General features: G+C 42.0%; 5 protein-coding genes across 7 annotated transcripts; 2 read left to right on the plus strand and 3 right to left on the minus strand.

Annotated features, from left to right (window-relative positions):
* Positions 1-11,337: 11,337 nt before the first annotated feature.
* Positions 11,338-93,975, plus strand: LOC119649474. Of its 3 annotated transcripts, none has more exons than XM_038051634.1 (5): positions 11,338-11,422; positions 22,767-22,866; positions 91,620-91,776; positions 91,930-92,051; positions 92,117-93,975. In XM_038051634.1, exons 2-5 carry the CDS (start codon positions 22,810-22,812, stop codon positions 93,065-93,067), a joined length of 1,287 nt encoding a protein of 428 aa, XP_037907562.1. In that variant the 5' UTR covers positions 11,338-11,422; positions 22,767-22,809; the 3' UTR covers positions 93,068-93,975. The 3 variants fall into 3 exon arrangements, with proteins under 3 accessions (XP_037907562.1, XP_037907563.1, XP_037907561.1); XM_038051635.1 differs by lacking the exon at positions 11,338-11,422 and adding an exon at positions 22,173-22,191; XM_038051633.1 differs by lacking the exon at positions 11,338-11,422 and adding an exon at positions 22,199-22,287.
* An 8,607-nt stretch (positions 93,976-102,582) lies between these two features.
* On the minus strand, positions 102,583-103,889 carry LOC119648608 (proline-rich protein 36-like). Its single transcript, XM_038050378.1, has 2 exons — positions 103,858-103,889; positions 102,583-103,794 (listed from the first exon to the last, which is right to left on the minus strand). The coding sequence occupies exons 1-2, from the start codon at positions 103,858-103,860 to the stop codon at positions 102,583-102,585; spliced, it is 1,215 nt and encodes a 404-aa protein (XP_037906306.1). The 5' UTR covers positions 103,861-103,889.
* Positions 103,890-108,521: 4,632 nt separating this feature from the next.
* Positions 108,522-115,294, minus strand: LOC119649010 (cytochrome P450 302a1, mitochondrial). The gene is made up of 6 exons (XM_038050960.1): positions 114,979-115,294; positions 114,647-114,890; positions 114,418-114,593; positions 114,252-114,360; positions 109,769-110,489; positions 108,522-108,691 (listed from the first exon to the last, which is right to left on the minus strand). Exons 1-6 carry the CDS (start codon positions 115,163-115,165, stop codon positions 108,566-108,568), a joined length of 1,563 nt encoding a protein of 520 aa, XP_037906888.1. The 5' UTR covers positions 115,166-115,294; the 3' UTR covers positions 108,522-108,565.
* A 9,516-nt stretch (positions 115,295-124,810) lies between these two features.
* On the plus strand, positions 124,811-126,577 carry LOC119649904 (LETM1 domain-containing protein 1). Its single transcript, XM_038052297.1, has 4 exons — positions 124,811-125,140; positions 125,206-125,571; positions 125,628-125,916; positions 125,971-126,577. The coding sequence occupies exons 1-4, from the start codon at positions 125,052-125,054 to the stop codon at positions 126,310-126,312; spliced, it is 1,086 nt and encodes a 361-aa protein (XP_037908225.1). The 5' UTR covers positions 124,811-125,051; the 3' UTR covers positions 126,313-126,577.
* A 7,267-nt stretch (positions 126,578-133,844) lies between these two features.
* On the minus strand, positions 133,845-135,167 carry LOC119650000 (60S ribosomal protein L14). The gene is made up of 4 exons (XM_038052462.1): positions 135,137-135,167; positions 134,681-134,782; positions 134,151-134,345; positions 133,845-134,090 (listed from the first exon to the last, which is right to left on the minus strand). Exons 1-4 carry the CDS (start codon positions 135,137-135,139, stop codon positions 133,899-133,901), a joined length of 492 nt encoding a protein of 163 aa, XP_037908390.1. The 5' UTR covers positions 135,140-135,167; the 3' UTR covers positions 133,845-133,898.
* Positions 135,168-139,674: the final 4,507 nt, after the last annotated feature.

The following is a 139,674-nucleotide window of genomic DNA, read 5'->3' on the forward strand; positions in this document are numbered from 1 at the left end:
GAGGGTAATATTCAGGATGGCCGGTAGTATGAGTGAGGCGAGGAGCTGCCTAAAACGAAGGAAGATTGATACTATTTCTAGACGGTATCCTGAATTACTGATACCAAGGGATAACATGACAACGAGGTTTCAGTTTGATAAGAAGTTTGAAACAAGTTGGAGTAACAAGGCAAACTGGAACGACATACGGCCTAAACCAGCAACTGATTACTTGGTACGCTGACGGATCCCTCACAGCAGAGGGAGCGGATGCCGGTGTCATTGGTCCAAAGAAAACGAACTTTGAGCCAATGGGCAGGTACACTAGCATATTCCAGGCGGAAATAAACGCCATAGACAAATGTGCCTCCTTTAATCTGAAAAGTAACTACAGGGGGCAAAACAGCTATTCTCACCGATAGCCAAGCAGCGATCAAGGTATTTAGGTCCAACCAGGTGAATTCTAAACTGGTGTGGGAATGCCTTGAGAGACTGAATACACTCGGCTCGTCCAACAAGGTCTGAATACTTTGGGTTCCAGGCCATGCTGGTTTGGAAGACAACGAGGCAGCGGACAAACTAGCCAAGAAGGGAGCAGGGACGCCTTTACACGGGCCAGAACCCTTCAGTGGAATCGGAAACGGTTTCATGGCTATGACATTAAGAAATAAAGAGAAACGGTTGAGGGAACTGTATTGGGCGGGCCTACCAGGACTGGAGCAGTCCAGGGTGCTTATTGGGGGATACGAATCCATACGCACAAAAGATTGCGTAAACCTCACCAAGAAGAACCTCCGAATCTTACTGGGAATTATCACTGGTCACTGTCGGCTAAACTATCACCTAAGGAAGCTAGGCATATCTACGGACACTGCCTGTGGGTTTTGTGAGGAGTGTAACGAAACCACTATACACGTCCTGGGACAGTCTCCGGCACTTGCGCAAAGTACGTCGAGGCATCTGGGAAACACCTAGTACCAGATGCAAAGCTGAAAGATCTGGAAGTAGGGAACATACTAAAGTTTCTGACGGTTGTAGGCCTGCTTGAGATGCTATGATCAATAGGTACACTATAACCAGTAAGAGGGGCACAATAGTTCTTTAAGGACGCGATGCGACTTTCCCTTGGCAGAATAGTAATAATAATAGAGTTGTTCTGGAAGTCTTCGAATTTCATTTTGACGTGATTCCATCATTTACAGTATCGTTTGGCTGTTCGTTTGCTTTAAAATCCCAGTCATCGTAAATAAAACCTAATGGCACCAATCTCTTAACTATCTAGTCCATTTTATTCCCTGGCAAAGACATCCTAGACGCATGACTGTATGCATTTGTAAATTGTTGCTGTACCTTCCTCTCTTGCACTAATAGCGGTCTGTAAGTACAAGGCTACAAAATCTTGAACCGTAGTCAGCTAAGATGAAATTTCACACACATGTTCAATCCATATAATAGCATGCTTTTCCTGCAGACCTTTCAAAAAACATTCTTCAATATGAAGACTTTTTCAAAACCCACCATTTCAACCTTTGATAAATTTTCCATCATTAATTCTCTCAAATCAATTTACTTCCTAGATTTATGTTTCTAATTTACAATACATCTTTAAAATGTTTGTTTATAGACAGTATGAAATGGAGTCATTTGAACTGATAGTGCGCACATGAGTACATAACTACACTATCATTAATGTATTTTTTATAACTCAAGATTGATAAAACAAACATTTCCAAGATTTCAATGATTTTCTTCATTTGGTCTGCTTGGATGCATAACTTTGAGGATGGATAATGCGTACCGGAACCACAACCTTGGAAGAACTCCAATATTTATAGTTGCCATTTTTTGTTTCATCACCCAACGGCTTGGCAAATATTTTTAATCTGTTGAAAAAAAATATCTGATAATAATTATACGTTAAGTACTATGTTTGTGTACATGTACTCATATATATATGAGTACTGTATATATGATGCGCATCATGGATGGATGTACCGTTCCACTGTAAAATAGAGATTTAAATGATTAGATCAAGTAATTGAAGATTATTAAGGTCAGCTATCCAATATTCGCTTCCGACTAGTAACCTAACCACAATGGGCAATTTAAAACCGATATTTCGTTATGATGTAACGGAAAAAGAAAAGAAAATCAAATCGCGAATGTAATTTTCGCTTTAATTATTATCTTAAAAATAAATCGCTGTCCCTGCACAATTCAATTAAAGCAATTGGCATGCGTTCTAGGCAATACTCGTTCATTTGATTCGCTCTGCTATTAGAAAACCAGAAACTTGATCTTCACACCTCAATTGAAAATTTAATTTTACTGCGTGCTATTGATAGTGTAATTTATCTGTTTATTAATTTAAATGTATATTTAGTAGCATGGAGCCAGTTTTGTGAAGTGATACGGGATAGTTTCACTGCGGTTGCAGACAATAATCATCAAGAAACCACTAAAATATGAATTTTGATTAGTGTTAGGAGTGCAATTCAACCGATATGTTCCCTTTTCGTCCCCGTGGATCAAAAAGAAATCACTGGGAAATATCGATTTGGATTTATCTTCAACGAAAATGCTACATCGGTGGCTCCTAATCTGAAGTGTGAGAACTCCAGCCTAAGGAAAATTTACGGAAGGTGAGTGGTTAACGGAAATTGCTCTTAATGAAGAGGCTTTTCATCACCAAAACGGCATTTTGGATATTATGTAGTCACATACCATGAATACCATAGACTTAACTGGCTGATTTCCCGAGCACAGTTGACAGAATGCGACGAATACTTCAAATTAGGACAAATTTTTGTATTTATTAGTGGATTGGATAGAGCATCTGAGCTCATCCGGAGCTGATTCAAAGTTCAAAAAGCATTGTCGCAACTTCAAAAATCGATCAAACCCTACAATTCGCAAGTGCAAAGCTAATGAATTGAGCCTGAATAGCAGCCACCAGATAATTTATAAACTAGAAAGGCATCGTAAAAAGATACACCTACTGCATCAGCATCCTTATCAATTGGAACTTATTCACTATAAACTGCTTGAGCCGAGACCAGCAGCCTTCCAGACGGCGGTGGCCTCCGACCCTGACCCGTCCACCACAACCTACCCAGCCGGAATTTGTCCACAACCAGGCGGCCATAGTATCGCTAATATATTTTGTCGTTATATAGCCTGCGGAATCGTCAATCCTCTTGAAAGGGGTCAAAAATTCCTCGGAGTATTCTTCTCTCAACAGCCGATAAGTGTTCGTAATTTTTCTTGCTAAGGACCCTATGGTAAGAGGTTCCTAGCGAGCTAGTTTTTCTAAGCTGAAATAAGTTCCGTTGGCTGTCAACAACCCTGTGTGGAATTCACCGTCAGGGCCTTCTTTGGTCGTGATTTTCGACCTTAGATAGAAGAAATAATCAACGGTTTTAAAGTTATATTCTCCTATCTTTATCTTCCTCAATTGATAAGCGCTGTTTTTTGTCGTTTCGACGCTGACGCTGGCACCATATATTTCGTCTTCGCCGCATGCTGGAACTGGATGAAGGTAGATTGTACATATCGGGTTATTCTTTTCCTGATGCAGACATCATCAGTATAAGCCAGTAGCTAGATGAACTTGAAGAAAATGTTACCTCTAACAATTATATCAGGACCAGGTTCTGTCATAACAGATTCAAGCAATTCAGCCGATTCGTCCGCAAACATCATCTACATTTAACACATTATCAGAAAAACTGAATGAAACCAAAAGACTGTTTTTTGATTAGGGTCAACTTTATTGTATTTACACGCAGATATCGATATCTCGGGAGCCAGTTGCTCCATTCCTCAGCACTTGCAGTCTTCATCAAATGACGTCAAAGGGTTTGAAGTCAATAGTCAGCTGTTTAGATCTTCCATCAGCTAGAAAGTCCGCGCCAAACTCTCTGCTACGTTCCTCTGGGTTTCCATTGCAATTGTGTACTACGCGTAATCGTTAGTTTGCCTGATGAACCATATATTTTCGGAAATTTCTCGTGAAATTTCACGGTATAGGACTATTGCTGGACGTTATGGCCAGGTGCGCTGTCTTGACCTGAGAGTCGGTTTCTCACAGGATTCTAACTGCAAGATTCCGATCAAGATCAAGGAGCAGGATCGGGAATATGGGGGGAGGACCCTTTGAGCACTTCCATGCCTCACGTGTCATTGTACTAAAATTCACGTGTCCTTTCCGGGACATGGGTCCGCACCGGATCCTGAAAAACAAACTCAAAGGGGATTCACTGGCCCCTATTGAATGACCAACATGCGGGCTAAACCTGAAATTGATAAAAAAATAAATAAATGAATAAAATACGCCTCGACCGCATGGATGGAGCCTAGCCCGATTGCGCGATCGAAAGGGCTGATCCCCGATGAATCGCATCCGCGATCGATATTCCTCCTACCTCAAATGTATGATGAGGACCGGCCTTCGAAGTTCCCAAACTGCATGCTCTAGAATCTGTTCTTAATTCACTTGTTGTTTGTTTTCGTCTTGAAAATCGGAAATCTAGGCGTTAAATAATCATAAGATTCATAAAAAAGATAATCAAATTGGCTTCTATCCAGTAAATTGGCTATTTATATATTGGAAGGATTCATTAGGTGGCCACTTTACCAAATGTAACAGAACAGTATGCTCTCGAGAAGGATTTACTAATTGAAGTCGTCCAAAGCCCGAACCGAAACCAGTTGCAGCTCTCACAAAACCAAAATCTCTATTGTCCATTGTCTCTTATTAGATTTGTATCCATCGCCACATACACACAAAAGTTCCTAATCTTTAGCGGGCAAAAACGCTCACTTTTTCATGAAAATTCCGTCGAACTATTAATACTATCGTCAATTTAATGTTTTTTTTTCTCAATTCCCGATCTTTTGGACGTTTTTGATTCTATTCTATTAGAATGCAGACAATCTCCCAAAACTTTACCCCGACTAAAACCAAAATGACCCCTTTCCGCACTTAAGCAAAGACAAAAAATCAAGAAGACTTTACATCGAAAAATCCCATTTCATGCAAGATTTATTCACTCCCAAAATAGAGGTATATCACACCCAAAAAGGTATTTGGCCACACAAAGAGTTTTTCTTGGCAGTCCATATGATGCTGGCGTCCATCCAACAATTTATCAAAACCGCTTCTCCGAATTTCCTATCTTTCTGCTGACCAAAAACGAACTCCCGTGTTCAGATGTTCTGCTGTCTCTCAATCAGTCGTTCTCGGTCCCGCTCATCCCTTAAACTTAGAAGTTCATGCCGGCTCAGCGAAAACAACAACGCCCATGCCTCGCTCAGAAACAAGTGAACGGTGTGATAATGAAATTAATAGAATTACTCATTTTAAAAGTTGATGAAGTTGAAAGTTAAAATTGGAATTCAGGGATGAGAATTGATTAATTGAAAGGAGTAAATTGGGAAAACTAAGGAGTGTTAGGACGGGAGAAGACAGAGGAATATTACATATTATTGAATGCATTCTCCTGTCAGATTGTCTCTGGACAAGGGAAGAAAATATTGTGAATGTCCCAAAGCCGCGGCCACTACAAGTACTATGCAACAACGAAGACTTCCGATATAGTGGAGAAGGATGCTTTCTGCCAGCAATTACATGCAGGTCAGGAGACGCTTAGATGGTCAAGCTGTCGCTCGACTGTGGGAGATCAAACGGTAGATTGTCCCAAAGAGGCGACATAAAATCTGGCTGACTGAGTAATCATAGAAATAGATCGATGAACGAAAGGGACTGAAGGCTCTATTGACAGCTGCGGGCGCTAACGAGCGTGACTCGCGAGAAGTTCAACGCAGTGTGTGCCTCAGGAAAGGGAATTTATTATTACATTGACCAAGGAAGTGGGAGATACTACAAATAGCAACGATAGTCGAAAGTCTTTCGATGTTCCTGTGGGGGACATTAACGGTTGACTACTTACCCAGGACAACGAGCAGCTGAAGTAGTGGGAAGAATAATTCTCCACGGTTCTTAACCGTATGACATTCGGTGAAATGTCGCTTCTTGAAGATGAAATCGCTAGTCACTGACGCTGATGGTTTTCCCGCAGAGTTATTTATCGCTACACCAGCAGTTACTGCAGATCTGCTACGTCCACTCGTACAGAAATTTTGGAAATTGAGAACCTTTCCCAAATTCACAAATTCCGCTGAAGCTGTTTTCCCGATCGCGTTGTTATTTATCGTCAGCATATTTTCGTATCTCTGTTAGTTCCTGAATGGAGAGTTTTCAGACCTCCATTCTCATTCTGGTGCTGTGTGAAGGAGCGCCAGTCCGTTTTCCTGTGATTCCTAATTATTCTTTCCACTTTCACGTAGCCCTCAATGTTGAGTCTCTTTATTCTGTGTTCCGAAACCCTCTTATTCTTCACCAGCTCGTTCATAAGAGTGTTTCTTAGAATTATGGGTAGTATCTCTTGCTTGGTACTTGCCACAAATTCATTAAATATTTCTGACTTATCAATACCAATAATTGTTGGCGCAACAATCCACATTGGATCAGGGACTTGAAATATGCTAGAGTACTGCATTCAAGATCGTAACGGTATAACTACAATACATTGTAGGAGGCAAATGCGGTCATCATTGCGTTCGCCCAAGATTACTACCCTGATTTGACTCAGGTACCCATTCACAACTGAGTATCCCGCGGGAACGACTGTCTCTCGAACTTTCCCCCGGCAGCCAGCAAGACTTGGGCAGCGCAAGGTCTCCACTCAGGAAATCTGAACATGCTTACTCCCCCTCTTGCAAACCGCCAATCTGCTTCCGGTACACGCAGTTTTCTTGAGCGGGTACTAATCCAACGTTATCCTTCTAAATTGCCCTTGCAATTACTGCAAATGCAGCTTTTGTAAGATGGAGGTTCACGTGGGCTATGATAGTGATAGCCGTTAGCGACATTAGTGCTTGGCGCTCCAGTGCCGGACTAGCATCCTCCTCCTCCAACGTGGAACACTTCCTTGCGTTTCGCTCTCCAACTTGAGTCATAGAAGGTCTTGGCTGTTCAGTTTCTCCTCTTCTGTGAGCTGTAGGTACACCTCCCTGCTCAGTCCTGCGCTTTCAACCTCAATGTCCTCACCGATTCCTTAGGGGATTTGTCCGAATTATCTCCCTTTAGTTACTCATGTGTACATACACAAGTATGTTGCAAACTTCCATTTGATAAGGCAATTATGGCGTTTAATTGCCTCCAGGGATCGGTCATTTACCAGGATCGTGATGAGTTTGCTTTGCCATTCACTTGCTTCTAAAAAGTCTCCCTAATCGCGTGTCTAAATCTATATTTTGAGTGATTAGGAGACGCAAACGCTTCTCCACTACAACCGCTTTCGCAATTTAGAGGCTACAGTCCTTAGCCACCTAGACCTAGTCGAAAACGTATGCCGATAAACACGGGCACCTTATTCCATCCCTCATACAACTCCATGACGGTGAGATCATCGATGCTTTCTACTTCGCTAATATTGTCGGTATTATAGCCAGTTCTTGTGGGCTAATCTTTGTTTGTCCTCAGCCTTCTTAAGGGCATCTCCCTGTTTCAGGTCTTGTTTCAGAACATGATGCTGAGATAAATGCGAGGGGTACGATCCACTTTAAATCCGCTTAACTACTGGCCTAAACTGACGATATCGACATCATGGGAAGAATGACCCGAGACGTACAAACTGCCTTCATCCAGATCGAGGAGGCGGCGCAAGATCTTGGGCTGCACATCAATGAAGGCAAGACAAAGTATATGGTGGCAACGTCAGTACCAAAAACCAACTAACCAACAACATTAAGCCGCACTGGTCAAACGGGAAGAATAAAGATAGGAGACTACAACTTTGAGACAGTTGATAATTTCTCCTATCTAGGGTCGAAAATCACAACCGATAACAGCTACGATGATGAAATCCACGCACGGTTGTTGTCAGCCAACAGAGCCTATTTCAGCTTACAAAAACAGTTACACTCGAAACGTCTCACGATAGGGCCAAAGCTCTTACTGTACAAGACTATGATCTTGCCAGTCCTCATGTATTCCTCGGAGACTTGAGTTGTTAGCAAGAAAAATTGCGAACTCTTGGCCGCGTTCGAGAGAAGAATCCTCCGAAGAATTTTTGGCCCCCTACATGAAGATGGACGATTCCGTAGACTACACAATGACGAAATCTATGAGCGATACCATGACCGTCCGGTTGTGGATAAAATCCGGCTCAATAGGTTACGGTGGGCGGGTCACTTAATCCGTATGGATGAGGATGATCCCACCCGGAAAGTCTATAAGGGAAATATCTATGGTAAGAAAAGAAGATGAGGCAGACCCTGCCTGAGATTGAGCGATTGCGTAGGTCAGGACGCCAGACAGCTTTTAGGGACATCGAATTGGTGGACCTCGGCGCAAAACCGGGATGCCTAGAGTTCCTTATTAAGGCAGGCTTAGACCGGATACCGGTTGTTGTGCCGTTGATGATGATGCGCTAAGTGCGTTCCCATGAATGTGACACTCAGAACTTTCAGCAAGAATGAAGTCAAGCTGATCTGTCTGAAGTTCTTTAGATTTGAATAGTCATTTTTCCCAGGGTTATGTAAGAAGAAGACTACCTTAACATCCTCCCAAGAGGAGGGCACGTATCCCAGAACAAGACATCCTCGAAAAATATTCCTTAGCAGTTCCTCTAAGTTTTCTATACCCTCCTTTCGCGATGTCCCAATGTGCGGAAACAGTCAATTCTTTTCGTCCAACTTCTGAGACCTGTTCTCCCGGGTGGTGTACGTCCAAGAGAGAGTATAGGCTCAATTCTGGAGTTCGTGAAAGCATCATTCAGTATTCTAAGAGAGTCCAACTTGGCCGGCTCATTCTCATTAAAGACTCTGCACAGTCTGGAAGTCTCCCTTTCACTTTCCAGTTCCTTACAGATGTTCTAAAGGAGTCTCGTTTTGAACGTTTTAGGAGCCTCTTATATGAGCTGCGGGAGTTTAACCAGTCTTCATTCTTATTACTTTTGCAATCACGATTTAGAAGTCGTCTGGTTGCTGCCTTGGTCACGCCTTTACAGTTCCACCATGGGACCATTTTATCGCGTTTTTCTCGGGAAATAGGACAACCATCTTCAAAGCATTCTAAAAATATACGATTCAGAGTTTCCAATTGATCTTCTATCGCCAAAGGAGTCTATATTGTCAAGAACTCCATTGAACTTTGTCTAATCCGCTTTCCTAGAATTCCTTCCTTGTATTACAGACTGTTCGCCTGCAATGGTCAGACTAAATTCTAAATTCAACGGTGTACTGAGAATGAGAATTCCTCTATCACTCTCTAATCAACTCTAACCACTTTAAAGTGGAGATTGCTAGGTCAATTACTTTGCTTCTTCTTAGCCTCGCAGACTAGTTAAAGTGATAAAATCAAACAGCTTCTCACCTCTTCTCACCTCTAGGATTGCATATGCTGCTGTCTTAACAAATATGCAAAACTTTCGCATCACAATCTATTAAGAGTTCAAGGCCAATTGATTCTGCATACACTACCAGATACCTTAGTTCTTGCGTTGGCAGAGGACACAAAGGGTCATAGGGTAAGTAAGCAAAGGCAATTGTGACGTCACCATCAACCTGATATTGTAAGTTGACCACGACTAGGTCCTCGGAACAGAATTGTCTCAGCATGGTTGCTTCTAATAACTTTGACAGCAGGACGCAGGCCCTCTATCTCGAGGATCTCTCATCGAAGAAGTTCCTAATTCCCTTAATCCCCTTGACTGGTCGAATACTGTTAAAACGAACCCATGGCTCTTGGACCAGTAATATATATGGACATCTGAGTGAAATTATGCGGTGTTTCCAACGATTAAGGGCAAACTTGTTAGCACTGATGAAGGGAACAAGTGGTTCCCGAAATATCGGTATTTGCAAGAATAGATATATTCACACCAACGAAAAAGAAACAACAAGTTTTTATTATTTCAATATATAGAGAGTCCTGCGATTTTGCCAGTCTTGCTGCAGTAGACATAAGTGTAGTCTAATACGCAAACCGCTGAATGTACAGCGTGGATCTCATTGCAGTTACCAGCTTGTCCTCACTTTCCACCGAAAATTCCGCTTTCTTGCATCCCATTTCTCTGGGTATCGACGCACTTAGAAGTGTAACAACATTCATGTCCTCATTCCCAAGAAACTTTGCGCTCTTTCGCAGTACCTTCCATTGTCGTCGGCTGGGAACCCTCCCAGGTTTAAGATGTCACATCCTAAAATTAGACCAGTTGCGTCAACATCACTCTTCCCTTTGATCTGCTTTTCCTCGTAGAGGCGGAGGAAATGGTTCTGACGGAGAAGCCTGTAGCCCCCTCTCCTTTTCGGCTGTAGTTTCCTTCTGCCGACCCTTGCTTTCGCGGTTTTTGGAAGAGTTGGGCCGTAGTCAGGATTGTAGTTCCTCTCATTAAGGGAATTGCTGTACTATCCTGTACTGATGTGGAAAGCTTGTCTTCCACAGATTTCTCCGTGGCGGAACATGCGTTTGGTGAGGTCTCCAAAATCGTTGCCTCGCTCATGACCTAATTTCTCAAAGGCGCTGGTGGATTCGAAGAATGTGACTTCTTACAACTTGAAGAGTTACAATTCTTTGTTTCCATCTTCATGTGTTTTTGGACACCCTTAGTATAGTACTGAACTACCACAAGCTCCTCCACCACAATAAGGTGGTGTTCGAAGGGGATATCAAAGAGCGTACTCGTGACGGAAATGACGCTTCTAATTTGCTTTCCTCATTGGCTGTCGACTTTGCATAAACAGTACCTTACCTTAAAAGGTAATAAATGCAGTAATATGCATTTGAGAAAAAGTCTTCATCTACCCAGCATCGTATTGCTAACCAGGAAGTCAAATATGTACCAAAAATTCAAAAACTTTTATTGATTTAGCCGGAATCAATTCCGCAACGCTTAAGACAACGAAATGTCTCAGCACTTTCCCAATATTTATGAAATTGAGGTTGAGCACGCAAATATTTCATTTCATTGTTTTAAAATGTCATTTAACCTTACAAACAATATGCATTAACTGCGTCCATATTCACTGGCCATTATTGGAATGGTCTTTTGAAATTTTCTAGATATTCTCGCTAATTCTATGATTTTGTTCCCAAAAGAAATTTGTTGGATTGTAAAATTTCGGGTGTACATTTTTCCACTTAGCAAATTGTAAAATATCAATTGCAGGTGTAATAAAATGCCCAATTGTAATGTCTCTTTTCTCAATGAAAGCTTCGGTTTTCGCAATAGAATAAAATCAGTTGAAAACTCTTATCTTATTTCAGTACCAACGCAGTTTCCCAGTGAAATCTTTTCATCAAGAAAACCGTAGTTCATTCACATCCGATTTAGAAGTGTAACCGTGGAATTTTCTCTGAAAACATCATCTCAAAAAGGTAAGTTCTAGTGAAATCATATAAGTCACGGTTGCCATTGACACTGAATACTAGAATTAATCGTGAAATAATTCAATCTGATTTGAATCGCAAATGATCAGCGTGATCAGAAATTCCCAAAAAGGATATCCCAATTTAGGAAAGTGTTTTCCAAAACCGTCTCATTGCCAGGCGTGTGTGCTGAAGAACAGTCGCGTATTTGCGCCTTGAAATCTTCAACATAAACATGTGCTCGAAGCAACATAATCTTGTTAATGACCTGATTTTCATTAGTGAATCCAAGGAGACAAAAAATTTCACCATTTCGCTATCTTATTTTGGCTAACGCTGGAATATTTCATAAATCTATCTTCATTTTATTGTATCTATTTTGCTAAAAAACCCGCGAATTGAGTAAGTCTAGTTTCGCAAACGACGGAAATTTCATCTGGTGTTGTATACCTGCATATTCTATCTTGTTGGGCATAATTTATGTTAATCTTTGATCGCATGCATTCCAAAGGGAATGATGCGAGTTGCTGGGAATGCGGAACATACATATGCGAGCCAATTATTTTGATTTAATCACTCTAATTAAATTATTTGAATCACGTCAACCTGTGGCGATTTTCGTTGCCAACAAAACAATGGCAAAAAGTGATTCACACTACAATTGATCATATTCGCCTCAACTGCGCTGTGGTGTCCCTGCTTCGAATCGCAACCGAGTTAACACCCACTTATTATATTCATATGTAGGCATATGTAAATATACAGGTAGATTCCTCCCAATTACGCGTTTATTTGTTTACTCTGCGCTGTTTGGACGACTTAATATCCGGAAAGTAAATGTGGGTTCTCCAGCTGTACTTTCTGACGCTTCGTGATTGAAAGTTTTTCATTTACGTTAGCGTTACTACTCTTGAACTCAAAACTGCTCAGCTGGATTTTAAATATGCAAGACACAGAAAAAATGCTTTTGTTGAATAGTTAACGTCAGTTACATGCTCCTGCATACGCGCATAAAAACTAATTGTAATGGTCAGTGGTTGGACTGCACCGAAGAACTTCCACGTTGCGCACGCTATGGTCAGTTGAACCCAGAAGAAGCATTTTTCCCAGGAGTACTTGTTTTTTCGAATTTCAATTATCATTGAATCGCAATTTGAATAAATGATTTGCTGCACTAGTTTTCATCCAAATATGAAATTCTCGATTCACATGCCACCTTTGTACATATATATATATACTCCATGTGAGGAACAGTGGTGGATCATCATCGCCAATCGGAGAAAAAAATGTACAATAGGAAACATAAATTCACACATCCTGTCTGCAACCGAAAACAAAAGATACTAATACTGTAATGGAGGAGGTAAAGATCATCCTCAAAGAGCCAGTGACCGGGGTGACATTGTCTTCCAATGTAACTTTCCGCCTGAGTTGGATGTGTTTACCTTTTGCCTTTTTGGTATTAACACTACTTTCAGTAACCGATAGTTAAATTTTGTGCACATCTCATTAAACCATTATGCGAGGGGGGGGAGAAGGCTCTTGTTTCCAGCCTAAAGCCCATGTGCTCTCTAGAAATCCGGGATATTGACTGCCCCACAGAAAAGGTCGAAGTAGAGGAGGCGCTAAAGCGTGAATGTCCAGAGTTAACTAATGCCCGGGTAGGTACCATCTCTGTAAATGGTCGAGGCCAAAAGCTCGCCGTGGTTGACGTCCCCGAGCAATATGCGAGGAAAGTCCTTAGCAGCGGGAGAATCAAAATCGGATAGGTTTTATGCAGGGTGCGAATGCGAATAGTCCCCACCAAATGCTACAGGTGTCTGGACTATGGACACACGTCAGCAGCTTGTAAGGGTCCGGACAGGAGGACAGCATGCCGGAGATGCGACAAAGTGGGTCATCAAGCGAAGACCTGAAATGGAAGCGAGAATTGCGTTCTCTGCAGGGATCGTGACGCGAGGCCGGGGGAACGTGTTTGTCTGGATCCGGTGTTTAGGGATAACGTTTTTTAGTGTTTACCTGACACCAAACGAATAGATTCCGGACTTTCGACGCCGGCTTGATGATTGGAGGACGCCGTTTCGAGCACGGAAGAACGAATCCTGGTAGGCGGTGATTTTAATGTCAAGGCTCTTGAATGGGGCATGCCTCGGTCAGACTCCAGAGGGGAACGGATTCTGGAAATGGCGGCGAGAACCGGGCTCGTAGTTTTAAAAACCGGATCCACGCCAACGTTTTGGCACCGAGCCTGTGAAGGAAGCATTCCTGACATCACTTTTGCATTGAAATCTCTGGCCGCATCGGTGGACGGGTGGCGAGTCCTAGAACACTTCTTGGCAAGTGATCACCAATAGATCGCGTTCGAAGTGGTTGACGTTACTTACCGGCCAGCACCAACGCGACACTCCCGCTGCCTGTGGAATGTCGCGAGGGTGAACAGCGGAAAGTTCGTCGAAGCTCTTGGAGCAGGCAGGGCCGCCCTGTAAGGCACTTCGGGGGTGGTAGTATCGCAGCTGACACCGTCGTAAATTCAGTGATGAACCTGATAACGACGACGTGTGAGGCATCCATGCCCCGGAGGTGCCCGAGGAACGACAAACCTTCTATGAACTGATGGACGGCAGAAATTGCCGACCTACGGCGGGAGTGTCATAAGCTCCGCCGTTTGGCACAACATTGGCACGCCAACGAGGAGGCATGTGCCATAAAAGCGCAGTATAGACCAGCAAAAAGGAGCAAAAGCAAAGCTCGTGGCTGGCAGAACCTTGTTAACGAGGTGAATGAGGACCCGTGGGGACTTGGCTATACGCTTGTCACCCGGAAAATCAGGACTCTGCGGAAGCCCTGCATACTAAGTACCGTATAGATGGACCGCATTGCGCGGGCATTGTTCCCCAGACACCCTGTACGGGTTGATGGAAATAGCGCGGTAAGCGTCGAGGATTGCCTCCTTTTCACAGTGAGGGGGCTCGAGGAAGCGGTTCTCACTACGAAAAACAGGAAGAAGCGAGCGCCTGATGGCATCCCGGCAGAAATTTACAGAAATTTACGGCCAGAGTTGCTGCTTGAAGTATTCAACGCCTGCTTGAAGGAGGGCATTTTTCCTTGTCGCTGGAAAGTGACCAGACTCGCGTTGATCAGTAAGGGTAAAGGAGACCCGGAGTTCCCGTCTGCATACCGACCGCTGTGTATGCTTGACACGGCCGGAAAAGTGCTCGAGAAGCTTTTCAGGAGTAGACTCGCTGAAGCGATCCGTGCTGCCGGGGACTTATTCCCAAGGCATTTCGGGTTCAGAACATGGAAATCTACAGTGGATGCTGTTGTGGAGGTCGTAGATGCGATTCACCGAGCCGAGGCACACAGCTGCCGATCTCGACGGATAGTGCTCCTCATAACGCTTGATGTCAGAAATGCCTTCAATTCCGTAAGATGGACAGATATGCTAGGCACACTAGAGAACTCATTTCACGTGCCAAGCTATCTCTTGCGGATATTGAGGGATTATTTGAAAGACCGCTCCCTGCTCTATGAGACGCTAGAGGGCTAAAGAAAAATGGAAATCATGTCGGGAGTCGCACAGGGATCCATCCTAGGGCCGAACCTCTGGAACGCTTCCTACGATAGTCTGCTGAGACTCGAAACGTCCGAAGAGTCGCACTTGGTCGGTTATGCAGACGACGTTGCGGCACTTATTGCCGGACGCACTGTTGAACAGGCGCAAAGTAGACTTAGCATATTGATGCGACGGGTAAGCGGATGGATGACTGCTCACGGTTTCAGCCTTGGGCTGGGAAAACCCGAAGTAGTCATCTTGACCAGAAAGAGAATCCCGACCCTGCGTTCCATATCGATTGGCAAGTTGACTATAGAGTCAAAACCATTGGCTAAATACCTTGGTTGAATGCTCGACTCGAACATGAGCTTCTTCGAGCAAATCAAAGCAGCAGCGGACAGGGCAGCAGCTGGAGTCGCTGCCAGGAGTCAGCTAATGGCGAATGTTGGGGGCCCTATATCAACTAGGAGACGCCTCCTTATGGGAGCAACGCAGTCGGTTCTGCTCTATGGTGGGGAGGTATGGGCTGATGCCCTTGACAAGGAGGTGAATCGTAAACGCCTTTCTCAAACGTAGAAACGGGGGCTTTGCGAGTGGGGTCTGCTTATCGCACAGTCTTCGAACCGGCTGTGACGGTGATGGCGGGAGTGATCCCCGTTGCCTTCCTTGACAAGGAGCGCAAAGTTATCTACCGCCATAAGGGCGAAAACTTAAGAGAGGTGGTTGCCCGTGAAGAACATCAACGCACCCTAACGGCGTGGCAACTTTCTTGGCAAAATGAGCCAAGGGGCAGATAGACTGCGTGGCTCATCGACAAATTGACCCGTGGTTGAACAGAACGCACGGTGAGATTGATTATTTCCTTACCCAACTTCTAAGTGGTTAGAGCACAAAGCTGTCGTACGGAAGATCGCGGTTCAAATCTCGCTGGTGGCAGTAATGATTTGTATCGTGATTTGACGTCGGATATCAGTCGACTCAGCTGTCAATGAGTACCTGCGTCAAATCAGGGTAATAATCTCGGGCGAGCGTAATGCTGACCACATTGCCTCCTACAGTATTCTGTAGTGTACCGTTACGGTCTTGAATGAAGTGCTCTAATACACTTGAAAGCGCTGATCCAATATGGGTTGTTGTACCATTTACTCATTGCTTCAGTAGTACTTAGGCAACAAAGTCTCTGAATTTGCGTTAGCAGCTTCTTGCTGTTAGCAAAGTTCAGTGTTGGCCACCAGACGATGTATGCATACATCAAAATGGGTTTTATTGTGGACGTATACATCCAGTATATCCGTTTTGGTGAAAGTCCCCAGGTCTTGCCTATCGCATTCCTACAGCACCAGAGCAATCTCCAGGATTTCCGAGATTGTTCCAGGAAATGGTGCTCCCACGTTAACTTGGAGTCGAAATGTACTCCTAAATACTTGACTGTTTATGCCAGCCAGATTTCCGCCCCTGCTAAGGTGGGTAGCGTATAGCTGCCCCACCTGACGTTCATATTGAACAGAACTAGTCCAGTCTTCCTAGCGTTCACCTTGAGTCCATTGCGGAGGCACCAACTGTGGTTTCATGCAGAGTTGCATTCAAGCGTTCACATACTATGCCCGCAAACTTGCCGGTTATTATTACGGCTAGATCGTCCGCAAATACTTGCGCGAAGACTTTTTTGTCTTCCAGGAGCCACAGCATGGTATCCATTACCAAGAGCCATAACAGTGGAGGGAGAACCCCTCGCTGTGGGCAGTCCCTAAGACATCCTGCTTCAATAGACTTCTGGCGACCAATATGTGGATTTTTCACCACTCTAGCATGTGAAGGATCCAACTGATTATTAGCAGTTCGATTCCATGCTGTCTTGCCGCATCACAAATTGCGGCGAATAAGGCATAATTGAAGGCACCTTCGCTGTCCATGAATGCGCCTAAGGCGTATTCTTTTTCGAACATCATCTTTCAATTTTTGCTATAAGTTCATGGAGTGCTGTCTCCGTAGATTTGTCTTTCTGGTAGGCGTGTTGCTTATGGTGAAGTGCCACTGAGGAATATGTGTATCCCTTATGAATCGATATACTAGTCTTTCTAGTACTTTTAGTAGAAAGGACGTTAAACTGATCGGTCGGAAGCTTTTTACGTCTGTGTAGGTGGGTTTCCCTGGTTTGGGAATGAATAACACTTTCACATCACGCCATTTAATTGGAATATAATCGTGTGATAGGTATGCGCGATATATATTCCGAATATGTAGACCCAGGGCATCCATTCCCTCTATTGCTAGCGTAGGAATGATCCCATCCGGACCTGCAGACTTGTATCTATGGAACGAGTTAAATGCTATTGACACTACTTTGCACGCCAGATTGCACTCTCGGTTGAGGGCTGCATGCAACTGTTGGCCCAGAGATAAGATTTTAGATGCTGCAAATGGTTTGCCGTTTCTTCATCGCTTTCTGTGTACCTCCCGTTCTGTAAACGTAAATAACCCAGTTTCTGGGTACGTTCTTTAACCATAATCCGTTTCAGGTTTGAGGTTGCCTCAAGAGAGTTAGTCTTTTCGCAAAAGTGTCCCCATGATGATCGTTTAGTCGATCCTATGCTCTTCTTTAGAGCCTTCTGTGCCTCTTTATAGCGATTCCAGCGGCTGAATCACCCTTCAGAGCGTGACTGAGGAGTATTTTTGTCGTTGTCCTCTGTTTTGTCAAATCCGAGTTCCACCATGGTGTTATACCCTTCTTTGGCATCTTTAGTGGACAGCTTTCTTCGAAAGCTTCTCTCATGCTAGTTGTGATCATCTGTGTGTGATATCGTTTGATACTCTCCACTCTCCGATCAGAGCCGCGATGTCAGGAGATGCCACCGTGATGTCGATTACCTCTCGCCTGACGACGTTGAAGAAAGTGGGTTCATTACCCAAATTAAGGATATGCAAATCGGTTTCTACTAGATATTCCAGTAGTTTTGATCCTTTTACATTGATGTTGGAACTTCCCCAGCATATGTGGTGCGCGTTGACATCACATCCTGCTATTACCCCCATACCTCGACTTTTGGCATATTGGATAGCTCTGATGAATTTTCCACTGGGAACGTCTTCTGCGTCATAGGGGAAATATCCATCTCTTTATCTCTTTGTTGACCGCTGGATTTATACCGTTGCGAAAGAAATGTAAGAAGATTTGCAATTTCCTCTCTGTACCTTCAGCAGTTCGAGCTAGGAGAGATACTTTAGAACCTCGTGTTCCAGCAACCTGTACAGATATTAGTGGAGGAATAATGCAAGTAGTTTAATCACCAGTAAAATCTCTTTAATTATAAATAAACTTATTTTGCCTCCTCCCACTTCCTAAAAATTTCCTCCAGAGTTAGGTGGAAATCTTAAAAAGACGCTGCTGTGCCAGTTTGTAACAGTGGGTGGCATTCTTGCCCACTAAAACCACCCCCAGTTCTCCGCTCATATCCAGCGGGACCACCGAGAAGTATTACTTCGCAAGTAGCCCTCTGGTTTACACCAAGACAACAAGGGCACGCATCCGTCGCGCTTTACGGAGTCGTTTCAGTTCCTGCAGCTTTTCCTGTACTGCAGTTACAGTTGCATTTACCGCACTCCAATTTGCTGCGGACCTCAGCACCTCCTCCATGAAATTATGGGGTCCGATAACTGAGTTAAGGGCGTCGTTTAACATCCTCTTTTCATTCGCGAATCTCGAACAGTGGAACACAACATGCTCCGGGTGCTCGAGTGTAGCGACACATTCGGGACAGAACGGGGACTCATCCAATCCCAAGCAATGCAAGTCCTTTCCTTCAGTGTATGGGTCCAGCGACCTTTTTGGAATTATCCCACCGTTGCTGCCATCTCTTGTACAGCTCCTTACTAGTATTCACAAAAGGAGAAAACTGGGTGGACTTTGTCTCCCTGACATGAGGGGAACTACCCTTCAACTCTCCGAACAAGTAAAATATCTGGGAGTCACTCTAGATCTGCATGTTCGTTTATGCAACCCTAGTGTGGTGGGTTAAGGTGAGACAAAAAGGTTTTCGCCATAAACTGGCCGCATTGCAAGGAACTGTGTGTCTGGGTATCACTGCTGCCATGAGGACGACATCCGGCGTAGGTCAAAATGCATTACTTGGATTTGTTGATCAGAGCACTGTAATAACAGCACCTCAACAACGTATGTGGGGGGCACAGAGCTTTGGAAGAGTTACTGGGAGTACTGAATCCAGTTCTTACAATGCCTTCCGATTCTCGTGTCCCCATACGCCTGTTTGGTAGAAGATATGAAGTTACTCTGAAGCGTAGAGAGAACTGGGAAGTCCAAGAAGAATGCGTGGCTAAGTCTGTCTTCAAAAACTGAGAAGAAGCTTTCACAATGATAGGTGGCAGAGCCTAAATGCTGCTCGATACGCCAAACTTGTCCTGCCGGAACCGAACTGCGTACCGCAAAGTTTATCCTGTCGAAAAACAGGAGGACTTGCAGGTGTATTGTGGGCATTCTGAAAGGCCATAATTCACTAGCTGGGCATATGTTCAGAATAGGAATTACTGAAGATGATGCGTGTCCCTCCTGTAATGAGGAAGTGGAATCCACGGAGCATTTCTTATGTGAATGCCCCGCCTATGGACGCATCAAGCATCAGATCTTTGGTGCCGATGTTCTCCAATTGCGATGGGTAGCATCAGATCCACTAACGGAAATCCTGGGATACGTTAACGAATCCGCAATATTCCGTTAGACGGGGGTGGCAAGTACAATGGGCCAATACGGCCTGAGTGCTCAGAAGCTGTAGCTTCTCCGCCACCACACACACAATCCTTATTTTTCTTCCCACTTCGTGGTAGATAGGGTGGTTTATAATCCCAATATAGTGAACGCTTTAATCCTAGCTTTTGCAAGAATTGTCTTAAATTTCCTACACTATACGATTGACCATTAGTTTCAACGCTGAAACCTGGGGAAATGGTGTGATTCTGACGGTCATAAATAACAAAATGCAATAAAACAAATGAAATCGGGGAAATCAACAGGACCTGACGACATCGCATCTGAGCTCTGGAAAGCGAAGAGCTGGGACCCAACACTGTGGCTCAGTGAATTCTTTAACCGGGTTATTCAGGAAGGAAGAAGACCATCTGACTGGCAAGAAAGTGCCACTGTTCCAATATGGAAAAAGAAAGGTAGTCCAGCGGTATGTTCAAATTACCGTCCGATCCGGTTACTTTTCCATACCATGAAGATTTTTGAACGCATTCTTGACAACCGTATTCGCGAAATCGTTGAAATAACCGTGAATCAAGCCGGATTTGTCAAGAACTGCGGAACTACTGACGCAATACACGCTGCGCGGTTACTCATGGAGGAACACTGTGAGAAGCATCGCCCTCTTTACAGTGCCTTTCTGGATCTAGAGAAAGCGTTTGACCGTGTACCACACGAACTCATCTGGTATCCTTTACGACAACACTTCGTGCCAGAAGAACTCGTGCGCCGGGTTCAATTGCTCTACCACGATCCGAAAAGTAAAGTTCGAAGTATGGCGGGTGTATCAAAACCGCTTCGTGTCTCTGTTGGTGTTCATCAAGGAAGCGCCCTCTCACCACTCCTCTTTGCTCTTGTTATGGACACCGTCACACGGGATATCCAACGTCCAGCGCCCTACACACTGCTTTATGCAGATGATGTTTTCCTAGCATCTGATAGCAAAAATGATCTCGAGCAACTTGTTCAAAAATGCAATGATCGCCTCATGCAACACGGTCTCAGATTGAATTTAAACAAAACTGAATTTTTGACGACCGATCCCCATGAAACAGGCACAATCACTGTCAGCGGCAGTGATCTGCCCAGAACTGAGCGATTTAAATACCTCGGGTCAACGCTATCAGCCAATGGAGAACTGCGTTATGAAATTGCTTCACGCATTAACGCAACCTGGATGAAGTGGCGTTCCACAACTGGTGTTCTTTGTGATCGACGTATCAAAGAACGTATCAAATCTAAAATTTATCGCAATATCGTCCATCCAGTCACTCTCTATGGTTCTGAGTGTTGGCCGACCATAAAAGACAATGAACGGCGTCTTGCAGTAATGGAGACAAAGATGCTACGTTGGACTAATGGCGTGACACGTTTAGATCACATCCGAAATGAGTATATCTGCGATCGTTATGGGGTTGCACCGATCGTGGAAAAGTTGCGAGAGAAGCGTCTTCGATGGTATGGTCACCCAATTCGTGCAAACGAGAATTCACTTGCCAAGATTGGTCTGAACATCGAAGTCGATGGTAAACGACCAAAAGGCAGACCTAAGCAACGGTGGCTTGATACGCTGGATGGGGATTTGAAAGCTCGAGATTGCACCCAGATTAGGCATTCGATAGAGCCAAATGGCGAAGGCGATCACGACGAGCCGACCCCGCTTGTGAACGGGACAAAGGCTGAAGAAAAAGAAAAGACGAAAGATAACGATTTGACCGAAGTTAAACCTCCTTCAAATGAAATTTCACCCAAACATATAAGGACTCTCTAATATTGCGCGGATCACTCAGCTAATCGTTCCTTGGAACTAATAAGATTGGATAGGATTGTCTCAACGTAAATACTTATCATGTAGTAAAAGCAGTTGTAATCGAGATTACTCAAAATCTACTCAGTTCATCAACCTGATGCTTTTATAAATTGCGAAATTATTATCTTTTCCTCGGTTAAATTTTCAGATTTCCATTTTCAATTGGAACTAAATGTGTTTATCAATATTCAAATCAACGATTGACTAATGCATTTTATACATCATGTTTCTAATCGTAGTTGTGTTATGGTCCTCCTCATTCGCAACCATTCTTCAGTTCCAGTTAAGCCAATCGCTTCCGATTGCAAGACAATCAAGTGTTGAATTCAAAAGCCTCCCACGTAAGGCATAGATATTCAATTTTTCTTTTAATATTCGCGTTCGCTTCATTAAACTTTAGCCGATGGCTGGCGCCAACTCACCTCTTTAGCACTAGCGTCCTTGTGTGTTGGAACAAGCATAACATTGCAGCACTAGCGCGGTAACAATCTTAGCTCTCAGGAGAGCTCGATCTGCTGCGATCTTGTATCTGAGACCCTATTGCAATTTTCTTCAACAATTCGCTCTGCGACAGTTTCTTACATGCAATATTGGCCGGGGTCTACCGCCGCGAGGCAGAGTCTATGGGGCACCTAGGCAGCAGCGGAGGCTCCATCCAGGTGGGAAAATCAGTCTGCATATTGAGCTTGGCCGAGCTCCCGCCAACCGGCAGTAAATACTATTATTTCTTTAGTGGCTCAAACGCCAGCTTACAGGTTAGACGTTGTCGACCGTTAAAGGAGAGTCGCTAAGTTTGGTTTCTATCCTAGTAACTTTGCAATTTTCTCGTAGCCAAGCGCAACCGGAATCGCATTTCGCGCCTCACTGCCTCAACGTGATATATCTTTTTCCTAATTAATAATAATTTACTCTAATTTGTCTTGTATGAGTCGATTCCGTGCGATAAAGGTTTCGTGATTGTGTTAATTTCGTTCGAATTTTCCGATAAAACGTCCATTGCGCACCGGCGTTGAATATTAAACGCGGAATTATAACGAATAATGCCTGATATATTGTACCAATAACGAGCAACGAATAACTAACGAAAAGTATCTGAACGGAAATTGAAATGTGAACTGAGTGTTTGTATTGTGATTTCACCGGTGTTGAAGTGAACTTGCACTGAACTCATTCCAGTCAACGAATTATTGTTGTAAACATTGCATTCTAGCGGAGAAATTATTTTGTCTTTCAGGATTTGTTAAGGCACATCTCATTAACGTAAAAGTGCTTTGAAAATGAGATCAAACACCGCCAACATGAAACACCTCATGCGAGTATGTGGACTAATTTTGGTAAGTACGATAATTTTCAATTGTTATTCATCAATAATATGCCAATCAATACCCATAAGAAAGCAATTAAACACTGACTGTTCGTATTGATTTTTTTAAAAATACTTCGGAAAATCTTTGATTTGATAGTTAAAAAGTCTCAGTATAATGTTCTACATATCTTCAATTCTCCTAAGGTAGATTCGATGATATAAAAGTAATTGTATGATGTATAAATAAAGCCTTTAAATTTGGGATATTTGTACGCATATATTAGTCTGAGTCCAACATCGCGTATCTAATAAAGTCTTCTATACAACCACAGTTAAGAGACAACCTTAAGTCGACTTTGTGCGAGAGTAAAACAAAACCTTATTAAAGTCGGTTGATTATCTCTCTGTCCGTTTGTCTGTCTTTTTTTTTTGAGGAGGTTCTTCCTTTCCTTCACAAACCTTGAACAGTGGAAGAATACATGCTCTCGGTCCTCTCGGACTCCATTGCAGTTTAGACCATTGGGTGAGGTTTCTAGTCTAAACCTGAATAGGTACTGACGATATCCTCCATGCCCCGTGAGAAATCGGGTAAGATTATAATTAATCTCACCGTGCCGTCTCTCCAACCACTCCTTAATGGCAAGGATGAGCCTGTATGTCCACCGCCCCTTTCCCGAGCTCTTGCCATCTATTTAGAGATATCTTCCTTTCAGCGTTCTTCGTCTGCTATAAAGGAAAGATAGACTTCGCATTGTATATATTCGCCTTCTCATCTGCCAAGATGTCAACGGGCATCATTCCCGAGAGGACAAATGCTGCATCCTCTGAGACAGTTCTGAATGCCGAGCACACCCTTAGGTCTGTTCGTCCGTAGACTGAACTGAAAATTTCTTATACGGGCTTGGTGATGAGGACCACTTCCTTTTTTTCCTCGGCAAGTGTCAGACCAGAACTCTCTAGCCAACCTTTAACAGCACTGATCACTTCGCATGAGTATAACTCAGCATCTTCAAGATACTTTGCGGCCATAACCAGCGCTATATCGTCGGCGTAATCCACCCCCGGGGCTTCCTCCGGAAGCAGAGGATTAAGTACATCGTCGTACAGCAATGGGCCCAATACGAAGCCCTGTGGGACATCCGCGGAGGCAATGTACTCCTGGGGTCAGTCATCAGTGTCATACCAAAGCCTCCGTTCTTGTAAATAGCTGTTGAAAATAGCTGCATGATAAGCGAGAATACCAATCTTTGCCAGAGATTCCCGTATTAGGTTCCAATTGGCCGAATTGATTGCATTTCTCACATTCAGGGTCACCACCATGCAATATTTGCTAGTACTGCCCTTTCCGTGGATTGCATCTTTGGCCAAGCCAGTAACCACTTTGATGCCATCAATGGTTGGTCTGGCGTTACAGAATCCATACTATCGATCTGAGAGTCCTTCCTGACTCTCAACAACCGGGAGTAATCTATTATAGATTACTCGATCTAGCATTTTGCCCACAGTGTCCAAAAGACAAATAGGTCTGTAGGAGGTTGGCTCACCTGGAAGCTTGCTAACCTTATTCAGTGACACTAATTTCTGTCGCTTCCATGATGCAGGAAATATCCCCTTCGGACATGCACGCTCCGAACGATTCAGCGAACATGTCCGGTCTGAATTTTACGGCAAGCTTAAGGACCCTATCGATAGCTGGAAGCTGTCTGTGCCCTCCTCTTGCTGGGGGAATAACCCCTCGATAATTTTTAAGAAGAGTGAAGGGCACGTGATCTGCTGTGATGATCGTCCTATAAATCGCGATTATATAGGCGCTTCCCGACGGGTTTACGTCCGCTTCTGCTGTTTAAAGCATTCCCTCTTGCTCCGTATGATGATGAACTTGAGGGTTTTGCGGGCTACCTTATAGACGCGCTCTTTTTGCCCTTGGTCGACTCTGCCTACCGCCCTGTGAGCCATTCTTCTAGCTCGGTGACAGGCTGATCGAAGGCTGGCCAGTTCGGTATTCCACCAGTAGTTTGGTCTTCTACTGGGGAATTAACACCTCCTAGGCCACATGGACAGATCTTTTCGTAGAGGGGCCTGCTTTATTTGGTTGGTCCAACCACGCCTCTATGAAGGTCTGCTCATCCAGAGCTTTAGCAGACCAGCCTCACATCTTTCTCGGTTTTGGGCATGATGGTAATTTGCCCGGTGACTCCACAGATAGCCCAGAGAAGATTGTCTGGTGAACGCTGCGGGTGTAGCTTTTACTGACGCACCAGGGCATACCACGTGCCAGTGCAGGGCTGACAAAAGTTAGGTCTACGATTGAGGCAGACCCCCCTTTCTGAAAGGGTTTTACATAACCTTCGTTGGCCAAAATTATATCCAACTGTGCAAAAGCTTCTATTAGACTGCGGCCCCTTGCATTTGTCTCTCTGTTACCCCACTCACAGGCCCAAGCATTGAAATCACCAGCAATTACCTTTGTACTATGACCCCTAGCGTCGAGAACAAAATTTTCAACCATTTCCTCGAATTCGAAGAGTGTCAGACTTTGTGGGGCGTAACAGCAGTACACGTATACCCCGTTTATTTTCGCCCACACCAAGCCGCAGTATGTCTGACTCCCAGTACATTGTATGGCTTGTCGACCGCATGTCCATATCGCCGCTCCACCAGTCGAATCTGTAACCCATACGCCACCGTGACGGTTTCTATAGGGTTTGCTACTCTACCTTGGTGATCAAAAAAACGGTTCTGAGATTGGAGGGATAAGAGGAACTGGGGAAATAGATGAGTCCGAAGACCTAGATCTACATCGCCGTAGAAACAAGAGGATTGGGATGGGATTGACACTTGGCCAAGAAGTTAAGGGCATAACGGGTAAGGAAGGCATCGATACGTGGGGTTTAGCAGGACTCGTAGAGGAACAGGTTGGAAATGTGTTTGAAAATGTCGGTGCAGTGGCGAAAGATTCTGTGCTCTTTAAGGCGGAGTCGTTCCATTTGGGATGGGGGGCAATCGAACCAGAAAATGAAACCGAAAATAAAGAGTGCTCGGATAAGCTGCTTAGAACAAAACAGCTTAATCCTTTTGGAAATAGAATTAGTATTGTATTTTAGGATAGAAGAGAAGGATCTGAAAGCACCAATTGCACGCCCTTCGTTTTGTGAGGAACGTGGGAAAGACGGGAATTCATTGTCACTCTGAGGTATGTGACTTCTTTTACAGTAGGGCTGGGATCTTCGTGGATTTTGAGTGACAAACATCTGATGTCACTACACATTTTCGGCGTCATTTTCATGTTTCTATGAAAGACAATGGTCTTGCATTAGTCGTGATTTAACGAAAGTTTCCAACGGGTGAAATAATGGTAAAGCTCGTCTAAATAAGAATTCAGACAAGTTTTACCGTAGGAGATATCTTTGCTGGCAGTGTAAAGGATTAAGTCATCCGCGTATTGAAGGATTCGGATAGGACACGGGTGTGGAGTTGGTTTGGGAATGTCGGCGGTAAATAGGGAGAAAAGGGTTGCTGAAAGGACTGAACCCGGAAAAATACCGGCGGGGCAAGTAGAGGACGAGAAAAGGTGCTGTTGGATGTTAACTAAAGATTTGCAACCATCTTGAAAACTAAGAATTACCTTACAGAGGTGCGGATGGGAATTGAGGATTTCGGAAAGCTTATACGCGAGTCCGTATCACCATACGTTTCCTTAGGTCAAGGAGCCAGGCTATGGTGAGTATCCTCCAATTGATACTTAGAAGGATATCAGTCTTGAGGACAAGAAGTGCGTGTTCAACTGAGTGTTTAGTTCGGTTGGCGAATTGGAACTCGGAAAGAGTGTTGTTGGAAACACAGTGCTCGTCTATGAGGGATTTAATGGTCCGCTCGAAAATGTTGGTGGAAGAAGATAGGATAGAGATAGACCTGTAAGGTTCTTTTCTAGGATAGGTACAATGCGTGTGTGATTAATGATAGAGGAAAGTGTGGTGGAAATGTTGGGAGCGCATTTTTTCAAAACTATGGAAGAAATTTTGCCCAGGCACACTGGTTTTTTGTTCTTGGAGGCTGCAATTACAGCTTCCACTGAACTTAGGCTGACAAAGTGGATGGAAGGAACATCATCATGTTCATCGAAATAAATAAGAAGTTGAGAGAAAAGGTTTAGGCTAACATTAGAGCGGTAAAAAGTTGGTAAAGATTGGAGTTGGTATATGGAAGTGCTGATCACGAATGTGGAGGGAGCAATGGTGCGCTTGAAGGAAGTGGTTGGCTAGGATGTTCAGCTTTTCGGGGGTGGAAGTATTTTACGGAAGGACAGTGGTTTGTTGGTCGATTTGTCTAGACGAGGGCAAGCTTTCCTGTGTTCCCTGGTATCAGGGATCAGTCCTATGTTGCAGAGGCGTTTGTGGAAGTAATTGGCATAGAGAGTAAAAATTATATCGCGGATTGATCTGTCAAGGGAAATGATTTCGTCACGGAGGAGAGGATTGCGGAGAGTATCAATTTTAAATAGCCTCCGCCTTAGGGTACGTTTGTATTTGATATCCTAGAGGATATCACTTGGGAGCGAAATTAGGTTGCGGTAGTTTAGGGAACGAGATGGTATCAGCTCGTCACATACTTGCTGAATTACTTCAGTGTAGTGACGAACTGTCCAATCTATAGTATCGTTGGAAACTGTTTCGTTGAAAGCGAGAAGGAGAGGTTCAAGTTTGGATTTGAGTGTTCGGTTGATGAGTTTCAGTTCGGCTTCTGAAAATAGGGACTAAGGTTGGATAGTAATAGGACGGAATAATGGCTTAAATTGGACATGAATTAAAACAAGAACAGTGTTAGCGCAGCATAGATGTAAACATAACAAGAAACCATATGCCGATGCTTGCCAAAGTGATATATATGTATCTGTGCATATTTCGACACCCAAGAAGCTGGACTCGAAAAAGGGTCGACTCATATTCTGACTTTGCCGGAAATAAAGAACATGATAGTGAAATTCAATACGGATTGGGAGCATTATCTTGGAAGAAACATCATTTTTGAACACGACCCCGTCTAATTATAATTCGGTCACTGACAAGTTTCGTAGAATTCGACCAATGAATCAATTCGTATCGCAACATTTAATGGCAAGTCAGCCTCAATTAAGATCCAAGCAATACTATGTGTTCAAGAACCAGACTCAATATGTACATGTGGACATAGCTCTACTTATACTATACCTATGAGTAGCTTATTAACTTAGCTAAACGTATGTAATTCACACTAGAAAATGAGATGCGTAGGAAGCCTAGACGCGTAAACTTGGAGCTAGTATGGCCTTCGCACTTTAAATAAAGATAGTCCTCAAAACTCTGAAAAGAACTTATTCAGAGGCACATATTTCCCTTTTTTAAGATAAAAGCCCTTCCCTTTTCACAACTCCAATATAAATTAGATCAGTGACGAAGATAAGCTAAACTACGATTATTATCCTTAAATGGGGCATAACTTACCAGACTTACCTAGGTGCCTTCGACTGCCACTTCCGCCTTCTGATCAATATATCCGAGTAAAATATCATAAATAAATTGCTTTTAAGGGTCCGTTGTAGGATGCTCTTTAAGTTTTCTTTCTAACACACAAAACCAACTAAAATATTATATTATGTGCGCATATATGTATCTTTCCTGGAGTAGTAGCTCAGAAATGTAGACCAATGGCGTGCTCCTTCACTATTTATATAAAAGATATATTCTGGTCACACACCTGCACTTCTCGTTGCTAGCCTGCTCCTCTCGGTCTTTCTATTAAATTCGCCGATTTTACTCCAGAATTAATCACCGAGATCATTTTTTCTTTCAATTTATTCTTCTAATCTTTCGTCCCACTCCTCTTCCGATATAGATGATCTTTGCAAAGCCATCACATCTTCCATTCCTCTTCTAAACCCTTCCATAATCGAACTAATTGTTGACGGTTCTAATACCAACGGCAGCTGTTGTCCTGACGACCTAATAAATCTCTCTTCCTCTTTTTACCACTTTTAATAAAAGTTTTTCTGAGGGTATCTTTTCGGACATATAGGAGAAGGCTCGTATCATACATTTACACATAGAAGATGAGATTACACTGGCGATGGTATACCCTTCCTTCAACTGTTCTGTCCTAGTTGCAATCTTGCGTCGTTGGTAGTCCACTTCAATGATTCTGTCTCGATCCCTTTCCTTCCTTTATCCGAGATCCCCCAAGGCTCCATTCCCAGTTGGTTCCTATTTTCATACTATACAAATTTTACGTTCTTTCCTTTTTGTTTAGGGATTCAGGCGTCCTAAATCCGCACCCACTTGATGTCGGACTGGAACAAATGGAGAACAACTTGCTACCACTTTTTATGGTCCACGACGTCCACTTTTTGGCTTTAACACCCAAAGTTCAAAAGTTAAAAGAGGGACGCAGACGGCTACGGTTTCATGCCAGGGCAGAGACAGTTCAACAGACGCCACCTGGCCCTCAATCTCTAAACAAAAATTGTCTAACTCCCGCCAAGCTTTAGTCTGAACCGTGGGCGAATTTAAAATAATATATATTGAATATAATGCGCGCCCTTGTTGCGTTTTGCGAATTATAAATGGGAGCGTATAGCACCTGCGAGCCACTTCGATCACCCTGCTCCCAGAGCAGAGGTGAGATAGCATCTGATGAGTTGCCTCTGCCCAGGTACGAAACTCTAGCCGTCTTCGTCCCTCTTTTAATTTGTTTCTTTATTTACTTGTCCTTGTCTGTATATGTTGACGATCTGCCTTCTGAACAATGCTGCCTTCAATAGAACCTCGACTCCCTATCTCTGTAATTCGCTCAGAATATGTTAACACTGAATGTAAGCAAATGTCATACGTTAAGTTATTCGTTGAAAAGTTCGCGTCCGACATTTATTTATAACCTTAATGGTCAACCTTTAACAGGAATTAAATCTCACAAGGATCTTGTGGTGAAGTTTGATAGCCAGCATCGTTTTGTCGACAACCTCAGTGAACTTCCAGAACGTCTGGGTTCGTTCTTTCCACCAGTTCATACTCACCGTATCCATTCATCGGGTATCATTTCTGTCTGCAATATTCTCGAATACATAATGCTTGTGCCCCTACCGTTATTGTGACTGCCATATGGTGGAATCAGTTCAAAGGACTCGTTCTCTCTTCATATCGTTTAGTTTTCTTTAATATGGAAAAAACCGAAAAACTTTGTTAGATATTGCATCCAGTTCCAGTTTTGTAATAGCGGCCGTGAATCGTCTTATAACGTTCGCACCTCCTTAGTGTTTCCGAGGTGCCTCTTGCAAAGCTTTTGTATTACTTTTACTCTCCTGTGCCTAGAATGATTTGCGAATATGTATAATCGCTTAAAGTAATATGTGAAGGGAGATCCCCCGTTTATTATACAATTTATTTAAATAAAATAAAATGAAAATGGAATGGAAAAATGGAAAATATGGAAAAAGAAAGGTAGTCAAGCAGAATGTTCAAATTACCGTCCGATACACGCTTCGCTGTTATGCATGGAGAAACACCGTCAGAAGCATCGTCCTCTTTGCATTGTATTTCTGGATCTAGAGAAAGCGTTTGACCGTGTGCCACAGAAATTCCTCTGGTATGCTCTACGGCAACACTTAGTGCCAGAAGAACTTATGCGCTGGATTCAATTGCTCTACCACGATCCGAAAAGTGAGGCTCAAAGTATGGCGGGTGTATCAAAACCGTTTCGTGTCTCTGTTGATCCTTATCAAGGAAGCGCCCTCTCACCACTTCTCTCCGTTCTTGTTAAGGACACCGAAACACGGGGCATCCAACGTCTACCGCCCTATACGCTGTTTAAGCAGATGATCTTTTCCTAGCATCTAATAGCAAAAATGATCTCGAGCAACTTTGCCAAGAATGGAATGATCGCCTCATGCAATACGGTCTCAGATTGAATCTAAACAAAATTGAATTTTTGACGACCGATCCCCATGAAACAGGCACAATCACTGTCAGCGGCAATGATCTGCGCAGAACTGAGTGATTTAAATACCTCGGGTCAACGCTATCAGCCAATGGAGAACTGAGTTATGAAATTGTTTCACGCATTAATGTAATCTGGATGAAGTGGCGTTTCACAACTGGTGTTCTTTGTGATCGACGTATCAAGGAACGTCTCAAATCTAAAATTTACCACAATGTCGTCCGTCCTGTCGCCCTCTATGGTTCTGAGTATTGGCCGACTATAAAAGACAATGAACGACGTCTTGCGGTAATGGAAACGAAGATGTTGCGTTGGACTAGTGCCGTGATCACATCCGAAATGAGGAAATGGGGTTGCACCGATTGTGGAAAAATTATGAGAGAGGCGTTTTCGATGGTATGGTCACGGAATTCACGCTAACGAAAATTCACTTGCCAAGATTGATCTGAACATCGAAGTCGATAGTAAACGACCAAAAAGCAGGCCGAAACAACGGTGGCTTGATGCGCTAGATGGGGATTTAAAAGCCTCGAGATTGTACCCAGATCAGGCATTCAATAGAGCCAAAAGGCGAAACCGATCACGACGAGCCGACCCCGCTTGTGAACGGGAAAAAGGCTAAAGAAAAAGAAGAAGAGAAACCATGGAGAGCAAAAATATTTCAAGAGATTTCATAATTTCAGTGATGTCAAGGTCGTGTAAGTTTCCTGGTATACGTTACATAAAAATTTAAGTAAAGGAAGCCTAGGTATTTTCCAGCCCTTCTAGCTATTAACTACCTAACCTGTCTGCTTATCGATCAAACCAATTTTTGTGAAAGTCGATCCTATTATTAATGTGACTAGTTAAATTGGTGCTCAAATGGCACCCGCTATCGTTTTTGTTTGAATTTTAGCAACATGTATTCGTTCAAAAATAATTTAATTTGTGCTCTACCCTTGTTAATGAGAAGATAACTACGATCCATAATGACTCAGTCACAAAATCTAAAATTAAGAAAAAAAACTCCAAGTTTTTTCTCAACACTTTTAAGTATAATAAACAAGTGTAGTTCTTGTCGTCTTTAATTGCAGTCATGTCTCCGTGGAAACCAGTAGAGTTTTCCTTCTGCACCTCAAACAAGTATCTATGCTAGACGACTAAAGTACAAAAAATAATAGTTCTCACAAAGCGACACGACCAGCCTTATGAAACTCTGAACCAATTTTGGCCTCAATTGGAAAACAATGGGAAATTAAGTATTTCACTGAGGTCACGACTCCATTCTTTACAATTGTAGAAAGAGAGTTTGGGTCGTTAACAATTTCAATATTTCTTAGATTCTTTTATAATTTTGCATTTAAGACTGAATCCGTCAAATAGTGGTTTCCTGTTGCAAATTAAATGAATAAATAATAACGATAATTTAAAAAAATTGTTGCTTTGTGATATATGAAATTTGGAATGGTATTTGATGAAATTGCGGAACTGTGGTATTCAAAAGGAATTAAAATACAATACAAAATCCCAACACCTTGGAAAAGAGTCGAAATTTATAGTTTGGTTGTTCTTTTAGCTGTTCAAATGGCTTTATTTAATGGACGTCCAAGTATCCATCACCTTATTCCAGCAGTAAATAAAAGGATAATAATGGTCATTAGAGTTCACAATAACAACTGATTCCCTCAAGGCAAAAAATTAAATAATTCACTTATCTATGTTAGCGCTTTATATTTTTAACCTCATAAGACTTGCAAAATTTAAATTGACCACTTTTTGCTGAAGGAAATTATGCTCAGTCAATTTATGCTCTTATATGCGTAGATAAATAAAGCAAATAACAAATTAGATTTACTTTTCAACTAAATGTTGCAACTAAAAACCATTTGATCAAGTTTCTCACAGCCTTCATCGAATCTACGGACAACCTTTCTAGCCTTTTTCGCCTATCTATCTACATAAACTACATATAAAAAGAAAAGCCTGGGGCTAATTCAGTGATTCAATCTCATAAACTAAACAGTTTAATGAAGTGTGTAGATTACAAAACTTAACCTGACAAAGTGTTTTTAGTTTTTACACTTTCCCTATCATCCTCTATCTGTCTCTCGACAAATATTTCAATTGCTTCAATTGAAACTAAAAACAAAACTGACAGCGCATATTGTAATTTACACGGTTTTGCTGGATCACGATTCACAGCAAGTTACTTTCTTACATACCTAAACTGTGTATATCTCAACTATTTTCTGGCCTACATTGTAATAGTTGTAGCGCTACCTGTGTGTTTGATTTAATTTAGTCTAATTATCAAACTCCAGATTTAGTCTGAATCATGGTCTGAGATTATATAACGAACAGACTGCAGAAAGTATGACTGCGTGTAGTTGTGACTCCGCATATAAACCATGCACTAAGCTACTAGTATTAAGAAGAATTACCTAATGCATAAATTATACGTCAAGTGGGTAGACGGTTTTTATATGTACCAGTTTTTCCAGAGTCCATTAAGTGGACAGAAAAGCCCCCGAGATGAAGCCCAACCTCAGACTGATTTGGGCACTGTCTATTGCATTCGACCGACATGGACAACTTATGGTTAAAGATTTGCAAATCAAAACATAAGTATCATTCCACAACTGCCGATATTGGCATGCATTTAAAAGGAATCTTAAAAACAAAATAGATAAAAACAAGGTCAGAAAGTTTTTCCCTCGGTGAATGGACTCAAAATGAATCTCATGAAAGGGACAATGTTTGGAAACTTTAAATGTTTGCAAGTGAGTTCAAGAAATACGACCTTAAACGTCTAAGACCATTTTGAGTATGAGTACGTATACCAACACAGGATCATATCTTAATAAGGTAATCATAATAACGTGGGTACCAGCAAAAAAACTTCAAACCATCAGAGGTAATGAAAACACATTAAACCAAACAAAACAAAAACTTCCCCGATTCCTAGTACAGTTGTTTGCATGTATTAGATAATGGCATTCACCTTGTGGGTTACATACGTTACTACACTGGCAGAGAAGCTTCTGCCACTTGACCCCTTTGCAAAAGAAGAAATTATAAAGACTATTCAATAATGCCAAGTAATCAAATCCTGAAGGAGCCAAGTAGCACAGGCTTACGCACAAAAACCAAAATATAAGTTATTCAGAAGGATCCACTGTAGCAGCTACTAACTACATGCATTTATCTATAGTAACCATTCGGTCACGTTTGTCTAACCAAACTTATTGTTATACTTTTAGAAAATGCTTTTAAATGTTCTAAACCTCTAAGGACCTGATAAAGGAAGGTGCTAGTAGCATTTTCTGAACTTTACGACGACATCTTCCGTCTTTTATCATCATCAGCATGGCTCTGCTTTCTCTCAAAAGAAAATAAAGAACCCCCTGTCGATCACTTTTCTAAAGTCACCAGTAATCAGATCCTTTCTTCTATTTTCATCTATATCGTAGTTAAAAGCCAAAGTAATGCTTCTTAAGCAAAGGATTCTACGTAAAAAAGTTTCACCGCACAATATGTACATAAATGTCTGAGCCTTTGCTTATAAGTAGTAGCAAAAAACTTTCTCCTATCATTGAGGTTCACCTATTTTCCGATATGTAGTATTTTCACCCTTTATCATCCAAACCCTATATCCCTGCTCCAGCCTTTCCTGCTTTATCTACTGGAAATCTACTATATCGGTACTAGTCAGTGCTTCCCCTAGGCTTTTTTTTCGTCCATTAGTGGTTGTCATAAACCCCACTGTAGCAGGCCAACCACACAGCAGAAGTAGATGTTTAGAGACATCAAGCTCGGAACCTGGGTTTTCAATTGGAAAATGCAGATCTCTCTCAGTGACGTGGCCAGTGATTCTGAATATTCCCATAAGAGTTTCAATGAAACTAACCTCTTTCGGTATACAAACAGCATTTGCTCTCGGATGTTACTTTATTTAGTCATATATATCAATATTATGACCTCTAGTGCTGGCTCTTCACTAGCTGGTAGAATTTGTCGCTTTTATTTTACCGAGCTAAGACGTTCAGAATTCGTTCAAAGTATTCTCTGCTTGTCTTCAAAGCCGACTAATAGGGAAAACCATTTGATAGCTAGCAAACTACAAATCTTATTACTCTTCGCAAACGTCCCTCCCTCGATGGCGGATTGATTTTCGGTTACGACCTTTTCTTTTTGCCACCGGTTTATTATTGATCTCTAGAATGTATAAACGCCAATGACGACAGTATCGAAGTTCTCCAACTTCAACAGCGAAATAGATTAGATAAATTCTGGCGTTGAGCAAAGGGAGCACTCCTTCCCTTCTTGTGACACTATGTATTGACAGCTACCACAGGGCGCACTCTCTGCACCTCGGATCCGGTTTCTGTTAAAATTCTGACTGCAACTTTTCGGTGCAGATTAAGGAACATCAGAATTGGACAGCGTTATGCACCAGTGGAGACTTCCGATATAGTGGAGAAGGATGCTTTCTGCATGCAATTACGGGTAGTTCATTGTGTAATATTGTGATAATGCTAGGTGATCTGAATGCCAAGGTGAACACCCCTTGCTCGGACATGTGAGAGGGAAGCAAGGTTTTGACAACCGAAACGATGATAGTGGATGGTTTATGGATTTCTGCAACTTCCACCGCCTCTTCATTGGTGGCACATTATTCCAGCATTGAGCCTGCCATAAGATCAGTTGGGTTTCAACTGACCGACACCGTACGAGCGATTAGATCGACCAATTCCCTATCATCAGTAGATTTAGGATTCGTCTTCTGGATGTGCGTAAACAAGACAGACGTTGACATTGGTTGCAAGGGATTACCATCTGATGTTCGCTTTCGTTCGCCTGCATGTTGCGTCACCCACTTAGCGAACCCCCAAGTTCAACATCGAGCACTTGAATGATCCAACTGTCACTCGACAGCGGGAGAGCTACCTTGCTGATGGGGCAGCAGATATAGTGGGTAACCCGTCTGACAATATCAGTAAACATTGGGCAGCCATAAAAAAATACTCTTATCTCGGGTGGTGCGCAGGTCGTTGGCCACGTCCCGAAGAGCGTCACATGATCTCACTGACTGCGGAATAGTGAGATTGGATCAATGAACGGAAATGGCTGAGGCTCTATTGACTGCTGCGAGTAATTGTGGGCGTGATGCACTCGTACTCCGATACGGAGCGAAATCTCGAGATGTTCACCGTAGTGTCACCGTGACAAGAGAAAATTTTCTATTGCGATGATCAGGGAAACGGAAGATGCCGCAAAACGCAATAATTTGAGAATTGTATACTACATCACGAAAAAACTTGCATATGACCGCAAATCTTTCTGTGATCCTATGAAGGACGTTAACGATCGGCTTCTCATCCAGGATGACAAGCAACTCAAGAGGTGGAAAGAACACTTCACCATGATTCTTGACTTTATCACATCTGGTGAAGTTCCTACACCGTAACATGTGGATACGGACTGTGCCTCCAAACAGAAGAGAAATCATTTCGGCCATCAACGCACTCAAATGCAATAAAACCGCTGAGCTTGACGGTCTCCCCCAGAGATATCTGTCGGTGCACCTGCATTTTCTACAGATCCGCTACGGAAATGTTGGGAATCCGAGACCTTTCTTAGAGACTGGAAGAAGAGTTCGTTCTGAATTTGACAATTGGAGTCGTCGCAATGATAACAGCTAAAATAATCCTAGAATATATCAAAGAACATCTCGAAAGATTGGTGGACAAAGAACAGGCTGGTTGCCGCTCTGGATCTTCCTGCATTGACCACATCAGCACCGTACAGATCATGGAACAGTGTGTGAAGTTTAGAACTTCGCTGCACCTGTTCTTCGTCGATTTCGAGAAAATTTTCGATGGTATCAACAGTGAGTGTATCTGGCATGCTCTACGATATATGATGACGCAAAATGTCACTACGCTGATGATATCAGTGTGCTCTCTCGCTGGGTCATGGACACCAACAAAACAAAGATTCTCAGTCTGACTGGTCATCACACTCACCCTATCTGCATTAATAGGCAGAGCCCCGAAGGTTGATCAATTTGTATATATAGGAAGCGTGGTTTCTGTTAACGTGGCAATGAACTGAATGTTGCCTGACGCATTAACAACGCTAGCTCCGTTTTCACTGCTCTGTCTAAAATCTGGAAATGCAGTTAACTCGACACCAAGATCAGGTTCAAACTATACTATGCTAGTGTCCTTTCTGTGTTGCTATATGAGAGTAGCACATGACATGTGACCACCGCTCTCATTCAAAGGCTCCAAGCTACTGTTTCAAACGAAGAACTTAGTCGACACAGACCCATACACAATGTGAAGGTCACACATTAAGGAGGGGTGACAATTACATTGCTGGTTAAACTATGCTCTCCCAAAATAACCGACGGGTGGGGCGCCCCAAGGACACTTGGCGCAGAACAGTAGAGAAGAAGCGCAGGCGGCTAAGGAAATCGTGGGGGAGCTAAAGATGTGTTTGACGCACAAAACCCACCAATAGGTAAATGGCAACCATATGTACACACCTGTTTTCTGTAAGACACAATGTTACCCTCAAAAGTAGGGAAAACTAGACCAAAAAATACGTGGCAGGATATACCTTCTACGCCGATGTCTCAAAAACAGAACCTAGCTCCCGAACACGGGTGATGTGAACCGTGTTTCTTCTTTGGAACAATAAATAATTTCAGGCTGAAGTGTGTGCGATAGTAAGAATGCATTTGAACGGTATATCTACGGCGAAACTAATCTGTGTGCCCGATCACTATCGCGTGGAGATATGATATGCCTTATGCTGCTACCAAAATCTAGGAACAGGCGTTCCATAAGGACTGAATCTAAACGCCTCTAGAAATACGAAATTTCACTTTGCTGGAATGCCAGCGTGAGCTTATTTCGGTCTTTGTCGGTGGCTTGCTCTTATCTTCCTCAATTGGCATTACTCATCTTACCATAAATCATTCGTCTGGCTATGTGGTATGGAGATGGAGATTTTGGAATAACATTCTTTTGCAAAGCTTTGCATTATCTAGGAAGTTTCCTCCGTGGAATTGCTTAATATATAAAAATGGTTTAGCCGCACCTCTTCATTTCAAGTTCGTTCATCCATTGTTTACGAAGGCCAACCTGATGTCCTTCTTAATTTCAGACATTTCCCATAATTCTAAAATTATTGACTCGTAATCACTGTGGATTGTGTGATTATTCACTGTGCCATTATATAGGCGACAACGGTCAGATCCACAACTGAGTCAGGCCCTCCTTACCAATTACCGTTGGCAATTATGGTGTCCCAATATGGGCCATGTTGTGGTCATTTGAGTACTATAGACCTTTTTGAGACTCAAAATAAATTTATCTTTCAACGAATTGCTGATTTCTCTTCTATACGTAACTTTACCCACCCAACATTGTTCATGGAAACGATATCGCTACTACTGTCGCTTTAAGTTTTACCTCTTTTTCAATTTTCGGGCTCAAATCCTGCATGATCCTGCATGTTCTTCCAAAACTGGTGGTCGATAAGTAGCTCTTTTTGAATTTAAAAACGTGTAATCAACTTAGATGTTAGGCGATGTCCAAAGGGATCAGCTGTGTTGGCTATGACCAAACACGTGGGCAAAGCTGCTGCTATCCCAGAATCTAGAGAAAAATTGTGTCGACCGTGCAGGTCGAAGTGGATCGCATATGTATATGCAGCTTCCGGTAAGTCACACTCTCCTTGTTCAACCCTGAAATAGTCAGAGCTCCCCTCATTCTCAGACAATCCATCCTCTCGAATCGAAAATTTGCCCTCTATAGTTGTGAGTGTTGACCGACTATAAAAGGCAATGAACAGGCCTCACAGTAATAGAAGCAAATATGTGCTTTGGATCAGCGGCATAACACACCGTGACCTCATCAGGAATGAGGTCATTTGCGACCGTTAGGAGGTTGCATCGATTGTAGAGAAATTGCAAGAGAAGCATTTTCCATGGTACAAATATGGACTTTGTGTCGAGATTGATCTAAACATCGAACCGAGGCCGGACGAAAAAATGTTCTCTTGAAGCGCCCTCAATTCTATCCAAATGGAGGTACATGACCGAGCAAAATGGCATTACTGATCAAGATGAACCGACCCCGCTTATGAACGGGACAAAGGCTAAAAAAAAAGAGGGAGTAGTCTTAAAACTTCTTAATTTAACCTGCAAAAACCAGAATTGATCACTTTCCCATGTAGCGGCTAAAGTCAGCTCCTCTCCTCTCCCTCTTATGACTCACTTTGTCCAAGTTCTTTCTTCAGTTTAGGTTGACCAAAATTTTACTATTTGGGCATTTTTCCTGCTTCTTTTATAAGAACACCTGTAAGCGCCAGTTTTCTATGGAACACCCAGTTTTTCACGTCAACCGTTGCGTAACCCGCCATAATAACGAAACTTTTCGCAAACATCAATTCATCTAAGTTTTCCGATTACAAATTTTGCACTGTGGAAGAATACACCCTTTTGATTTTCCGCTGCTCCATAATCCGAGTCTTTCGGTACCGAAAAATAAAGTTCATTATTGTACATTATGTTCCATAATTTTGGCCACAGTACAGTGTCCTTTGAAACACCTGGGTAGATCATTTAGAAAAAAAGTACCTGTTGGGCCTTGATGGAGTATGTGGCATTCACACAGTCAGGTTGTGGTTCAATTTCACTATCACAGCAGCGAAACAAACACAAGACGAATACAGACACCTATGACGACTGGCATTCGAACTCAGAGCAGCGAGATTAGGAGACTAACGCGCCGTCAGGTGGCGTGTTGGTCGACCATAAAAGAAAATGAATGAAGAAATACCACGGATCAACGCTATCAGCCAATGGAGAACTGCATTATGAAATTGCTTCACGCATTAACGCAACCTGGATGAAGTGGCGTTCTTTATGATCGACATATCAACGAACGTCTCAAATCTAAAACTTACCGCAATATCATCCGTCCTGTCGCCCTCTATGGTTCTGAGTGTTGGGTAACAATAAACGACAATGAACGGCGTCTTGCAGTAATGGAGACGAAGATGTTGCGTTGCACTAGTGGTGTGACACGTTTTGATCACATCCGAAATGAGGATATCCGCGATCGTTATGGGGTTGCAGCGATCGTGCAAAAATTGCGAGAGATGGTATGGCCCACGCAATTGATACTAACGAAAATTTACTTGCCAAGATTGGTCTGAACATCGAAGTCGATCGTAATCGACCAAAAAGTAGGCCGAAACAACGGTGATTTGATACGCTGGATGGGGATTTAAAAGCCTCGAGATTGCACCCAGATCAGGCATTCGATAGAGGCAAATAGCGAAACCGATCACGACGAACCGACCCTGCTTATGAACGGGACAAAGGCTGAAGAAAAAGAAGAACTGTTCAACTGGAGCAGTAGCCTCCTAGGAAGTATCCTTCTCTGACTCTGCAATCTCCTCTGTAGGGGCGTGAATATTAGTGAAGCTTATATTTCTAAATTTGCCTGGCGAGCGCAGAGTACACAGCCTTGCGGTTATGTTTTCCAAGCCGATACCAGCAGGCTTCTTTTCGGGGCTGACTAAAATGCTTACTCCGAACACATAGTACTGGATGACACTATAATAAATGGTGTAGTGGCTCTTCTCCAGGAAACTGGTCTCTGCACACCGCATCTCCTGTAATGCTATTACATCAGCCGATATTGGGACAGATGACCCCGATATTGGGACAGATGCCGGCTAGCTGGTGGGCAGCTCCTTCTATGTACAGGGAGCACACGTTCCATGAGAAAATGAATAAATTGTTCGTTTGTTTCTGTTGCCAAGTTCGCCGTTGTACTATTCATTCAGTCCGGGGCTTCTTTTTGAAGCGTGGTAACAAGTTGTTTTCCGTGTAGGGTTGTTAGCTCTATCCAGCCCCCAACTTAGAGGGCCAATTGGTGCAATTTGCCCCGTTTTCAGGCGTCTGCAGCTTTTCATTAAGAAAGAACTCCCAGCGGTCACCGTATGGAGATGAAGATAAAATTTGGTAGTAGAACTGTTGGTGTTGGTTCATTGCGCGTTCTCCAGGTTTTATGCTCCATCGTGGAAACCAATCCACAATTTAACCCGAGGACCTACACTACACTTTGACCATGGAAGCACCTATAGTTTGTCAATAATTCCTCTCCATATCGTTGACAGATTTCATGGCCTCGACCACGGATATTCCGCGTGCGATTGTCAACTAATATAAAATGAATTTATCGACTGGCTCTTGCAAACAGACATTCAGGTCCTACCTACATCCTTCAACTTTATTTGTTTGTTCGTAATTTCGGGAATCTAATATTTATTCCGATATTTTTAAGATTGGTATATTCTGCAAACATGTCTAAAAAAAACTTGGAATTCCAAACCAAATGCCAAAAGCTAACATTTCATCTTAAAAACCAGGTGAGCATTCTTATTGCCTCGCAAGAAATTTATGGCTTATTAGCTATGCTTTAGAGTGTTTAAATAACACTGCAACCGGTTGAATCTTACCAGATAGGATTGTAAAAGAATGAAGACAACTTGACTGCATTTCATATCATGACATGCAAATTTTTCAATTCCATAACTGATGTCAAAAGAAATTGCGTTTATTTTAATAAATTCATGAAAATTTCATCGATGCTGTCCCCCCAAACCATTGATAAATGGTTGAGCAAATGAATGAATTCAGCAAATAATTGAGTTAGTAAATAAGCAAAAAACAATCTGACATAATAAGAAAAATCAAAATATGTTTACGATAACAAATAAGAAATGTCGAAAAACCTGTTTCATACTTTATTTAAATAATAATACATTTGACACATGTTGGGACTCCTTTCACTACTATCTTTTTGTATTCATTCATTCTGGTAAAATTTAGCAATGGAGGGATACAGGCGCCGGTTATCTTGAATTAATGGTATGAGCATAATCTGTTATCTATTTAAAACGAAACAGTCCAGATCAATAAAAGTCGACCTTTTAACACTTGGAAATCCGCGTCTGATACCGCATATTTCTGCATTTCATTATGAGTCCATACTATTCAGTTGGTGTGTTGACATACATTTTATTGGTAAGTATCCCATAGTAAAGTTGCATCTCTACGCGTACCTGTCCGGTAGGTGATTTGAAAAAGATATCTATTTATAACATCATGTCATCACGCCGGGACAAATGAATATGTAATAACTTTAGCAATATTTCCAACCATATTTTAACTATGGAACTTATTGTAGTTTGATACTATGCGGCTGTAACTTTTTTGTAGTTTATCTAGGCAGCATGCAGATGTCAAAGCTGCTATTTTACTGCAACAATTATAATATTGTCCGTCGATAACAGCTTAAATTATTACCATCCCATTTGCCTTGAAATTAATTCTAAGATAAAATGAAAATCCTATTGAAAGATACTCCTTTACAATGTAAAATCTAACATTTGTTCCTAGCCAGTCAACAAACTCATGTTGCGGATGCTGCCGAGGAGTCGTAAGCTCAACAGATATTCATATATCGAAATATATAAGAAGGAGAAGCACTTGAAATCAAAGTTGACCATGGAATTACACAGTATTTAGTATTCGAAAACAGCAAAGCCAATATGTGTTTAAATGCACGAGGAATTGGCAAAGTTGGAAGGATGTATCTGCCCCGATAATGGGGACTAGAAAAGGCGCCGTAGTCATCAGAAACAAGCTGGAAAAAATCGTTCTCAACACTACAATGCTTTCTTGCTACTAGATTTTAGTCGAAGTACTATTCTGAATAATTGGGAGCTGAAAAACCTTCCTTGCCCCTCGGATTAATTTCATATTCAAATCCATACAACTAACTAAGATTAACTTGCAATACACTGAACCAACATCAAGACTCAGGAAGTGTAGTCCTATGTACCTACTTTGAGGGTCGAGTGGTACGTAGAAGGACATCATCTACTGGAAAGAGGGCTCTTGTCACTTTCTGATCGAAATAAATGTCTCCTGTAACCACCGTGCCCAATGATAAACTACAGTACGAGTAGGTGGTAATTTATTTCGCCTTGATTGCCCATCCACAAAGCCTAGATTTGTTATATCCGCCGGGGTGTCTCCCTTTTTCCTATGGTGTATCCCATCTCCTTCCAGACAGTTAAGGTGACGAAATGCTGCTCACAAAACTGTTGTTTTCCTTTTCTCGTCACGAGGATGATACTGATATCCTAACCATTACATATACTGCGTTTTCCGATCCCGCTTTTAACGTGCATACAATCTTTTGTAAGATGGACTGTCTATTGTTGCGGCGATTGCATTTAGTTCATCACCAAGAAATGACTTTTGAATGAAATTCATCTATTACTATCCAATATATTTTATTGAGGATTTTGATGGGAACCGGCTTTCTCCTACCTTGATTCTGAAGACTTCCTTCTTGCTGAGCCTACTGATAAGCACTGCAGACTTTGTAGTACACTAGTTCCAGGCTGGTTGTCTCCAATCTTGACAAATTCATTGACTTCGTTTTTCGGCAATCAGACATGTTTCACAATAATGACCTTCACAGTGAGCCCTGTGGTACTCCGAAGATTATGCTGTTGCACCCAATGCCTTTATTTGTGTCGTCTTTATCCGAGCTAGCTAAATCGTGAGCATTACTTTTTTACACGACGGGTGATGACAGCATGGTAACTTGTAGTCCTTCTACTTCTACATGCTGTATCGATGATATTTGTGGTGATGTCCTTCATAATGCTGATGGCATCAACGGTGTACCATATTACTGTGAACCCATGCTGATATTTTAATAAGCCACCTGCGCACTCCAAGTTTGGCCACAGTCTATTGCAAACAACTCCCTCCAGAGAATTCCTCACTATGCTCAGTAAACATATCGGTCCATATGATTCAGCCAATGGTTTGTCTCTATTAAATGTTATTACAGGCATCTGAGTTTTCCACCGCTTTGGAAATATTTCTTCTCTCAAGCAAGCAGTCTTTCCACAGCTGCTTTCACAAAAAAGAGCGGGGTTACCTCCTCCACCAAGACCAAATACTGTCCAAAGACAATATTCTCTGTGGCGACTTATTCTCTCAAAGTTTAGCCAAAACTAATCGCTAAGCTCTATCTCAGGGATTAATGTTCGCCTCATCACTTAGTTGCTTGTAGCAGCTGGGCTTGCTCTCTTTTATAGCTTGTCTCAACTGCCATCCCTAGGCTTTATATGCATTTTATTGCTGTTGATCTGCCGTACAATCGCTGTGTGGGTACCTCGTTCTTGCTTTCGCGCACTAAACTCTTAGCCCGTTAGTTCTCTCGTTCCACCAGTAGTTAAGCTCCCCATGCTTGTTACTGACCGGTCTTGTCATAAAAGCATCACATGATCTGCTACCCTTTCTACAATATCTGGATCATTTTTTCCGCATGCCATGTTAGACAACAGAATTTCCTCATTAAAAGTTTTTCTGAATTTATCTCATTGCTTTATGGTACGCCACTCATTATCCCATTGAACCTTTTTGAGATTTGCCTAGTAATCGCTGGACGTCAAGTCTTCTCCAACCAGCCATAATAATTCATGTGCATAGAATGAGGTTCACTATTAAACTCGCTCTTCCATTTGCGAGTGATATAGGAATTGCCTGTATTTCCAAGCGATGCCGGGTAGTGCTTGCCTTCAAAAATTTGTTATTTGAGTGTTCCACTCAGTGGACAACCAAGCTTTGAAATCGCCGAGATTCCGTTCTTGTACTTTACTACCAGGCCCTATAACTCTACCTCATACTTCTTTATTGTGCCTCTACTATCGCTCCGATGATTCCTACTTTTGTGGTTATTAGCGGCTATTGTAAATGGGGCTTTTCGCAGAAACAAATAGCAGCTTTACTGGTTCTTTCTAAAGGCCAGAGACAGTTATCCAAAACTTTGTAGGTCATTAAAAATTGGAACGTCTGTATCCATCTTTTACACCGATGGCATGAGCAGAAGTTGAGCAGCCTCATATTGATTAATATTTACCTCATGAGCACCAACTTTGAATTAAATTTATGTAATGGCCTCCAGCACGGTGGATATGAGTAAGTTCCTGGAAGGTACTCACTGTCCTTCTCAGCTGGTTATTTACAGAGAGCATCGACCGAGTGTCTTTAGTGTTTTTCTGCAAAAACGGCTCCTTCACTACATTTTCTGTAGAAGTTTAACCTGCAAATTTTGGCCCTTATTACAATGTGACACCACGACGCAACCTCAGAGAATGAAGAAGTGAACTCTAAAGCTTTTACAGTCCCTTGGCTCTCTGTACAAATTGCTATATTTCGTTGAAAAATCCTCATGCAATAGAAACTGATTGTAGCTATTATTCTTAATGGAAGGGGGTGATTCCTTTGGGAACTATCGAATATGAAAGATGTCGGGCTAGCACTCGGACAGCGGACTGGTACGAAACCGTAAGCCGTCTTCATCGCCTCTTGACTTTCATACTTGGCTGATAAGCCCGAAAAGAGGAGTGCCTGGACCAAAAAAAGATGCTATCCATTCGGTCCGATCTAACATCAAGTAATTGCGGATTGAGGACTCCTCAATCACTGCACTGGTAGTCGAAATGCGGGAATCTGGTGGACCTGACCACTAAATACACGTGGTGACAGTAACTTCTGCTCTCTTTGCTCTGTTGGGCTTCATCGGATTGTAGCCTTTTCTCAATACGAAAGAACAACCCATAAATAAGCATTGGATAGTCTACGGTTGTGCAGTTCGAAAGAACCATTTTTGTCTGCAGGTCGATTTTTTATTAAAAGTAGTTTTACTGGTAAAGCCTATTCTATCTAAGGGAGCGTTCCAGTATTTTCAATACAATAGAGGTGAGGCTGGGAGGTGTGAAGTACTTATCAGGCTCGAATATATGCTATGCTACATAACTGCATTGAATGCAGCTTGCAAAGCTCTTCAACTACGAACTAACTACTGTCTGGCAGTATCCAGTCAAGGCCAAAGAACTTGCATGGCAAGAAATTATTGGTGATCCATTCATTTGAAAAAGTAAAATACTTTCTTCCATGGTACATATCATTACTGAAATTACCTGTGCCATAGGACAAAATGCTCTAGTACCTGCCCGGCCTTTTCCTTCAGGTTTCGCTCGATCTCTTCAGAACCTTTCTGAATTCTTTCCATGACATCTTTGTATGAAAACTTACTGAATCTTGCTGGGTGGCAGATGCTTTCGATACATTGGCAGCAATTCAGCAATTTTATCAGAGCCACCTCAAGGCAATTCTAATGGTCTTACTATGAATTTTCAGTGGTCCTTGCCAAGCATACGTTGAAAATCTCCTCAATTTTTTTGGTATTAGAGAAGCATTTCGACCGCTATTCCTGCTTTTCATCCAATGTTTCTGAAGTATCAATATTAGAATTAGTCATTCGCAACAACTTGGTTCTAAAGACTCAGTCAGATATAACGGCATCTCGGCATACTTAGTACACCTCAAACTTCGATTGACACGCTTACACATAATTGCTACAGATAATCCCTCTCTCCGATTCCCTGTTTCAAAAATCAGAAATGTAATTGTGACAGACAGACCGATTAAATATAATCGCAAACACGTAATGAGTACGAATTATATTTAAGTGAAATCCTTCACAGTCCAGACCTAAACCAGGCCCATCACGCTGCTCCCAGAGCAGAGGTGAGGCAGCGTCTAATGAGTTGCCTCTGCCCTGGAGGAAACTGTCTGTCAACTTTTTGTCTTTTTTTGTAAACATTGGGTTTTACTCAAAAAAGAGGAGTCCGAGAACTGCAAAAGAGGGAGTAAGTTGCTCCCTAAGTGGTTCGATCTGTCACTACGTGGTGGAAACCTAGGACTCCCAGCATCCTCAACAAAAAATATTATTTATAAAAGTATATAGTTTCAGAAGAAGTTTTACGAGAGGAGGCGCATCGAGGAATCATTGGAAGGCGCAGCCAACATGGAATTACCTCGCGAGCAATAAAGCTTTATTATTATTCTGTTAAGGGAAAGTCGCACCGCGTCCTTGAAGAACTATTGTGCCCCTTTTACTGGTTATAGTGTACTTGTTGATCATAGTATCTCAAGCAGGCCTGTAACCGTTAGGAACTTTAGTATGTTCCCCACTTCCAGAAGTTTCAGCTTTGCATCTGGTATTAAGTGTTCTCCCAGATGTATCGACCTACCTCTTCCTCCTCACAGAACCTGCAGGCAGTGTCCGTAGATATACCTAGCTCCCCTAGGTGGTAGTTCAGCCGACAATGACCAGTGAGAATTCCCACTATGATTCGGAGGTTCTTTCTGGGGAGGTTTAAGCAATCCTTTGTGCGCATGGGTTCGTATCCCCCAATAAGCACCCTGGACTGCTCCATCCCTGGTAGGCCCGCCCAATATAGTTCCCTCAACCGTTTCTCTTCGTTTCTTAGATTCATAGCCATGAAACCGTTTCCGATTCCACAGAAGGGTTCTGGCCCGTGTAAAGGCATCCCTGCTCCCTTCTTGGCTAGTTCATCCGCTGCCTCATTGCCTTCCAGCAATAAACCTTAGTGAACAAACGTTTCAAGATCCATAGAGTAAAAGTCGCTGCCATTGAACCCGTCCAATACGAAGCGGTTTTCCTTCGGTTTTCTAGCCTTTCCCCAACCCACAACCTGAAAGATCATTCCGGCGATATTCCATTTTACGGTCCATACTATTGACCCTCATTCTACCTCGTATACTGCAGTCGAACTGCACTCCAGGATCACCACGTGGAAGTGTGGATGAGATTCTATGGTAGAGCTTTCTCTGTTATTTCAGTGCTAAAAGACCATCCTGGGATCCTCGTTGAACCATGAGAGAGGCGGCCACTAAAGCTTCACACAATAATGCAAGGATATCTTCACATACCATTCGATCATAAACTTATATGAGAATACCAATTAAACAAATAATGATAATTCTGCGGCTCTAGCGCTCAAAGATACAATTTTCGACTTCTCTTCATCACACCCACACAGAATCAGATTTCAATTTAGGCTGTTAATATATAGCCTATATTACCTACATTACAATATTTACCATTCAGCCATGAATCTGTTTTATTGATATAGAAATGTATCTCCACTTATGAGACCTCGCATTAGCACTTCATTAAGAGAACCAGATACGAGACCCTACCACCCACAAACCTAGATCTGATCACAACGCATTACTCAGATCCATCTCAAATGCACTCAACCACAAAATACTTGTACAATACTTGACAAATTTGCCACAACAAACCGTTTCACATTAATTTCATGCTCCCTCTAATTTAGAGTTAAGTGCTCTTGGGAAATCGGTTAAGGTCGTTCGTCATTTACCACCCACAATAGGTACTCCATACACAACAGCGATCGCAATGAGTTGTTTGGCTGATGCACAGCGTGATCAACGCAGCACACTCAACAGCTACCTATTTTAGAATTCTCCGCTTCTAATTGCGATCGAGTCTAAAGCTTGTCGATGTCAAGGTTACATGAATCACTTACTGGCGAATTCAGATACGAGCTCATCTAAGATACGGTAGTGACTGTGTCTGCCATTGGTAAACTCGTGCAACTTCTAGCAACACCCATGATGAGGTCGTTAATAGGCGGGAGCGGAACCCTGCACGGCGCCATTTGGTACACGAACGCAAAACGCAAAGTAATTAAGCCAACGAAAGGTTCGTTAATCAGAAAAGGTCAGGTCCTCGTGAAAATTCGAACTCGAACTTAATTAAATTTGGAATTTGGAAATTGAGTCTAAATTTTGATTGTTTATGGCATCAAAACAAAGTCATTGAGATCTGTAGCTGCACCGGAAATTTGTCGCATTATTGAGAGCTCCCACGGATGGAGGGCAAAAAAGCGAGACCAAACTTGCCCACGCGATTAATTTTCGTAATTCACAGACCTTAATGACCCTTGACTTTATAGCTATTTTCCCAGACTATAGAATTCATTGCATTCATAATCAAATACTAGAAAAACTAACATAATGTCTGCATTTTTGTTTTTTTACTCCTCAAGGTCAGCTTATCATTTTCTCTTGAGAAATGTTGCTATCCACACAACGGTTGTGTGGGTTTTTCTATGAAAAGAATTACATTATCTCCGACAAGTTGGGAGATCTATGGCCATTTGTTGGTTTTTAGCCAGTTGATTGTAGTCTAATTGTAAGATTGACGGAAATTATTCAATTCAGAATTGGTGTATTTGCTTTTGAAGTGAAAATTCTAGACAAACTTCCGCGTGTAAAATGTGCCTCCATATGAATGGGGCTTTGTTTTAATTTCCAGCAAAAAACACAGAAATGTTAACTGCTTTAATTAATATGTTCTACCTCGGTTTTAAAACGTAACAAAACTATCCGCATGATATACTAATTTTCTTGTAAATATACATATGTATATATGATACATTAGAAGAATTAACAAATTCTTGGAAAACTTTGCAGGGGAATTATTCCGTGTAGCATTAAAATGCAAACGAAAAAAACCAAATGTGGAATCTATTTTATCGTCGTACTCAATTTTAAATTGTGCATTTCGCTATTATCTACAAGGAGGCGCCTATTAAGCCACTGATTGGGTATTCTGTTAAGGGAAAGTGGCACCGCGTCTCCTATTGCGCTCCTTTTACTGGTTATAGTGTACCTATTAATCATAGTATCTCAAGCCAGCCTATAACCGCCAGGGACTCTAGTATATTCCATACTTCCAGATCTTTCAATTTTGCATCTGGTATTAAGTATTCTCCCAGATGCATCGACCCACTTTGCACAAATGCCGGACACTGTCCCAGAACGTATATAGAGTTTTCATCACCCTCTGTACAAAACCTGCAGGCAGTGTCCGTAGATATCCCTAGCTTCCCTAGGTACTAGTTTAGCCGACAGTGACCGGTGAGAATTCCCACTATGATTCAGAGGTTCTTTTTAATGATGTTTAAGCAATCCTTTATGCGCATGGGTTCTTATCCCCCAATGAGCACCCTGCACTGCTCCATCCCTGGTAGGCCCGACCAGTATAATTCTCTCAACCGTTCTTCTTCATTTCTTAGTGTCATAGCCATGAAACCGTTTCCAATTCCACAGAAGGGTTTTAGCCCGTGTAAAGGCGTCTCTGCTCCCTTCTTGGCTAGTTCGTTCGCTGCCTCGTTGCCTTCCAACCCAGCATGGCCTGGAACCCAAAGTATCCAGATCCTGTTGGTCGAGCCGAGTGTGTTCAGTCTCTCAAGGCATTCCCATACCAGTTTAGAGTTCACCTGGTTGGACCAAAGTGCCTTGATCACTGCTTGGCTATCGGTGAGAATAGCTATGTTCTGCCCCCTGTAGTTCCTTTGCAGATTAAATATGTCGCGGCCACCCTCTCCCAATTTGCCTTGTTACTCCAACGTCTTGCCTGCATCTGTATGTGAAGATGGAAAGGGGTTAATCCCAGAAAGACCACCAAGGATGCCGTTGGGCATGTCCTCATTGCCCGACTGATACACACGCAAACCTGCCTTTGGAACTTATGTAATTCCCTGGCTTGTGTGCTGAGTTCGATTCTTTCTGCCCAGATTACCGCTCCATAGGTGTTACTATTGCAGTATATATCCAAAGTAGTATCTTCGGGCTGCAACCCCATTTTTTTCCTGCTATGGACCTACAAGTCATCAGAGCCCTCGTGGTTTTCCGACAAGTGTTTCCGACATGTGTCTTCCCACTCCCTTCCCGCTCAGGGCATTTTGTATCTCTGTGAGCGATGTGTTGTCGAATGCTCCTTCGATATCCAAAAACGCACACAGCGTTATTTCTTTTGTATCTATGGCATCCCGTAATACATCTGATGAGATGATATATAGCAGCTTCAGTTGAACGTCCTGCCCAGTCAGCGTATTGACAGTGATGTAGAGGATTATGCTTTAGAGCGTTAGTTCTAATATAGTTGTCTATGACCGTCTCCACCGTTTTGAGTACGAACGATGTTAGGCAAATTGGTCTGAAGGATTTAGGTTGAAAAGGATCCTTTTACCCGCTTTCGGAATAAACACTACTTTTGCCCGTCTGCATGCGCTTGGTATGTATCCCAGTGCTATACTCCCCATAACCACCCTCAGCAGATGAATCCCATACCTCTCTGGATTAGTGCTGGGAAAATGCCATCTATTTCGGGTGATTTCAGTGGTTTAAAAGTTCCCACCCACCTTAGCCTGGCTTCTCAGCATACCTCTTTTGCCAGTTTCCAGTTCTCCTTTCTTCTCCTTTTATTCGTTGTTTGGGTGTCAGGCAGAATGTTGTCGCCTGTCACCGTGGGGTAGGTCCCCAGGAAATGAGTTCTGAGAAGCAGATGTACCCTGTCCTCCTCATCCTCGGTAAATGTCCTATCTTCCTTCTTCAAACAGACGGAGAATATTGTCCCGTCTTTGGCTACAGCCATTTAGAGCCTGGTTACTTCTGTGATCTATTCGATCCCTTCATAGAATTGCCTGAAGCTGTTCCGTTTTGTTTCTCTGATCGCGTTACTATATGCAGTCAGTGCATTTTTGTACCGCTGCCAGTCCCCGGTTTGTTTTCCCTGGTTGAAGAGTTTTTGCACTCATTCTGACCAGGTTCCTGCACTGATTGGTAATTAGGACCTATGTATTGATCGACAAGGAGTAGCTTCCTCCAAACTATAATTTTTAGTTTTTATAACTTTTGACATAACCATGGTAAAACTTGATTCGTCAGCACCAACCCCGGAGAGGGAGAAGGTATGCAGTGAAAGTAAAGTGTTCCTCCTTTCCAACACCATTGAAGAACTGTGGGGGTTATCCCCCCTTGAAAGGTTACAATGTGCCGAAAAGAGACTATTTCCCTCTGTCACTCCTTTGCACATCGCCAAAATAAGGTTGTTAATGATAAAAAATAGCTCATTCCCCCATCGTAACCTTTTAAGAGGTAATAACCATTACGGGTTTTCTCCGGGGGTAAAAAGGTGACACCTTTTCCTTCTCCCAATATAGCCCGTTTACTCCTTCCCTGCCAGACGCGGACCCGGCAAATCAAATTTTACCATGATTATATCAAAAAAAAAACCCTTGGGGGGCCTTGACTTTTTAAGGTGGTTTTCGACGGGGTTTTAAAGAGAGAATATTTTTTTCATAATTTTGAACAAATCGCAACTTGCTTTCGCAAAGAAACCACAGGTGATTAAGCAGTGCGGTATACAGGTACTATTCCGCAAGTCCAGTCACAGGACAACTTATATTCAGGTTTTTACATCACCTATCAGAAGAAAACTCCTTATCAGCAGTATTCCGATATTGTTATTTAAAAAATATACCAAATTCCAAAGATCTCTCCACTAAATTAAAGTTTATCGCCAATATACATAAGTATTGCATTAGAAACACTTCTTGTTTTGTAGTTTTCTAGGAGTTCTTCCTGGTCTAGTAAGCTACCTGCTGGTTCAACTCATCACTGTTGGTAAGAGGAAGGAAGGCTCAGCGGCTATTAACATTGCATTATCCAGGTGCTCAACCAAATAGAGTCCTCCAGTCAGTTAGTATGTTTCCAGCACCTAAAGTACGTTAGTCAGCCTAGTAAATTTATCTGTCAGCTATGGATCGCTTCATCTCACTGATTTGGTGATCAATCTCAAACTCCTTTAAGACATTCCCTACTACGTGCCCTTCAAATGGAAGAAAGAAACACCCGCTGTAAAATCCGATCAGTTGTAGGTCCGGCTGATACCTGAAGCCCGATTGCATCGTCTTGCTGAAGATACTACTTTGACACGTTACTTTTTGTCGGTTAAAGATAAGAACGCGTCTTACAACTTCTTCACTTTACTCATAAACCAGACCCCACACACCAAGATTGGTCAGAACATCGATGTCGATGGTAAGCAACCAAAAGCCGGCAGAAACAGCGATAGTTTGATACACTGAATGGGGATATGAAAGTGTCGTCCTCTACTATCTGCCTCCGAAAATCTCCTAAATATTCTAGATGCTCTCTTTGTGGGCTATCCATTCCATAATAGTGCTATCGACTTCCATTTCATAAATCATCTCTGCTAGCATGACCTGAGCTACTTGCCAGTCGTTAAAATTCAGCTGCGAAATTTCCATTTGTGCAACTTATTTAGTAATATCTTGTAGGATATATAGCTAGATTAATAGAAGCGACGAAAATACCTAAGACTCTATAACATCCGCAGACAAACGGACTTACCGAGCGCCGGCACAGAATATTTAAGGCTACGCTCGTATATAACCAACGCGTCTCTGGGTGGGGCTAATACCAACAGTACTGCTTGGACTCAGGGTTACTTGCGAGGAAGACGCGGATCCTTTACCGTAAGAACTTCTCTTTAACACATCCGTCAGCCTGCCCGAAAAGTTTTTCACCACGCAGGAGGTACCAACGTACCTACTGAGATTCCTGGACAGATTTGGACAACACTTTCAAACTTCATAGATGATTCCGGCGACTTACCATGCAACTGCAACACGTTTCGTCCAATCGCGCCTCAAAAAATACGCACATGTCTTTAAAGCAGTGCTCTTGATCAAACCTCTGTTAACCCCGCCTTATAGAGGTCTTGCAAGTCAAATTCCGAATTTTGCAAACCAATTTCAGAATTATTCATTTCAAATTTAGAATTTCTAATCTGAATTTTCCATTTGAAATTCAGAAGTTTTATAGCAACCACTAGGTAAGAATGAAAAAGTCTGAGAAACCCATCATTTTGTTCTAATGGACCAATGTATTCGGTCTGGGAATAAAAATTTATTTACTACTAAAAAGCTATTGTGTTAGACTGACGGGTGATTCCTCTGCTTAAGTACCCTTTTAGGCAGGATTTCACTACACTGCTCTTTTATAACAAATAATGAAAAACTCAAAATGGATGGCCTGTTCAGCCCTTTTTTTGTAAGAATCCCAATTCAATCTTTACCCAGTAGTAAAAATATGTGCTAGACGATCGTTGAAGGACCATTCTGAGTGGCCGGCGATGAGCTATCCCAAAAACCTAAATATATGGCGAAATTGATCGTGAAGCTCCGCCGGTAAATCTTGAAGCTCTATCAAATCAAATCTCTGTCAAATGTTGCGTGACCCTCATGCGCCGAGTGCTTGTTCGGGTTCGAGGATAGACACGCAGCGACTCGCTCTAGAAACAATCCCTTAATTCGTAAAGCGGCATAAGCGTCCACCGCTCTTACATCCTACGTGGAAAGATCAACTCAACCCACAGAATCTCGCCTCGTGACATTGTACCATCGTCAGTTGTCGCGGTGCGCGGAAAGGCCAGGCTCAGCAGAGCCCAATTGAACTGAAAGGAACGCAGAAGGAAGGCGACAATGGGCGTGTGTCATGTGTTAAATTAAATAAAATAAGAAAAGACCAAAAGGAAGTCCGAGGAAACCAAGCAAAATTTTCAGATGTAAAAGCAAGAAAATACCATAAATTCGACCAAGAAAACGAAGCGAAATGTATAAAAGAGAAGGTAGAAATGATAAGAATAACCAAAAAAAAGAAAAACTCAACTAAGAAAAGAAAATAATGTAAATAATCAAATAATGTAATAAATCCAAAATAATGACCAACTAATCAGACACTCCAGAAAAAAAATTATGAATTCCGAAAACCTATCCTTAAATGTTCGAGCCTCTGAACAACTTCCCGTAAAACTCACTGCCAAAAGGCTATACCAACCTCAAAACATGTATGTTTTAAATATGCGAAAAGACTTCCGCACACAGTCCAAAAGGAATCACCAGATTTCAATCTTCGTCATTTGAAATACGAGAACAATGTGGGGAGGAATCACTGAGGACAGAATGGCGCAGTATTTAGCCGGCTGCCACCATATTTCATTAAAGACTCACCTCACTTGTCACTTCAATCCAATGAAAAAGAAAGAATATTCAATTTTTCAAATAAATAAACGAAGAGTGTGCCGTTTTACACAAAGGTAGGGAGAGGTACTTGGACGGCAATACCTTTCAACATACCGCAAAGGCCCGAAGATCCAGAGACTTCTGCAAGGCAAATACCTGCGAGACACTAAGCCTCAAAAACAAACACAAGATTCGACCAGCTCTGAAGGTATACTACCGAGGACAGGATTTGAAACTCTACTCTATAAGGTGGGAAGAGGATTTAAGGCAAAGGAACCTTTACCTCTGAGGATAAAGGCGTTTAACCTAAACCTAACTTGAAAAATGAAGTCAAATGCACGTAGAGGCTGCCCGAGAACAATGTTGAAAAACTATTTTATCTCTATCCGGTGCATCAAAAAGGAAGTTTGAGCCTGAATAGGCTATCTTCCACTGGTTCAGGTTATCTGAAACTAGGAAATGTTGTGCCATGAATCTAGAAAATATTGAGTTCGACGCCATTTGTAACGACAATTTGTGATTGGCGATGGTCTAAAGGCCGGCGATGACCACTTAGGATGGTCCTTAGCCACTACATATTGTTGGTATACGACTTTAGAAAAAATATTGGAAAAATGCTGATTTTGAAATGGGACATCGAAACCGAAGTCGATCAGTCGACCAACTTCAGCCAGCCATTCTGTCCAGCGACGAAAGGTTCAATGCATCCGCTCCCTAGCCAAAGGCAGCCCCAAGAGTTACTTTCAACCTGGCTAATATGGGCAACATAGTGTCAGAACAATCGCAAGAGTCATCTTTATATCAGGAATCCTCCAGCGAAGGAGTGGTTGTCATATCACTGTCTAATGCGCCCACAATAGCGAAACCTGGAGTCACAAAGCATCGCCGAAAGCAGGTACTTGAGCTGAAAGCATCTTCGACGTCAAATTCAAACTATTTTAGTATCTTTTCTAATAAAGTTGGTTCTGAAAATCTAAGATGATCTAAATTTTAGGACATGAACCTGGAACGTTTGGTGTTAGCAAAGTAACCCTACACTAAATATATTCATTTAAAAATATAAAAGAAAAAAGGAACCATGACATTCCCCCAACTTGTTACCTTAATTATGTTTAAACTGTATGTAATTGAGTTTCACTAATTGCCAAACCTCGCTGATATGCGTTTGCTGCACAAACTGCATCTTTTTTTACCCAAAAGCTAATAAATTTCTATAAAATACACAATTGTTTTAAAAAGATTTAAGATTTATGCAGTTCAATCATGAAACAGAAAATCTAATTTGCCTTACTCTTAGGTGAAAACCGCTTCGAAAATTTAATTAAAAATAGAGAGGCTGATAAAAGATTTGAAATCCAATAATTGTTAGTTTTATCAGTAAATTTCAACTAAGCTTGTAAAATATTTATTTTTACTTTTCATGGTGTATGAATGAAAATTGTAGCAATCAAACTGTTTTTAGAATAGATATTATCTTTTTTTTATTGACTCGATCTAAAGCTATTTTTGGTGTCAGAGGGAAAATCATTTCAAGTTTTCAAAATAATTCAAAGAAGGCCAACAAGATACAGGTCAATCTACTCCAAACGGAAGAATAAAATTTGGTAATATATGTATTAAACTTGTAAGATTAGAGTCGCCAAAACGGGAATAATTCATTTAAGGTTAGAAAACTTCCTTGAACTTGGATATAGTGGCAAAATTCCAAGGCAATACCAGTGAAAGTCAAGGTGATACAATGTACATACCTGTAATTCCAGCACACCAAAGTACAATTGATTGATATCGAAATTACCGCATAATGTATGCGTGCTCCAATGCCAATAGAAATATTCAATGGACTACTTCAAAGTTGTCCAACAATTATATGATTCGGAAGTCATTATACTTGCATATTTCATCACGAACTTTAGTCGAAATAAATCAAAAAGTTATTCTTCCATCTAGAATACAAAAAACATAAACAAATTGTATCTATTCTTCGTTCAAAACAATGACCACAAACTGACCCAGTATTATAATTGAATAATGAGGCTCTTATTAACGAAAATTATGATGACATAACCACTATTTCGAGCTATCGAATCAATCATAACATTCAGCCAAATATTTCCCGGGGCAAATTAACGCCAATCCATTGCAATTTCTCAGCACTCATGAATTATTCATTGTATCTCTGCAAGTCCGATCAGCTCAGCTCAGCGGTAGACATAAATAGCAAGACCGAACCTATCCGCACGTTTGTATGAATGACTCAGACGACAGTTTCGCTTTACTACTCTTGACAATACAGAGTACATACTCCTGAACTTGTACCATCCGCAGTCTTGCAAATTCTCGCAGCCACAACATCCTCCGCCTGCTGCTTCTGCCAACATTCGCTGCAGGCAGTGAAAAAATTTATTGCAGTGGGAGAAAATGAAAATCGTCAACATTAGGTTTTATATGTAGTTATGCAATTTGAATGGAAATTTCTCACATACCGGTCTTTGCACGAGTGTCAACGTCAACAATGATCAACACGACAAAGTCCAAGGAACCGCCACCGCGACTACCGCGGCAAGTTGCTCGTCCGGTACCAAATCCCATGTTTTTTTTTTATTTTGTAATACCCGGTCTATAATCTCTATTGCACCTGATCATCGTAAGTGGATCTTATATCTGGAAAAATTGCAGGACAAGCCAGTGACGATGCGAAAGTTGAATGCCTACAAAAGGAAGTCTGTGTCTAATGGCTTTCAAGATTTGTACGTGCTTGTAACTTCAAATCGAGTTACTGGCTTAAGTCTTTCGTTTTGGTAGTGCTATCACATTCAAAGATCGGAAATCTGTTAGACGCACATTTGAAACGTAAATCAAATCAGCAATGAAAAATATTTAAATTGTTGTTTGAAAATATGCAATTGACTGTGCAATTGTGTGAATTCCAATCCATTATTTTATGAGGCTCTCCATTGTTTCTACGGTGGCGGCTATTGCCGATAGTGGAATAACTCATGCAGATTTTGCGGCGATAGCCTAAGCTGATGTGATTGAAAAAGAAGTTTAGAAATACATACTTATATTTTGAATAATTGAGAAAAATTTCTTCTGAAGAAGGATTTCAATTTTCCTCCATAGAAGTTATGCGCAAGGCATTCAAATGGATTGTTGAATTTTTTCACTTTCGTTTGAAAACTAATAATCATTCCCATGTATGACAGATATTATTATCTGCTTACTGCATTACATACTTGATTCATTTCTTCCAGAATGCACGTACGTAAACGTGACTATTTCATTGCCTTATTCGATCCTCAATGTTTAATTAAAAAATGGTTGTGTAACGATATTACATAGATTGAATTTATAATCAGACTGAATTATTGATTTACGAGTGATATGAATCAAATTATTATTCTTTTCTCGCTCTCTTATGATATAGAAATATATGTATTACGACAATTATCAACTTGCCTTAATAATCACCTCTTCATGACGTAAATAATTGATTCAAATATGCGATGAATTGTGACTCATTATTGCATGTGAACGGAAGGAGATATTTGAGCACATATTATGAGAAAGTGTGACCATTAGATTGGTTATTACTTGACGAGTTCGGTTTTTTACGTTGAGCTTGGAATTTCCCACAGTCTATTATGGTTTATCCTGCTACTAGAAGCCAAAGCTTAGACTGTATGTAGACAACTGGCTTCCTTCGCTTTGGACCTGGAGACCTTTGGAGAGGAAGAGCAGCTTTTATTCTATTCGAAACAATTGTTGTTGCAACAAAAAGGTGATATCAAGTTACAGATGGTCAAAATAACCGTCAGTCTGGATGACTGTTGCCACTCATGATGGCACGACAATTAAGAAAAAAAACAGAGAAAATATCAAAAGTTGAACGTGTAGGTCCGGCTACATCTGCATGCAGCTTCCCTAAGGTGTGCCGGCAAAACACCAGACTATGCTACCGAAAATCAGGGCATTTCAGTCTCTCTCTGTCGTTGTGTAGAAAATTTCACGTGTTTGGGATCGCACCAGAATCTGAACTATTGACGTAAGAGGGTACCAAATTTACGGAAAATACTCACGAATCTAAACGAGAAACTAAAGAAATACCAACTCCATCGGGCGAATGGAGAGGAATTCCTTCATAAAGGAGGCTTCACGAAGAGTTAAGAGGAAGAATAGCAAACTCTACTTTACAAGGTGAGGGAAGGCTTGTTTTGGGAAAAAAGACGTGTAACCCAAAACTTAAGAAATTAAATCAGATACACATAGACCATAGTCAATAATTAAATTGAGAGACTGATGATCTTCTTCTCAATATTTAGTTGATGTTCTTTACTCACAGAAAGGGGGTCGCAAAAAATATAAATCAACCCTAAATGTCTTCGCAACACCTACCGATTGCCAAAGGGCCGCCCTTAAACATAAGCTTCGTTCTTGTGGCTTGTATGATGGAAGGAGATTTCACTGCTTAAAAGAAGCGGCCGAAGTTAGCTTTGCTATTGAAGCTCAATAAGTATATGCCTTATAAAAACGTTAGGAAAGATGCCAAAGAGGGCCATCGACAACAAACTTTTTTCAAACTTACGAATAGCCTATAGGAGCGACAATTTGGTTTTATGTAAGCCTATTCTACGGATAATACCATAGATGTAATATAGCATAGATGTAATATAGGTCGGTATAGAATGTCCTCCGATACAAGTTATACAATATCAGCGTTGAATGTGAAAAAAGCTGACGATGAACTTGCTTGACTAAACCGATCAAAAATTACCTCTTCAAAATAAATGTTTAATACGATAGGTATAAGGGAACTAACGAGTACATCGTCGCGACAAGGATCCCACAGGGAATTGTGCTGGGTCCACTGCTGTGAGCTGGAGATCCTATCCTTTTCATGCTAAAAAAAGCTACTACAATCAATTTTACGAAAGATTTAGCCATAGTCATCGTCGTAAAATAACCTGAAGGTTCAAAAATTAAAAGAGAGACCAAGACGGCTACGGTTTCGTATCAGGGTAGAGGCAACTCATCGGACGTTGGCTCACATCTGCCCTGGAAGCATCGTGACCGAAGCAGCTCGAAAGTGTTCTACGCTCCCTTAATAATTCGCAAAACAAAATAAAGGTGCGAATTATATTCAACGTAAATACGCACTCAGTTCGGACCAAAGCTTGGCCAGAGCTTCAAGGTCTTGAAATGTTAGTTACTAAGATTATAAATGCCACAAAAACATTACTGGATATTATGGGACTTAGACTAGGGGAGATGATTGACGAGAAGTTTCAAGTCTACATTATGACTAAGAGAAGCTGAAAATTACTACCCCGGGAGCTATTTGGTTCATTCCATGCTCTTATACACGACATACCTCTAGAAGGAAGCACTATCTTCTAAGAGCGATCGGAGAAAGGTTTGCATACCTTGTCATTTCAAAGCTTTGAGGGTATAAAGTGCTTTCAAGAAAACCTCAGGTGAGTTGAAGTGTGTACAAGAAAGAGAGAATGAATGACCTGAAAAAAATTATAGAACACCGAAGAGCGGGAAAACAAAATTATTGAAAGCGTGACAACAACGGTGAGACAACCCACAGAGGGGAGCGCCGCGACCACAACCTGATTCTCCGGCATTGTGGTCTTTTCCATTCGGCTCTTTGGGCTAGTCCAAATTAAATGTCGTTGAAGATTTCGGTTAGATGAATTTCCCTTAGGCCCTGTACACAGGTGACTTAAAGGCTCAAAGCATACTATGTTTTATAGTTCATAGAAGAGAAATGAGAGATTTGCAACGAAGTATAAGCCTACAATAGATAGCCTACAATAGAGCTTTGACAGCATAGAAAGTGGAAAACGAAGCAATGTCTCGCACCACTTCTACGGGCAAGCAGGAAGGTTAAAGTCGAGGTGATTTTAGTAGATTTAAATCCTTCAACCAAAAGCAGTGTTATTTTTTATAAAAAAACTTACCTTAACAAAGGATAAATAATCGATTTGAATGAGAATTTGTTTTATAAAAAGTCTTAGGAGGATACCCTATTAATACTCTATGTTCCAAATGAGAGTCAATGAAAGAGAAGATATTTCCCTACCTTTACCAGAAATACTTTGACAAAAACTGTGAGTGATAACATCATCGATGACGCGACATCAGCAAAATAAATGGCCACCAAAAATGTTGGTCTGCTGACCATGTCCTCCTAAATCAACCTAAATCCTAACAGCGAACTGCTCTTGTCGTCCTCCTATCTTCTTCGCAGTTTTTCTATCGTGTGCCTCAAACTTAACCCTTCAGTATGGGCTTGGAGGCTCTTGCGACGTTCATATGCTCCAAATGGCCTTCCCACTACAACTTACATAGTTTGATTGTAATGGATACAACTTGATAGTCAACTATACCTTATCAAAAATGGGGGGTAACACCATTCGAATCTGTATCGATAGTCGGATAGCATTATCAGCACTGAACTGCTGAAACTTGGGCGATTAGACGAAGCATTCTTGATATGGGTGCCAAGGCACTCAAACATTGCTAGTAACGAGAAAGTGGCTCTGGATTCACAATGGTGGGACCAGAATTAACTTTTGTCAGCCGACGATCGACTGTCAAGTCTACTCTCCCTGTAAGAATTCTCGCAGCCAAATGGAGAAATTTGAACTTCTGCCGGCCAGCAAAAAATATTTTGTGAAAAAAACGGTGGGCCGGCATTTGTGTTTCCCACTTTTTAAGGGGGCGTTTAACATTCCTTAAACGGCCACGTGGAAAACATTGGAGGAAAAGACGAGCGTGGACTTCATATGCAGCTACCCGGCCTTCTCAGATCACAGACGAAAATACCCTTCTCTGTCTCTGGAAAACGTTATCATATTCGCAAAAGCCTGCGAACGTTGTAGGCGAGAAACCATTGAATTGGCGATCTCCGGGAATAGTACCTAACGGAGCCCTGAGTACTTAGAGCTGCAGTTCCCCCCTTAAACTAAACTAACTAACTATGGTTATGTAATTCATTCCGATGAGAACTCACTACCTAACTTTGGTCAAATCATCAAAATCGACGGGGCAGGACCGAAACAAAGACAGCTTGATATGTTGGATAATAATTTAAGATCCTCTAAACTCCCACCGAACCAAGCCTATAATAATAATCGTTGTCGCATCAATCTATATTGGATCGGATCCTTGAAGTGTGTTAGAGTACTTCAAACAAGACCGTAATGATGCACTACAGGATTAGAGTATCCTGTAGAAGACAATGTGGTCAGCATTGCGCTTGCCCAAAATTATTACCCTGATTTGACTCAGGTACTCATTCACAGCTGAGTCGACTGGTATCCGACATCCCGTCACGATAACAAATCCTCTGCCACCAATGAGATTTGAACCGCGACCTTCCGCTACAACGGCCCAGCGCTCTAACCACTTGACCCATCCTGACACCAACCAAAGCTATAACCGAGAAAAATGGCACAATCGATCAAAACGAACTGACCCCGCTACTGAAGGAACAATTACCAATCCTAAAAGAGAAGAAGATAAAGATAATCCTTTTTTTGTTACTCACCAGGTAAGGAAATGCCAGCTCTTCCGTATCCAGTCAACACTGGATGATTTATTGACCATGCGATTTTGTAAGGCTTGGGTTATTTGTAATGCTTCCTGCCGTATCTTTACAGAGGTCTGTGTGTGGTTTGTATTATTGATCAAATGTTTCACTATTCTGTGCACCAAGAACCACATTCTAAAGATATTCTTTCCCATTCAACCTAGCAATGTCCTGTCTCAATGAGTCGCGCCAATTTTCTAAGTGAAAGTGAATCTTCTGATACTGCGACCTGGTAACCGCAATTGTACCACAATACAGAAGTGACTGTAGCGGCGGCTACAAGATATTGAGATGGAGTTCTCAAAATTGCTGGCGATGTATAGAGCCAGGAAATGCCTAATCTATCCAAAGGGTCCATTTCCAAAATTTTCGAAGATGCTATACATGCTTCTTGGAATTCGTCTCAACCCTCAACGGAAACTTCAACTGGCGGTGGTGCAGCGTGATATTGTTGATGCTGCTCCATTGGTTCTTACTCACCAGCTGTTGCCGTCACGTCACGTCAAGTTAAACATAATCCCTCATGACGGCCGAGAATAGAGTCACTGCGAGTAATAAAACGGTGTTGATCTGCAAACCGCTGCACAATCACGTTCGGGTATTGCAGGAAGCGCTGTATCTGTTGTTTTGTTTGAGTAGCGGATAATAGAAGGGTTCATCTAGTCAGTCTTATAACTTCGGTTCATTCTTCATCAAAACCAGTTATTTATTTTTCTCTTTGCAAATTCGACGGTCTCCCCTACTATCCCAACTTTACTTTGTACGTTGCAAGTTTCGACACATATTCCGTCCCTACCCAGTTCTTCTTCGATTTTTCATTTCTGCATTTCTTATATTTGACACGTCTCCCTATGTAGCCTTGTTAGATAGTGATCTGAGTGTAGTGTAGAGTGATCTCGGTGTGGAAAACATGGTGAACTTACAACCTAGTTTTTACTGCTGAACATTGCCATTATTTGTTTCGCGGTGACTGTGCCCTCGTGGCGTGCTTCTATGTGATTTCTCGCCTATATATAAAATTTGTGTGGTTCCAATTTTATGTCACTCCAGGGCAAGGCACCATAGGCCTATTCTAGAATACCATAAAATTTTTCCTTGGTTGTTTCATTTTTGCCCCCAGTTTGCATATGGTAGTTAATGAACCACACATTAAAAAATTTTAGCATCAGGCAAGTCGGACATAGTAGTCCGTTGATGAATTTGACGTTATTAGTAAGATATTAAGAAGAAATGAACGCCACTCCTGTGAGTGTAATAATTGTATGCAAACTTTGAAAACTCACATCAAACTTTTAAAGTTGATTTCTATAATTATTGGATATGCAAAATTTCAAGATCATTGTCAAATAGTGAGGCTCCCTGTGATCATTGAAGTTAAGCGTTGTTTACAATGACTAGTACTTCGATGGGGCCACTTGGGTAGATTTCAGATAGATTTCTTAATTCACTTCTTAATTCAATTTTACAGAAATTTCCTTGCCAGTGAATAGATAAATGTGTACAGATTAAAGTGACAAATGAAGTTGTTACTTTCTCCCATTCGTTTTGTCCCTTGTATCTATATTAATTTTTGTATCCTTGTTACACTCTGGCTATGAAGACAAAAACTATCGAATATGCAATATCTAAATTATTTCTATTTCTGTACTCTTTAGATCAATTGCACTTTTCAGGCGGTCCTTGAGTGTTTGTATATTTGTATAATATGACTAAGCAATATAATTTGTAGCTATGCACTTACGTAAGGAGAAGTCGATCATCTAAGTTTCCTTCGTATGTGGACCATAAAAGCCTTTTTACCCATTTTCCAGTTTCTAGGTTATGCAACGAATGATCGAAGGCCAATTTTAATCAGTTCACAAAATTCCGTGCATGCTAAACTGATATTAACGCATAATCCTGCTAAGTTTGCTTGGACTTCCTTGAGTAAAACTGGATATGCAGATGCACAAAGCCGGGTCGCCCACTGCTTTTTCAACAAAATCATCAATTTAGAACATTTTCTATTTCTTAGGAGGTTGGTTTCGGAATATCAATCTTTCAATAATTGAACAGGACAAAATAATTTATTGTCGATATAAATTCAACATTTTTTTATTAACATTCACAATCTGTTCATGAATTCCTGAACTGATAAACAACTTTTCAATGCCAAATGCATCCATCTCTACAAGAATAGCAATCCGGGCGGCATTCGAAAGTAAACTTGCATTTCATGCTTCCGATTTCCCTCGCAGTTATTTATTGGTTTCAACAGCAAACTGCATTTATGCTCTTTATCATATCATATACTGGTTGGCAATGATCATCGGAACTCTCGGCACTATCACGAGAGTCCAAACAATATCATGAACTCCAAGCTTGAGCGTAACTCAAAGAAAGTTGTCGTCCGCGAATGAATACCATCAGAATGAGTGGAGACTGCAAGTCACCTATTCATGCAGAAGATCACAGGTGCCTTGACTTTGAGAATTTTTTCAACGATGAAGTATAAGGTCCATTGCCAATGCACCGGCAATCTGAATTGAACAATATGCGCTTACCGAAGTACTAAACATAAAGTAAATATGTACACATATGGGGGACGCGTTCAGTAGACAGCAGTATCGCCTTACACTAAAGAGCTTATGTAACGATTATGAGTAAGTGCCCTCTTCCAACTTAAGGTAATACCCAGATTAAGAAAAAGTGTAATAAGTCGTCGTAGACATTACATAATTAATTATAATATCTTAAAGTCATGTTTTTCTGCATCATTCCGGGTAGAGTTTTTTAACAGATATTGGGTGCCCTACTGAGAAAAGCGATTAAATTGTGGTCCGAGAACAAAAAACCGATTTTTTCCGCAAAGCATCAGGTTTCCGATTTTTACGCATAAATAGCTCCAACCGCGTGCTATCAACCTCTGAGCAGACTTCCATGTGCCTATTATTGTGCTTATTTATGCACATATAAATCTGAAACGGCACCAGATACTTGTAATCGAAAGTGAAACTAAAAATACTTATGCGTTAATTATGGTCGTTGACTTATAAACGCATTATTATCACATGCGGTAACATGGAAGTCAGGCGAGGAATAAATGGGCACTTCAATGGTGCAATTATATGTGACTATCCCGCACATTAAGTATTTCAATTAACATTCACTTGAAGCAGGGTCTGATTTCCATATACAGTTTTCCGTGCATGAGTCTCACATTGGTACCTATCCTCAAAACGAGTGAAACAAGTACGAATTCCCTTGGCAAGTGGACAACAACTGGGGCTCGCTTCAAAGTCAGATTGAAATTGATCTTGGAAAATAGATAGGTTGCTGGCAGTGATCGAGGTGGAACTCACCTTGCACGCAAATCTTATTCCGACGTTGACTAACACTTCGGAAGCATTCCGATTGCCTTATTACGTCCAATCAAGAAATGAACTTTTCACAACTGAAGTAGGCATTGTAGTGATTTTCTATTCACCTGCATTTTCCTGCGTGCAGATATGAGAAAAGGTGCTAGTTCGAAGTAATACATACATATTTAGGTAGTGAGACAATCCAATGGCGGATTATGAAACGATTCGGAGAAATTTTTGCATAGCAAGTTGACGTCGGTTAGCGCAATAGAACACTGAATACGAATGATATAAGTGGAGCAAGGGGCACAACAATTGGAGCAAATTACTTTCGCGAATAAAAGCCAAAATTGGCTCAATTATCAATCCACGGTTTGTAAAACGAGACGTAATAACTTAATAGTTGGCCAAAAAAGTTCGCGATCCAAAAAAATCGATTATGCAATAATTGGATTTGATTTGAAGATACATATACTGTACTTGAATCGGAAATTGGTGTAAAGAAATTTGGAGGTTACATCGACTTTCCTCTTAGCAGTGATGCAGGTCACAACATTAAAGAGTCAATAATTAGATAAACCTCGTTACATTGATTGTCGTCAACAGGACTGAAATAATTTACTATCACAAAAAGTAGTAAATAAATTACCATGGTCTGGTTACGAAAGACTAAAAGTTACAAGAAAAGATACCAAATGTTTAGGACAAATGCATCGGGTGTTAACGATAGATTATCTTCCCGTGACGAAACTATGTTTCTAATAACGAGGTGAACGTTTATCTTTTCGTAATTCTCACCAATTGAAAATATTAAATTATAAGGAACTATCAGCGAAAATAGTATCTGAATTTAGAACAAACACAACATTCTATCTATGCTATTTTTTAGCTGCATGATAAACCACTAATATCCGTCTAATAACGATTCCAATGATATCTACAAAGTCAGACTTCGTGATGGAACCAGATAGATGAACTCGTGGAAAGCACGAAACTTCAGCAAAAATTAGTTTCATACGCAATAAAATTGATAGCATATGAATTATTCTCACAGCCTTCGAGAAATCCATTAAAATTTATAAAATTAGTGAACCTTTATCATTAATATTTAATTCCCCCATGGTCGCTGCACCTATGTTTAGACAAGGAAAACGCTTATTTCCAACTGTCTGCATGCAATCTTTTCCATCTTTTGCAAACACTCATGCTGAGGGAAAATAATCTAAACATCATGATTTTGTTTTGAAGGCGGAACTATTACCAGTTGGCATCGGATATATAATAAGATGCTTAAAATGAAATTTCCTACGCAGAGGAAGTTGAACGGGTGATGTCAAAATAAGAAAGCGAATATATGGAAAGTCGGAAAACAGACAACCTCAGAAAGATATACGTTAACTAAGAAGTTCTAGAAAAATCATATTAAGAGAATAAATGACAACCACTTTCTGAAGTTGTGGAACGAGGCCAAATCGCCGAAGGACAAAAGCGATCTCTTTGAATTCGCTGCATTTAAGGCGGCTTTCCAGAAAATTTCACAACAACCCAGATCATACATGTGCATTATCGTAAGTTATCAAATGGTAGTATAGGTCCCAGAGCGAAACGTGGATTGGTACCCACAATGGAAAATAAAACCTGGGAAATGCCTGCTGAACCAACACCAACAGCTCTACTACCAAACCCTAACTCCACCTCCACGTGGTCACCGCTGGGAGCTCTTTTTTAATGAAAAGCTGCAGACGGAGAAGGATGAAGGCGAGTCTCCCCCGCGTAAAAACGGGACAAATTGTATCAACTGGTCCTCCACGTTGGGGGTTCGGTAGGGCTGACAACCGTACACGGAAAACTGAAGTTACAAAGCCACAAGAGGAGCCTCGGGCTGGACGGATTACACAACGTTGAACCCGACAACGACAGAAGAATAACGTGCGCTCACTGTACAGAGATGAAGCTGCAGAGCAGCTAGCCAATACCCTGTTCCAATATAGGACTGATGTAATAGCGTTACAGGAGATGCGTTGGACAGGGACCGGTTTCCTGGAGAAGAGTCACTACACCATATAATATAGTGGCCATCCAGCAAACCATGTGCTCAAAGTAGATTTATTAGTCAACCAAAAAATGAAACCTGCTGTTATCGGATTTGAAAACATAAGCGAACGACTATGCACTCTGCACTTCCGAGGCAAATTTAGAAATGTAAGCCTCTTTAATGTTTACGCCCCTACAGAGGAAACTGCAGAGTCGGAGAAGGATACCTTCTACGAGGCAGTAGAACGAACCCTCGAAGCCTGTCCCAGATATGATATCAAAATCATACTTGGGGATTTTAGCAGTCAGGTAGGGACGGAGCCCGTATTCCCAAAGCTTACATCAAAATACAAATGATAACGTCACACGAAATGATTGTTGGAAGTACCTGGTTTGCGCGGAAAGCGGTCCACAAACATACGTGGCCTTTTCCAGACGGGACCATTTTCAACCAAATTGACCACGTGTTGATCGAACGCCGCCACCTCTCAGCCGTGATGAATGTCAGAACATATAGGGGGGCCAATATAGACTCGGATCACTATCTTGTTGGCATGGTGCTCCGAGCTCGAATAACAACACCACCTGGAATCCCCTCTGACAAGCAGGTGGGAGTTAACACTGAAGCCATCCACAACACAGCCCTCCGCATAGAGGGAAATGGATGCCGCAATAACCGAAGTCAACAGAGGACCTGGAGATGAAGCATCAACAAATAATCTTCACAACCACCTGAAGAACGTTATCATGGATACGGCCACAAACATACTTGGCCCCAGCCACAAAAGGAGTCGGAACGGCTGGTTTGACGATGAATGTAAGCTAGCAACGGAACGGAAGAATGCCGCATACCGAGTAATGTTACATTCTCAAAGAACGCGGGCACGCGCAGAGACTTATCACGAACTCCGTCGAGCGGAGAAACGACTTCACATACGGAAAAAGAAAGCCTGGGAGAACGAACAAGTCTATGAACTAGAAAAGTACAGGGAGCAACCGCACCAGGCGCGCAAGTTTTACCAACAATTCAGCAGGATGAAACCTCACACACCTCGATGTTCATCCTGCCGAGACAGAGAGGGAAATCTTATTTCCGATAGAATGGGCATATTGGAGCGATGGGTTAAGTGCTTTGATCAACTACTGAACAACCAGAACATCGGCGAGTTGGAGATCTCGCTTAAAAATCATAAGTCGTCAGAAGCCGATGGAATTACAGGCCAATTGGTTATCACACAGTGCAGCAATTATAGAGGTATCACGTTGCTGAGTACCATCTATAAGATATTCTCCGCTATCTTGCTAGGCCGGATAGCCCCATACGCCCACAACACTATTCGTCCTACCAAAGAGGCTTCACTCCATGCAAATCAATAACAGATCAGATTTTCTCTCTGCGGCAAGCGATGGAAAAACTGTTGGAATATGGAAATCAGTTGCACCATCTATTCATCGACTTTAAAGCCGCCTATGGTAGCATAGCCAGGGTAAAACTGTATCCCGAGGAAATTAATAAGACTGACTAGGCTGACCCTGACCAATGTGCGAGGCCAGATAAAAGCAGCAGGATCACTCTCAAGACCATTCGACATCAACAACGGTCTACGACAGGGTGATGCCCTATCATGCGTCCTCTTTAACCTGGCCCTCGAGAAAGTGATCCGTGATGCTGAGGTAAATGCAAGAGGTACGATCCTCTTCAAGTCCACCCAACTACTGGCCTATGCTGACGATATCGACATCATGGGAAGAACCACCCGAGACGTACAAACTGCCTTCATCCAGATCGAGCAGGCGGCGCGAGATCTTGGGCTGCACATCAATGAAAGCAAGACAAAATATATGGTGGCAACGTCAGCACCGAAGACGAATCAACCAACAACATCAAACCGCACTGGTCAAACACGAAGAAGAATAAGGATAGGAGAATACAACTTTGAGACCGTTGACAATTTCTCCTATCTAGGGTCGAAAGTTACAACCGATAACAACTATGATGATGAAATCCGCGCACGGTTGTTGTCAGCCAACAGAGCCTATTTCAGCTTACAAAGACTGTTCCGCTCGAAACGTCTCACCATAGGGTCAAAGCTCTTACTGTACAAGACTATGATCTTGCCAGTCCTCATGTATTCCTCGGAAACTTGGGTTCTTCGCAAGAAAAATTGCGAACTCTTAGCCGCGTTCGAGAGAAGAATCCTCCGAAGAATTTTTGGCCCCCTAAATGAGGATGGACGATTCCGTAGCCTACTGCCTAATGACGAAATCTATGAGCGATACCATGACCGTCCGGTTGTGGATAAAATCCGGCTCAATAGGTTACGGTGGGCGGGTCACTTAATCCGTATGGATGAAGATGATCCCACCCGGAAAGTCTATAAGGGCAATATCTATGGTAGAAAAAGAAGACGAGGCAGACCCTGCCTAAGATGGAGCGATGGCGTGGGTCAGGACGCCAGACAGCTTTTAGGGATATCGAATTGGTGGACCTCGGCGCAAAACTGGGATGTCTGGAGTTCCTTATTAGGGCAGGCCTAGACCGGATACCGGTTGTTGCGCCATTGATGATGATGATGGTCGGCTGAACTATCACCTAGGGAAGCTAGGGATATCTACGGACACTGCCTGCAGGTTTTGTGAGGAGGAGGACGAAACCTCTATGCACGTCCCGGGACAGTGTCCGGCACTTGTTCAAAGTAGGTCGGTACATCTGGGAGAACACTTAATACCAGATGCAATGCTGAAACATCTGGAAGTGGGGAACATACTAAAGTTCGTAACGGTTACAGGCCTGCTTGAGATACAACGATCAATAGGTGCACTATAACCAGTAAAAGGGGCACAATAGATCTTCAAGGACGCGGTGCGACTTTCCCTTAACAAAATAATAAAAAAAGTAGTAAATAAATACCCACGGTCTGGTTACGAAAGACTAAAAGTTACGAAAAAAGATACCAAGTTTTTAGGACAAATGCAACGGGCGTTAACGATAGATTATCTTCCCGTGACGAAACGAAATCTTTCTAATAACGAGGTGAACGTTTGTCTTTTCGTAATTCTCACCAATTGAAAATATTAAATTAGAAGGAACTATCAGCGAAAATAGTATCTGAATTTAGAACAAACACAACATTCTATCTACGCTATTTTTTAGCTGCACCAACCATTCCATTTAATTCCCCCATGGTCGCTGCACCTATGTTTAGACAACGAAAACGCTTATTTCCAACTGTCTGCATGCAATCTTTTCCATCTTTTATAAACACTCATGCTGAGGGAAAATAATCTAAAAATCAAGATTTTGTTTTGAAGGCGGAACTATTATATTATCAGTTCGCATCGGATATATAATAAGATGCTTAAAATGAAATTCCCTAGGCAGAGGAAGCTGAACGGGTGATGCAAAAATGAGAAAGCTAATATCTGAAAAGCCTGAAAACAGACAATCTCAGAAAGATATACGTTCCCTAAGAAGTTGTAGAAAAATCATATTAAGAGAATAACTGACAACCATTTTCTGGAGTTGTGGAACGAAGCCAAATCACCGAAGGACAAAAGCGATCTCTTTGAATTCGCTGAACTTAAGGGGGTCATCCCGTGTGAAGGCCGTTTTTTTTTGCATTTTTTGAAAAATTATTTTGGAGGACTGGATAAAGATAGAAACGTGATTTTTTCACCATATGTTTATTGATATCTCTAGTATATGTGATAAGGTTAGGTTTTTAGCTTGATACCGTAGCTAGTTTTCGGAATACGTGTCAATTTATGCACCCATTTCCAAAAAAAGGTGTTTTTCTGCTGCCACGCTGGAGGGCGCTGTGTTCATCTGAGAGAAAAAACTAAACGGGATTTTAATGTGGACAATATTCCACGGTCCGCAAACTAGGATAATTAGAAAATATTAAAAGATAAATTTTTGGTGGGCTTTTAAACTCAATTTTTTGGATTTTGGTGCCAAAAAAATAACGGCTTTTTTTATGAATAAAAAAAAAACTACCCGTCCGATTGCAATTATCCTAGTTTGCGGACCGTAGAAATATGTATCAAAGAAATTGTGAAAATTTCAAAGAATTTGGTTGGATAGATTTTGACCTATGGTGGCAGCCGATTTTCAAGATGCAGTTTCGAGAAAAGCGCATTTGAAAATTTAAATGTGATTATCAACAGTAAAATTTTAACTCACCATTAATCTGCTATACCTGGTCTTTAGAGAGCACCCTCCTTTTCTTCAAAAAAGTCTTGTAAGGCCGATTGTTGCTCTCTGGTTTCAATTCTGGCTCTTTTAGCGAGGTCAGTCGATCGTCGTTCGGACCGCCCAATTTGCGCTTCGTTACGGCGGTCGACATCAACGTGACATATGTGACCAACTTGACATCCATTGTCACTAGGATTTTGAGAATGCCATTGAATCCTTCATTGAAAATAATTACAGCCAGAAAAGTGGCTATTTCTACGACCTTGGCCCCAAAATGAAGGTGTTTAAGAGCAAAAGTCCAGATCAATGCATTTAACGACTCATTGTTATTCTGGGTCTCTGCTCCTAAACATCTGTTCAAGAGATCATCTCGTGACAAATCTTCGTAGATTGGTTTGATGACTGTTTGAATTTCTTCAGTCAAAGGTGCCTTCTCGTGGTGGAAACTATCCAGTTCTCCTTTAGCTTCCGCTTTGCGCCATTTGCACTAACTGTCCTCGCCTGCTAGACAATTTTGATGCTGAGGATTTTCGTCATTTATGGAAGAAAGTTGCCCAAATTTCTTACTTCATTCTTTCCATCGAATTTGCGTGTCGACGAACAGATAGCCCAAAAAATGTAGTGAGGTCGTTAATAACCTTATCAGTTAGTTTTCCAGCCCCTTTTCCACCAATGCCTTTGTGATTCTTCTTTGCATTTCTAAGTCGCATTCCCATTCTTTTCTCGACATGCCCTACGCATTCCTTTTTTACTACTACGTATATTTTATTATTTACAGAAACACCGGAGAAAACTCCAGCAAAATCCAATATACAATATACAAAACTTGTCGTAATTGGAACATCCATGTTCATGCTTGCTAAAAGTTTCATTGTTGATGTTGATGCGAAATCCTTTTCCTTCTGTGATAAGTATCGAATCGCATGAAATACTTGTTTTTTAGTGCGAGCATGACGTTGAACGTTAAAGCGAGCTCCCTTCGTACGATCCATTTAGAAAAAATCACTGAATACACAAATAGCACAATACTTACAACAAAATATAACTAAGTATAACTTGAACGCCTTTCAGTGCTCACTCTAGACTGGATTATCCTTTTTATTCTAAACAGCAAATAAGTTTAGACAATTGATTGGTTTTCCATCTTTTTATATTTATACCTGTGTTCGAATTTATAATGCTCAGGTAAAAAACTACCAGGTAAAAAAAGATTCGATGCTTTTTCTCATCGAGTACTCTAGCTGCGGCTGCAAACTCCTTACCTGTGTAACACTGTAATTTCTGAATGACTCGGAATATCGCAAAATCCCTATGCCCACATATTCTTCACTATATATAGATATAATTCATGCAAGAAAAAAAATCGATTTCTCCAACCCGACACACGGGATGACCCCCTTAAGGCGGCTTTCCAGAAAATACTGTACACTTTTATTTTCGAACCCAGATCATCATCATCATCAACGGCGCAACAACCGATATCCGGTCTTGCGCCGAAGTCCACCAATTCAATATCCATAAAAGCTGTCTGGCGTCCTGGCCTACGCCATCGCTCCATCTAAGGCAGGGTCTGCCTCGTCTTCTTTTTCTACCATAGATTTTGCCCTTATAGACTTTCCGAGTGGGATCATCATCATCCATACGGATTAAATGACCAGCCCACCGTAGCCTATTGAGCCGGATTTTATCCACAACCGGACGATCATGGTATCGCTCATAGATTTCGTCATTGTGTAGGCTACAGAATCATCCATTCTCATGTATCCTCATTCGAAGGATTCTTCTCTCGAACGCAGCCAAGAGTTCGCAATTTTTCTTGCTAAGAACCCAAGTTTCCGAGGAATACATGAGGACTGGCAAGATCCATAGTCTTGTACAGTAAGAGCTTTGACCTTATGTTGAGATGTTTCGAGCGGAACAGTTTTTGTAAGCTGAAATAGGCTCTGTTGGTTGACAACAACCGCGCGCGAATTTCATCATCGTAGCTCTTATCGGTTGTGATTTTCGACCCTAGATAGGAGAAATTGTCAACGATCTCAAAGTTGTATTCTCCTATCTTTATTCTTCCTGTTTTACCAGTGCGGTTTGATGTTGTTGGTTGGTTCGTCTTCGATGCTGACGTTGCCACCATATATTTTGTCTTGCCTTAATTGATGCGCAGCCCAAGATCTCGCGCTACCTGCTCGATCTGGATGAAGGCAGTTTGTACGTCCCGGTGGTTCTTCCCATGATGTCGATATCGTCAGCATAGGCCAGTAGTTCAGTGGACTTAGAGAGGATCGTAGCTCAGCATCACGGATCACTTTCACGAGGGCCAGATTAAAGAGAACGCATGATAGGGCATCTCCTTGTCGTAGACCGTTGTTGATCTCGATTGGTCTTGAGAGTGATCCGGCCGTTTTTATCTGGCCTCCCACATTGGTCAGGGTCAGCTTAGTCAGTCTTATCAATTTCGTCGGGATACCGTATTCTCTCATGGCCGTGTACAGTTTTACCCTGGCTATACTGTCATAGACGGCCTTGAAGTCGATGAAAAGATGCAACTGATGTCCATATTTCAGCAAATTTTCCATCACTTTCCGCAGAGAGGAAATCTGATCTGTTTCTGATTTGCCTGGAGTGAAACCTGTTTGGTATGGGCCAATGATATTTTGGGCGTATGGGGCTATCCGGCCTAACAAGATAGAGGAGAATATCTTATAGGTGGTACTCAGTAACGTGATACCTCTATAATTACTGCACTGTGTGATATCCCCCTTTTTATGTATGGGACAGATAATGTCTCGTTGCTAGTCGTCAGGCATTGATTCGCTGTTCCACACCTTGAGCATCAGTTGAGGATCCGCTTGGTGTACACCTCCATATTTAACCAAGTTGGCTTTAATTTCATCAGCTCCTAGCGACTTATGGTTTTTAAACCGATGGATTGCACAAACTGTTTCTTCCATGCTTGGATGGTGCCAGCATTTGTCCATCATTTTCAGTTGTCCCTGTTTGTCGGGGAAGGAACGAGATAAAAGGGTTATTTCTCAACCATCGCGACTATCACACCGTCCAACAAGCAATCGATGATACTTCTTAAGTATCTGTAAGGATTAAAAATAAATTTAAAGAGATATCTCCGGGTAAATTCTTTAAACATGGCAAAATAAAATTTTTACTTTTTTAGAAGCTATGTATGTATACCAAAGTGGATCTATATAAATGATGTCGACTATTCCTGTTTTTCGCTATGAGTTATAAAATCGTGACATCGTATACTTTATGGTCTTAACATTTAATCCTCACTCCCCTGCAACCCATCCGATATCAAAATAAATAATAATTAAGTATATTAAATGAAGTTTCACGAAGCACCTGGTATGACTATATTATGAAAAAAAAAGTCGTGTACCCATCTTTCATAGGAAGCCCCTCTAAATTAAACGAAAATTCACTGTGATTACTAAATACCAAATTTAATAAAATTCCATCAAAATAGATGGTTTTCGAATAAATTGCGTGTTACAGACAGATGGGCAAACAGACAGTGAACAAATTTTAGTATGATTTTATTTTCTACAATTTCTTCAACTCTTTCTCAAGTTCAAATCGTAATCCACTTTACTGCTGTGAATTTGCAAAAATAAATTAAAACAGTAATAACATAAAGGAAAAGATTATACAGAAGCGGGAAAAGGTATTGCAATTGTGTCGATGAAATTTAATTGATTCCTCCAATGATTAATCTACAATACTTAATTGAGCGACTTTGCAGTGCTTTCTTTAATTTTAAGTTAATATAAATAATTAAGTTGTTAAATGTTAATAATTCAATAATTTGGAAAACGTAATTTTAGCATATGAACCTTTTATTTAAATGGTTAGAATCAACAATGTGAAGAGATAATAATTTAGAATAATAACTGTTTGGTTTCAAAGCCTTTCAAGCCTTTCAAAGCTCAGCAACTTGTTCCATAGAGTCGACCAATTGAACATTCTTCTTTCATTTTTAATAAAACATGAGGGGCGACCAAAAAATATTATAAAAAAAAAACAAGGTGGGAAACCGGAAGCTGCGCGCCTCGGGTATGAAAGGTTTTGTTTGCGTTTTCTGTGAATATATTTGAGTGTACAACTATCCCATTTGTGCGTAGCCCGTTATGTATATGCATTTAACATGTCAGATTTAGTACTTCGGGTTGTAAATTTAGACGAAAAAGACAAATTTGAGCTACTGTAGCTTTGTTACTAATAGTATGATTTTAATCAAACTTAGGGATAATATGCTTCATATTATATTTTATACTACTGCCAACTTTTATAACTCTAGAATTAAGTCAAGGGGTGTTTTACTCAATTTTCTCAAAAATATTGTAATATACTATTATTAACTTAATTTGAACAGATATCGACATGGAGAGTATTTTGAGGCCTGGGCACCATATGGAGGCAGCTTCATGAATTGTTTTTCAGGTTTTTTGGTTGGGTAGTTTCTGAGAATGGGTCCGTTAAAGAAATCATATCACTTTCCACCCCGCCCACTCCCCGCATTTCTAACAAATCTCAAAACTAAAACCGACTTCGAAAGTACTAATTAAGACCTTTCATTTAATACCCCACATGACTATATTCGGTGCAAAAAAATTTGTACACCCCCCTTTTACATGTATGGGGGACCCCCCCCCCCCCCCCCGAAATCTCAACGTAGAAGGATGCCACTCACTGCATGTCTGGGCATTTACAGTTCCCACCTTCTCACCAAATAAATATAATCTGAAGGTTTTGTGTATTTGTTAGTACGTAGCACGTAATATATTCATATATTATTTGAGAGTATCCACTTTCGGATGATATTCACATTCACAGTCTTGAATTTTCAAAGAAGCAACGATTTTGACGTATTATAACTTTGTTAGTAAAAGTGCTATTTCCACCAAAATCGGTAAGATTATGCTCTATATTATAGCCTACATCACTGCATTTCGTGGTGCTAGAATGAACTTAAAGGGGGTTTTGCAGCAAATTACTAAAAATTATAGTAATATACTATTATTAACTTTATTTGAACAGATATGGAAGGTATTTCGGAGCGCAGACACCATATAGTGGCAGCCTCCTGATTTGTTTCAGATTTTTTAGTTTGGTAGTTTCTGAGAATGGCCCCCTTAAGGAAATGGTCACTTTCAACCTCCCGCACTCCCACCTTTCCAACAAATGTCAAAACTAAGGTCGGGTTTGAAAAGTACTAACCAAGACCTTTAATTTGATACCCCACATGACTATATTTAATGAAAAAACATTTTACACCCCCCTTTTGCATGTAAAATTGCATTAAATTAAACGTAACTCACTGAGCGTGACCATTCAGTAGGATCGAACTGACCACCTTCGAAATAAGGCTTTGACGGCTCGGCCTAGGGCCATCTATATTTGGTAGCATTCTCGCAACCGACGCTTCGATCTTATCTGCCTTGGTTGCTGCACCCTCCACATGCAATCTGAAGTTTAACCTCTGGTCAATCATTACGCCTAAGTACTTAAGCGCAGGCTTGGAATTAATTGTTTGCATTCCAACTTTGATCTTCATGGAAGTGCACTTTCTCCGTTTGGGAATAAGTACTACTTTCGTCTTATGCTCTGCGACTTGTAGACCATTCACTAACCAGGATTTAATTTCACAGATTGCTTCATTTGCATAAAGCTCGACTTTTTCGAGAACGCGTGCAAAAACCATCACACCAATATCGTCCGCGAAACCAACGGAGGTCACACCAGCAAGAAGGTCTAGTGTCAGTACTCCGTTATACATAATAATCCACAAGAGTGGCTCTAGGACAGACCCTTGTGGAACTCCGCATGTCGTTTGGTATAATTTCATTCCTTCATCTGATTCGCAGCACAGAATCCTATCGATTAGGAAGTCGGCAACGATACGCACCAGGCACTTCGCCACGCCTAAATTGATTAAGGACTCAAGTATCTTCCTCCATCTAGCGTAATTGAAGGCGTTCTTCACATCAAGTGTGGTCACTGCACAACATTTGCCCTCGTCAAGTGCGATCTTAGCTGTGTTAGCTACTGGGACAACTATATTCGTTGTAGACCTCCTCTTTCAAAAACCGAACTGATTTTCGGAAAAACCGCCATCCTTTTCGGCAATTGGAAGTAATCTGTTATAGATTACTCGTTCGAATAGTTTTCCAGTATTATTTAGAAGACATATCGGCCTGTAGGACGGAGCTTCTTCCAAAAGTTTTTTTGGCTTGGGGACTAGTATTAATTTCTACTTCTTACATTGTGTAGGAAATGCTCCTTCTTTACGGCATGTGGTGAACACCTCGGCAAACATATTTGCAGCTATTTTGACTGCTGCCTTGAGAGCTTTATTGGGGATGTTATCCAAGCCAGGTGCTTTATTTCTAACAATTTTATCTGCAGCTTCGAGGACCTCCTTTTCGCTTACCATGTCTGTCTGTCTGTCACACCCGATTTATTCGGAAACGACTAGACCGATTGTCACGAAAATTGGTAAGAGTATGTAATCTGTTGTTCCCTTTAGATGCAGCAAGTGATGCCATTTTGCTAAGTTTAAGGGGGGCTCCCAATACATGTGAATGGAGGGGGGTAAAATATTTTTTCATAAAATCTGACCATGTGGAGCATCAAATTAAGGGGCTCAATTAGTACGAAACTGGTTCCGTATATCATATAGGGTGAAATATAGGGGAGTGAGGGCGGAAAAAATGACCATCAAAAAGTGTAACAGGTCTCGTTCTCAGAACCTATCCAACCGAAAAATCATAGCGATACATCTCTACCGAGTCTAAGCTTCAAAATACATCCGGTCGAAATATCTGCACAAATAAAGTTAATAAAAGTATATTCCCACATTTCTGAAATTTACCCGGGGCGAGCTTCCGGTATTCCGACGTATTTGGTTTTTGGGACAGCTCTCCCCTTTTGATCGGAGTAGGCTACTAAGGGCGGCCCTTGACCATTGCCGAATGGCAAAAAGTCAATACAATTCCAAAATTTTGTAATTCTAGGGTGAACACAAGGAGGTTTCCAGTAAATTTCTAATATTATTAACTTTATTTGAGCTGTATGCCATATAGGGGTATTTTAACACTTAAAATTCGTATAGAAACGTCAGCATAATATTTTTCAGATTTTTCGAGTGAACAGTTTCTGGGAAAAGCCCCATAATTTCAGTAACCCCTTTCTAGCCTCCAACCCTTTAGACTACTTTACAGCGGATTTCAAAGCTAAAATTTGCTTCGAAAAGTACTAATCGAGATCTTTCATTTGATACCCAATATGACTATATTCGGTAAAAAAATTATATCCCCTTTTGCATGCTCGAGACAACCTTCGCCCCCCTCCCCTTCAACTTAGAACGATTTCATTCTCATGCATCTCAATAAATTTTGGGACAATAAACCGCACCGTTTCAGAGAAAAATGCGCCTCCTGGAGTTTTTAAGTGTCCGTATGTACCTATGCCAGCTTCGTTCATTCCATTCGCCACTGGTAACATTCCACCCCTTTTTACACATCAGACCAAATTATTCATTCTAGTCACTTAGGTATCCACATTGACAACATCCCTTGTCAAATTATAATTCTCACAATAACATTTACAAATACACCAACGTAGTTATAGTAACCAAATCAATAAAAACTTAAACAAACATATCAGTACGTCGAACGTCACTTAAATCCGATTTCTTTCGTATTTTTAAGTCTTTACAATAATGAGTCCCCGATCCAATATCCGAGAAACGCAACCAACTGAGTCGACAAAAGTTCGTCCAATTTTCCAAAGTCGAAAATCCCTTGCTGATTGGGTCAAAGACAATATGACTCTGGCCGATCGTCGAACATTTTACCAAAGAATTATCTTCGTGGCTAAAAACGCGGAAAATTCGAAGGAGTTTAGTAAAGTGCTTTACAAGACGCTTCAGGAAAAGTTAACCAAGGCTGAACATTATTCGCACGGTGAACATATCTCGGGTTTAATAATGTTCTACGATGGGTATTCGGTTTACATGTTGGAAGGTTCGGAGGAAGCACTTGGCCCGTTTTTCCGGATGATCAGCAATATCCAGAGGGATTTGTTTCAGGACACCAGAGTCATTTTGACTTTCAACAACATAAATCGCGTACGAAGCACAATTAGTTACTTTCTTTAAGATATTCACGTGAAATTTTATCCTAAGAGATTCTTCAAGAAGCTGCAGTGGTACTCAGCTGACCCCCCTGTCTTACTGGAAACTGTCCCTATGGAGAAAATCGAGGACGTTGAACTGCAATGCGCGACTATTCTGAAGAAAATTTACAACCTCTGCACAAAATTGAATCAATCTGGATCGGAAAGTTGTAAGATAATTTCTTAGCTTCAAATTGGAAGATTTCATAATTGGCTTTTGCAGCAAGGTACACATTTTCTGATGACGACCGCCTCGATTCAGCGTACAATAAGCTCATGCCGGAAATAGCTCTGATTGATGCCATGCTAACCACTAAGTATCTATTGTCCATTAACCAATTAGCTGCATTGTACGAAGCTGTTCCTCAATTCGTCAGCTATGAGGCGTCTGTTTGGCCGCTTCCATTCTCATATTGCCCAATAAATGTTTTTGCAAATGACGACTACGAAGTTAACCTGACTTTCAACAAAGATCCCAAAAAGAAAATTTAATATGTGTACACCGCGGACTAAATGCCGTTTTTAAATAATGTTAAATACCTAATATGGGAATATTTCAAGATACTTCTGCGAAATTTGAAGCAAATTTTATTTATAGTCTCAGAAACGTTAGAATATGAATAGTTGTGATTCCAGGCGTCACCAATAGATGAATAAGTGAATATCAAATAACTCCAAGCCAAACATTGTCCATATCTAGTCAAAGGTCTGTAGGTCTCAATATTCGTCCAAGCCCTCTGAAATCTTATTTATATCCAACGCACAACTATTTTTGCCGTTAAAAATTTCCATATTTACTTTCTTGTGACTTTTTATTCAGTAAATATTTTAAGAGACCCACGTCATACTGGAAATAAGGTGAATGTATAGAAATTGGGAATTCATGTCAGTTTGTCTGTAAGACGTATTAATATAAAAAGCTGAAAGCCTTATTCCTTTAGAGTCGTTTTACTTTCGTTGTACTCATAATCAACATGTTGCGGGTTTACGAGCGTGTAACGTAATGATGACGAAAAAGCCAGGTTGCCCAATATGGCAAGATTTGCAAATAGTTGTGGGCTTGATGAGATAATTTTGAATTAACATTATGGAGAGTAATTAATATTCTATAATTAGCTGATAGAGATGACTATGTTAGGTAACATGATTCCAATATGTTCTTTGAGAATGGAATACTAATAAACACCCAGATAATATTTGAAAAAAAAAGTCTGCCCCTTCATTGTCATCATATCATCGTCAATGGCGCAGCAACCGGTATCCGATCTAGATCTGCCTAATAAGAAACTTCAGACATTACGGTTTTGCACCAAGGTCCGCCAATTCGTTGTTTTTGTTTGTCCTGATACCACCCACGGTGACACTCACAGGAAGATGACAGGCAGTTCGCCTATGTTGCCAAACAGACACAAGCCATAAATTGAGCCATATCGCTTTATAAAAAGTGTCGGTAGCGTTTCCCCACTGTCCCACTGTTAGTTGTGTCCAAAGGACTTAGAAGACAGCCAATCGATCTGACTACAGTCATGGTTACGTCGCAACTGAACATCAATTCGACATCCCTAAAAGCTGTCTGGCGTCCTAACCTACACCATTGCCCTATCTCTGGCAGGGTCTGCCTCGTCTTTTTTTCTACCATATATATTGCCCTTCATCATCATCAACGGCGCAACAACCGGTATCTGGTTTAGGCCTGCCTTAATAAGGAACTCCTGGAATCCCGGTTTTGCGCTGAGGTCCAACAATTCGATGTCCCTAAAAGCTGTCTGGCGTCCTGGCCTACACCATGGTTCCATCTTAGGCAGGGTCTGACTCGTCTTCTTTTTCCACCATAGATATTGCCCTTATAGACTTTCCGGGTGAGATCATCCTCATCCATACGGATTAAGTAACCCGCCCACCGTAACCTATTGAGCCGGATTTTATCCACAACCGGACGGTCATGGTATCACTCATAGATTTCGTCATTGTGTAGGCTACGGAATCGTCCATCCTCATTTAAGGGGCCAAAAATTCTTCGGAGGATTCTTCTCTCGAACGCAGCCAAGAGTTCGCAATTTTTCTTGCTAAGAACTCAAGTTTCCGAGGAATACAAGAGGACTGGCAAGATCATAGTCTTGTTCAGTAAGAGCTTTGACCTTATGGTGAGACGTTTCGAGCGGAACAGTTTTTGTAAGCTGAAATAGGCTCTGTTGGCCGACAACAACCGTGCGCGGATTTCATCATCGTAGCTGTTATCGGATGTAATTTTCGACCCTAGATAGGAGAAATTATTAACGGTCTCAAAGTTGTATTCTCCTATCCTTATTCTTCTCGTTTGACCAGTGCGGTTTGATGTTGTTGGTTGGTTCGTTTTCGGTGCTGACGTTGCCACCATAAATTTTGTCTTGCCTTGGTTGATGTGCAGCCTTACATTTACCAACTAAGGTTAGACACACATACATTTTCCAAGAATTAGAGAAAAAAACAAAAGATTTTTATGTTTTCTTTTTTTATACTTTTATTAGAAACTATTTCAATTCATATTACAAAAAGATTTGTTCAAAAAAAATTCTAGGTGTTGACTTTTTGCAGGTTTTTTGATTTTTTACATGCTACAAGTGCGAACTAACTTACTGTTTTGGATGAATTAAAAATAAATTAATTTTCATATTGGTTTTCAATCAATATTTGGTCCATTTGCAATGATTCGGCGCGGAAGACTGTCATACAGTGATCGGATTTTATCATGAGAGATGTTTGGCCAGGCCACTTTGATAGCTTCTTTGAGTTTATCTTTATTGGTATATTGCCGGCCATTTTCGTAAACTTTTCCTGCCAAAATCGACCATACATTCTCGATAATGTTCATATCTGGTGACTCTGATGGCCAATTGTCAAAACGCCGTATGCCACGTTGCTCAAAATAAAACAAAGTTGATCTAGCCACATGTATTGGTGTATTGTCTTGCTGAAATTGCCAGTTCAGACCAGCACATTCGAAGCCTTACGCTGGGAAATGAGGGCCAATCATCTGCTGATAATGCACAGCATTCTTTCTGGTCGAAATGAATGACAGAGGCATGTTTTTTAAATAGCCAATAGCACCCCATACCATTACTGGGCCGCCGCAGGATTGACGCTTACTGAAAATTTTTTCTTCAGTATGTAAATCGTGCCAATAATAGGTAAAACCATCTAGGCCATCCAAACTGAAATTTTTTTCTGCCATTATTTTGTCCAATGAATGTGATCCAGGGCTAACTTCTTACGGCCTTCAATATTGTTTGAAGTTAACATAGGCTGCAACCACTTAAAATCTTTTGTGTACGTCGAACACCAATGGGTAAATTATTCTCCAACTTCATATCACGAGCAGACTTGTTGCTGTTGGCTGCAGATCGTATCAAATGCCGTTTTTGTGCTGGAGATATTGTCGATGGCCGGCCTGTCACGTAATTTTTGCCGTAATTTTCACGATTTTCCAGAAAATTTCGAACAACTTTTTCACTCCGATTAATTTTCTTTGCAATTTTCAAGTTTGACATGTTCATGTAGTTTTTAAGTGTCGCAATTTTCGCTTTTTCCGTTTCGATTAGTGGTTTTCCATGACCCATGGTGATTCGCTTGGATTACAAATGAAAACTGCGTGTGAAATCACACAAAGTATCGAGAGAATGTGCATAACGGTAAATCAAGTCAAAACAAAACATAAACATGTCCGCAGCATTGTTTTCCAAACAAAACCTTCAAAAGAAAACGTAAAAATCTTTTTTTTTCTCAAAATCTTGGAAAATGTTAGTGCGGCTAACCTTAGTTCGTGCACTGTATATAATTTCCGGGCTGAATCATACTCACCCACACGGATTAAGTGACCCGCCCGCCATTCAGCCGGATTTTATCCACAACCAAACGGTCATGGTATCACTCATAGATTTCGTCGTCATGTAGGCCCTTTTATAGAGTAAATAAGATTACCCCTTTTAAATATAAATACATTTTTTAAATCCTTTTTAACTTACAATATAAATCAAATAAAAAGAAGTCACCTCTCTCCTCCGCCTAATCTTGTCTCGAACTGACTTAATATCGACAAACAATTTTCAGCTTTGCCACTGCATCCTTGAGCAGACGCAACAAGCGTTGAGTCCCGACCTGATGTCGAAAACAGGCTCGCTGCGGAGTCTTAGGTTCTCCCCGTATATCAGTTCCGCAGGACTTGCAGCAAATTCTTCGCGATTGGCTGTTCGGAGGCCAAGAAGAACTAATGGCAGGACCCGCGACCAAGAAGGCCATTATAGCGGCCTTAAGCGCCCTGTGCCACCTTCCCATTGGATTGCGGGTGGTGCGCGGTTGTCCGGTGGCGGTTAAAGCCGATGAGTTTGCCCAACTCTGAGAAAAGAAAGACTCAAACTACATTCCCTGGCCGGTGATTACAATTGCCGGCACACCAAAACGTGAAATCCATTCTCAACAGAAGGCCTCTGCACATGATTGTGCAGTAATGGCTTTCAGAGATATTGCCTCAAGCCACCGTGTAAACCTATCGATGATTGTGAGGCAATACCTGAATCCTTGTGAGTCTCGCAAAGGCCCAATTATTTAAAGTGGATTGTATGGAAATGCTTGGTGGACCGAGGGAACACTCCTACCTCTTTCCTCACATGCTTTGTAATTTACGTTGCTACCAAATTTCTTTGCATCCTAATCAGCACTTTACATGGTAGCTATATCGCCTTGGGTTTGTCTTATCACTGTTCGTAGGCAATTAGGATTGTTGTGTCACGAACACGAAAATTTTCATACCACTCCGTTACTGAATAATCCGTGGTCTTTTCACTATTAAAATGACGGCCACTATCTTCTGGCGAGAAGAATTGCAATGGCGAAAAAAAATTTCTTTACCATAAACTTGGTGATTAAAAATTGTTCAATAAACGACTGAACGTCCACTACTGAGACATTTATCAGTGGAGGCATTCTGATGACCTTCAATCAAGGCGGATCCAGTGTCCTGACCGAAGAACAACGGCCCCCGAGTTTTGTTTAGAAGATCTGGAACTAATCGATAAGTTTGAAATTATGATCAAAATCACTGAATACCCTGCAGAATGCCCTAAGCAAATAAATCCGGTGCACATCGCTTTTTTAAGGAAACAACAAACTGTGACAAACCCTATTGTGAGAATAATAATCATAATTAATTTAAAGAAACTTCGGGGTAATAGCATCCCAGAAATTCGACAACGTAGAGACTGATAAACATAATTGTACTCCACATCCCATACCAACAGTTGTTCGTCATCGCTGCAATGCCCATTCGTCCGCTTTTCTTCCGTATATTGTTGAAAACCACATTAAGAACACCCCCTCTTCGTCCAGGACAGAGGAAACTCATCAGATGCGACCTCACTTTTGCCCTGAGAGCAACATGACTGAAAGCAACAGATGGAGATCCGAGCAGATGTAGACTTAGGATCGCTCATATGCCAAACAAAAGAATTTTGCTAATTTGTTCAAACTCCATTTTATTCATAACTGAATTCCCTCGGACAAGCAGTGTTTGTCGGTTACAATCGACTCATAAAAACTGCCATAGTCAGAAAAGTTCATTCATCTGAAAGACTGCTATGATAAGGGGGATAGAACCCAATTGACTCAGGTCTTCAGAGCCAACCAGTAGCAACCAGATCTCCTATCCTGCAACTTAAAATCCCTCTGCTCAAAGAATGGTTTACCTAGTGTCCGCAGCCAGGCTTTAGCTAGAGCTGAGAATCACAAAGGAAGTGCCTAAGGGTTTCCCCATCTTCTTCGCAGCTTCAATATTGGGAATTGTAGGGTATGCCTAGTCTGGCGGCATGCTCCCCTATAGGTCCCATGCAGATCGTCACGATCTTAAAAGAAGTAAAAATAAAATTTCTACGGAAACTGTAAGACCTCCAGGGAACAACATCACTAATAGGCCGCCCAGGTCGTCGTTCTCATTACTTGGAATATCTACATGTTATTTATGGCACACCATTTGGCCGACTAAAATGAATCTTCACCAAATTCAATACGATTGGAAATAATGGTAAGGGGCTCACTCCAGCTCAAAATCTGCTCGTCATTGTTACTGGGGTCCTTATCATTCGTGCGTTAGATGGAACCATCTATTTCAATGGTCCAGTGAGGCAACCCGCTGTGAGTTCCCTTATGAAGCGATAGGTAGCGCCATTACCCATTCCTATGATTATTGTCGTTTCCGACAAATTGGAAGGCCCTAGAGAAAATCACTTGTGTTGATGGCCAAGTGCGCATCAAACCTAGCAAACAAAATGGATAAATTGTAGCTGCATCCTCCATTCCTGTTGTCAGGGTATGTTTTGCAGGCCCTCACTTATACAAAAAGTTAAATTCTCAAGAGGGTTGCAAGTCATACATAAACACCTTTGTGTCGAGTTGAACATGAATCGACTTTATGGTGAAAAATAAAAACGTCAGAAAATGACCACTATCACCGCTAAAAAAGCCGCATTTTAGTCCCAGTCACTCGCAACAACATTTAACTTAGGTAATCCAACGAGAATAGATCTTTTTCTTCAAAACTGAATTTGCAAAAACTAGAGCCAAAGCCAATTGGTTTCCCTTCCAAGAGCTAGTTATTCCCAACAATGCTTAACTTGGTTTTTTTCGGACAATAGCTCTTTTTAAGGTTTTGTGTTTACATTAAAATCGGTTTACTGTCTGTCTGGCTGTCCGTCACACGCATTTTTTTCGGAGACGGTTATAGCGATTGACACCAAATTTGGTAGAAAGGTGGGAACTGTGAACGCTCACGCATACGGCGAATTACATCCTTTTACGTAGAATTTAAGGGGGGTCCCCATACATGCAAAAGGGGGGTGTAAAATTCTTTTTCATCAAATATAGTCATGTGGGGCATCAAATTAAAGGTCTCGATTAGTACTTTTCAAAGCCGATCTTAGTTTTGACATTCGTTGGAAGGGTGGGGAGCGCGGGGGGTTGAAAGTAATCACTTCTTTAAGGGGGCCATTCTCAGAAACTACCAAACCGAAAAATCTGAAAAAAATCAGGAGGCTGTCACTATATGGTGCCTGGGCTCCGAAATACCTTTCATGCCGATATCTGTTTAAATAAAGTTAATAATAGTATATTACTACAATTTTTTGCAATTGACTAGAAACCCCCCTTAAGTTCATCCTAGTACCATGAAATTTTGCAATGATATAAGCTATAATATAGACCATGATCTTTGGTGGAAATCGCACTATTACTAACAAAGTTATAATACCTCAAATTTGTTGCTTCTTTGAAAATTGAAGACTATGAATGTCAATATCACCCGAAAGTGGATACTCTCACATAATACAGGGTGCGGCAGCATAACTTCCTTTTTTAAAATGCGCGCCACTCAGTTAGTTGATGTCATAGCGGAGCGCTAGTGGTCTCGTTCAAGAGGGGATACTGTAAAGTTTTATCCCGACACGGTTCAGTCGCCATCATGCGTTGGAATAGTGAGGAGCGTGCCTTTGCCGTTGAGGTTTACTTTTCAAGCGGATGTTCGGTTATCGCAACACAGCGTGCATTTCGGAATTGCTTTAATTTAGCCCCGTTGGCTCCCGTCCCAGACCGCAAATCAATTGTTACATGGGTCACTACATTCAGACAAACTGCAAGTGCGACAAAAGAAAGAACTGGAGTCCCTCGGCCCGTTAGATCACCTGAGAACATTGAAGCAGTGAGAGCGTCAATGTTGCGGTTGCCACGGTGTTCTGCGCGCAAACACGCATGATGATCTTCATTTTCATCCCTATAAGTTGGCGATAGTGCAGGAACTTTCAGAACGTGACTTCAATTCTTGGATGAGCGCGTGTGAGCTTCTTCTTGATGTCGTTCCCGAGGGTGCTATTGTTTTTTTTAGCGATGAAGCCCATTTTCATTTGTGTCCAAGAACCCTACAAGATTTGAAGACCAACATCCAAGAAGAAATTGCCAACATAACACCTGCCATGCTAACAAGAGTCATGACAAACGCCAGAAATCGGTTTACGCAATGTATGGAGAATGGGGGACGTCACCTAACAGATTTGATCTTCAAAACAATGTAAATATTATATAATAAAAACTTTAGACATGTACCTACATTATAAAAAATAAATAAATATTTTCCGATGCATACAATAGTTTTTATTGAGTTTTGAAAAAAGGAAGTTATGCTGCCGCACCCTGTATATGGATATATTACGTGCTACGTACTAAGAAATACACAAAACCTTTCGTACCTGAAGCGTCCAGCTTCTGGTTTCCCGACTTGTTTCTCTTTGGAATCGTCTCAATTTAATAAGTTGAGCGAAGATGTAAAGTCTTTCTGTGATAAATTATTATGTCACACTATTCACTGTAATATGATACTGATATTCTTCTTCTGAAAGATTCATACGAGTCAACAACATTACTGAGCGCAATAGAGATTAAAGAAGAACAACATTAGAGATCGATTGAAGCTTCGCAGCTACGTAGATTTAGAACTGAGAAGAGACTCGCTTTAGAGCATAAAAATCCAAAATAAGTTCCTCAAAGCAGCAATATTTTAGTTACTTTTACACCATCTTCCTCAGTAGTGCATTCAGTGAAGTGTAATCAAGTACAAATCTTTGGTACCACCTACAGATTCCAAGCAGTCCCTTGAACTGTTTGACGATTCCGGGCGTGGAAATCAAGAGATAACATTAACCTGACCAGATTCAAAATAAATCGACACGTGCTCCTTATATCAGACCTTTTTCGTGGCGGATTTGCTCTTTCGTACGTTTAACCTTAGGTCAGTGGATTTCATAAGGAGCAGCTTCACTTAAGAGTAGCATAGGTTGATCATCTAAGTTGGTTAGAAATTAATCTCGCACATGAACAGGGGTGACCTGCGCATTTCGCTGCAATATTTGAGGTGCATTACCCCAAACGGTGGGTTCACAAGATGAGAAAGTAGCGACCTTGAAATTTTGATGGCCCTAATGCAAATAAACGTCCGCGGTGAAGGATAAGCGTCCATCTTAGGGACGCTGTTCCGCGTTATCAACGTTGAAGATTAGCAATCCAGTAATCTTACATGCAACGACCTCAAGTCCGAACGCTTCAGTTTCCTTGGAATAATGCAACTTCAATTTCTCATCGTAAAGGTAGTAGGAGTTTTCTGATTAAAACAGAGTTATTACAAGGTTTCATTGAGTTGGCTGCCCCTTGACCTCTGACATATAATAATGGACCCAGGTTTCATCAAATTATGTTTCTCGATTAATTGGCGACGTTCTTTCCATAGTAGGAAACCAAACTTACCATATCTGCGAGCGATGAGACTTTGTCAAAAGGCAAGAGGGAAGTCAGAACATCGAGAACTGAAGAAAGAATACCGAAATCTTTACGGGAGCCTTACGAACGTGTTCCGGGAAAGAAAGCGTAAGTGCTGCAGGTAGCTATGTCTTGGGGCGTTACCTACAAATTTGTAATGACCAAAATTCGTGGACAAGAACCATCTCGACTCTTCTGCAAAATAGTTACAATTCTTTTTCCGCAACACGAAGAAAGTGGATCCCGGGGTTACCAAGGAGGAACTACAATATGTCTTTGGATGAATTGTGGATAAAAAGGATCCGATTTGGAGGAGATTCTGCACAAAGCTCTCAAGTTGGCTGCTAAAACCAGATCTACATGGTTCATAAACACATTTGAATCGTTCGAGGCGGAAGAGTGTTTTCCGCCCAGTGCAACAGGCAAAGGTTAGTTCTCTTGTTTCGGCCAACAGGGGTTGCACTAAAGGTACCTCAGCTAAACTGCGTTTCCTGGTTCTCCCCACGGCTCCGTATTGGGGCTTCTGCTACGGAACATAATGTTTGATAAAGTGTTTGCCCTCCGCGAGCTACAGGAGCCAAGGTTGACTGGTTTTATAGTTGCAAAACACTCCGAGGACGTGGATATAAATAATTAAATTAAAAGACGGAAGCCGTCATTATCACCGATTGCCGTTAAGTATAGTATAGAGTTGATAATCGAAAATCGCTTCAAAATCGATCATTAGGTACCTGAGAGTATTGGTCAATGCCAAGTTGAATTTCAAGAGGCACTTGGACTATACGCTAAAAAAGGCAACAAAGGCTAGTTATGTTTAGCAAGGATAATGATAAATATCAGAGGCCCAAAAAATAGTCGTCGGCTACTCATCATAAGCGTAGTGAAATCCATCCTGCTATACGCCGCTCCGAAGGTATATAACGCCTAGAGGACAGTATCGAGTAAGGCAGTGAGTACCATCACGGGAATGATTCTTTTGTATCTTCTAGTGAGTGAGGGGCGTTATCTCTGCCAAAGAAGGGAGGCGAATCTGTCCAACGTGACTGTGAAGTTCTGAGAAGTCATTAGCTAAGAGCTATACAGGACGATTCTCCCGATTGCCCTAATGTCCGAAATTAGTAGATATAAGGCCCCATAATGTCATGGAGTAGCTGCTGGGTTCGGGAGCAAATTGGAACAGTAACAAACGCAGCAATATCCACGATACAAAACAAATTCCACGAACTGTATAGAGTCCTCTCTGCGAAATAATACTTCATGATATTCCAGTGGGGATATGGAAAAAATGTTTTGATTTTAGTGGGTGAAAATCACACACACACAGTAGCAACCTGGTGCAGTTTTGTCTTTTTAAGATATTCACATCCATCCATAAAAAAAACCTACTTATAACGAATCAGGATTCGGACCTGAGGCAACAAGATCAAGGCTGATGCTAAAATAAAATTCTAGTTAAAGGGGTCATAATTGTTATCCTCTTCCGTTCATTATTCAATATGAACAATCACAGCATCCAACGTAAAATTTTTATAGTTTCGTGCTAAACGCATTAATTCGGTAATTATGTAGGCACTTCTCAGTAAAACCGGATGTCCACCTTTCTATCAGTTGAACGAATATCGCCACGGTGGGTATAGATAGATATTTAAAAGGAAAAGTGAATCTTAAATAGATATTGTTGCAAAAAAATTCTATCAACAGTTATAGAAACGGCGTTTGAGAGTATCTTTTGACGCACCACGGTAAACGATTTGAACAACGATTTATTAACACGATAATAGCCTTCTGTGCAGCTCAAGTTTGCATTTCAGTTAACCCGTTTGTACAGCAAGCTACAGTCTAAACAATTTAAGGGCGGCGCGATGGTTGAGGAGGTAGAGGGTCAGCCTCCCAATCTGGCTGCTTTGGGATCGAATCCCAGTCGTCATGGATATCTGTGTTCGTCTTGTGTTTGTCACGCTGCTTTAAGCTTATCTCTTGCCCAGCACTAAGTGTAATGATAGTGAGACTGAATCACAATCTGGCTGTGTGCATGCCCTATACTCCACCAAGGAATGAACAGGAAACACTAATCTAAGGACATCATAGCATGTCTTTCAGTAGATATTGAAAGCAACATGCAATTTTTTACCTGGTTCAATCTCATCTCTCCAATCTCCAAATATTTCTAGACAGATAGATATTTGACTTTTTCTGTAAACTCAGTATGAAAAACCAAAAATTCATCAATATCCCTTTTTAATTTACAGCTCACAACGATATCACAATCAAATGCTTCATGGGGTTCACCAGGTTCAGGACAATATCACATACAAACAGACGAGGGTCCAGAAAGATATTTTCGATATCTAACAGATAACGGTCAATATCGTAAAGAGAAACGTTTACAAGATGGAACAGTTATTGGTAAGGGATAAAATGTCCTTCAATAAATATATATTTCATATTTATACAATATATAAAAAAAAATTTTATTGTTTTAGGAGATCTCAGTACTTCTTACAAATATTTAAAATTTATATTTTTTTCGCTTTACTTTTATCAACAATAATTATGTAGGTACTGATGCTTGGATCGATGCTTCCGGATTCCTCAGACAAAAAGATTACATCGCCGATGGTGGAGGCTATAGAATTCTGAAGTCCAAAACTATTTACGTTGGACAAGGCCAGGCTATTGAAGTAAGGGACAATTTCCAAATGTTCATTTCAACATTAAAATATCTTTTGTATTTTTCTGTTTTCAGGAAGCCTTAAGGAGTATCAAAAATCTGCCTTCAGGTTCATCAAGTGATAACAAACTTAAGTTACTACACGCTACTACTACAACAGTTCGACCTCTAGTCAATTACATATCAACGACAACTGCAAGACCACTTTATTATGATCATCCCTCTACACCTACAGTTCACATACAGCCAAATTCCCAACCTCTGGATAATAGATACGTCCCTGTTAAGGGTGTCCAAGTAAAACCGACTCCAATTCCAGCTCAAGCACCGCTGACTGTGGCATCATTACGTAAGAAGCACCCAGTCCCATCGGTTCAATTTGAGCCTCCGTACAATAATGAATATGGTCCAATCACTGCCGACTATACATCATCCACGCCAAGTCCGATTTCCTCAACACAACTCCCAATAACTACCACCAATTTACTAGACCCATATCCCACACACTTGTCGCCACTGAACACAGATTTACTGCCACCACTAGTTTCACCGACAGCTATTCCAAACGAGCTCTATGATTACAGTCCTATATCATCAACAACACCTAGGCCAACACCAATTTCATCCACGGAAGCGAGTGTGATACCTTTGAACAGCAACAACTTGGAGCCCCAGCCCTTGTATACCAGGCCAGTAACCAGTCGACCATACTCTTCACGTAACCCATTTTTGCGTGGACATCCAAACTATAACGAAAATGTTGGTAGTGGATATGATCCGCAATATCCAGAGTACGATGGAGTGGCGGTTAACGACAATGGTTTCCGCTATTACTTACCTCGGCAGTATCATGAGGAAGAGAATTCAGGCGGAGATCGCAGAGCTGGAAGTTTTGGTTATATCGATCCATTTGGAATTCGCCGTGTAGTTTATTACAATGCATCTCCCGAGCAAGGTTTTGTTCATCGAAAAAATAATCGTTATGTTGGATTTGATGCAACGCCATATGACCCTCGACCTCTTTAGGAATTTCTCATTCTTTACCTTTCCTACCTTTTACTTATTTGTGATGAAACCATTTTGATAAGGAGGAGAAAGCAGAGGTATTTGATATATTTCATTTCTATTCCCCAAAGATGTTTAATATGAGAGTCCATTGCATTCAGCCGTTTATCTAGAAGTCATTTTCTACCAAACTGTTTCATAGTTTCAATATGTTTTCAATTAAATAGAACCTCATTCGTTTATACCAATCTTGCATTGAAATCGGCAAATCTTCTAAGCTTAGAGAAGGAAGAACACTACAAGCCGTAGATACTTATCTGATTTTATTTGGACCCCAAATTCTACATAAAAAAATCAATCAAACCCTGGGTGCCACTTCAACTTAGCCCAATTTCATCTTCCCGTAGTATCAATTTTGTAGATATTACTCGTATAACGTACAAGTACTATTGAATGCAACAAAAGATACCTTCACATCAAACTGCTTTAAAGAAGTTATTATCCTCCTCCTTTCTTACATCTTAGGCCTTCAAACTAGCTTGTAATTTCACGTCTATTTAATTTTAAGTAAATCCCATTAAATTGAAATCTATTAACTTATTAAACATTAGTCCTAAGTCACACAGATTCACATTAATCTTGCCATAATATTCAATTGTCCTCAGATCATTTATGTACAATTAATATTCTTGATATGCAGTAAATTTCTCAGATAATAGAATTTCATTGGAAAATTCATCTATTTCATTTCGTGCAAAAACAACAAATTATTAAATATTCGAAAGAATAAATTAATCCAATGAATACCCGTTACTGAGAAAAGATTCACAAAATGAAAATGATATTTCATTGCGTGGATTGTTGTTGATAAAAAGGAAAAGACCAGTTTATGTATCTATTCGTAATAAATAAATATTTTTAAAATTGTTCTCTAATGTTTTCGTATAAGATATCCTTTGAATTGCGATTCCCGCCCCGCATCCCCGACTATTAAGTAATCTAGACATGGGAATTGCCAGTAAAAAACCGCTGTCATTCCACCTGCTACGATGGACCGACAACTATTCTTACCGCTATCATTTTGCCCCAAATTACCAAATCGTACTGGATCATCAATAGCCATTAAGATAACATTCTAAGGATTATTCTGTTGGGCTCAATAATTTTTCTTTTTTTGGGAGTAGGGTAGGTGAATGCATTTACGCACGGAGTGTTGGATTCCCGCAACAGCACGCTGTCGGACTACCAACTAAATACCTCCCTGTCATCAGAGAACTAGCCTGGAACCGTTTGACATATTACTTCGGGTTAGCCCTCCCACTCTCCCGGTTTTGGAAGCCTTCAAGTCAGGGAATTCCTTTCACCAACGGGAGGGGAGGAAGGGAGTTGTCAGTTCAGGAAACCCCTTACCGTCCGATCCCTCTGCTGTGTCAAATTCAATCTTCTTCGCAATAAGAAGATCCCGAACGTAATGCGCAATACCATTCCAGCTACCAGCGCTCTTCAGCATCTCTCTGACAATGTTGTCTGGAGAGAGCTCCCCTGTGTCTGCATAAAGCTGCTGGCGGAGGCCGTCCCACCTCTCGCAAGAAAAAAAGGTGTGTTCAGCGGCGTCCGCCACTCCATTGCAGAACACACCATGAGGAGATCGCGCCTTCCCAATCCTGTGCAGGTAAGACTGAAAACCTCCATGCCCACTTAGAAATTGGGTAAGGAAGTAATCAATCTCACCGTACATTCGATTCAACCACGGGTCTAATTTGTCGACGAGCCGCGCAGTCCATCTACCCCTTATCTCATTTTGCCAAGAAAGTTGCCACTAGGTAAGGGTGCGTCGACGTTCTTCATTTATTTAACCGCTGATTTTGACTCTATAGTCAACTCGCCGATCGATATGGGACGCAGGATCGGGATTCTCTTTCTGGTCAAGATTACTACTTCGGTTTTTTTCCGGCGCAAGGCTGAAACCAAGAGCAGTTATTGATCCGCTTACCCATCGCGTCAATATGCCAAGTTAGCTTTGCGCCTGTTCAACAGTCCGTCCGGCAACAAGTGCTGCAACGTCGTCTGCATAACCGACCAGGCGCAACTCTTCGGGCATATCGAGTCTCAGCAGGCAATCATAAGAAGCGTTCCAGAGGTCCGCCCCTAGGATGGATCCCTGTGCTATTCCCGACGTGATTTCCAACCTCTTCCAGCGTCTCATAGAGCAGGGAGCGGTCTTTCAGATATCCCTCAATATCCACATGAGATAGCTTGGGGCGTGAAATGAGTTTTCTATCTGTCCATCTTACGGAATTGAAGGCATTTCTGACATCAAGCGTTATGAGGAGCACTATCCTTCGATATCGGCAGCATTGTGCCTCGGCTCGATGAACCGCATCTACGACCTCCATGATAGCATCCACTGTGGATCTCTCTGTTCTGAACCCGAACTGCCTTAGGGATAAGTCCCCGGCAGCGCGGATCGCTTCAGCGAACCTACTCCTGATGAGCTTCTCGAGCACTTTTCCGGCCGTGTCAAGCATACAAAGTGGTCGGTATGCAGACGGGAGCTCCAGGTCTTCCTTACCGTTACTGATCAACGCGAGTTTGGAAACTATCCAGCGACAGTTAAGCACTTGGGTGTTTAACGTAGGTACCTGTCATGGAGACTTAATCTTACGGTCCTCTTCAGACACGGATTGATTTTGTGACCACAATCAGATCCCCGCTGTGACAAGCAACAACGGGATTAGTCTATACCGAGTGCATGGCTTAGCATTCATACTGGTGGATGCAAAAATTACCTAAATCTCTACCGAACTAAGGAATACGGCACCCGTGTTGAAACGCAACACCACGCTGAGGCCCGAAGTTCTCTTCTCACTTGAGCACAACCACCATGAAACTCCCACTAGGGGGGCCAACCGCAAACAACCGAGCTGTACCCACATACAACGGGAGTTCACCCGAAGTATGAGAGTCCAGGGGCTATCCCGGTTCCCATGGTACCAGTATACCCCTGGAAAGGTTTCTGGACCAATTTGCCACTTCAGATGAGTCCCCGTGCAGACTCGGGTCTAATCACCCTGATTAGGCCTTTGGAGCATTCGCCTACTGCATCACGGCCGGCAAACCAAAGTGAGTACAGCGTCTCGCGGCGCCACCACTATGGAGGTTCCCCTCAACCCCTTGGTTTTGGTTTGGCCGACAGGGTTGCTGCCCCATCTCCCTCACCGCCACCTCTTAGCACCACTATCCATGGACAAGAAAAACTTCTCTCCTTCAGGCAAGCGATGAACAGTTCAAGCGGAACACCAGTTTGTAAACTTCCGCCGGAATGCCACCAGGGCCTGGCGCTTTCTTGTTATTCATAGTGAGATCTGCTTCTTCGAGCTCTCTCATTGTGAAAGGGGGCAACCCTCGCTTTCCGCGTTATTTACATCAACCCGTTCTGGGTGTCTGGGGAACAATGCCCGCACAATGCGGTCTATCTGGTTGGTACTTAGTATGCAAGGTCTTCGCAGAGCCCCGATTTTACGGTCCCTACGGGTCGTCATTCATCTCGTTAACAAGGTTCTGCCAGCCGCGAGGTTTGCTTTTATTTACAGTGCTGTGGAGTCTCCTTTTTGCTGATCTGTACTATGCCTTTATGCCCCATGCTTCCTCGTTATCGTGCAAACTTTGTGACAAACGGCGGAGCTTATGACCGTAGGTTGGCAATTTCTGCCGACCACCAGTACATAGAAGGCTTGTCGCGCCTGGTGCCCCTCCGGGGCAAGGAAGCCTCACACGCCGTCGTTATCAGTCAGCTGCGACACTACCACCCCCGGGGCGCCCTCCAGCACGGCCCTGCCTGCTCCAAAAGCTTCGACGAACTTCCCGATGTTCACCCTCGTGACATTTCACAGGCAAGGAGAGCGTCGCGTTGGTGCTCACCGGCAAGTAGCGTCAACCACTTCGAACGCGATGTGCAGGTGATCACTTGACGGGAAGTCTTCTAGGACTCGCCACCCATCCACCGATGATACAGAAATTTCGACACAAAAGTGATAACAGGAATGCTTCCTTCACAGCCTGGGAGCCGAAACGTTGGCATGGATCCGGTGTTTAAAACTACAAGTCCGATTCTCGCCGCCATTTCCAGAATCCGCTTCTCTCTGGAGTCTGAACGAGGCATGCCCCATTCAAGAGCCCTAGCATTAAAATTACTGCCTATCAGGATTCGTCCCTCCGTGCTCGAAACGGTGTCCTCCAGAGCATCTAGTCGGCGGTAAACGATAAAAAACGTTATCCATAAACACCGAATCCGGACAAACCCGTTCCCCCGGCCTTCGGCAAGAACACGAAGTCGAACGTCGCCCCGAACCCAGATGGCAGTGGTGCCCGATAAGTCGAGATGCCATGAGGACGGGTCCTTGTTTCGGTATTGCTCGCTAATCAGCACTAGATCAACATTTACTTCCGCAGCGAACTGTCCTAGCAACCGGTGAGTGGTTGCACTCCGGTGCATGTTAATTTGTAAAATTCGGATCATGCCGTTTGCACCCTGGCCCTCTACTATTCCGCCCTGAAGATCGGACACGTCCGTGATGTACTACTATCTTACGAACATACAGCCTTGGAAAGTTTTTAGGAACCAGTTACTAATGAATTAAGAGTCACAAATTCAATAACTGAATTTCTCGCTAACATGCAATGCTAAATTGTACCGAAACAAATTGACGCCACCAGACAAATTTTCTAAGGGTATAAAAGGACTATAGCCGGAAATGTTGGATGCCTTCCATGAATCTTCCAACTTTGAGCAGCAAACAGCCTCAGGGCAAACAGCCTTCGGGCAAAACAATGCGTCCGGGTAAAAAGCCTTCGCGCAAACCGCCTCCGGCCAAACCGTCTTTGGGCAGACGCTACTCCCTCCCGGGTTGCGCCAATGTTGAAAGGAAAGGATCGTCTGGGGCATCTGCGGCTAAAGATAAACCAAAGTGACAACGGTCGTCAGAAGACGATCCCAACTCTCGGATTCAAATGGCTACAAAGAAGGATTGGCCCGCAACGACTAAGTCTTCATTTGCAGCCAAGGCTGTCGAAGCCGACGGATGGGTTTTGTACGACGACACCAATCCATCCGGTTACGATACAGAGCAGTGTGAGCAGCTTAGGAGGAAACTCCTCCTAGCTGTAAGGACTGCATCCTTGCAAGGGATTAAACTACGCTTCGAGTCTCTAGATGTATACCATAAAATGTGAAGGATCAACTTTGCTGGCGAAAGCAGGAACGAGTGGCTTAAACAGTATCGCTCCTCTTTCATCGATGTGTGGAAAAGTGCGCGACTAAGCATGAAGAGGATTTCCGAGCTACCATCGTTTACAAAATGCTTTCTCTGGCTTCCAGAAGAGGAGCGTAAGGGTGGTGAGGTCCTGGAACAACTTGGAGTCCAGAATAACCTCAACACCTCCACCTGGATGCTACTAGCAAAGGAGGACGAAGAGCCAATATCGGCGTTCCTGAACCCGATATTAAACAGGGTCGGGAACAAACGAGAATCCGCAAAAGACAGCTTGGGGGCGTACAAAATAGAACTGAGCGCCCGGGTTACAATCCCTGGGAGGCGCATCAAATCCATTGCTAGAATTAAGAAAACAACCTAAATGATCACAACTAGCATGGAAGAAGCTTTCCAAGAGATCTGTTCACTCAAAACGCCAAAGAAAGGTAAAATATCGTGTGCAACTTTTATTTAGCAAAGCAGAGAAAAACGTCGAGAGTGTCTCTCAACCGAGCTCTAAAGTCTGATGCAGCCCCTGGCTGGAATCGGTACAAAAAAGCTCAGAAATTTCTAAAAAAGAGCATAAGGTCGGCTAACCGATCATGAGGGAGACGTTTTCGCGAAGAGACTAACTCTCTTGAGGCAACCTCAAAGCTGAAGCGAATCTTTACTAGAAAACGTAGCCAACAGCTGAGTTACCAAAGTTTACAGAGCGAAAGGTACACAGCGATGAAGAAAGGGCAACCCATTTGCTTGAAGTGCACTTCCCAGCCAGCATCCAAAATCTCATCTCAGGGCCGACAGGTGGTACAGCCTTCAACCGGAAGACTGGACTCTGGCATGCTAGATAGTATCATGGGAACGAGTAAAATTGGCATTTAACTTGTTCCACAGATCCAACTCTGCGGGTCCGGATGGCATCATTTCTACTCTAGGAATAGAAGGATTAAATGCCCTGGATCTACACAATCAGAATATATACCGTGCATGCCTATCAAATGGTTATATCCTAAATAATTGGCGTGATGTGAAGATAAACGGGTCTTAAAAATACACTCAAAGTCTTCCCTACTTGTCGTGAAAGGCCCCTACAAGGTATAGAAGTTTGTGGACTAGCAAACTGCTATCGAATCGTTAACAACGAATCCGATGTCAGATCGGTACTGACGGCTACCGCAAGGCGTACTCTTCGGAGAAGGTTTCCGACTGCAAGATTAAATTGATTGAATGAAGTGTTCTGACAGGCTTCAAGACCCTGATCCAATTGGATTCTCGCGTCAACGATTATTATTAAACATAGTTGACAAGCTGTAGAAAATAAGTCCACTTCACCTGCAGAAATAAGTCCCTTGAAAGAAATTTCCAATTGCAAATCAGATAAGCTAGCGATCTAAAATGATATCGAAGATGGGCTGCCTTCATCCTCAATTTCAACCTGTTCTTTACTTCAAATTAGAGATGCGGTGCTGCAGAAAAGCCCTCTATTCATACTTTGAAAAACTCCCCCGAAGCCAATAAAAAAAAATAAGCCGCATTCCTAGCAGCCTGCAGTACAAACTCGGCTTTCTACTTCTTTCTTCTGGGTGGTGATCAAGGAGGACGAACCCAGGTGAACAGCCAAGCTTTTCTGCTCTGCATAAATGGAGAGGGCCGGGAGACAATGAAAAAGGCGGATTATAAAGTATGGTTTGGAGTTAAGAACGCAAAGGTGCGCGACACTGCACGATGACCTGAATCTAGTCGACTCCACCAAAGAGCTATTGGGGGCGATAAAAAGCGATGACCCGGCAAGGACTGACAAACCCCAACGAAAGCAAATCACGATAAGAGTAGAAATACACCTCAGCTAATTCGCTGGCCTTCCTCATAGGAGGGCCTTAATTGCAGCTAATTACCCGTCTCTGTGCATTCCCAATGAATTACGCCACCTGTAAACCGAGCTTCACCAGGAATTTTATTGTGAACTTTTCAGCCATGACAGAGTGGAGGACCGGTAACATGGTTATTACACTGTATTTTTCACCAGTGGGTCAAAAATGGTCTGCGAAGCCGGTACGAGGATTTTCTCCGATACACATCGCAAATCCGAGTCGTAGGGTCTCCCAGAATTCACCAGTATATTCCAATCGATGGTACTGACGATACTGGAAACCGGGCATGATCCGATTCCCAAGCATATCATAGCTATATTGACCGATAATTAAGCGGGCAGTAAAGCTTGGCACTCAGTGGCAATATTCTTCAGACTGGTGGGGAAGGGCAGGTACGCACTGGAAAGTCTGAGCAACACGCTCAAAGTTCTGGGTTCTCGGTCATGGGAGCATAGAAGGGAATGGGCAATTTGATAGACTGGCGGGGAAGGGCGATCTGTTCTTGGCGGTCTCTCGATGGGTACAGTCTGCATACCGCTGGCGACTATCAGCAGCATAATCTACTAGCACTACTTAGTTGCCGCTGACTTCAAACCGCGAAGGTTCACCACCTATACCAAACGAAAGAGGATTTCGCCCGTCTACCATAAGGCTCGATCATATAACCCTTTGGGCCATGCATATACAAATGCGTACAAAATTGCAGCGGTTTACACTTGACACTAGCATTTAGGAGACCATGCCGCCAGACCCGGCATACCCTACAATTCGCATTGCAGACACCGCGAAGAAGAGGAGGAAACCCTCGGTCGTTTCCTTTGCGAGTGCGCAGTTCTAGCTAGAGTCAGACTGCGGACATTAGGTAAACTACTCTTTGAGAACTTCAAGAGATCTCTAGTTGGATTGGAGAACTGCTATCCTTCATTAATGCTACGAGTTGACTTTGAAGATATGAGCCAGCTGACTCCGTGACCCCTTGTTCTTACCACAGCAATTATGGTCTTGGGAATTTGTCGTATCAAAACAACGTACCATTACGCTAATTGATGTTTGCCTACCTTCCCTACTGAAATATTCTTCAGCTTTTGGAAGAAGTTGAAGTGTCTAAAGACGAAGAATAACAAATTTATACGAACTACACTAGCCAAATTATGATTCTGCAGGAAAACCCTTAATTTTAGCAATTTTACTTCAATATGCTCAAACATCATTGACAATGTTCTTTCAATTGAGGAACGTAGTTTACGGTTATGAGATGCTGGAACCATGCTCCCAGTTTATAAGGAAAAAATTGGTCTCCGCTTGAAAAGTCGCTGAAATCCAAAATCCATCCATCATTGTTGATACTGTCATCCCGTCTAGGTTTCCGGTTCGAAAGCCAGAACCCACTTCCTTTGGACTGAATTACAAATATTGCCTAACAGAAAGAACCGCTAGTAGTCGAGGACTTGTAGCACTGATGAAGGGGGAATGGATGGTAGGTATGGTAAGTATCAGTGGCCGCTACGAGGAGCGCTTTGATGCACCGTTTTGATGCCACAAACTCCTAAGAGGGGAGTCGAGCCGACTCGGATCTTCAGAGCCAACCCGTAGCATTTACGAAGAAAAGCAGCTCTCTGACCCTGCAGCTAGAAATCTCTGAGGTCCCCAAAGAATGGTTCACCCAGTGTCCGCAGCCTGACTCTAGCCAGAGTTGGGCAGTCGCAGAGAAAATGCATGAGGGTTTCCATTCCTTCTCCGCAGGTTCGGCAATGCGAGTTGTAGGGTATGCCGAGCCTAGCGGCATGGTCCCCTATGGGCCAGTGCCCCGTGCAGACCGCCGTAATCTTGAATGCATTTGCACGCGTCTGGCACAGGAGCTCTCATGATCGGGCTATGTTATAAGCGGGCCAAATTCTCCTTAACTTGGCACAGCTTGTAAGACTTCGCCATTTCAGGCCCACTGCTGCTAGGTAGTGCGAGTAGACTCTGCCCCTGACAGCCGCCAGCGGAACACTGACTGTATTCGCCGAGGGACTGCCAACAGCAGAGCCTTGCCTGGCCAATCCGTCAGCCCGCTTACGTGTGACATAGTCCGTGAAAGGATGTCTTGACATCCTCGGGCCATTCTATTGGAGGATACCCCTTTTCATATGTCAATACAAATGGCGCCCAACGTGGGTGTTCAATCGTCGTCAAACCTGTTCCTAGATTTTCCTAGAAATTCATGGTAAACTTGACACAAAAATTTCAGATAGAAATCATGAAAAAAGTACTTCATAATGGAACCCATTTCTCTTAAATTCGCATTTGACCTAGTTGATTTGCAGTATCCAGACTATTTTAATTAAAAAAATTATTTCACTTAACAAAATTGTTTATCCAAAGAGCAAATGAATTTTATTTTATAAGAACCATTTTACATATTATCCTCTTATTTCGATAAAAGTGCAACAGGCACTTGAATTGGCTCTCCATAGTGAGAAATAATTTCCGATCGCGGTGGGTACGGTCCGGATGGTGGAGCGAATGTTGTTGAATGGAGCTCTGGGACACCATATTCACTGTGCGGTGAAGTTATAAGTGGAGCTTCAGTAGATGGCAATTCAGAACTCGCCGGCAGCACTGGAACTTCTGGAACTATCGGAAGACTTGGAAGTATTGGGAGATCCGGAAGTACTGGGAGCTCTGGGAGTGCAGGTGCTGGAGGGATAACTAAAGGTTTATCTTGGACAGGCAACCCATATTCACTGTGTGGAGCAACAATGTCTACCGAAGACGATGATTCGTTGCTGGTTTCGATAGTGACACCTTCTGAAAGTGGCAGTTTTTCGGTACCTGGAGACTGTGATTCTGAAATCGGGAGGATTTCTGACACACCAGAAATTGGACGAACGAAAGGAATCGAAGGAGTATTGATCAAAGGCGTCGAAATCGATGAACTAAGGGATACAGGAACTTCCGGGATAATTTCTGGAACAGGATTAAGAGACGGGACTGTCAGAAGGGAGGAACCCTGTAGCAAAGTAGTTGGTACGGGACTTCCTACTGAAATTGGAGATTCCAAACCAGAAACTTGAATGACTCCAGGCAAGCTAGAAACAGAGGGAAGAACTGCAAGAGAAGAAGTATGTAACAAAGGTGTGGATGCTAGAACTTCTCCAGAGAAGACATGTCCTGACGAAACAGGAACTGATTGTACAGTTGGGAGGGAGGAAGTGTGAAGTAAAGTTTGGAAACCAGAAATTTGTCCCGTTGCTAGGAATGGCACTGAAGAAATATTCAAAGGTAGAGGTTGTTGAACGAAAGGTGCGAGTGGCAAAGGCAAATATCCACCTAGTGGTCCAAGAGGCAAAAGAGGTAAACTACCCGAAGAAGGTGATGACGGCGAAATGATTGCTGAGGAGTGTTCCCCACTAATAATAGCTTCAGTTGCGGGCAATTCATGTCCAGCACTTGGGATGAATGTTGTATCTGGATTTTCCGTAACTTCCGAAAAGATTTCAGTGGATGCTTGAACACTAGGTAATCCATAAACTTGATGCGGAACCGGAGGTGCAGGTGTTCCCAAAGGAATCGATGGTGGATACGGTCCTGATGGTGCAGCCGCTGCATATGCAACTAGTAGACAAAGTAAAAATCCTCCCTAAAATAAGGATTAATTAAATCACCGAGAAAGCGTATTGAATCCAATTATAGCTGTCCTTACCATTGTGATATTGATAAATATTCTTTAACGACTAAATGACTTATAATACAGTTTCTCGAATTGTTCAAAGTATTTATAGGTGATCTAATGACCTGACAAATACAGTGCATACACATTATCATGCCTACAGAAATGTTCAATATTTGACCTTAATGACTTGTGAAGACCTCAATGCAGAACCTGAACTAAACTTGTTACAGACCGCTTCAAAAATGCATTTTGGAAAATTTAACGAACAAATAATCTGAACAAGATTTTTTACAAAACTGGAAATATCTTTCAATCAATAGATTAATTGTACACAAATTCTCGAAATTACATAGAACCGTGAAGTTGCGAAAACTGAGGAATTTCAGTGATAATATTCTTCCGTGTTAGAGATGACGTAATCAAATAGTATTTAAATTTGCATTTAATGCATTTATGCAATTACAGAAATGTCTTCTAGAAGGTCTACAAAGTGGTCAATAGTGAATATTATGATATTTCTTAATGCAACCCGCGAGGTAAGATTCTTATTTGGTTGTTTAAAGTAGAAAGAAGACGAAATCCAGGAGCATTTCCTTCAAGGAAGGCAAGGAAGGAATTTGTTTAGTTTTAAGCAATTAGAGGTATTTTCTTTATAAAGGACAATCCAATCCATCCATTTTGAAATGATATTATCACAGAAATCAGAGAAATTAAAATGCAACAAGTACCAGGGTTTCGTAAAAAAGAAGATTCAAATAGACAACGACTACATAGCTTCCCAGGAAGGAAACCGAGGCATGAATTGTAGTTAGCTACGAACTCGGAAAGACCCTAATCTAAAGGATGGACCTAGTATTTGTAGACCAAATGTGGACTTGGATGCCGAAAAGAAAACTATACCACAAAAGTGAAGCTAATACAATCTTTTTCTTCATCAGGCTTTGTCCATTTCGGTAGCAAAATGGGTTCATCTGGATTGGATTCATTATTTCTCTCGTTCGTAATTACGTCGATAACCGCAATAATTTCATGGGTTAGTTCTCCATTGGTTGAAAACGTCGCTCCAAAAGTTCTCAGTTCTAAGCAGGCTGTCACTGACAGAGATGGTACGAACCTCATCGAAGTTGGTGGTCTGAAACATTGCTTTACCTATAGACCTTGTTGCATAGAACGATTATCCCAAGTTTGGACGAATTGCTAAAGGTCAAACAAAACCAGTACAGTAGAGACAAAATCGCCAAACAGTTCAACAAATGCCTCCAAACAAATATACCATTTCTGAAAAAAGTGAAGTATACATCATTTTGCACTGGAGTGATCCTTCAGCTCTCAAAGTTACAACTGGGACCGAAATAAAAACATTCATGGCGGGATTGTAAAACAAAAGAGAAACACTAGACCGTGTGCGTGGCAGGCACATTTCCGAATTTACAACCCCGCTAGATACTAAGCTCCGCTAGCAATGAAGCGAGACTTTGGGTTTCTGGATGTTGGAAGGGGAAAGTTTTCAAATAAAGCACTCAAAAGCCAGAGACGGAGTGAAGACGGAAAGAGGAGAATTAACGAGATGACTGCATCATGATAGTTTTCGAATTTATGGATTCAACCGTGTCAACTGTTTTATTTCCTATGTTGAAGAAATCCATCATGAATACATACGTAATCATGAATGCATGAATATATCTGTCGGATTCCTACCGGTTAAAACCTCCCAAATATTCTCTGTGATGTAGTCCCGCGGGATTACCAATTCGACATTGCTTCACAGGGATGGTCCAATCTCAGGCTGCTTCTCCTAGTGCCTACCCAACTAGTCTATTCAGGTTCAGTTACACTGAAAGCAGCCCAAATCTAATGATGTCCAAGATTTCATTTGAGAGTTTGGTCTCTTGCGATTATTCTACCATCCTCTTAATGCCACACAGATTTTCATCCAGGAATTCTTATTTTCATGAGTTCAATTAATATCTAAATTCTATTGCCGAAGACGGAATTCATCCCTGAGGAAAATCTAAACTTTGAGGCCCAAAATTGCAAAATTTAAACTGGGCGATCAGGCAAGATCTCCAGCAACTGATGGAGTTAGGCGGGGAGCTAGCATAATCCCGATGACTAGGAGACTTTGATGGGCATATGAGCCATTGCAAGAGGTTGTTTCAGAGTGCAGGACACTTTCTTTACCATCACAATTAACTTGGGAATCATTTGAGCTTTCAGAAAAGAAACTATTGGAGTATTGGGTGACACAATATTCGTCCGTTTGTTTCAAGTGGAAAAGTACCCTTAGAGTTCGAAAAACAAAATCATTTTGAGATTACTTTTGTTATAGTTATTTCGATCGAGTTGAATGAGTAAGTTAATCCTTTCTTCTTTCTTTCTTTCTCTTCTTTCTCATCATAGTCATCTTCACTGGCTAGTAAGAGTAACGAATATCGTGGAGCACACATAAATCTTAGGACACATACCATACAAGCTTAAATCCGCTGCTTGCTTACAGATGGCGCCAGTGAGCGCAACAAGCTGCTATGAACGCGCCATATTTTTTTATTTTGTCAACAATTGTCAATCCATATCATCAGGAATTTTATGCAAAAACATATTTTTTTCTTTTCAATAATCATATTCACTTTTGTTCCCGGAAAGCAGCATTTGCGGGAAGCTCTGCGTTTTTGCTTCAATTTGAAGAAATCAACCCCTGAATCGCATCGAATGCGGACACAACGTGCCGAGACTGGTTCCGTCGGTTCAAACATAGCGATTTCGATCTGAGCGACAAGGAGTGTGAAAATCGGCTCTGGAAAATTAAGGACCACGAATTGGAGGCTCTTTCGGACGAGGACGATACTCAAACGCAGAAAACACTCACCAAGCAATTACGTATCTCTCACCAAGCCGTTTCCATGCGTCTACGTGCAATGGGTAAGGTCCAAAAGATCGGAAAATGGGCGCCATATGAATTGAACGATAGGCAGATGGAGCGGCGCCAAAACACATGCGAAATCTTGCTTGCCAGATACAAAAAAGAAAAGATGTTTTTACATCGAATTGTGGCTGGCGAAAAAAAATGGATTTATTTTGAGAATCCTAAACGAAAAAAATCATGAGTTATTGCCAAATCGCTTCGGACGGAAGACCATGCTATGCCTATAGTGGAATTAGCGGGGTATTGTCTACTATGAACTGTTAAAACCTGATGAAACTGTCGACGCCTACCGTTATCACCAACAACTCATCAAATTGCATCGTACTTTGAATGAAAAACGGCCGGAATATCAACAAAGACATGAAAAGCTGATTTTCCTTCATGATAATACTCCGTCGCACACGTCGAAGAAAGTTCGGAACTACTTAGAAACGCGCAACTACGAGATACTACCCCATCCCGCTTATTCTCCAGACCTAGCCCCATCCGACTATTATCTGTTTTCATCGATGGACCACTCGCTCGCTAAACAGCATTCCGATTCTTACGCAAACGTCCGAAAATGGCTTGATGGCGTGGTTTGCCTCGAAAGATCAACAATTTTATTGGCATGGTATCCATAAATTACCCGAGAGATGGAAAAAATGTGTAGACAGCAAGATCCAGTATTTTGAATAAAGTGTATTTGATTCCTATAAAAAAAATGTGTTTTTCTTGAACAAAAAAAAGCACATTTAAGCTTGTACACCTGGTAAGTGTTAGCGTGGCACAGAATTTCGTCGATCCAATAATGAAATGTGGTAGAGTTATAATCCTCATAATTCTATTGTATCAAATTTAGATAATTTCACGACCACTTTCGGTAGAAGATACGAAAGCTAAATCCAAGCACTTAAGACTCCAGTGAATGTCCTACCGCTTGTTAATCTAGGTTCCTAAGTTTCCTTCATATTGAAACAAAAATTAAAGCTATTAAACCAACAAGTTCGTGCAAACATACGATTCAATGAAGCCTCGAGGTTAGCGTCTTAATACATTTCCAAAAACCAGAGGAGCCAAATTTGCAAATTCCACCTGGCATCTTTCACAATCCAGTGAAAAACTAGGATCTGGCGGCTTTAATATTCAGTGCTTATGGATGGTGACGCGCAATGAAATACAAAACATAATCAGATCACTATCAATTGTCTCCTGCAGACGATTAAATTTGTGTCCCCAGGCCAAATACTTTTCCAGGAAACGATTATGCTCTATCTTCCTGGGTGCGTTCTCTTCACGTTTCATCTCCATTTAAGAGAGTCGTGGTAACAGGTTGATACAAGGATGCTACAAACGCAACTTTACTAATAGGATCCTTTGATAGCTTCTTGTGGTCATATCACAATAATGTATACATGGCGTTACGCATTAAGGAGGAGCGACAATTGCATTGCTGACTATGCCATGCAGGAGAGTCCACTTTCCCAAGATTGCCTTCAAGTGGGTCGTTAAAAGTCCACTTGATGGAAAACAGTAGAAATAGAGCGGGAAGTCGTGGGAGGAGCTGAAGCGCATTTCGAATAACCGCGATGGCGTGTAGCTGTGGCTGACGCACTATACCCAGAGGTAAACGACAACCATATATATATAATATGCTGTACGATCGAGGAAATACATATCGCCCGCCAAGGCTTTGGAAGAATCAGGAAACGACTCTAAATATTAAAACAGCCATAGTGACGGCAAAAATAGACGCAAAACTATCTACAAAAAAATGCCAAGTCTCCACGTAAAAGGTTTATTTAAAACAATATAAAAAATTAGAAAGATAAGAAATTAATGACGATTGTGTGGTCGTCGGTGCAGTGTAACGTGCACCGGATTATCGGGATTATTTATAAGATATGTTTTAACACCCAGCTCTTCTACTCCACTCCATTCAATCGAGTACTTTCGAATAATCTGGAAAGATAAAACGATTTTTTTTATTTTTAATATATTTTTAATATTGCCCATGAATTAATAAAAATGTAAAATTTATTGAATTAGTTCTGACACGCGTACCTAAGCTTTCAGTTAGTTACTAATAATCATTATTAACTCAATTTATGAATTTCGGAACCTAGACACCATACAGTGTGATCTTTTTCAATTTTTTGGGCTGGCGAGCTTCTGAGAATAGGTCCGTGGAAGAAATGACCACTTTTCAGCCTCCAAATTATCCCATTTTTGCGTTAAATGTCCGAACTGAGTCCTTTGAAGATACTAATCGAGACCTTTTATTTAATGCCCTACATGGCTATATTTTGAAGCCACCTTCCTACCAAATTTCACACTAATAGGAGTAACCGTTTCTGAGAAAAGTGCCTGCGATAGACAGAGAAATAGTAAAACGATTTTCATAAGGTTTTGTTTTACGCAAAAAGTCAAAAAGGACTTGTTTCCAATCTGATAGAAAATTTTTTTTGCATCATTGAATCGAACGAAATTTGGGTTAGAAATGTTGTCCTATTCGATGGACGAACCGTCTTCGTGCTTCAGAGCTGCCCACAAAAAGTCCAAAGCTGACGAAGGAATATGAACAAAAAAGTTAAAGGAGTAAATAAGAATAGTTAGATGCAACTGTAGTTTCTCATACAGTCAACAGATTGAAAGCGCAAGGAAAATGGTTTGAAGCTGTGCCGAGACTAAAAGACCAAAGAAACCTTTCAAAATTAAAACGATCGTAAGAAACTGTTTACTAGTCACCAGAAATAAGGATGTGTTCTTTCTTAGGAATATCAGTTCTAACCACGTTTCCAATGTATATGTTGCTAGGATTCAAGGAACAATCAGTTGGCTGACGATTGAAAGTCACCTTCAAAAAAGGAAATTTTACTCAATGGTTCCACCTTGAAAAGGCGATTTTCGTGGAAGGGTGATCAGTAAAAACGGAGGAGGAAGGTGACCATTTACATTATATCAGAATTCTTTTTAGGATAATCACTTAGTCTCCAAAAAAATTATGTAACACTAATTTCAGTAGTAAATGTTACTTACCCTCAAAAGGAATACTAGCATATTCTGCTCTGCCAATCTTCTTGCAATACACGATCGCATACCATGTCCAAAAGGTAACAATAAGTGAGGATTAACCTTTCCCCGTTCAATCCACCGTTCCGGTATAAACTTAAAAGAATCTTCAAAATTCTTCTCCAATCTGCATGCAACCATATTTTGAGTAACAATGATAGTTCCTTTTGGTACTAAATAGCCACTGAAGACCGTATCTGAACTCAGTATTCGCCCAACTCCTACCGATATTGGATTAATACGTAGCGCTTCCTTCAAAACTGCACGAGTATAAGGGACCTTCGAGTTCAATATTTCAGTTGTAATTGAGTCATCATGATCAGGAAGTACACGACATGCTTCTTCATATAACTTCTCTTGAACTTCAGGATTTTTTGCCAAATGATATATTGCGAAGCAACTACTAAACGATGTCGTATCTACTCCAGCCATAAGTAAGTCAGCCGCCATTCCAACTATGTCTGATAAGTCCAAATTTGGGTTCCGCAAATATTCTTCTAGAATTGAGCATCGTTGACGGGATTGAGGATTTTCAGGTGATTCTATCTCTTCTTTATAGTAGTTAAGTTTTTGCGATACGAAGTCAACTGCCAAACTTTCTATGTATTCCAAAGATTTTTTCAGTTTTTTATATGTTGGAGTTTCAAAAAATCGCCAAAGAAAACCTTGATCGGTAGGAAGTATGCAACTGAAATATATAATCAGAAATATAACATTAATTAAAAGGATATGGTCTGGAATCTCCTAGGCGGTACTTTTGAACAAAATGAACCGCTTAACATTTTTCAAAGTTTCCAGCACCATTAGATTAACACTGCACACCAACGGAGGCTTCCCATATAGAAGAGAAAAAGACTTTTTATGAATACTGAATGTCCATCCAGGGGAGACTTTCTAAAGATGATATTCAGATCTATTGATGGGATCTAATAACAGCTTAAAATTTCAACGAAAAAAGGGATAAAACGGGGACCGCATAATTTTTATCAACGGCCATGTTTTCCTTTTAAAATTTCACCCTGAGACCAATAAACACAGTTTCAGTTTGAACTGAACTGCAACATACGAGTAATCAAGTTGACCATATTGCGATCAGCAGCAGATTTCGGAGTAGCCTTCTGGATGTACGCCATTTGGTGGTCGCTTGCGAGTTGCATCTCCTGTTTCTCGTAGGGTGCCCTGAATAAGAACATTGAGCATTGCGCCAACATAAAAAATTCCCTTTTCTTGAACGCCACTAAGGTCGTCGGTTAGGTCCCAAATAGATGTCACAAAATCTGCTTCACAAACTGGTCATTCATTAGCCCATAGTGGGGTGGCTACACCTGGTCAAGAGATGTCGCAGGATTTAGTGTTTGATCCATTTAGGAGAAGCTCGACGATCCTGCAATATCTCCCGAAGTCAACGTTGGTGAAGGAAGAAAATCAGGCAAGCTCCCGGGAGGCTAATAAATATGGAAATTTACCCTACTCGGAGGAAAAATAATAGAGTTGTCCGAATTGATTATCATGTCGAAAAAAGATGATACCAACATTCAGGAAGGTCAAATCCGATCTTGAACTGGTGACCTTGGAGAAAGCATCAGCCGAATCAGACGCTCCCAAAAAGGAGATTTGATGCTGGAGCTGAAGAAGTCTCCGGGTAAAACGGCTGAAAATTTCCTCGGCAAGGTGGAGAAGTCCTTAGGGGAAGTGGCACGAGTACGGGCCAGGAAGGAGTAGATGGTGATGCAATGTAAAAACATTAATGAAATCAGGACCAAGAAGGATATCCGCGAGACCTTAGAAAAACAGTTCGGACCACTTGGTTTGCAAGATTCCGCAATCAGAGGACTGAGGAAGGCATACGGAGGCACGCAAACAGCAACTATAAGCTTACCAGCAGAAGCGGCGTTCAAACTGCTGTCGACTGGTAAACATAAGTTGGGTCGTTTGCCGACTCAGGGAGCAGGTGTCCCTCAAGCACTGCTTTGGATATCTAGAATTTGGCCACATAACGGCGAAATGCACCGGTGACTGTGACAGGTCAAAAAGATACAGAACACCTGGAGGAGAATGCATGCTTTGCAAGGGGAGAAAGGGCGTCGACTATCTTCAGATTACAGGCAGCAGCAGATGCCCAGTGTTAGGAGAGCCTTGAGTGGAAATCAAGCCAGTGATAGAGTTCCAGAAATTGGATTCGTCAGGACAAAAACAGCTGGCATCTACATATATAGTTGCTATGCTACACCAAGTGCGACGATAGCGGGGGGGCACGGAACATGGGAAATATCTCCACCTTTCGTGAGACAAGGTCGGGCTCAATAGTCGATCTGATATATATGTACCACACTGGCGAGGAGAATGGCATGGTTTGTCAGTGAGCATTATACTCATAACGATCACCAGGTAATTTTCCTTAAGATGGAATATGGACCATGCGGCGATGTGCGTTCCCGCGGAACTGGAAACCAGGGTTGGTCCGTGAGAAAGTTTGAAGAGGATGCGTTTATAGAGCTTCTATTGGGAGGCCACAATTCCGGCTTCAGACAAGGTAGAGCAAACGATGGAACACATAATGAGAACAAACCGAGACAGTGAGTCCTGGCAAAAAGGCGGTCAATTTATTGGTGAAATGAAGAGATCGCGGAGTTGCGGGCTGCATGTTTTCAAACTAGATGGATCTGCCAATGATCTAGAGGAATACCAGACTTCGGCGAGAAACGGCAAATATATGTGAGCCTTCGGGGTACGCTTAAGCAGGCCATTCGGACCAGCGAGAATGGTTCAAGAAACTTTGTGCAAAGGCAGATCAAAACCCCCAGGGAACAGCGTACCGTCTAGTTAAGAAGAAGATAAGAAGGCAAACACCACGAGGGACCTGCCCGCGTCTTCTGCCCGATATCGTCATGATGCTCTTCCCTCCGGATAAATAATAATAATAACACTACACCATACCTGCAATAACTGAGGAGTAACTTACGCAGATTTGCCGGAGGATCGGTGACAATAAAGCTCCCGGTCTGGATGCTATTCGCAATAGAGCTCTTGAACTCGCTGACAAAACGAGAGCCGACTGGTTAATCAGCGTATTTGAAACATGCATAGTAGAAAGAGTTTTCCCCGCTCAGTAAAAGAGACAAAAGCTAGTTTTGCTCCCGAAGCCAAATAAGCAGCCAGGGTATCCGTCATCAACCACCCGATTTGCTTTATCGGTACGGTAGGAAAGCAAATCGAAAGGGCCATTTAGAACAGACTTCTCCCACAACAAAGACAATTTAGATTTCTAGATCTAATAAATGCTGTACCGTGGTGATATTGGACGTCAAAAATTTGTTCAAATCAGCTAGCTAGGAGTGGCTAAAAAGCTCACTAGCTAAAACCGGTGCCCCTAGTTATTTGATTAAGCTCCTCGAAAGTCACCTCTCGTAGAAGAGACTTTGGTACTATACGGATGAGGGATCTAAACAGTACACCGTCACCACAGGAGTACCACAGGACTTAATGTTGGGTCCTTTCCTGTGGAACATAATGTACATGTAGAATGGGTCCTTGTCCTGCCCATGCCAAAGGAGGCCACAATAATCGGTTTCGCAGATGATCTAGCCGAAATGAAGACGTTGAAGTGGACGTTAACGAAATCATCAGCGCCATAAAAGTGTGGTTGGAAATGGTTCAGCTTGACCTTGCGGAACAAAAGACGGAGGCGATCTTAATTACTAATCGTAGGAAGAAGAACACGGTGAATATTCGCATAAGTGGCCACACCATTACTTTGAAGCTGGTTTTCAAATACCTGGAGCCGGTGATAGACGCTAAAATCAATTTCAAGGGACACCTAGACTATGCCTGTGAGGAAGCGACAAATACCAGGGTATTAGCGCGAATGATGCCTAACGTTGGACGTCCAAGATACAGTCACATATTACTTGTAGCCGGAATGGTTTGCTCCACATTATATTACGCGGCACCAGTTGGGGAGGAAGCACTAGTGTGTGAGAGCAATCAAAGGAGGGTAAACACGACTTACCGCTTAGTCGAGCTAAAGGTCCGCAACGCCTTCAGGGCAATATCAGGCGAGGCAGTGTGTGTTATTGCAGGAATGATCCCGATGGACATTCAGGCAAGCGAGGCGCCCTTTATGTACTAGAAAAGGAGGTTGAATCCACCTGAAAAGGATAGTATCCTCAGCAATTCAGGTTGGATGATTCTCCCTTTTGTCCTAAATATTCCCACACATGAGGACCCGGAGGGTGTTATGTTTCACTGTCCACGATTTCACTCAGACGGGAGGCGCCTGGAAGACAATCTGAAAATTAGCATAAGCCCGCAAAACATCGTCGTGGAAATGCTGAAGTCGGAGGGAAACCGGAATTAAAAGGAGAAGGAGGACGCAAAGAATGGAAGTCCTCCCCGCGAAGTAATGCTTAAGTATTAGTTAATATTTATAAAAATTTAAAAAAAAACTCACCCATTAGCTGTTTTGGCAGCTCTCATGAGTCGAGAAGAACGTGAATTGGGCCTTCTTTCTTCAGGAGAAAAGCTATTCATTCGCTCATCGAAAGCCAGAAGACAAGTTACTGAAAAGCAAATCGTTAGATATTTTATTTTCAGTCCATTTTGTTTTTCGTACTAACACTCTAGGTTCAATCTGGATATTTCAGGTAAAAGGTCTACTATGCAGTCTGTCTTAAGATTATCTACAAAATCATTGGTAACCACATCCACATCAGGTAGGAAGCTACGAACATGCTTAGGTGAGCTGAGACCCTTTTGGAATTCTGACCTTAGACGCCACCACTCAGGACCGTTTCTGTAAGAAGATTCTCTCAACATTTTGTGGAGGAAAGTAATGTTTTGACTTACGTGGGCAATAATCCAGCAGACCGGTATATGTGAGGCCTCTCGTTACGATATTTGGCTAGCGCCAGGTGACTCTTCCTCTGCGGGTAATCTTTGGAATTTTTATCATTGAGTAGAGTAGCTATGTCGTCTGGATCAAACAAGAATAGAAGATCGACACCAGGATAGAGCCGCTCCTTAACAATTGGTCCATATTGTTGATATTTCTTTATGCCCGATAAATGTAGCTCGTCCCAACTATATTTTCCTGGAAAGGAAAGTATTCATGTAAGTTTAATAAGGAAGGGTCAATATTCAATATTCAGACAATTATACAATGTTTCAACAACACTCACCAATAAATGAAAAATAATTATAAAATGATCCAATTCCAAAGATCCCTTTCGGCCCGGGGATGTCACTGTATGGTTTATAGTTTCCTTGACCTCCACTTTTTGCAAACGACCGGTTAAATACCACAGTGAATCTGCGCAAATTTGAATTTAATATTCTACTCCTATTGCAGCCGCTCAAAAATCTCATATTAACAATGTAGTATCAATTTCTGCCTAAACTCTCCCAAACTGGTCTTAACTAGCACTTCGAAGACAATCTTAAGATCCACTATCACTTTTTGCCAAAGATAAACTAGCAACACTACTGTCGCATGAAGCGTTTGGGACGAAATACTAACTCACTAAATTTTGCATGGGTTCTGCTGAGTAGTTGGTCTCTTCAGTTTGTTTTGGATTCATGAATGCATACATATATGGACGTACATGATCTGCCTCTTTCGGGGCCATGTTGCTTACCATTGTTTATTTTTCACCCTCATACCGGCATTCAATTCCTATCTCAGTGGCTTGAAACCTGTTTGATGTTTAAATGTAAAAAGATTGTTTGTACACACATCGGATGAGGTCCTCTCCGGCATACACCTAAACTGCATTAGAATTTGATACACCGAAACACAACACCAACTGAAAGAATTCCACGTGCAAGCAAGAACCCTTTGCAATATATCAGATACAGTAGATTGAAACGATACTCCCATTACCATTCTAACAAAATTGGATAAGCTGTAACCTGTCTATAATCTACTATCTGAAATCAACAGATATGTAACCTACACGTTAAGGTTCCCTTTCATTGCGCTAGTGCGAGAGGTCTGAATTAGGAATACGGACGAAGAATACCAAATAAGATCTCTAAAAGTGATCTGCATATTCTCAGATACCCATTGATATCAAATAGATTAAAGTAAGGTACGTATGTATTTATGTACATTTTACTCGTTCGATGGTTTGCATAGATACATATGTATCAATTCTTAGATCGTGTCCACACTGCAAACTATATAAAAAACATGATTTAATCAATATTTGGAATAAAGAATGTACAAAGGTTTACAATAAATTAGAATGATTCGTAAATCAATGAAATTTTTTAAGAGTTTTTTTTTGCTTCCAACAAGCTTCTTCTAGCAGCTTGATAGTTGTTGATTGAAGTTGTCTGTAGTTTATTAAAATATTAAGTAATGGAGACTAGAACCGTCGGTTTCGCACCCACTAAAAACCACACCCGGTTTCTCCAGCCCTAAACCGCGAGACGACTAGTTGGGTTTACTTCGTAGGGCTAATTTGCATTCTACTGCTTATAGTGATTTAACCTTGTTTCCCCTTGCCTCCTTCAGCAACTCGTCCTGCAGTTTTACAATTACGAAGGAAAGCGTAGGCCCCTCCTTTGACGTCAGCGTCTCCGTTACTATACTCTCCATTATACATTGTATACCACGACAGGTGATCCAGCACTGAGCCTAAATCTGTCTCGTACCACAGAGTGCTCTCCATAAAGTAGTTCTCAACCAAACCTACGAAATATCCAGCAACCTAATCGTGGTCATATTGGAACGGGGGGAGCGGAGAACGTGTATATCTCCTCATCTTACATGGTCCACGACCGACACCAATGCGAGGCACAGAAGTAAACCTCCCTTCGACTCTATTACTAACACAAACCTATCGGTAGGTATCAGGGCCAACACACCAAGCTTCCATTTCCCCAGCTCAGAGAACTGTAGTTTAGTTAATTTAGTTTGGGGGGGCAACCGCAGCTCCAAATACTTAGACCTTTGTAAGGCCTATTGTACTATCCCCGGACTCTCGCCTACAGCGTTCGCAGGCTTTCGCGAATCTAACAACATTCTCCAAAGACAAAACGCGCAGACTCTTCGTTGAAGAAAACCTACCTTACCTACCTTACCTACCTTACCTTCGCCTAAGATTTGAGGAGCTGCACACGAAGTGCAGGGGCGTCTCTTCTTCCACCACTCCGATTTATTAGATATGGTAGGTTAGGGTGGTAGTAAGTAAGTAAGTAGGAGCAGTGTCCCGATAAAAGCCCTACTAAGGATTTCATGTCCCATTTCTAGAGACAACAAAATGAGTTCCCTGCACTCAGGAATATTTCGTTCAGTCCACCAAGTTTCAGCGGCACCTGATATATAATTGCTGTTTAGTGCTGATAATGCTGCCCGACATTCCGAGCAGTTTCGAATGATGCGAACCCTCCATTTTTAACGCAAACATTCTTCTGCTGCCAATAAAATGGTATATATCTCCGTCTGAAATATGATCATCATTTTTCCGAAAAGCCGAGGTAGTACCATAATCGGATTTCCCAAGAACACCCAACACCACTGCGCTCTATCGGTTGTCCATGACCCGTCGGTCAAAATTATTAAGTCTGTAATTCCAAATGATTCGTGGCCATTTATCGACCATTCTTCTATTTTGATGATTACGACGGGGTCTGTCTTTTCGAACACGAATCTGGGAACAATAAAATCGGCGGGCATCAGACTCATCTGATCTTTGCCAAGAAATTTACAGATGGGCGCATGCCCGTATGATTGGCCGCCTTTCCACGCGCCAATAGCATCAAGCCTAAATGCGTCGCTAGCTGCTTCCTGTTTCAGTTCCAAATGGATTGGGGATAAATTTAGAATAGCTTTGAGTGCCACGGTCGGCGTACTACTCATTGTTCTAGTAATACTTAGGCAACCGACTCTTTGATTCTGCGTCAGCAGCCTCGTGCTGTTAGCAAAGTTCAGTGTCGGCCACCAGACAATGCAGCTTTATTATGGATGTATACATCCAATGAATCCGTTTTAATGAAGGCCTCCAGGTCTCACCTATCGCAGTCCTACAGCACAAGAGCAGTGTGCAGGAGTTTTAGTATTGTTCCTGGATATTGTTCGTCCACGTTAACCTGAAGTCGAAATGTACTCCTAAATATTCGACGTGATAGCGTGTAGCTGCCTCATCCGACGCTCCTAGCGAATATAACTAGTCCAGTCTTCCTAGCCGTCACAGTGATTCCATTATGGAGGAACCAACTGTGGATTATATGCAGTATTGCATTCAGCCGGTCCCGTACGGTGCCCGCAAACTTGCCGCTAATTATTACTGCTAGATCGTCCTCAAATGCTTGTGCAAAGAGCTTTGTGTTCTACAGGAGCCATCGCATTACCAGGAGCCATAACAGAGGAGAGAGAACCCATTAATGTGGGCTACCCCTAAGAAATCCTGCCTCAATAGACTTCTGTCCGACCAGTATGTGGATCTTTCTCCAATCTAGTATGTGAACGACCCAACTGATTATCAACGGATCGATTCCATGCTGTCTTGCCGAGTTACAAATCGCCGAGAATAAGGCATAACTGAAGTGCGTTGGCTATCCATAAATGCGCCTAAGGCCTATTTTTTATCGGATATTGCCTACTCAATTTTTGCCGTTAGTTCATGGATATGCCTTTCTGGTAGACATGTTGCCTACAGTGAATTGGCCACTTAGGGATATATGTATCTCGTATGAATCGACCTACTACCTTTCCAGTCCTTTCAGCAAAAAAGAATAGACTGATCGCTCGCAAGCTTTTTTCGTCAGTGTAGGTGGGTTTCCCTGGTTTGGAAATCAATATTACCTTCGCATCACGCCAAATAGTTGTAATATAAGCATGTGCTAAGCAAACGTATATATTCCCAATGTGTAGATCGAGGGCATCCATTCCCTCTATTAATAGAGCAAGAATAATGCCATCCGGACCTGCAGATTTGTATCTATGGAACGTGTTAAATGCCCATTTCACTCGTTCCCGTGAAACTACTTTGCATGTCAGAGTCCAATCTTCCGGTTGAGGGTTGTATGTATCTGTCGGCCTGGAGATGAGATTGTGGATCTTGGCTGGGAAGTGCTTTTCAAGCAAATGGTTTGCCGTTTCTTCATGGCTTTCTGTATACCTTCCGCCCTGTAAATGTAAATAACCCAACTGGATTCTACGTTCTTTGACAAGGATCCGCCTTAGCTTTGAGGTTGCCTCTAGAGAGTTGGTCTCTTCGCAAAAGCGTCCCCATGATGATCGTTTGGCCCACCTTCTGCTCTTCTTTAGAGCCTTCTATGCCTCTTTATAGCGATTCCAGCGGCTGAATCACCCTTCAGAGCGTGACTGAGGAGCGTTTTTGTCGTTCTCCTCTGTTTTGCCAAATCCGAGTTCCACCATGGTGTTTTACCCTCCTTTTGCATCATGGTGGTGATCATCCAGGTTGTTTTCTTAATTCCAACAATGGATTTGATGCGTCTCCCAGGGTTCGTAACTCGGGCGCTCAATCCTGTTTTGTACGTCGCCCAATTTATCTTACGTGGATTCCGAAATGGCATCCCATTTCGGAATCCACGGGTGGATCGAAAGTCTCAATCCTTTCACTTTGATTTTGGAACTTCCCCAGCATATATGGTGGGCGTTAACATCATATCCTGCTATTATTCCCACGTCTTTACTTTTGGCATTTTGATTAGCTTTGATGAATGTTCCACTGGGAACTTAATCTACGTCAGAACGGAAATAAGCAGAGCACTATAGAAGCTCCTAATTTCCCCACAAAGAACCCATAGTTCTTGTATAAGGTATATATACATGTCTTACAGCTATTGATCCGATGATTGATGAGTGCAGTCGCCGCTTTACAATGCTACAAATTTATCTGAGAGATATGGCACCTCATCTACCGTTTAGACGAAGATGCTGTGGGCTACACGTCCCCTTCGATGGTTTTAGGAGCCGACACTTGTAATGTGACGTCCCAAGTCCGTAGTGGAGCCGGTAGTCCGGGTTTTCCCGAACCTTGGTAATATCCGGTTCAGGAACGCCGATAGTGAGGGAAGTTCCCGGCCTATCGGCTCTTCCCCTTGCTTTCATGGTGTTGAGGTTATTCTGGACTACAAGTTGTTCCAGGACCTCACCACTATTACGCTCTTCTTCTGGAAGCTAGAGAAAGCATTTTCTAAACAATAGTGGCTCGGAAGCACTTTTGAATCAGTCGCACCCTCCCACTGTCTACTGTCTAAGCCACTCGTTCATGCTTTCCTTGGCAAAGTTTATTCGTTATATTTTACGATATACACATACCGACTCAAAGCGCAGTGTAATCCCTTGCAAGGATGCTGATCATACAGCAAGGAGAAGTTTCCTCCCAAGCTGCTCACATTGCTCTGCATCGTAACCGAAAGGATTGGTGTCGTCATACAAGACCCATCCATCGGCTTCGATAGCCTTGGCTGTAAATGAAGACGTAGCCCTTGCGAACCTTCTTTGCAGCCATTTGAGCAGAACAGTTGGGATCGTAAAAAGACCACTGCCGCTTTGGTTTGCCCCTAGCCGCAAATGTCCCGGACGATCCTTTCCTTTCAATATTGGCACATCACGGGGGTTGTGTTCTGCCCGAAGGCTGTATGCCCGGAGTTTCTCCATTGAAGAGGTCAGGGTTGCCTCTTCGCTCAGGGTTGGATCGCCATGATCGAAGTGCTGTTGATTTCTTTTGTTTTTTAAGTTTTCAGTTACTTCATAGTTGGTTGCCATGGCCTTTTTTTCCGAGGAAAATAAGGCGATCTCGGCAGAGCTTTTTTTTGCCGAGACAAGGTTAGTTTGCACTGATGAAGGGAACAAGTGGTTCCCGAAATATCGGTATTTGCAAGAATAAAATACCCACACCAACGAAAAAGAAACAACAAGTTTTTATTACTTCAAGGTTAGTTAGTTAGGTTAGAATTGCGAACTCTTGGCCGCGTTCGAGAGAAGAATCCTACGAAGAATTTTTGGCCCCCTATATGGGGAAAGTCTATAAAGGGCAATATCTATTCTGATTGTGGTCTCCAAATCAATTCTTAAACGGACAGGACCGTAGGATTATGCCTACATGGCAGGTTCTGACGGTAAACCCTCAGTAGGATGACCATCGAGATCCCTATGGTCTTATCCCACTTACTTGTAAGTAAAACTCCCGGGCGTTGTGCATTTACTCCCTATATAGTACTTCTCAAGACCTGTTAGTACGTGGCATGCCCGTATTCTTTGAGATAGCTGTATTACCCGCTAAGAAGCATTTTTCCGTTCCGTTGCTAATTTATAATCATCGTCGAACCAGCCATTTCAATGAAACCATTGGAAAGATTTTTAAAGAGGCTTTGAAGATCATTTTTCAATCAGTCTGACCAAATTTTAAAAATGTTCAAGCTAATAACGTAAACAGAAATATTAGCAATAATAATTCCCCTATTCAATCAATTTATTAGGCTATAACAATAGTTGACGTAAGATTTCAAAAGTTGGAGTTCCCATCTTTGAGACAAGGGCATTTAATATTTCGTCGATGCCGAAAGTGTCATCTTCTCTGCTGGGGTCTTATTGAATTCAATTTTGAAAACGTTTGCTTCAGGATTGAGGGAATCCTCTACGCCATCCGCTTAGTGGCAGGCTGGATTGACTCAAGAAAATATTTCTCCCACTTTTTTGGTCCACTGACACCTCCTTTTGGTGGTCAAAGGGTAGTATAGGTCCCAGGGCGAAACGTGGATTGGTACCCACGATGGAGCATAAAACCTGGGAAATGCCTGCTGAACCAACACCAACAGCTCTACTACCAAACCCTATCTCCACCTCCACGTGGTGACCGCTGGGAGCTCTTTCTTAACGAAAAGCTGCAGATGGAGAAGGATGAAGGCGAGTCTCCCGCGCCTAAAAACGGGACAAATTGCACCAACTGGTCCTCCAGGTTGGGGGTTGGGTAGGGCTGACAACCCTACACGGAAAACAACTCGTTACGAAGCCACAACAGGAGCCTCGGACAGGACGGATTTTAAAACGACGGACCCGGCAACGAACACGGAATAAAGATTTGCGCATTTTCTCATGGAACGTGCGCTCCCTGTACAGAGATGAAGCTGACCAGCAGCTAGCCGATACCCTGTCCCAATATAGGGCTGATATAACAGCGTTGCAAGAGATGTGATGGACAGGGACCGGTTTCCTGGAGAAGAGCCACTACACCATATATTATAGCGGTCATCCAGTAAACCATGTGCTCGGAGTAGGTTTCTTAGTCAGCCAAAAAATGAAACCTGCTGTTATCGGCTTTGAAAACATAACCGAACGGCTATGCACGCCGCGCTTGCGAGGCAAGCTTAGAAATATAAGCCTCATAAACGTTCACGCCCCTACAGAGGAGACTGCAGAGTCGGAGAAGGATACCTTCTACGAGGCAGTAGAACGAACCCTCGAAGCCTGTCCCAGATATGATATCAAAATCATACTTGGGGATTTTAACAGCCAAGTAGGGAAGGAGCCCGTATTCAGGCGATACGTTGGCTCCCATAGCTTACACGAAAAAACAAATGATAACGGACTGCGGACTATTCAATTAGCAGGGTCACACGAAATGGTTGCTGGAAGTACCTGGTTTGCGACTTCACAGACGGAAAAAGGAAGCCTGGGAGAACCAACAAGTCTATGAACTAGAAAAGTACAGGGAGCAACCGCACCAGGCGCGGAAGTTTTACCAACAAGTCAGCAGGATGAAGCCTTATACACCTCGATGCTCATCCTGCCGAGACAAAGAGGGAAATCTGATTTCCGACAGAATGGGCATATTAGAGCGATGGGTTGAGTACTTTGATGAGCTACTGAACAACCAGAACATCGGCGAGTTGGAGGTCCCGCCAACTGAAGACGACGGACAAATACTGCCACCACCAAGCTTAGGAGAAACAGTCCGTGCAATTCATCGGCTAAAAAATCATAAGTCGCCAGGAGCCGATGGAATTACAGCCGAATTGGTTAAATATGGAGGCGACCAGTTACACCAAGTGGTTCATCAACTTGTGCTCAAGGTATGGGACAGCGAATCAATGCCTGACGATTGGCAACGAGGCATTATCTGTCTCATACATAAAAAGGGAGATATCACACAGTGCAGCAATTATAGAGGTATCACGTTGCTGAGTACCATCTATAAAATATTCTCCACTATCTTACTAGGCCGGATAGCCCCATACGCCCAGAACATCATTGGCCCATACCAAAGAGGCTTCACTCCAGGTAAATCAGCAACAGATCAGATTTTCTCGGTGCGGCAAGCGATGGAAAAACTGTTGGAATATGGACAACAGTTGCACTATCTGTTCATCGACTTTAAAGCCGCCTATGATAGCATAGCCAGGGTAAAACTGTACACGGCCATGAGGGAATTCGGTATCCCGACGAAATTAATAAGACTGACTAGGCTGACCCTGACCAATGTGCGAGGCCACATAAAAGCAGCAGGATCACTCTCAAGACCATTCGACATCAACAACGGTCTACGACAAGGGGAAGCGCTATCATGCGTCCTCTTTAACCTGGCCCTCGAGAAAGTGATCCGTAATGCCTAGGTAAATGCAAGAGGTACGATCCTCTTCAAGTCCACCCAACTACTGGCCTATGCTGACGATATCGACATCATGGGAAGAACGACCCGAGATGTACAAACTGCCTTCATCCAGATCGAGCAGGCGGCGCGAGATCTTGGGCTGCACATCAATGAAGCCAAGACAAAATATATGGTGGTAACATCAGCACCGAAGACGAATCAACCAACAACATCAAACCGCACTGGTCAAACACAAACACGAAGAAGAATAAGGATAGGAGAATACAACTTTGAGACCGTTGACAATTTCTCCTATCTAGGGTCAAAAATCACAACCGATAACAACTACGATGATGAAATCCGCGCACGGTTGTTGTCAGCCAACAGAGTCTATTTCAGCTTACAAAGACTGTTCCGCTCGAAACGTCTCACCATAGGGTCAAAGCTCTTACTGTACAAGACTATGATCTTGCCAGTCCTCATGTATTCCTCGGAAACTTGGGTTCTTAGCAAGAAAAATTGCGAACTCTTGGCCGCGTTCGAGAGAAGAATCCTCCGAAGAATTTTTGGTCCCCTACATGAGGATGGACGATACCGTAGCCTACACAATGACGAAATCTATGAGCGATACCATGACCGTCAGATTGTGGATAAAATCCGGCTCAATAGGTTACAGTGGGCGGGTCATTTAATCCGTATGGATGAGGATGATCCCACCCGGAAAGTCTATAAGGGCAATACCTATGGTAGAAAAAGAAGACGAGGCAGACCATGCCTGAGACGGAGCGATTGCGTAGGTCAGGACGCCAGACAGCTTTTAGGGATATAGAATTGGTGGACCTCGGCGCAAAACCGAGATGTCTGGAGTTCGTTATTAAGGCAGGCCTAGACCGGATACCGGTTGTTGCGCCGTTGATGTTGATGATGATGATGATGACACCTCCTTTTAGATATAAATCCAAATAGTGCTCGTTCAAGGCGCCCTTCTTTATACCTGAGACCCTTTAATGATAATGAAGAAACTTCTACTGCAATTAATTAAATAAATTTGGAATTATTAAAATTTGAATGTGAAAAGTGTCCGACGATTGGCTGTGGCATCCAGATGGTCTGAAGTTTTGACTATATTGGCTTCCACTTTGCAATCTTGTAATAAATACGTTATTCAAGAAGTGGCTGACGGTTTGGTCCAGGACAGATGCCACTCATCAGACGGTGCCTCTGTTTCTGCCCTGGGAGCAGCTTGACCGAAATGTGGTATTTGTTCCATTATGTTTACTCGTAAACACGACATTAGTGTGAATTATTTCCAAGTGAAATCCGCCTTTGTATTCAGACCCAAACTAGGCCGAAGACAAATTCTCAAACAAAAAAATACTTTATTTTCAAAACTCTACCGCTAAATCTCACCCATCTCCATAACCTCTCACTTTTAATGTTGTGTTTCAATAATTAAATGTTAATTACCTAAACTATTTCAGTCATGACTTTCTAATTAACATTCTCGCATTGCGGAGGGTCCTTTCAGTCAATGACAACACCCTATGCCGGCCAACTGACAATCAGCTGCCAGAACCGAAACAACTGACGGGTTGAAGTGGCAGAGGTTATGGGATTCCGCGGTGTGTAGGAAAAATAAGTCGTAGAGTCTGTCGCAAGGGAAACCGGAGTCTCGCGGGAGCTTTACGATGGCCTCGGTTCTCATCCGAGGGTTAAGGATGGGATTTCATCGCTTGGATGGCAGGCTGGCGACTATCAGCATTCGACCTTATTCAACGTGAGTGAATCAGAAAACATTGCCTAAATCAGTTGATTCCTTCACTGAACACTTTCCTCTTTTAGGGATTCAACGAAAGACAGCAAGGTGAGCAAGTATTCCCCTGAAGCGTTGAAGAAGGACGTTCGCGGTTACGTCTTCACCAGATACGTTGACCATGTCAAAAACTACGATAAAGGCCTGCAGAAGAATTTCCCATCGGCCTTAAGAGTGTATCGAGTGTTTGTTGACGGAGTCGCAGCTTTCTACCAGGACATGAAACGATACATCAAAATAACAAGGATAATCAATGGGTCAGCACAGGGGCTAGCAGCTTTGACGAGGGGCGAGTTGGAATTGTATTTACAAATGAGGCTGGACATGTATAAAGTCGCTCCGGTGATTTTGTTTTCCTCCTTGCCGTTCGTCGGATACGCTGCCCTCCCATTAGCGTGAGTAATTCAACCGTACCAGGGTTAGTTCAATATAGTTCAATGGATCCTTACAGAGCTTTGTACCCACGAGCATTACTATCATCACATTTCTGGACCCTTCAGCAGAAGGCCGAATTCCAACAATATTATCTCATTCAGCGTTTGTCGAACAACAGGAACGTCCTGCGAAGCCTTCAATCCAAACTCGAAGAGGCAAAGTGTCTAAAATATTACGAAGTGTGGAATCACATAATTGTTCTTCTGGGGAGCGGACAACACCCTTCACCCAATGAGATCCTTTCGATTAAAGACTTATTCGCTGAATCGCCGTATCAGTTCAGCAGCTTGACGCAGACACACATTGTAAGTACATTTCAACGGCATTCCAATAGAATCCGTACTAAACTTTTGATTTAGAAATATCTTTGTAACATTCATGGAATTCGTGCCGGATTGTTCGCCATATTCGGTCGAGAGAAGCTACGCGAACGCGCCGATCTACTGCATCACATGGACTTGGCCATCAGGCGTGAAGGAGGAGTCCACAACATGCATCCAGACGCCCTGAAGAAAGCGTGTTATATACGTGGATTGAACCCAATAAACATGAGCAGTGATGGCATGATTGAGTGGCTCCAGGGCTGGGTCGAAGTGTCCTTAGACTTAGAAGAGCAACACAACAGCCTTTTACTACATTTACCTATTTTGCTTGGATACAACCATCCAAACAATTGGCAATTAATTTATAAAAAGCATTAGTTTCTCATCGGATCCTCGCCAGTCATATTGCCATGAGTTTTCTCATGTTGTCTCTAGTCTAGAAGAAAATTGTTTTAATTTACCCTAAATTATTGGAGAGATTCGAGATGACAGATTGATTAGTTAATTTAAATTGTAGATTATCATTGTACTTTTTATAGGAGCGAAATTGGAATGAAATCGTCATATTTCATGTATGTTCATCTTAATGTGTAAGGAAGCAAAGGACGTGATATGTATCTATAAATCAATCAAAAGACATAAATCAATGGTGTTTTCTTTCCTAATTCAGAATTGAAGTGTTTCTACATTGCAAGGACAGTATTGTCAAAAATCTTTTCCTTCCACTTTTAAAAGCGGAGAGCGTATTTGCCTCCCGCTAACAATATTTTATTAGTTACTGAGGATTTCTTACTGTACAGGCTGGAGTCGAAAGGATCTCTAATCACCATTTAGTGTATCAACCGGTCGTTATTTCGCCCCGCCTTTCGATCGTTTCCCATCGACTTTGATGTTCAGACCAATCTTTGAAAGTAAGTTTTCATCAACGCGAATTACATGTCCATACCATCAAAGACGCCTCTCTCGATCGTGGATATTCTGATTTCTTATGTGATCATGGCAAATTCCGCCCTAGTTCGCTGCTACATCTTCGTTACCATTACCAGGAGGCGCCAAGTAACTTTATAAAGCAGTTCAAAATTGCCTGATAGCATTGTCCTGAAATATTTAAATCACTCCGTTCTCGGTAGGTCGTTGCCACTGTCAGAGATAGTGCCTGTATTTTAGTTTTCGTTCGCCAAGTCTTTTTTCTCAGATTTAGACTGAGACCGTGTTGATTGAGGCGAATGCCACTTTTCAACAATTTATCGAGTTCAGAAGTGTATGGTGCACTGGACGTAAGATGTCCCATGCAATAGTATTCATAAGAAGAACAAAGAGGAGAAGCTAGCGGGCGTTTCCTTCATAAACACTGACAGAGACACGAAGCAGTTATGATGTTCCAACCAAACGCACAAATTTCTCTGGCACTATATACTGCGCCAGAGGATACGATATGAGTTGTCAAGAAGTGATCAAAAATCTTCACGATACAGACCAGCAATCAGATCGGTCGGTAATTGGAACATTCTGCTGGACTGCTTTTCTTTTTCCATATTGGAACGATCGTGCTTTCTTGCCAGTCAGATGGTGTTTTTTCCTCCTTTTTTTTATCCTCCTTAATAATGCGATTGAAAAACTCACTGAGTCACAGTGTTGGGTTGCAGCTCTTCCCTTCCCAGAGCTCAGATGCGCCCACTTTCATTCGTTTCATTGCTTCCTGGACTTCAATGGCTCTGGCAAGTGTAACTGTTCCAAATGTCAGCAGTGCTTGTAGAAGTGGAGGACATCCTCTCGGTTGGCATCCTCGTAAATTTGCAATTTACCAGTATTTCATCGATTTCGAGAAACTTCATTTGGACATCGTCATTTCAAGGTCAAGTATCTCGGTTGACGTACTGCTATCGGGTTTGATAACATCGAGGGTTGTATAAGCCGCCTTATACAGGGTGCGGCAGCATAACTTCCTTTTTTAAAATGCGCGCCACTCAGTTAGTTGATGTCATAGCGGAACGCTAGTGGTCCCGTTCAAGAGGGGATACTGTAAAGTTTTGTCCCGACACGGTTCAGTCGCCATCATGCGTTGGAATAGTGAGGAGCGTGCCTTTGGCGTTGAGGTTTACTTTTTAAGCGGATGTTCGGTGCACAACGTGCATTTCGGAATCACTTTAATTTAGCCCCGTTGGCTCCCGTCCCAGACCGCAAATCAATTGTTACATGGGTCACTACATCCAGACAAACTGCAAGTGCGACAAAAAGAAGAACTGAAGTCCCTCGGCCCGTTAGATCACCTGAGAACATTGAAGCAGTGAGAGCGTCAATGTTGCGATCGCCACGGCGGTCTGCGCACAAACACGCACACTATCCGATCGTTCTGTGAAAAGAATTCTTCGTGATGATCTTCATTTTCATCCCTATAAGATGGCAATAGTGCAGGAACTTTCAGAACGTGACTTCAATTCTCGGATGAACGCGTGTGAGCTTCTTCTTGATGTCGTTCCCGAGGGTGCTATTGTTGTTTTTAGCGATGAAGCCCATTTTCATTTGTGTGGGTCGGTTAACAAACAAAACATGCGCTACTGGGCTGACACCAACCCTCGAGAATTGCATGAAAAGCCTTTGCATTCACCCAAAGTCACAGTGTGGTGTGCAATTTCCTCAGCTGGAATTATTGGTCCCTGGTTTTTTAAGGAAAATGAGGTTACAGTGACAGTGAATTCGGACCAGTATGTAAACATGCTACAGAATTTTTTTTTCCCACGGCTAGAAAATTTAGATTTAGGGGACACTTGGTTCCAACAAGATGGCTGTTTTGAGGAAACACTTTCCAGAGCGCCTTATCTCAATTAGAGGCGATTTGGAATGACCGGCACGCTCTCCCGATCTCTCCCCTTGTAATTTTTTTCTATGGGGTTTTTTGAAATCCCGTGTTTATGTGAACCGTCCAAGAGCCCTACAAGATTTGAAGACCAACATCCAAAAAGAAATTGCCAACATAACACCTGCTATGCTAACAAGAGTCATGACAAACGCCAGAAATCGGTTTACGCAATGTATGGAGAATGGGGGACGTCACCTAACAGATTTGATCTTCAAAACAATGTAAATAAAAACTTTAGACATGTACCTACATTATAAAAAATAAATAAATATTTTCCGATGCATACAATAGTTTTTATTGAGTTTTGAAAAAAGGAAGTTATGCTGCCGCACCCTGTAGAGGACGAGGGTTGTAAACACAGAAGAGAGATCCCTAGTAATGCTGGAATATTGGTTTCTCTCATATGGCACAATCCATATTGGACTTTCCGCCACTTCCGTCTTCAAATCAACACGTCCACGGGTATCCTATACGCTGAGGTAGTTCTTCATTTAATATTGTCTCAAGCCAGAATACTCCGTGGACACGACGCTGGGATGAATTAATGCGAATACTCCTCCAATTGTAACAAGAAAAACGAATTCCCTTCTTCAGAATCGTAAAGGAAAAGATAGAACTTAACTGGATGTTATACGCCTGACAATTGTGGGTAAGAAGCTGACCATTAATAGTATAGACCAGACAACCAAAACATTTGCAACCACCTATAAAATTGTTCATGAACCAGGGTAATGTTCTGAAGTCATTATTATTTGCACAGCTTCTGTTCCCCTAACCGGCACAATAGTGAACTTCCTTTTATCCAGGAGCACGGTATCGTGCATTCTACAAAATGTGCTCGAGTGTATCTCGCCATTCTGTTACTGCAATATTCTCCGAATTTCGTAGTCGTAGCCCAACAGTTGTAAAGTAGAAGGCGTTGTGATTATATTTGTTTGAGTGCATGTTTTCGATTTTTTAATAATTTTAAAAATCAAATTAAATTTATAACAGTGAGTTTGTGTTAAATTTTGGGAAATGAAGACACGATTTCCATGGCTGAACATTCAAACCAGTCTGAACGAATACTGAAGACGTGGATTTATGAGTATGACAAGCAATTCAGATATCAGGCTAGTGAACGGCGTCCAACAACTATAAAACGTGTACATAGTTTTCAGTCAACGATGAAGATGATGTTCACGGTTTTGATTGATTACAACGGTATTGTACGTCATGGATTTTGATCAGAAGATTAAGCAGATATTATGGGAGGTTTACGTGAATCACTTCGTGAAAATAAATTAATTTGAATTTTTGGGCAAACAAATTCTATTCTGATTCCATTATTATTGGCGATTTTTTGTACAAACACGAAACGAATACTATCCAACAGTCACCGAATTAACCCGGTTTCGATCCCTGCGAGTTGTTCCTGTTCAATCGAGCCAAAAAATACATTATGAATAGTTCCAGTAGTCGAGAGGAGGTAATGGAAAAGTCGGAACATTTCTCTAGAGGAAAGTATAATACAATCGATGATCTGCGTCCATCCAATAGATACCTTACCAGCAAAAAAAAACGAAAGGGCTCTTTGGCAAAAGAGACTAATAAATGAAGATCAGATTCTACTGTCAACTATTGCATATGTCGTTTTGTGCGGCTTGTTTATAGTTAGCAAAATCAAAAAACGACTGATTTTTCCTCGAACGCCAAAAGAAATGTTCTTTTATTTGTCATATATCGATATTTTGAGGACCAGCTGTCGTCTTCCTCAGTGAGTCTGACCTAGATCCTAGATCGTCGGTGATCCTTCTATACTCAGGTATTATGTACATTATGAGTTATCCCAATGCATTTAATTTTCGAAAATCATTAACCTCCGTAATTACTCTTAAATTATCCTTTATTGTTATATGCTTCTCCTTGGTGATGTATCTGGCTATTAATGATTTGATAGCGTGTGTTGGTTTGGTTTTGTCTATCACCAGATGCCTTTATTGAATCTCGTCGTTATTACCCTTCTGGTTTACTTTATATATGATTTTTCGCAGACCAACTTGCACGGTTAGTAGATTCCGCTTGTCCCGTTGTCATCCTTGGGGGTTTTGTGCCTTCTAATCGTGTCTTCAGTTGATGTGGTCTGTTGATAGATAGCACTTCGATGTGGCGTTTCTTTAGGAAATTTTTAATCTGCTAGTGGCCTTGGGAGGAAATGAGAGATACCCGCCGTTTTTTGTATGGTCCTACTTGTCTTGAAAATGTCATCAGGTTGTTTCTCTCCATCATTGTCAATTTTTTACGAATTAATCCTCCAACCATCTTCTTCCCGAAACCGTTCTTTTCCGGATGACGTGGTTAGCATAGGATAGAGCATTGCGTTGTATGGTGCCATTTTTTGTAAAAAGGAGTGGTTTCCGCTACAAAAAAAAAATGGCATCGTACAACGCAATACACTATAAGGAGGTTAACCTAAAACTCACTGAGGAAGAGGATAACTGGTCTTCGAAATGTTGACATAAGATAAATAAAAAAATGTTTTTTCACCATTCTAGGAAAATTTTGTTAAGATCAGAACTTAACAACTCGAGTGTGCAATCGGCTTCGTGGAAACACCTTTACAACAACGGCAACAAATACAATTTCACAAACTCGATCAATTGCCTGCAATTATTGGAAAACAAATATCAACGCGTCACTCCTCGTGCATTGGACGTTAAAAACCATAAGTCACTAGGAGCCGGCCGAATTACAGCCGAAGTGCTTAAGTATGGAGCTGACCAACTACACCAAGCGGTTCATCAACTGATGCTCAAGGTGTGGGACAGCGAATCAATGCCTGATGACTGGCAACGAGGCATTACCTGTCCTATACATACATATCTATATTATTATATTATCTTGCTAGGCCGGATAGACTCATAGGTCCAGAACACGGCTATGAGGGGATTCGGTGTTCCGATGAAATTGATAACCAATGACCAATGTGCGGGACCAGACAAAAACAGCCGGATCACTCTCGAGACCATTTAACATCAACAACGGTCTACGACAAGGGGATGCCCTATCATTTGTCCTCTTTAACCTGGCCCTGGAGAAAGTGATTCGAGATGCAAATGCCAATGCGAGAGGCACCATTCTCTCCAAGTACACCCAGTTACTGGGCTACAATGATGATATTGGCAGTATGGGAAGAACAACCCGAGATGTACATTCTGCCTGCATCTAGATCGAGCAGGCGACGCGAGATATCGGGCTGCTCATTAATGAAGGCAAGACGAAGTTCATGGTGGACCAAAGAACGAATAACATCAAATCGTACTGGTCAAATGAAAACAATAAATTCAGTTTTGTTTAGATTCAATCTGAGACCGTGTTGCATGAGGCGACCATTCCATTTTTGGACACGTTGCACGCCACTTGTCCAAAGTAACATCTTCGCAAGACGCTGTTCATTGTCTTTAATAGCCGGCCAACACTCAACAGCGCTAGGCGGATGACTTTGCGGTAAATTTTAGATGTTCGCTGATACGTCGATCACAAAGAACATCAGTTGTGGAATCATTCATTCAGGTTGCATTAATGCTTGAAGCAATTTCATTACGCAGTTCTCCATTGGCTGATAGCATTGACCCCCCGTTAAATCACTGTTCTGGGCAGGCTACTGCCATTGACAGAACTGAGCGAATTAAATATCTCGAGTCGATGCTATCCGCGAATGGAGAACTACGTTATGTTCCTCACATAGAAAAACACAAAACCTTTTATACCTGAAGCGTCAAGCGGAGCCTCAAAATATAGTCGTTATAAGCAATATGCAACGATATCCTGTATACATATAATCGTTTTCAATCTCTTTCTGAACACTCACATATGAATTTCGCCGGTGCCCAGATTTCCATTTTACTTTGCCATACCACAGAACTGAACACCAAAACTCTAAAATTTGTTTAATTCTCATTTCGTAAAAACAAACTGTTTTTTCGGTTATTTTCCGGAAATGAACGGCTTTCTTTTGCCTGTACGAAAATAGAACTTGGCTATCCAAAGTATTCTATGAACCTGTTTGGCCGAGCATGTTACATCTTTCTCCAGTTTGTGGCGTTTTTGCATTTCCTTTTTCTTCGAATTACAAATCCCGTCGTTCTGTAACTATCAACTTCCATGGTCGACCGCTCCAAAAGTTGCGAGAGAGGCGTCTTCGACGGTATGGTCACGCAATTCGTGCAAACGAGAATTCACTTGCCAAGATTGGTCTGAACATCGGAAGTCGATGGTAAACGACCAAAAGGCAGACCTAAACAACGGTGGCTTGATACGCTGGATGGGGATTTGAAAGCCTCGAGATTGCACCCAGATCAGGCATTCGATAGAGCCAAATGGTGAAGCCGATCACGACGAGCCGACCCCGCTTGTGAACGGGACAAAGGATGAAGGAAAAGAAGAAGAAGAAGAAGTTAATTCTGTTCATGAGGTGATCAACACCACTGCTGAACGCTGATTTTGACCTATTTTGCGATATTCGCTTATTCTGTGATACAGTAAAATCTAATATTGCTAAATATATATATATATAGTTTAAGTGCAAAAAATATCTCGGAAAAAAAAATTATGAGCCATAGATTCTTCAATTCATTCCGTCCACTTCCCAACAGGACAACGAACCTAAGCATATCCGCGCTAGTAAAAAGTTGGAGGGGAAGAGCAAGAGCTAACGTTGTTAGCTGAGCAGCGTATATTCAATTAAGAACCTGTGGGCAGACATGCAATATTCAAGGTTTCTAAAAATGTTGTCTGAATGGTTCGGAGCTTAGTGGTAAGCCCGCAGGAGTGTCGTTCACTTGGTAATAAGAATAAAGGCTAACTAAATACTGATGGAAGAATAAATTTATCGGGAAACCTAGACGTCCAAAAATGAAAAAGAATGAGTTGGAACCATGTCATAGCAAGCAAACCACACCCTAGTGAACACTTTCATTTATTTGAGCAACAAAGTCGCTATGAATTCAGTCAATCGCATCCCCGCACTCACCCACTGCAGAAGAAATTGGATTTACAAGAAAACACTTTATATTTTTTTTCTTTTTTTATTTTAAACGTAAAAGCAGATCTTAAGTGTGAAATCTTATTTCTTGCCCTTTCCCTTCTCCGCTTTCAATTTAAGGAATTTCTCCCTCCTGTCCTTCTTGAGAACGCGAGTGGTTCCATCGCTCTTTGTACGTTTCTTCAAGGTGTTGAAGGCAACGGTGAGGAGCTTGTTTCTCTGCCTCTTGGCATAACGCAACTTGAAGCGATCGAAGTCATTCAATTGTGTTCGCTGTAATGAAAATGCAACAATAAGCAACACGCTCGCTGAACGTCAGCCGTGAGATCTTACCTTACGGATTGATTGGGCCTTCAACGACCAAGCGGTCTCCCTCCATTTGGCCTTGACGTCGAATTCCTTCCACGCCTTGCGAACAATCCTGGTGGGAGCTGTGTATGGGAACCTAATGCGGAATTTGGTCAAGTGAAGGTTGGCCAAACGATATTCCTGTCGGGGGACTCCAGTGAGAGGTCCATCAACTAGAACCTGTGAAATGAAACAAAACATTGCTTTGAGATAATAATTCCTGTTTTGAGGGAGATTTTGCTCTAAAAGTAATAATTCTTTTCTCAGATTTGGTTGATATCTACACATATGTGTCAGTCGGCAATTCCTATCAAGAATAACGTACTCATCATGAAAACTAATTCACTTTAGAAACATTCTGCGAAGAATTTCAGATCCAGCGGCAGACATCCTACATCTGACGCCTGACCACCGCGCCGGTATATAACCTCTACGAGGCGTGAATATTGGCGCGTCTCTTAATCTGAAACTCTCTATAAACAGAATATGCTTCATATTAGTTATTCAATACTTACTCTGTTTTGATCTATAACGTCGACAATAGCGACGAGACGGCCCTTAAGGGGTCCCGCAGCGCACTTGGCGATCCTGCCTGTCTCTACGAAACGCTCGAACGGCTGCAAGTATATTTTTCACTTTAGTCTCCATTAAATAACTTTATTTAATGTTCGTTCGCGAATTTCCTCTCTTCTACTGTGCACAAGAACCCAATAAATTACGGGAGCTTCTCAATGTGCTTGACTGGGAGCAAGTAAACACGAAATGTCAAATTATCACCCATGTGGCGTCCGAAACACAAGTTCTTGTATTTTTTGAAGGGATTCTGTGTGATTTCGAATACCACTATGCCACATTTTGATTATTTGAACTTCAGTGCAATTGAAATAGCAAAATTGAGACTTAGGAGAGGTTAACACTTGGAAATTAAACGAGAAAATAAGAAATTCGCGAGACGTACCCGTCCATCTTACCATGATTAACCGGAAAGAAAGAACTAGGCACCTATTTGTAAGCAACTTCACGACGTTAGTTAACTGGTCGAAATAACCTTATGTGGTACTGATTGAGTCAAATGCTGCTAACACCCGGAAGGTTGTGCTTTTCATTTGAAAATGGTGTGTTATTAAGCATTTAATTAGAGAAACTGTACCCTATACTAAATATTATAGTCTGTCAAGAAAAGTTCATGCAATTACGTTTTTAAAATTTATTGGGCAGAAAAAGAAAAAGGCAAAAATTAAATGAAGGCTTTTCAAAAATTCCATCTTCGAAAACATTAGATAAATTATTTAAAGAGAAAATACCAAACTGTTCAATATTTTCTATAAAAGTTTTATTTTAGAAAAACAAATTCCTATGACAAATAAAGGATTGAGAAATTGAAAAAAATACCGAATATTTTTTGCTTAGAATTGTATGAGGGATCGTGATGGAAATGGCGGGTGCAATTTCTTACGGAAAATTCAATTAGTATATTTCAACCAGAAGGGGGGGGGGGGGAGCTCCCAACGTGAAACTACATGCTCCCGGTTACAGTACTTTCCTTAACGACGCGGGCAGAGGCACAGAAATACTAGTCAAAACAGGACTTAGGGCAAATAGCATCCCACCGGCTGCAGTGGCATCAAACTGCCTGTTAGCAGCAGTCAGACTTCCTGTTAGGGGTGGCGTCCCCCGGCATCACAGGTCGTCACTTCACTCCCATTCTGGTCGAACTCTGGGGAATTGCCACCAGTTTCGATGCCTTCATCCTCGCCGGTGACCTCTACGCGAGGCACGTATCTTGGGGAGACTCAGTTTATAACGAAAACGGCAAAGTGCTCTTCGATTGGCTTCAGTCAGGCCCACTCTTTAGCACGGACATCATTAACGCGAGAGTGCCATCTTTCCCTCGTCGGTCTTATAATCTCGTCCAATTTCTCAGCATGTGTCACCAGCTGCTCTTCTTTGGCAACCCACTCGGACCATCATGCCTTCAGCCTCTCTCTACATCTATAGCAAATTCTCCCTCCACTCCACCATCCGCAAAAATGCAGATCCTTCAATCTAACATTTGGGGAGGGGGGGATGATTTCCAACGCGACTTATTCACTGCCCTCCTCTGAACAAGTCGCGCATTCGCTCTAATGCTGAGCTAGATACATATATCCGGAAAGTCAACTCTGCCTTCGAAACTACAATTGACAAACACTCGCCAGTTAAAGAACCTGGTTACTACAAATACCGGTACCTTTCCCCCTCAACCCTCCTCGTAGTTCGCAATAGAAAAAGACTACTGCACCGCAGGAAACGATTATTTCACCGGCTACGGCGCAGATGCAACGCTGACTACCGTCTCCACTCCGAGATCATCAAAGACCTGTCCAGCAAAATCAACGGAGCTATTCGGTCCGAACTAAATGCATCTTACAAGAAATTCCTAAAATCCCTTAAATCTGGCCCACAAGTTTTCTCAATAATTAATCAATTGGCTGGAAGAAAAAAATCTTCGATTAACGTCAACCACATCCCGTTAAAAATAGGTAACCTCCAGTGTAGACTAGACTATTTGAGCCACGTATTCAGAGCCAAATCCCCAGCAGACCCCATCTAGAATTCGGTGGTCGCCACTGCGGTCAGCGATAAAAGGTTGAGCTTGGAAGGGTCTTACCTCTACCCCTTTTCCCCAAATCCCTGGCTGATATAGTCAGAACAGGCCCACTCGCCTCATTCTTTACCTCCCGAGAAGTAGTCGAACTTGCAATCTCTCAGTCCAACAATAAAAAATCTTCGGACCCTGACGGCATCTCTAACTTTGTCCTGTGGAATTGTGCGTCTACCATCAGTGAATGTCTCACCATCCTCTTCAACAACCTGTCTGCCTAAACAACGATCACTTCCCGGTATTTTAGAAATCAGCCTTCCTTATACTTATCCCGAAGAAAGGATGCTCGGGCGATCTGAATATGAGGCCTATCTCTCTTCTTTCCAATATTGGAAAAATCTTCGAACGTATAACGTATCCTACCAAGTCACCTCAATAGACACTACTCCCCTATCATTCCACTTAATCAATTCGGCCTCGAAAATCTCAGATACACCGAGCAGCCAATCCTGCATCTGCAATCATATTGAAAATTAGTATTGCACTGTAGCCTGCGCCTTAGACCTCGAAAAGGCATTTAATTCAGTTTGGAAAGAGGGCTTGGCCTACAAACTAATTCAGTCCAATTGCCCCCTCCCATTATTCAGAATCCTCGGAGACTTCATCTCCAACAGAACTTGCCACGTGCGCTTCGATGGACTTCGCTCCATTGACTTCCCGCTAAACTCAGGCGTCCCTCAGGGTTGTAGGCCCCAAACTTTTTAACATCTTTCTCCACGATATTCCCCTCCCCTAAACTTATCCAAGCAGCCCCTCACCCGCCCGTTTCCCCCAACGACAATAGTCCTCCCTCGTCAGGAGGGATCCTTTTCGCTGATGAAACCATCCTATATGCGAGCGGCCTCAGACCCTCACTAGCCTCTCTCTCTCAAACTCCTAATCAATAGGGTCATCGTTTATTTCAACCGGTGCGCCCTCACCGTTAATTCCCTTAAGTCTGAGGTTATTTGCTTCAGAAATCCCAGTGAGAAGTGCCACTGGTGTGTTTCAGAAAGCAAAAACCTGCATTTACGCAACCACACACTCAAGCCGAAACCAAACATTAAATACCTGGGAATCTGCCTCAACAACAATCTTAAATCCAACCCTCACGTCAGATCTGCTATTGCCAATGCCGCTACGACCTCAGCTGCCTTAAAAAACCTCCTCTCATCTCGGGGCCAAAACTTTTATTTGTAATCCTGATCTATGATTTCCTAGTATGGGCTACCATGTCACCGAACGTAGTCGAAGCCCTCCGACGCTTTGAAAGGTCGACACTCAGGAAATCCACTGCCAAATACGGAAGGCCAAACCTCAAATTTCACAAAAACTCTCTCCTGTACGACCTCTCCGGGGTTTGCCTCATAGTTGCGCACATGATCAAGCTATTGTGCATCAGACTGAAGAAGTGGCTGACCCACCCTAACCCGCTGATAAAAAATCTCGTTAAGCGCAATGCATTGTTACGCGAGCAAAGATACTATGTGTCAGAGCTGGCTGTCCTCTCGTACAGAAATTCTCCTTTCCACTATCACTTCCTCCCCTCCTATTAATGTGCAGCCCAAGATCTCACGCCGCCTGCTCGATCTGGATGAAGGTAGACTGTACATCTCGGGTGGTTTTTCATATGATATCAATATCGTCAGCGTAGGCCAGTAACTGGGTGGACTTGAAGAGGATGGTGCCTCTCACATTTACACCTGCATCACGAATCACTTTCTGCAGGGCCTGGTTAAAGAGGACGAATGATAGGGCATCCCTTTTTCTTAGATCGTTGTTCATGTTGAATGGTATCGGAAGTGATCCTGCTGCTTTATCTGGCCTCGCACATTGGTCAGGACCAACTTAGCTAGTCTTATTAATTTCGTTGGGATACCGAATTCTCTCTTGGCCGTATACAGTTTTACCCTGCTGGTCACTTCCATATTTAACCAATTCGACTGTAATTACATCGGCTCCTGGCGACTTATGGTTTTTAAGCCAATGAATTGCACGGATTGTTTCTTTCATGCTTGGTGGTGGCAGCATTTGTCCATCGTCTTCAGTTGACGGGACCTCCAACTCGCCGATGTTTTGGCTCAACTCGTTGCTCTAATATGCCTATTCTGTTGGAAATCAGGTTTCCTTCTTTGTCTCGGCAGGATGAGCATCGAGGTGTCGAGATGTATAAGGCTTCATCCTGCTGACTCATTGGTAAAACTTCCGCGTCTGGTGCGATTGCTTTCCTCTACTTCTCGAGTACACAGACTTGTTGGTTCTCCAGGCTTCCTTTTTCTGTCTGTCAAGTCATTTGTCCACTTGACGGAGTTCGTGATAGGTCTCTACGCGGCTGCAGCCAAGTATATTTGTGCTCGTATTAATGACAACGCCCTTCAAGTGGTTGTAAAGATCATTTGTGGATGCTTCGCCTCCAAGACATCTGGTAGCTGCGGTTATTTCGGCATCAAATATAAGTATTACGCAGGTCTTTGTCGTGGATGGCTTCAGTATTTATTCTCACCTGATTGTCCCGTCCCTTCTTGACTATTGTCAAATCTCCAAGTATGATTTTGATATTATACTTGAGACAGGCTTTGAGGGTCCGCTCATCTGCCTCGTATGCAGTATTCCGCTTCTTTGCTTCCTTCACAGCTCCATTCTGTCTTTAGGGTACAGCCTATCCATTTCCCTGCGCTCTTCTTCCGCGTGCTTCTCTCAGGAGTTGGGTTCGCATTCGCCTAATTGTGTGGATGACCGAAGTTCAGTTTGCCTCCGACCTGAACATTTCCCGGAATAAGTTTTGGGGGCTTGCGCCAACTCCCAACGCGTCACTCAGGCTTTTTTTCTCCTCTCGGAGTCTCGGGCACTCAAATAGCACATGCTCTGAGTCTTCTGGGATCCCAC

This window comes from Hermetia illucens, chromosome 2, assembly GCF_905115235.1.
Source record: "Hermetia illucens chromosome 2, iHerIll2.2.curated.20191125, whole genome shotgun sequence".
In the NCBI taxonomy this organism is placed as follows: Eukaryota; Metazoa; Arthropoda; class Insecta; order Diptera; family Stratiomyidae; genus Hermetia; species Hermetia illucens.

Excerpts from the sequence above, each read along its gene's own strand:
- LOC119649474 (XM_038051634.1), top strand. The coding sequence starts at position 22,810 with ATGAGATCAAACACCGCCAACATGAAACACCTCATGCGAGTATGTGGA. Across the intron at positions 91,777-91,929 it reads ACAAGATGGAACAGTTATTG|GTACTGATGCTTGGATCGAT; the intron begins GTAAGGGATAAA and ends ATAATTATGTAG. Across the intron at positions 92,052-92,116 it reads GACAAGGCCAGGCTATTGAA|GAAGCCTTAAGGAGTATCAA; the intron begins GTAAGGGACAAT and ends TTCTGTTTTCAG.
- LOC119649010 (XM_038050960.1), bottom strand. The coding sequence starts at position 115,165 with ATGAGATTTTTGAGCGGCTGCAATAGGAGTAGAATATTAAATTCAAAT. Across the intron at positions 114,361-114,417 it reads ATCCAGATTGAACCTAGAGT|TAACTTGTCTTCTGGCTTTC; the intron begins GTTAGTACGAAA and ends TTTGCTTTTCAG. Across the intron at positions 108,692-109,768 it reads TGCTAGTATTCCTTTTGAGG|ATTATTCGAAAGTACTCGAT; the intron begins GTAAGTAACATT and ends TTATCTTTCCAG.
- LOC119649904 (XM_038052297.1), top strand. The coding sequence starts at position 125,052 with ATGGCCTCGGTTCTCATCCGAGGGTTAAGGATGGGATTTCATCGCTTG. Across the intron at positions 125,141-125,205 it reads AGCATTCGACCTTATTCAAC|GGATTCAACGAAAGACAGCA; the intron begins GTGAGTGAATCA and ends TTCCTCTTTTAG. Across the intron at positions 125,917-125,970 it reads GCTTGACGCAGACACACATT|AAATATCTTTGTAACATTCA; the intron begins GTAAGTACATTT and ends CTTTTGATTTAG.
- LOC119650000 (XM_038052462.1), bottom strand. Across the intron at positions 134,346-134,680 it reads ACGTTATAGATCAAAACAGA|GTTCTAGTTGATGGACCTCT; the intron begins GTAAGTATTGAA and ends TTCATTTCACAG. Across the intron at positions 134,091-134,150 it reads AGGCCCAATCAATCCGTAAG|CGAACACAATTGAATGACTT; the intron begins GTAAGATCTCAC and ends TTTTCATTACAG.